At 51.8% G+C, this 113,135-nt stretch overlaps 3 protein-coding genes and 1 long non-coding RNA gene across 9 annotated transcripts; 2 read left to right on the forward strand and 2 right to left on the reverse strand.

Annotated features, from left to right (window-relative positions):
* Positions 1–14,152: 14,152 nt before the first annotated feature.
* On the forward strand, positions 14,153–28,886 carry NGFR (nerve growth factor receptor). The gene is made up of 6 exons (XM_087770184.1): positions 14,153–14,259; positions 18,011–18,152; positions 22,536–22,895; positions 24,668–24,911; positions 25,607–25,767; positions 25,843–28,886. Exons 1-6 carry the CDS (start codon positions 14,218–14,220, stop codon positions 26,142–26,144), a joined length of 1,251 nt encoding a protein of 416 aa, XP_087626310.1. The 5' UTR covers positions 14,153–14,217; the 3' UTR covers positions 26,145–28,886.
* A 29,782-nt stretch (positions 28,887–58,668) lies between these two features.
* On the reverse strand, positions 58,669–60,684 carry LOC148054282 (uncharacterized). Its single transcript, XR_015707560.1, has 3 exons — positions 60,249–60,684; positions 59,987–60,152; positions 58,669–59,384 (listed from the first exon to the last, which is right to left on the reverse strand). It is a non-coding gene; the product is annotated as an uncharacterized LOC148054282 (long non-coding RNA).
* A 4,629-nt stretch (positions 60,685–65,313) lies between these two features.
* NXPH3 (neurexophilin 3) lies at positions 65,314–67,525 on the forward strand. The gene is made up of 2 exons (XM_087770186.1): positions 65,314–65,589; positions 66,794–67,525. The coding sequence occupies exons 1-2, from the start codon at positions 65,533–65,535 to the stop codon at positions 67,523–67,525; spliced, it is 789 nt and encodes a 262-aa protein (XP_087626312.1). The 5' UTR covers positions 65,314–65,532.
* A 16,153-nt stretch (positions 67,526–83,678) lies between these two features.
* SPOP (speckle type BTB/POZ protein) lies at positions 83,679–112,717 on the reverse strand. Of its 6 annotated transcripts, none has more exons than XM_087770319.1 (11): positions 112,602–112,709; positions 109,207–109,278; positions 97,006–97,148; positions 96,519–96,640; positions 94,733–94,884; positions 94,500–94,627; positions 90,647–90,824; positions 90,011–90,066; positions 89,443–89,565; positions 85,700–85,842; positions 83,679–84,953 (listed from the first exon to the last, which is right to left on the reverse strand). In XM_087770319.1, exons 3-11 carry the CDS (start codon positions 97,081–97,083, stop codon positions 84,809–84,811), a joined length of 1,125 nt encoding a protein of 374 aa, XP_087626445.1. In that variant the 5' UTR covers positions 97,084–97,148; positions 109,207–109,278; positions 112,602–112,709; the 3' UTR covers positions 83,679–84,808. The 6 variants fall into 6 exon arrangements, with proteins under 6 accessions (XP_087626445.1, XP_087626446.1, XP_087626444.1 ...); XM_087770320.1 differs by lacking the exon at positions 112,602–112,709 and adding an exon at positions 112,278–112,582; XM_087770318.1 differs by lacking the exon at positions 112,602–112,709 and adding an exon at positions 111,796–112,081.
* Between the last annotated feature and the right edge of the window lie 418 nt (positions 112,718–113,135).

The following is a 113,135-nucleotide window of genomic DNA, read 5'->3' on the forward strand; positions in this document are numbered from 1 at the left end:
CGCACCCTCCTTTTTATAGCTTTTCGTGGCGAAAGCATCCCTGCCACCCGCAGCTGTCTGCGGGGGGAGATGCTCTTTCCAGAAGAGCCAGGAGCAAAGCTGCTGCTTTTCCCAAAATCCTCCCCAGGCTTTAAAATCTTTGGGAACTCGCAGCAGGTTGCCCAAACCCCCTCGCTCTGCACAGCTCCCTGGGGGGCACCGGTTAGCTGCCCACGACGGAGTGCCCCCTCCCCGGTGCACGCACGGCCGAGCCCTCTCTGGTTCCGCCGCTTTCAGCCTGGGGACACGCTCATGGGAGTTTTTCCCAAGGTTTCCTGTTTTACTGCGACTCCCTGGCCGCCTCCGCCAGGCCCCGATGGCTGCAGAGAAAGCGGGACCTTGCAAACCTGGGAGGGGGTGAAGGTGGGTCCCCACGTGGCATCGCAGGAGGGAAGGGGCGATCGTGTCCTCAGAGGAGCCCCGGCAAGGACAGCAGCTGGAGGAGGTGCCTGGGGAAGGTTTCCATCGAGGGGAACGTGCCTGAGCTGCTTTCTGCCCAGCAGACGTGGTTAGAGCAGGAGCAATTCGCTGCTCAAAGCACTTTGGGCTCAAGGGTTTCCGTGCAGAGAGAGCAAAGCTTTCACCAAAGCTCCATACAGCTGGAAGGATTGCACTGATGCCTTTTTTTTTTTTTTTAATTAAATACAATTGTGGGGGTGAAAAGCATGCAGGATAGTTTGCTTTAATTTTAATATCCTTTGGAGGTGCTGGAAATGGAATTTCCAGGAGGGCATAGCAAGGCTGGGTGCTGAGCCAGGCAGCATGGCTCTCACCCCCAGCACCTCGCCCCGCTCTCTGCAGCCTCCCCGTCCAAACTGGGAGCAGCTCCCTGCTCCCGAGGGGTCACAGCTCCTTTGCAGCAGCCACCAGGGCGAGCAAAGCCAGATGAAGGGACAGCAGGGGCACCATGCAGAGCCCCAGAGATGAAGCAGCATGGGAACAGACAGCCTAACAGCCGTGCCGCCAGCTCCCCCACCTGCACCCTTCGGCCTCGGCACCGGTTCCCTACCCTGGGCGTCCCAAGGAAACCTCCCACGAGCAGAAGATGCAGGAGAGCGACCCACAGCCCAGCAGCTGCCTTTGACCCAGGGTAACCTGCAGAAAGCATCGTTAGAAGCTTTCTGAGAGCTGGGTGGCTGATCAACAGCGGCAGACAGAAAACCAACCAAGGGGGGAGAGCAGAAAACCAGACCAGGGAACTGCCGCCGCGTTTTGGGTGAGTCGTTTATGTGGAATAATCATGTCAAGCACTCGAGCTGCAGAGACAGGACCTGACACAGTGGATCATGTTCCCATCCTCAGCAAAGACCTCTAGCCAAAACCGACTGAAAGCTCCGAATTTGTGGGTTTGGGTAGAGGGCAATGGTTTTTTATACGTTTAAATACATCTCTCAAAGAGAAAGGATGTCATGGGAAAAGCTGTTTTCCAGCAGAGTCCCCCATTATCCCACCTGTGCAGCCTCAGGGACCTGGCTTGGATGACCTTGGCTCCTCCACGAGCCCGGAGGAGCCCGTCCCCACGCAAGGATGGGGCTGGGGTCTGCTGCTGCCCACCGGGCACCGGCCAGCCCGACAGCACGAGGCCGCAGCCTGCACTGCGTCGCTCAGGCTACAGCGGGGCCGGTGCCGCAGGGCCCGCTGCCGAGGTCCCCTGCTCCCCGAGAGCCTTTGGAGCTGCAACACAAGGCTGCACTGGAGTGGGCAGGAGGAAGGGAGCAGGATGCTCAGTAATTAGATCCCTGGGATGCTGATGTTTCAAACACACCATCCATCTATTTTTTTATTCTGCCCATTGCAAACGAAGCAGGCAGGCACCCTGCTTGCCCTGTTCCCGAGAGGGCTCGTCTGAAGAAGCCCATTAGTGCTTTGCGGTTTCTTTTCAAGCTCAATGACAGCAACCAGGGACCTCCAGAGCAAAACCTCCTCTGGGGCCCAAGCCGGAGAGCTAATACCCCCAGGACCACCACAGCCTGTAGCCTCCAAGGGCCAGGAATGCCCTGGACCATCACCAGGGATGTCCTGGCAGGACACACAAGCACCTTCCTGGTGAAAACAAGCATGGAAGGAGCAGCTCTTGCCCAGGAGCCTCCCAGGCAGCCCTTTGCTCCAGGGAGACCACTTATGGAGAAGTCTGGGTCCAGGGCTCAAGTGTCCCGAGCTGGCCAGTGGCTTTTCCAAGTGCTTTCCTGTTGGCTCTACAGCCAAGGGCAGGCTTTTGGCATCCTACGTGCCCTGGAAAATCCTGTCTCAGGGATGTAAGTGAAGTTGGGTGCATGCAAAAAGACAAACCCTCCTTCCAAGCTGCCCTAAGATCCCTCAGCAAGGGACAGACATGCCTCTTCTTCCCATGCAATGATTCAGCCCAACTAAGATATAACTTGTCCCCGGAAGATTCCTGTCCCTCTCCATTGACTGGAAGGAGACCAGAGCAGCTACATTATTTATAGAAGCATCTCAGTCTGATGCCTGAGGTAGAGATGCAGCTTCCAGAGCGCACACTGAGCTCCCAGTAACCTCGCTGCACAGAATATCTCAAGTTGGAAGAGACCCATGAGGATCAGAGTCCAACTCCCTGCTCCTCGTAGGACCACCTAAAACTAAACCATGCGACTGACAGCATTGTCGAAACACTCCTTGCAGGTTCAAGGCTTGAAAGATTGGTCAGAGAGACCACATCCAGGTTCATCTCCCCCCTCCTGGAGCTCTGTCTCCATCAGTGGAGGCACCTCTTCTGCTAGTGGGGATCCAACCACCCAACAAGCACCCCTGAGATTGCAAGCAGGGGAAGCAGGATGCGGCCCAAGGAGCTCATCACCTATATATGGATTTAACAGGGCAAAGCCTCCAGCATCCAGGCTATGGGTGGCTGCAAGGGAAGCCCCAGCCCAGATTTCCTGGGAGGCTACAGCGTTCTTCCAAGCATCCCTTTGCAGGAAACCTGCGACGGATGAATGAGCAAATGGGTGAATGAGGCTCCCTACGAGGAAAGCTGCTCCGCTTCTCCAGATCTGGGTCATCTGGTCACAGCAAAGTCTGAGAGCTGGCTGAATAACTCCGGTGCATCTTCCACCGCGGGGAAAGATAACAGCGATCCCACCCTGCTTCTCTGCTTGCTCTGGAGCAGGTTGCATATGGGGAGAGAAGGGAGACAGCCAGTGCTGCTCGAGGCCATAAATTAACCTCAGGGTTTCCTAATGGGACCCTGATTTATCTCCTGTCTCTGTCTGAACTAATTGAGTTCATTCCACTCGGTGATTCATGCCATGGAAATGGGTTCCAGAGAAAATGGGACCTCAAGCGGCTTCAGCAAATCCCTTGCTTTATTAGCCAGGGAGCCGTAATGCTTTTAAAACAAGGAGATTTTCAAAAGCAGCAGCCAGCCCCCAGCCGATCAGTCACTGCCAGCGGCCGCAGCTCAGGTTTCAGCCAGGGCTGCGCATCCATCCCTTCCCCAGCCGGGGCTGCCAGCAGGACCCGGAGGGCAAAATAAGGGGGTTTGTGGCCCCCAGCCCTGCTGGGGGTGGGCAGGAGGTGGCTTGGGGGCTCAGCCAGCCACCAGCACCCCCAGAGCAGCGGCAAATGGGTCCTCTGCCCTTTCCCATGCCAGGGGACGGGGAAGGATGGGGTGACAGAAAAGCCACCCTTCGCAGCTCTTTCCAGCCTCTGATCAGCACAAGAGGTGAAATAGGGGCTTGGTTTAATTCCTTGCATCTACACGCTGGGATGCTTGTCCCCAGCTCTGACCTACATCTCAGCCAAAACCCCAGCCCCCAAGCTCACCCCCAGCCCCGTGTGTTGAGCATCACACCCTCCTCCTCCTCCTCTTCTCCATCCTGCTGGCTGCAGGAGCGTTTCCCCAAACCTCCCGGCTTTCCCGAGCTCGGCTCAGCCGATTCCAGCAGAAATTCAGCCAAAACCCCAAACCAAGGCAGTCACGGGGACGGCGGCTCGCTCAGCCCTCGGCTCTCTCCCCGCACACACATGCTTGTTTGTTGTGCCGCTCGTGTGCAGCTGAGCGGACACAGGGGAAGGCTTTTGGCGACAGGAACGTCAGATAATGGTTTGTTTGCTTTCAGCATGTCTCGCGTGTCCCCGGGGAGTCTGAAGGCTCGGCCTTGCAGCCCGGGCATCCCGCCCCTGCTCCTCCAAAGCGGCGAGGATGGGGCTGTGCAGCTCTTGGAGACCTTGGAGCAAACCACCTGCAGTTTATGAAGATGTTAAAGCCTCCTGCACCCGTGTTTCCCCATCCCATGGTGCTGGCAGAGCCCCTGCCAGCCCAGCACGGGACCTCTCCAGGTCACCAAACTTGGGTGCAGGCCTTGAGGGGTTGGAGGGATTCACCTCCACGTGCATCCCAAGATGCAGCCCCACTTAAAGCACCCTGGGGCCGGTTGCCTTGGCCTCGCCACATCCACCAAGCACACCCAGGAGATGCTTGCCCCAAAATAGGCACTGCTTCTCCCAGGTGGATTTTCTGCTTGCCCAGCCTGCTGTTGCAGACACCAGCTGCGTTTCCGTGTCACTGTCATGTTATGGACCTCATTAAAACCCTTCTAGAAGCCAGAATAAAATTGCTTTTTCCAATTTCCTCCTTGTCCTCAGCATTGTTTACTTACTTGGAGAATTCCAGCAGGTCTGAAGGCCTGCTTCCCCAAGGAGACAGCACTGCTCGTCCCAATCAGATTACCCTTATCCAATTCATCTTCATTTATCTGACCTTTATAAAGCTCTCACCTGATTTCCAGAGCACAAGATGTTTGCAACATACGATTTCCTTCCTTTCCCTTCTTGGCTCTGCTCTATACATGCACCCGACTCCCCAGCAAGCAGCCACTAAACCTGCCATAACGCACTGGGAAACAGCGAGTTTCAAGAAAACCAAGTTATAGTTAAGCTGTTTGAGCTGAAGGGGCAGGAGCTGGGCTGGGTACGGGCAGGGCAAGGTGTCGGGTGGGACAGAGCTGTAGGCACCACGCACCCCAGGCACATATGGATGCTATGCGTGCAGCGGTGCTGGGTTTGCAGAAGTCAGCGGATGAAGTCCAGCGGTTCCCACCCGAAATGAGGGAGCTGGGCAGCTCCCAGCCCCGCTTTCAGCCCCCTCCTGCAGATGCTCTGGGCTTTGTTGCAAGGGCCGGCGGCTGGCTGATTTGCATAGGGAATGAAGGCAGCAATTAGTTTACCTCATCATCTCAGCAGACTAAGAAATTAGCTCCCTTCTGATTCAATCACAGTTGCTGGGAAGAGGCTCCAGGGACACAGAGGGAGCAGCCGCCGCGCCGAGCACCCGCTCCAGAGCCACGCCAGGCTCAGCCTAATGCGGCCAAGAGCCGCCGTCCCAGTCAGCCCAGTCTCACACCAGCACGCTGCGCTTACCCACTGCAGCTCAGCCTTTGGCATGTGCCCTCTCATCTCTGGGCTGATTTCTGCCAGATCCCATATGGGTGAAATACAGGAAGCCTCAAGCACCCTCTTTGCTTGTGGAAGAAGCCAGACCTGGCCTCAGTTCAGCATTTTCCCAGGGACGATGGCTCCTGCTTCACCCTCCTGCCCCAGCAGGGATTCCCCAGGGGAGAGCAGATGCCCTTGCCCACATCTTTCACCCCCAGCCCACTCCCTCCCTCAGCATGGAGCAGTCATTCTCCCTGAAGATTTATTCCCCACAGGAATATTAATGAGCCTGGAAGGCACAGAGAAGCCCCTCTCCCCATTACGCTCCCAGGAGCTTCACCTTGATGAGCACTTCTCTGCCAGGCACTGATCGCAGCCGCTCTCCTGCAGGGAGATGGATGGAAATGCATTTCTCCCAACCACATCACTGCTGGTTAATGCATCCAGCCAAGACACGGGAAGGACCCACCGCAGCTCCGAGGCTCCAACCTTCAACACTTTCAAAAGGGTAGAACAAGGAGCTTGTGGATTTTCTGGAACAACATCCCCAAAACACTGAGGAAAGTTTTGCTTTTATATCAGGTGCAACACCTTTGCCCTCCCAGCATCACCTCCTGTCTCCCATCTGCCTTAAAAGTCCTTAATTCAGCCCAGCTGGGCTCAAACCCTGCAGGGCTTCCCATTTCTGGGCTTGCCTGACCATTGCTGGGGCTATCAGCTCAGGTTGTGAAGGTCCCCAGCATCCTCCGAAATGGGAGATTTTTGGAGAAATGTGAGATTTGGGGAAAAAGTAAGGGGAGGGGTCTCTATCGGATGAGGCAAAGGCTTAAACCCCAGGTTGTCCCCAAACCAGCCTCCTGGGGATGGCAGAGGAGAGGTGGAAGGCAGGGTTTGGGGTCTGGCCATCCAGCATCTCCCGGAGCAGCACGTGGGGCTGCAGCGGGCTGTCACAGCTCTGCTGGCCCCCCAAACTGGCTCCCCCACGGCTCTCCGGGCAGAAACCCCCCGCTTTCCCACCTCTGCTCACAGCCCAGTGATGGCACCCGATCTTCAGCCCCGCGCCAGCGCCCTCCGCCCTCCCCAGGAGGTTTCCTGCCCCGCTTTTCTGCACAGATGCGCAGAGCAGGAGATGAAAAGGAGAGGATGCTGCAGCCGGGGCGCTGGAAGCAGTTGCCATAGGGACAGGATCTCTGAGCGGCAGCATGGGCTTCATTTGCAATCCTGGCCTCCTCTCCTTCCCGTTTCTCCCTTTCGCTATCTCTGCGAGGAGCCCAATTCGGCAGCTCTGCCAGGGCCAAATCCCCCTGCACCGGGGGAGCATTGGGTGGCTGCGGGAGGACAGCGCTGGATGCTGGAGAGCATCCATGGATGGATGGATGGATGGATGGACAGGGTCTGCCGAGGCGAGTGTGGATTAGAGCATGGAGGAGGCAGCGAAGGGCGATGTGGCCAGACAGCTTCCCAAAAGCCACATCCCTTGATGCAAGCGAAGGTTCGGGCTGCAGAGACCCAGCAGTCAGAGCTTCACCGACCCCTCCTCGCCCCATGGGGTGGAAGAGCGTCCTCCGACCCAGCCCAGGGAAAGCCCAAAGTCACCCCAAATCCCGGGGGAGGCACAGGCAGCACCTTTTGCCCTTGCTAAAGGCGATGGGAAGGAGCCATCCATCAGGGAGACGGTGCTGGAGGAACCACATGGCGATCTGAGAAACGGGGCCGTTGGGGGTCACTTGAGACCCCCTTGTTAGCTGACATCATCGACGACATCATTATCCCAGGAAAACGAAGGCGGCTCTCTGGATCTCTTTGTTTCCTCCTAAGTGCTCCAAAATGTTTTGCATTTTAATCAAAAGCAGAGGATACAGGAGCCCTCTGGCACCAGGGTACCCTGCTCTCTCCTTGCATTCTCGTGAGCTGTGTGATTTGGGTGTATAAAAGGAGAAAATGGGATTATATTTGAGCTCCCTCTGCTCAGGTTTGCCCTGCATCCATGAGAGCGGGGCACCATCTGACGCCGAAGGGCTTCAGCTGCTGGGATGGACAGTCACTGCGAGGAAAGGTCCGAGTTCGTTAGGAAGCTGTAATCTGGTCGAGTTCATTACCCCGTTTATTACCTGGCTTTGAGGAAATCTTGGAGAAAAGGCTTCATTCAGCCCCGGCAGGAGGGATTCATCGTTTCCCTTTTCCGAGCAGGGAAGGGGTGCTGGGTTGGGCTGGGCTGGATGGTGGTGGGGGGCACCGAGGTCTTCGTGGGGATGGGATGGAGCTTTTCATCCCCTCCAGCCCCGCTCAGCGGCTGATGAAGATTTCACCAGCAACTTCAGCGAGAGCAAAACCAAAAAGGGGGCTCAGGGGACCCCTGGGGAGAAGGAAAATAAATGGGGCTGGAGCATTGCAGCTGTTCTGCACATCCCCAGCAGATTGCAACCATCAGGCTAGCTCAGCCCCTGACCCCGGCACTGCTGGAGCTGCTCTTCCCTGGGCCAGCCTCGGAGAAACCTCGTCACGCTCCAGGAAGGGGCTCGGACCCCCTCCCCAGCCCCTGCCCCTTTCTTCCTGCCCCGAACCAGCTGCCCCCCCTTTGCTTGCTGCCAGAAATGCCTGGAGGGGGGGGAAATGAAGGTGATTTAAAGACCCGCAACCTTCAGGGCCGATGCCCCGGGGAGGCAGGATGAGTGATGGGCAGCGGGGCGGCCGCAGCGATGGATCTTGCTGTCGGAAGAGGGCTGGGATGGGGCAGAGCCACGGGAAGTGGCCGGTGCAAATGTGCAGGTGGCCACGGCGGGACGATGGCTGATGCATTCATGACCGGTAGCAAAGGTTTTGAGGAGCCTAAAAACAGCCCTGGGACTGGCAGAGCAGAAAACACCCTGCTCTGCAAACCGACATTTCCAGTTTCACCAATTCATAAATGGAGCCCCAGTATCTCTGAGCACTTGGCAGATAAACAGCTTATCTTTCCACATATCAGCGAGCAAGGCAGGGATCGGCTTCCCTGCTTTATACATGGGGAAACTGAGGCACAGCAGAGTTAGCAGGCGATATTTCTAGCACAACCACTAATACCATCCCTGCTTGGTGCGGGCCAGATGCTGGGAGAAGGAAAGAGGGAGGCAAAAAAACCTGCTGGATCTCATCTGGGCTACGCGCGCTCTGAAAACCAGTTGGAAAAGCATCCCACAGTTGGACTAGATGATCGTTGTAGGTGCCTTCCAAATGAAATTATTCTATTCTATTCTATTCTATTCTATTCTATTCTATTCTATTCTATTCTATTCCACAGCTGGTTAAGCATTGAAGAAATTAAAATAAATGTCCACTCCCAAAATAAAAATAAAACCAGCAAAAAGCCCAGCTATGAGTCAAGGAAAAAATACCCTCCCCAGTCCTGCTTCAGCCCACACCGCCTGCCTTGCTCCGTCCTTATCGAGGCCACGACGGATTTGACATTCATTTCCTCCTAACAGCAGAATTCTTGATCCATCAGCAACAAAACTGAATCAATCAGTTCCCAAAAGCCGGGCTGGTGAGAAGAAAGCCAGCCCTGCCCCTGGCATGTGGAATCAATCAATACCTTAAGCAGAAAAATATTGATAATGTTGCTGCCGCGGACATATTTATGTCCTTTATTATATGTGCCACGAGGAGCGATATTCTCCCCCCTGCCTGGCCCTGCCAGTGTTATTTTAAATTGTACAAAATCCTGCTTCTTTCTCCGGGAGGGAAAGCACGGTCTATTTTTACTGTCTCACGATTTTGCCGTGGCTCCATCCCGAGGAGGGATCGAGTTTCCCGGACATCGTCGTCTCCGCTCGCCGGAGATTCCTTCGGTCAGTCCTTATAAGGAGCCAGAGATTCATCTCAGCCACTGCCACGAATCCCCCCTGCTGCAGTCAGGGTGATGGATCATGCTGGAAAGACAGTTAAAGAAAGAAAAAAAGGAGGGGAGGGAGGCTGGGAGCCGTCAGGCTGGGGATTAGCAAGTGAAAAAGGCGGAGGGGATGGAGAGAGGCATTAGGAGAAATTACAGGCATGGAAATCAAGGAGTGTAATCGAAACCAGACTGGGACACTTTGATAGTAATGGAAATCAGGTTTTTTTGTGAGTTTGGGGAATGCTGGATCCCTCTTACCGCAGAGCTGTGCTTTTGGGGTGCTTTGAGTCTTCCCTCAGGTAGGTGCCCAGCAGCGATTTCGGACCACATTCACACCTCGAGGGTACCTGGGGGCCAAAAGCCACGTGAAATCTCTGCTCAGGAGCCCCCAGACAGCACCGGGGTGGCCCCGCAGCCCCAACCCACGTAGCGCCCAGCCACGGGCCCCGCGTGTCCCCGAGCCCTTCAGTCCACCCCACTGCCGTGCACGTCCCCAGCGCCAAGGGATGAATCCTCAATTCATCCTTCCCTGATCCACCTGCACCGGCATCGCTGACACCAGCGGGCCGCATCCATCCCGGTACGTACAAAGGGCCGGGGCTGCGGTTTGATCCTGGCCCAGCCTGCGCTGGAACGGTGTCATCTCCCACCCCTGAGCCAGGAGGGCAACATCTGAACCGCCTGGTTTGGATGCTGCGGTCCAGCCAAGCCTGATCCCCATGGGAATAACTGAGCCCCATCCCCATGGGAATAACTCCCTGCAGAGCGCAGACGCTGATTTTACAGAGCACTCCCCATTTTTGCAGGCTGCATCCGAAGCACAGCGCAGATAGGATGAGCAGGCACAAGGCTCGAGTAAGGCAAAGGGGAAGGTATTAAGGGCAGTCCCTCCCCGGCTGGCTAAATCAAGAAGGCAGTTTTTCCCTGAATGGTAAAACTCTGCTGTGGGCGTACGAGCCCGGAGCCGCCCGGCGTTTACTACACTTCAGCCAGGGAAGATGCTCGGCAGTTTTTGAGTTGTGTTTTGAGATGGAGCTGATCTTCCCATCCCTCCGTCTCGGCGGACAAATGGGTGGTTTTGGAGCTGGCAGAGGCGCCGAGCAGAGGCTGGGAGCGAAGAGCACGCCCGCGCGCCTGCTGCACGAGAGCCGACCTTGGACTCCATCCTTAAAAGCTTTTAAGTGCCTAAATCCCATCGATCGCAAGGAGAACCAGAGGCCCGAGGACCGCGGCAGCCCTCGGCTTCCTGCGCTCTGGACGTGGGCTTGGCTCTTGCCAAGTGGCTCAAGGTGCAAATTTCTCAGCGAAGCTGGCCTAGAGAGTTCAAACAAAACGATTTCTTCTCTTTCCCCTTTTTCCATTGAAAAAAAATAATGAATTTTCCAAAAGGTACCTTATTGCCACAAATTCCTCTCCACCCCGCAGAGACTGTCGAGGAAAGCTCTGACGGATCCCAGCGAAGTGAAGCCCTTCGCTGAAGACAGCAGCAATAACCCCAGAGCCTGATTTCCACCCCAAATCTCCCCCCTCTCCCCCTCAAAATGGACTTTTCCCAGTGCAACATGGGCAGTGCAGGGTCCCCCTCGCCTTCCACCGGAGCAGCCGGGCTCTGCCACGCACCAGGACCCGTCCCCTGCTCCGAAAATGGTCCCAGCCCACGGTCGCAGGGGCTCTTCTGCTCCCCCCGGGCTTTTCCTTGCAGCCCTTCATTTATGCTCTCAGCCCTGGCTGTGAACAGCTGGGATGATATTTTCCCAATGTGTATTATTTATTCATCGTTATTTATAACTTACCATTACTGTGTTACTGTCTTTGTCGGGAAAGTAATTACCTATGCTTTTTAGTAAAATCAATAAAAAGTTTGAAGGCAGGAGCTCGCCCCGAGTGTTTAACTTGTGCCATTTCTGGGGCTCCGATGAGTCCCGGAGCGTGGTAGGAGAGGGGGAAAGCATCACCTGCATTTGCTCAGACACCTCTGGCTTTGGAAGCAGTTGGGGGAAGACCTGGGCAAACATGAAAAAAGATAACGAGGGAGAGAGACGGTTGCTCCAAGGATTCTGCGTGCTCTGTCCTTGAGAGAGACTTAATGCAATATTTCACCAAGCTGTAATTGGGCTTTTGCTAATTAAAGCTTCCCTTTTCAGGGGCGGGAGGGAGGCAAGCTGCTGCACAGCTCTCTCCCTCCCAGGCAGCGATGCCGCCTGGGAGCCCCACGCTGCCCCTCCGGTGGGGGCACCCCCATGTGTGACACCCCCCCCAGCCTGAAGGGAGGTCAGGAGCCAATAAAAAAAAACCCAAAGCTTTTTTTCTTATTACAAACTGGCAGCTTGCAGCCAAACCACTCCCCAACCTGCTCTCAGCAAGGCAAACCCAGCTCTGCCAGTGGCCAGCGCCGTGCCAGCCCCTGCGGCATCGTCCCGCTGTGGCAGAGCGGGTCCAGCAGCATCGCTGAGACCCAATTTTGGGCCCCTTCGATGGCCACGAGCCACTGCGGGAGCAGGACTGGCCACACTCTGGCACACGGAGCCCATTGCGGGTGGATGTAGCTGTCGGTTGACCTTAGGGGTTGCAATACGGCAGAGAGTGCCCTCTTCCACTGGCAGCCTAAAGGATGCTCCCCCAGCAAATAAACCCCTGGAGCCTTTGGTTTTAATTCCGAGAGGCGACAGCAGACTTTTAAGAGGCTCTTTGTCATCTCATGGAGCCAGGAAAGGGCCACAACCTTTTTGGGACAGAAAAAACCAAAAGCGTGCGGGGGATTTAATGAAAAATGCTAGCGAGTCCCTTTACCAAAGGAGCCGCGGAGGGTTAGGATGGGAGCAGAAGTTTTCACTTACCTTTGCTGGCCACCAGCCCAGCCTCATGCAGATGCAGCCCAGCTGAGCGGCTGTCTCCGTCTGCCGGGCTTGGCTTTACATCACTGGTACTGGTTTTTTCCCAGGGTGACTCCCGTGGTGGCATCAGACCATCGTGCAGCACCCGTGCTCGGGGTGGTGGCAGGGAGGGAGGCTTGGGGACTGCTTGCCCCAAGCCCTGTGTCCCCGACAAGTGCATCCCACGGTGGGAGGCCACAGCCCAAAACCCTGCGGGGTGGGAGGATCTGTCAGAGGGGCCGAGGAAAGCAGCGGGGTTTGCCACTTGCTGTGGTGGAGCAGCAAAAGCAAATTAATTGCGGGAGACCCAGGCTGCTCCCCCCGCTGTGCCCAGCCCCACCATATGTCCGCAGGCAGCTTTGCCCCGTTTCCATCCATCGGTGCGTTAAAAAGAGAGCGGGATGCTTGGCTTATCGCTTCCCTCGCTGCCCACCCGACCTGCGGGTGGGCATCCCGCGCCCCACGGCCCCGGCCGCATCCTGCTTCATCCCTACCTGGCCCCGGCACAGCCTTCTGGCCAGCAAACCCATCGCCATGTGGCTCGCACATGTGTTCCCGCGTCTCCGTGCTGGAGAACAAACTGCAGCTTTGGCTTCGGTTTAATCTTATTGAAAGGCACGGCTGTGAATGAGGGACTTTCCTTAAAGCCCTTCCCGGCTGCCGGTCAGAGCAGCGCAAGCCGGCCGGGAACAGCCGACCTCATGTGCCTCGGGAGGTCGATAATTTGCTTTTCAAGAGAAAATCCAGCTGAGCTGCCCTCAGCCCCGGGCGCTTTGCTGCCCGGAGGGGATGATGTGACCCCCGGGAGGAGCCCATGGGGCCGTCAGGAGCTGGGGGGGCTCGAATGGCTGCGGTGGTGGGAAAGGCTGGACCGAGCATCGCTACGAGGAACCCCAAAAGCACCTGCAGAGCCCGGAGGGGCAAGGAAACACCTGGCATTGGCAGGACACGAGGTTGAATCCACTGTGCAACGGACAAAGTGGGAGAGGGAAGGCATCTCTCCTCCGCCACGGGAGCTGCCCCGGGGGCCAGTGACAGCGTTTCTGGGCCATTTCCAGCCACCTTCCCTTACCAAAGCCACCAGAAAACCCACTTCATTTTTCCAGTGAACCCCACAAAGAGCATTCCTGGCACTGGCGCACCAAGGCAGGGGCCTCGCCGGGACGAGGGACAGGCCGTGGCATTTCCAGCTTCCATCACCCTGGGGTCTGGGCTGGGCAGGATGCCAGGCAGAGTCATCCTGCGAGGAGCTGGAAGCACTGGGGCAGAGGAGAGCAGCATGCAGGGAGCAGGGAGATTTTCAGGGGCCAAAGGACGTCAATATGGGGGATTTTTACTGCCAAGGGTGGATTTACTAAGAGGAACGGGCAGCCACTGCTATGGACATTGCAGCATCGCCTGCCTGCTCCCCACTGGGGGCTTCTCCGTGTCACCTGGATGGCTGTGACAGCCCTTGGGGTCTGGGTCCTGGGGGTGCCAGCAATCCAGGCACCCGTGGGACGCTGGCCCTTGTCCCACGCAGCCAGAGGAGGTCTGGTCACCCCATCCCAGCCACAGCCGCTGACCTGCCCAGAGCCTCTTGACGGGGCTGCAATATCCTTAACGAACCCATCATGCAGACGGTGACTGGTGGAGGGACGGAGCGAGGCGTGCAGGGACAGACAGACAGACAGATGGACATGGGCATTTGAGGGGATGGAGAGAGATGGATGGAGAGCAGAGGAGGGTGCATGGAGATGGATGGGCGTGAATAATTGAGGGGCTGGAGAGAGCTGGGCAGCGACCGAGGGCACCCCAAGAGCACTTCGTGGGAGGGCAGCGGGGGCTGGGGGGGTCCGGGCTTTGTGTGCCGGCGGAGGAGGGTGCTGGCTCGGCCAGCATCGCCGTGATGCTCCGGGGGCGGAGAGGAGGAGGAGGAGGAGGAGGAGGAGGGACTTGCAGCCTTTTTCTGGCTGCCGCCGAGCCGGTGGGCGGCAGAGGGAGGGCAGCCCGGCCGCGCACCGGCTCTCGGGGGGGTGACCGGCCCCGCCGCCCCTGCGCACCATGGCCGGGCTCCTGCCGCTGCTCCTGCTCCTGCTGCCGGCGGTGAGTGCGGGGGGCAGCAGCCGGGGGGCGGGCGGGGAGCGCAGAGGGTCCCCGGGCTACCGGGTCCGGGAGGCACCAGGCAGGGGTAGGACGGTGGCTCCCGGGGGTCCCGGGATGGAGGCTCCCGAGGCACCACACAGGGGTATTTGGAGGCTCCCGGGGGTCCCGGGCTGGCAGACACGGGGGGTCCCAGGCGTACCGGGATGGAGAGCGCTGAGGGTACAGGGCGGGAGGTCCCGGGGGTACGCGGCAGGCAGCCGTGGGGCTGGAGCACCCCGGGAGCAGCAGGGCTGGAGGGGGGGAGCCGGGCGGGGGGCCCGGGGGTGCCAGGCAGAGCGCTTCTGGGGGCAGAGGGAGGGGGCCCGGGGGGTGATGGGGGACCCACAGGGATGGCTTGTGCAGCCCCTCTGATCCCCCTGCACCGAGCTCTGTCATCCCTTTGACTTAGGAAAAAGGATGACAGCTCCCACTCAATAGGGGAGGAGAGTGGGGGAGAAGCCACCAACACCCCCAGTGCCCTCATCCCCTGCCATCCCACATCCCCCAAATCTCCCTTAGACCTTCCCAGCTCCACACTCGCTGCCCAGAGTGAAGGGTGAGACCCTCTGCCCCCCGGGGTGAGCCCCCGGGACGGGCACAGCCTCGACATGTGCCGGAGACAGAACTTCAGGGCATGGGGGGCCAGGGAAGAGGGAAACGCCCGGAGCAGGGATGGACCCACCTACCTGGGGCAGAAACAGGGCTTTTGTTGGAGGATTTGACGGGTGTCCCAGAGCTTTCCTTAGGCAGCAGGACACCTTTCAGGCAGGATATTAAAGCTGGTGCTTTAGCAGTTTCATGCAGAGACCGAGGCTCCGTGCCGGAGGGTCTCCTTCCCCTGTACACCCGCGGTGCCGAGCACGGGATCAGGCTGGCCAAGCTCCCTGGGAACGCTCACGGCAGCGGGCGGGTGGCAGGAAAGGCAAAAGCTGTCCCAGCCATATGGATTCAAATGATTTCAGCCCAGGGAATTACCCGTCTTGGGCAGCCCCCCGCCTGCTGCAGCGGGGCCAGGCGTCAGTGTCCCCTGAATCTCCGCAGCAGCCTCCCCAGGTCAGGGCTGAGCCCAGCCCTCGCCAGCCGTGGCACCCACTGTCCTGGGGCTGGATCTGCCCCCCGGGATTACACCTGCCGAGCCGGGGGGGACTGGGGGTGTGCACGGGGGGAGCCCAGCTGCTCCGCTGAGCCCTCACCCCAGCAGGTCCAGATGTGCACCCACAGCTGTGGCCGCAGCCCGGGGGCCACCCCAAACCCTGGGCACCCAGAGTTCGTTGCCCTTTACCTGTGCTGCTTGGCCGGTAGCTCCGTGTGGGAAGAGGCAGAGCCCTCCCAGTCCTGCCGTGCCAAGGGCTGGCCGGATCCGCAGACCTCAGACGTGGCTTTCTCTGCTGCCCAAAGTTTGGGGATTGCTCGGAGCCAGGGGTTTGGCCTTTCCTAGACAGGGTGCTTCACCAAGAAAGGCAGAGCCTGTCTGTCAGGCTCGCGGGCGGTTCGGATCCAGGCTTGCCGCTGGGCCCATCTCCAGCCATAGCATCCCCTCCCTTCCCCGCTCCGGTGAGAAGCGATTTTTCTGTGCCAGGGCTCCGGAGGTAATGGTGCCGCGCCAAACTCCCACTCCCCATAGCTCCCTCCGAGGCCATCTCCTCAACCGGCGGCATCTGCTAGGACACAAAAACCCACTGACACAACTCCGAAAACAATTAAAAGCTTACAGAGGTGTTGCTCGCACCCTATGTCCGTGCCCCCCTCCTTGGTCCAGCTGTCAAAATGCTTTATGGTGTTAATACCTGTGGCTTTGTCAACAGGAGTTGTGTTAATAACATGCACATTTCAGCAGGCTAATGCAGACCATGTGCCCCTCTTATAAGTGTGTTAATCTTTATGGGGCTTTCGGTGCTCGAGATGGAGAACTGAAAGGGAAATGCAGGCAGGGCAGGGGGGTGCAGCACCTGGGACTGGAAGTTGCATTTTCTACAGTATTTCGGAGTGCGGGGAGGGAACCTGGCGGGGGGGGGGGAGGCATTGGCTACTCCTGGCAGCCCTACAGAGCGGGGACATGTGGCCAGAGGGGGTCCCTGGGGACAGCCGATGGGGGTCCGGATTTCGCATGGAGGAAGCGGCGTTGCGGGGTCCCATCCCCACGGGTGCACGGAGCCGCTCGCAGCTGCCTGCGGTGTGGGAGAGCTGGCCGCTGCCGGCCCCAGCTGCGCTGCCCCAGCCTTCCCAGCACTATTTATAGCCAGGCTTGTTCGGCTGCTCCCCCAGCCCCGCTCACGGCTGCTGCTGCTGCAGCCACGGGGAGGTGGGAGGGGGCAAACCCCCGCCCAAGCAGGGGGGACGCACTGCAAGTCGGGGCTGCAGGGGATGGAGCAGCGGGGTGAGCTCCAACCAGGTTTGCTTGCAAAGCCCCACCAGCTGGATCTGTCCCCCCAGGAGAGGGGACAAGCCCCTTCCTCACCCCCAAACCCATTTCTCAGCTGTCATTCGGGGGTGCTGGGAAGCCCCCCCACCCCACACCAAGCCCTCCTGCCTGCACAGCTGGGGCCTAGCGCCGGAGCGGAGCGGGCTGCCAGCCTGGGCTGGCGAAGCAGCGCCAGGGAGGAGAGCACATGCTTTCAAGCGCAGGGTAATTGGAGCACTTTGTCATTCAGATGCCTATAATTGGCGCTCCATTGTCTCAGCCGGGCCGGAAGCTGCCGGATGATGCACAGCGAGTCCATAACGCCGCATTGTGCAAGGAGGTGGCCAACTGGCTGACGAGGCATCCAGATGCACGGGGAGGGGAGCTCCTCCAAGCGTTAGCTGAATTTCTTCCCCAAAAATCAGGCTTAGTTGGATGGCAAAAGGATGGTCCAGCCCCGGAACACGTCCGCCTGTGAGCAGAGGGAGCAAAAGGAGCCCTGGCAGAGCTCAGATCACTGTGAGCATCTCAGCAGCCCTGCACCCAGGCAGAGATGGTTCCTGCGCTGCACCGCCCTGGCCAAGAGGTGTTTTGGGGAGCAGCCATCCTGCAAATGCACCCCGCTCCCCTGGCTGCAAAGTGCATGTGCAGGGTGGCTCTGACCCCACCGCTTGTGGCATGTTTATTGCTTCCATATGTGACGACAGGTTTTATAAGCAGACACACTTACTTCCATTAGACAGTAACCTTGCTGAAGCTCTCGGTGCTCCCTTCAAAGGCTTTGTTTCCATCAGGGGATCTGATTTCTGATCCCCATGTGCAGCAGAAGCGCTGTGCAGAGCTGCCACCCAAGCTCTCCAAACCCTCCATCGGGGCCGGCAGGTCTCCCCACCACCAACCCATAGGCAATGCCCTGCCTTCCCCCAGGGTGGGAAGGGCTGAACCCTTCAGGATGGTAAAGCATCCTTAGAGGACACAACTCAGGTGACAGACAAGGGCAAATAATGCTGTACACCCACAGAAAAGCCCACATGCCCCCCCAGATACCCACCAGCCCTGACTGTGGAGACGTGGCCTTTCCTGACCTCCCTCCAGCAGCAGCAGCACTTGGCAGGGGCTTTCTTGATGAGGGAGTTTTGCATAGGAAAGTGATTTCTCCCAAGACCCATATTTCATATGTGAGCCCCCTTTAGCCCCGACATTGGATGCCCACCCCAGAGTGGGACCCCACCTGGATGGGACACAGTTCGCCTGCCCTTGCAGGTGGGTCCCATAACAAGGGTCACCCCCCAGCTCTGTTTTCTCCCCCAGGGACCCACCTGGGGCTCCAAGGACAAGTGCCCCACCAAGATGTACACGACAAGCGGGGAGTGCTGCAAAGCCTGCAACCTGGGAGAAGGGGTGGTGCAGCCCTGCGGGGTCAACCAGACCGTCTGCGAGCCCTGCCTGGACAGTGAGTACCCGCTCCCCTCCGCGAAGCACCGCAAAGGGGCTGGCACGGGGTATGGGGGGGCTTCGGGAACCAGGAGTGTCAGCAGGCACTTGGGTCTCCCCATGTGCATCCTCTTTCCCTCCTGGAAGTGTTGACTGGGCACAATTTGTGCTGTTTGCTTCGATCTTTCCATGCACAGCCCCTGCACAGATCAGCTCTGCCCTGCACGCAGCCTTGCCAGGCACCCGTCTCTGCACTGACACCAGGGTTACTGCCAGCATTTCCCCAGAGCATCTGCCCTGCAAATCCCAGCCACCGATGCAACATCTCCCCCTGTTTTGGGACCCGTTGGTGCCAGGCACCTTTGCAGATCCCCCTTCCAGCACTGTTCCCCCCCCCCCGATGGCTCCCTGGCTACTGGCTCGTGGCCAGCGTTTGCCTCTGGGACGTTCCCCTCCCCACACTGACTGTGCATTGGTCTCGGATCCAGCCACGGGGATGTCTCCCAATGAGCCACCTGTATTATTTTTTCTTAAACCTTGTAAAGACTGCAAAATAAAAGCAAGTTTGAGAGGGGAGAAGCAAATCACATCGGTCCCCAAGAGAGAGGGGAACAGTTTTCTCCTGGCCAGCTCCAGGCGCATTGCCTTTGTCAAATGCTTCATAAATGTCGGTCGGAGATGTGTGCTGGAGACCTGCTTAAATGCTTACAGATGAAGTGGTCCAACTATTACTGTTTAAACAATGCCATGATAGGCATAAGCAATCTGCCCTTCAAATTTACTGCTGCAAACCCTTTGAAGGCCTAAGGACAAGTATTTGTAGGAAAAGCTGTGCCAGCCAAGCTCAGATTGCTCCAGGGATGTGCTTTGAGAGGGGGAAGGGACAGGGTATAGCTGCGGAGGAGCAGAAAGGAGGCAAAGTCCGGGGCCGGGGAGGGAGAGGAGGGAGAAGCAGTCTAAGCAGAGCAGCGCCAGCATGGAGCAGGGGATGGAACAGTGTCAGGGCAGTGCTAAAAATACCTCTGCTTTCCTGCAAAATCGATGAACAGTGCTTACCCTCCCAGCGCCTGGCTGCAGGGGCTGAATCCCACTGGCTGCAGCCTGGGGGCTGCTGTGCAGGGTAACCCTGCCAGGCTCAGACCCATCTTGCTGCGAGCTGCCAGGGCATCCGCTGTGCCATCCATCCCCATGAGCCCTTCCTGCAGGGAACGTGGCCGGGGTGTCAGGCTCCAGCTCCTGGGTGTGCAGGGCTGTAAATCCGGAGCATTGCTTTACATTCCTCGGGATGCTCGGATGAGCCAGCTTCCCGTAACATCCTGCACTTCCAGGCTAGCAGATGGCTTGTCTCCCTGATTTTTCTGGGAACTGAGGAGATAAAGAGAATTTCCACCCTCCCTAGAGGACATGGAGGTTATGGAGAGACCCAGACCGTGACCTTGGGTGCAGTGCTGGAAGCCCATGCATCAGCTGGGGTGCGGGTGCAAGTGCCATTGCTCTGGTTTGCATCCCAGCTCCTCCTGGCCAGCCCCACGCATTTGCATTTTTGCAGGGAGGTTAACATCAGGCAGCAGCTCTGTCGGGTCAGGGAGCTGAGCTGGAAAGTACCAGGACAAAAGGGTCTGGCCCCTTCGTCCCTGTGGGGATGCGAGCAGCCAGGAGCAAACACTGCAGCCCCAAGGCCTCCCAGCATCACACACAGGCTGAGAGCAAAGCCCCAGGGCAGCACTTTGTGCCTTGCTTGGCTTTGCTGCTGAGGGGCCAGCACAGCTGAGTGCTCCTGGCCTCCAGGCAGCTGCTCTGGGACTGCCAGTTCCCCTCTCCATGCCTCAGTTTCCCCTACAGCCCTCCACTTGCCTCCCAGTCCAGCATCTCCCAGCCCTGCTGCCCCTGGCTCAGGGGTATCTATCTCCTATGTTGGATCCCACTCGCTTACCCAGCTGCACAGTGCACGCCCCAGGGCAGGATCAGGCAATTATCATAAGAAGCAGCACCGAGGGGGCAACCCACCCCCTCGCTGCCTCAAAGAGGGGACCAACAGACAAGCTAAAGAACCCCAACCAAGGCAAAACCCCTCCAAACCCTCCTGCTTTATACCCCCAGCCTTGCCCCAGCTGTAGCCTTTCGTTCATTCATTAATGGCAGCATGGGCTCATCCCCAGAAGCTCGTCAGCTGGGAGCTGCTGGGTGGGGGTGACCATGGGGTAACTCATGGGTGCAGGTGCTGCAAGGGGGCAAATGCTCCCCCCAGCTCTTCTCTGACCCCTGAGCGGGATTTTGAAGTGGGAGAGGAGGAGACCTGCAAACCCCATCGTCAACCCTTGCTGGGATGGGGAGAGCGTCCCTTTGGACCTGGGCTCATGGCGGATCCTGCTGCCGCAGGCGCTGGGCAGGTGCAGGCAGCCCCGGTCCCGGCAAAGTGCCCTGCCTGCCAAGCGTGAGCCGGCGGGGAGGAATGCGGGCACGGCCCTGGGCTGCCGAGATCCCCGCCTCCACCCCGGGCTGCCTCCGAGCTCTCGCCTTGGATTTCTTCCTGATTCACCAGCCGAATTGTTTTGCAAAAATTTGCTACAACCAAAGCACCACTCCTGCCAAAACCCATGGGGCCGGAGGGGCCAGAGGAGATGGTCCCTGTGTTAGCCCAAATGGCCACTTGCTTTTTTTTATTATAATTTTCCTTCTCCCCCCTCTTGCCAGCCACCCCTGATTGCTGCCTCATGATTTATTTATCCTCCTCGCCAGCCTCCATCGCTGCGGGCGGGAGGGAGGGGGCCCTGTTTGAATCTCAGCTGTAATTGCTCAGCTCAGATACCTTGCTGCCACTGAAAATGTGCCCACTCAGCCGTATGCCTTTCCTGGCCACTTCCCCACTCTAATGGTGCCTATCAATAATTCAGAATAATGCAAAGGATGAGCCCAGGTTAATGGGAGCTGCGCACGCTGGCGGATGACCCGGTGCTGCTCTGGCTCTGCTCACTCGGCCGGGCAGCGGGGCAGGGGCTGCTTGCCCACCCCGGGGCAGAGCCAAGGCAGCAGCTCAGGGCTGGCAGTGGTGGAGCGGGTTCATCCCCAGGGTCCTGCAGTTCCAGGGAGGGCACAGGGCCAGCCCTGAGAGAGGAGCAGGACACTCAGACACAGGCACAGGGCGGGGGGAGATGTTGGGGGGTGGAAATGTCATGGCTGCCACTGCTCAGGGTTCACCGTGGTTCACCTCTAACCCTGCCCATCACCAGGGTTTCGGGGCTCTTCATTCCCCTCTACCTTGAAAGCAGACAAAAATTAAGCACCTGAACAGCTCTGCCCTGAGCCTGTCCATGGCTCGGTCTCCCCTTGGCCGCCCAGGGAAGCTAGAGGCCACTGAGGGTGGGAATTACCGTCTCCCACAATCATTCTCGGGAGACAGGCAGGTAATTAAAGATTAGCACCTGGCTGAATTGACTTCCCGAGGAGCAGGGCTAGCAGAGATCTCCCTGACACCTTCTCCATCAAGAAGGCTTGGCTTTCCCTGGGTGTTTTGGATGAGGGAAGACAGGGCGTTGTGGCACCATGGGCTCCGGGGGGATCGACGGGAGGCAGCCAACGCAGGGACAGCAGCTGTGCCCTCCAGGACGGGAGCTGACCCATCTTCCAGGGCTAAAAATATCTTCAAACACCTTTGGGAGCGGGCAGGGGGAGGGAGAGGGCACGGGGGCGGCTTGCCGGGCTACGGGAGGAGGATTGATTTCCCCGGCAGAGTCAGTCCTGCAGGATGAAACCGGAGAGCAAGAAGGCTCGGGGTCAGAGGAGAGTCAGCAATTAGTGTTGTAATCTCCTGTTCACATCACGCCCCGCGTCGGGGACACGCGGCCGAGGAGGGGGGCACAGGGTGGCGATACCCTGAGGGACCCCCTGGGCAGGATGCGAAGAAGAAAGCGTTTGGGGTGCTGGGGAGCAGCGATGGCTGGAGGATGCCCATGGGGACCATCTGGAGCTTGAAAATGGGGATTGTGCTCTGGCCAGGGGCAGGGATGCTCGCCCGGGGACACGGGCACCGAGCACTGGGATGGGCATGGTCAGGGCAGCATCCAGACCTGCCCAGGCTGCAGGAGCTCAAGGGCTGGATCCCCGCTGAGCTGGGGAATTGCTGCAGAAAGGGTGTAACTGTTAATGGGAAGTGGAGCCTGCAGGCTGGGGGACGCTCGGTGGTGTTGGGGGGCTGCAGGGGGGGACACCTCCCTCTGGCCTGGAGAAAAGGAAAAACAGTGAAAGGGGAGATTGTCCCTGTCAGCAGCTGCTGCACAAGCCCATCTCCCCAGCTCAGCACCATTTGGTGATGGGATGAAGCCAGCGCTGGGGAGCAAAGTGGCCACAGGGATGGGGACGCCATGCTGGGACCCTGCTCACCTCACCCTCTGTCCCCTGCCAGGTGTCACGTACTCGGACACGGTGAGCGCCGTGGAGCCATGCAAGCCCTGCACGCAGTGCGTGGGGTTGCAAAGCATGTCTGCGCCCTGCGTGGAGTCGGACGATGCCGTGTGCCGCTGCGCCTACGGCTACTACCAGGACGAGCCGAGCGGGAGCTGCAAGGAGTGCCAGGTGTGCGAGGTGGGCTTCGGCCTCATGTTCCCCTGCCAGGACTCGCAGGACACGGTCTGCGAGGAGTGTCCTGAGGGCACCTTCTCCAGTGAAGCCAACTTTGTGGACCCCTGCCTGCCCTGCACCACCTGCGAGGAGAACGAGGTGCTGGTGAAGGAGTGCACGGCCATCTCAGATGCCGAATGCAGAGGTAATGCCGCCTTTTCTGGGGAGAGCCGTTGTGGAGGAGAGAGCTGGGTTTGCCAGCTCTCCTGTAGCGCTCCTTGCCTCAGTTTCCCTTTGCACCACAGCAATGGGAAGGCAGGGGAATGTCCCTGGCTTGGAGGAGAGGACCCCGGTGTCCAGCTGAGACCCCCAGCCCTTGGGCGTTGCAGCATGCAGCTTCCTACCATGGCAGCGCTTGCCGTGAGCCCTCATCTCCCTTGCAAATCCCCAACCCCAGGGTGTGCCCAGCCCTTTCCAGCCACTTCCTTGGCCAGGCTCCTGGCAGGATGCTGCCGTGGGTGCAGGCACTCTGCCGGGTGGCTTTTGGTGTCCAGGAACAGCGAGCGGAGCCCAGAGGTTCACCAGTCTCAGATGCTGTGCTTGCCGCTGCCTGAGCCTTCATCAGGAGGGAACTTGGCAGCCGATGGGTTTCTGATGGGAATTAACTGCCCTGAAGAGCTGGGGAACAGCCGGCCTCACAGCCCAGGAGGGGTCAGTGCCCAGGGGAAGGGGGAGAGCATCATACACTGGCAGCAGCCCCCCGCCATGCCAGCCTGCACCCCACTACTGTGCACAGCCTCGCAAGGAGCGGCAGGGCTGCTTCGGCTGGGGACACCCCGGTTGCTCCTTGGCAGTAGCAGCGTGATTCCCTGCCCCGAGCCCGGCCGAGGAGAAAAGAGCTTTGTCCCGGCCGCCGCTGATTCACAGCGCGGGGGCAGCCGGCGCAGCTCCCTTGAAAGGGTCGAGTAAATGGAGCCATAAGTCAAGGAGCACAGGGCCAGCTTTGTTAGCTGGCAGCGGGGCCCCGCCGGAAACAGCCCTGACGGCCACCGAAGCGCCGCTCCAAAAGGGCAGCGGGGTCTGGCTGGGGGCCGCGTCCGGGAGGGCCAGCAGGGCGAGATGCCAGCTCCCCACCATCGCACCCGCTCCATCCTCACCGGGCCGGTGGCTGTGGCACAGCCCCATGGGGCTTGCTGCCAGTGGGCGCAGAACAGCCCCTGGAGAGGGATGGGGGGCGGTTTGGGAGGGAGCCGGCACCCAGGGGAGGGAATGGGGCAGCCGCAGGTGAGAGCATTTTCCTGGGGCAAGACAAGACGTATCCGCTCGCTCCGTGGGACACGCCTGGGTGTGGCGGGAACAGGGTCACTCCCAAACGGGGCCGGGCTGGCGGGGTAGGTGGCTGCAGACAGGGGCCAGGAAAGGGGCATATCCAGGCTCTGGTGCTGCTGGCAGCAGACAAGCCTGGCTCTGGGCGAGCTGCAGAGGCAGCTGGGTTGCCTTACACGGGTCCCGATGCAGATGTGTGGGGATGGGACTGGGATGGGGCTGGGGCTGCTTCCCTGGGCTTTGGTACCAGCGATGGGAGCCTGGGGCTCAGTCTGCAGCTTGCACATGGTGGAAAGAGCTGCCGGACTCAAGCAAACCCAGTGCTGGGAAAGAAGAGCTTACAAAGCCATGTCCATGTCCAGCCATGACCAGGCACCATCGGCCATTTGGGGCAGGGGACAGCTTCAGCTTGTCCTGGGGACCAGGGAGGCCGGTACTGTCTGGGGCCAGGGGACAAGGTGGTTTGCAAGGACAAGCCTGGGGGCAAGGGGATGGAGCAGAGCTGACACCTCCGCAAGCCCCACAGCCTTTGGAAGAAGATCCCTGCAGAGATCATTGTCCTTTCACCAATTCATCTGCCACAGCCCTTTACAAGGCATGGCTGGCTGCATGACTAATTACTCTCATTTCTTTTCCCCTCCTGCCTGGCAGACCTCCACCCTCGCTGGACAACATACACACCATCTCTAGTGGGCTCCGACAGCCCCGAGCCCATCACCAGGGACCCCTTCAACACCGAAGTGATGCCCAGCACCCTGGCAGACACTGTCACCACCGTCATGGGCAGCTCGCAGCCCGTTGTGAGCCGCGGCACCGCTGACAACCTCATCCCCGTCTACTGCTCCATCCTGGCAGCCGTGGTGGTGGGACTGGTGGCCTACATCGCTTTCAAAAGGTGGGGGACCAAGGCAGCACTGTGGGGTTGTGGCAAAGGATTTGGGCAGTGGGAAACAGGCTGTGCCCCCCTTCGGAGGTCCCTCAGCCAGAGCTGTCACCAACAAGGGAGGGGAGGGGACCAGGCTGGGTGGGTGGGAGCCGGATTTCCAAAAATGTGTGAGAAATCAGGTGGTTAAGGGAGATGGCAGCAGGGTGGGGGAGCCCTCATCGCAACCCCTCCCCCCCCCCCAGCCCTTGCTCATTCTGGCACGCTGTGGGCAGCCGTCACGGCCGATCACGCTCAGCGGCTCATCCCTGGCTCGCTGGGTTTGCACCTGGCCTTGGGCAGGCCGGGGCCAGCTCAGCGGCTCCCTGGGCAACCCGGGCTGGAGGCACCCCCAGGGTGGGGGGGACCCGCAGGCGGCCCTGGGACCCCCGCGAGCCCCGGCAGTGCAACTGCATTTTTGCAGTAGATCCATGCAGAAGGGAGCCCTGCCCTGCTCCCTCGCAAAGCTCAGGGGCTCGGCACCCACTTGGCAGCTGCAAATGCTGATTTAAACTGACCTGGCCGCCGTCCTGGAGAGGTTGAGGCTGCAGGAGAAATGCTTCTCCCTGGGAGAAGTGGTCTCAAGAAATGGGAACAAAGCAACAAACCGGCTCCCAGCCTGGGGGACGTTGCCACCGACTGTCACCTCCCTGCTCCTCTCCCTGCAGGTGGAACAACTGCAAACAGAACAAGCAAGGGGCCAACAACCGCCCGGTGAACCAGACGCCTTCTCCAGAGGGGGAGAAGTTGCACAGCGACAGCGGCATCTCGGTGGACAGCCAGAGCCTGCACGACCAGCAGCCGCCAAGCCAGAGCACCCAGGGGCCAGGTAGGGCGAACCGGGTGCTGCAGGGTGGGCAAGGGCAGCCTGGGGATGGGCCTAACACCGCTTCATCCTTCCCAGCGCCAAAGGGAGATGGGAACCTCTACGCCAACCTGCCGCCCAGCAAGCAGGAGGAGGTGGAGAAGCTGCTGAGCAGCTCCGCGGAGGAGACGTGGAGGCAGCTGGCCGGGGAGCTGGGCTACAAAGAGGACCTCATAGACTCCTTCACCCGGGAGGAATCGCCTGCCCGGGCTCTCCTGGCCGACTGGTCCTCCAAGGAGACGGCCACCCTTGCCGCCCTGCTCGCTGCCCTGCGCAAGATCCAGCGCGGGGACATCGCCGAGAGCTTGTACAGCGAGTCCACCGCCACCTCTCCCGTCTGAAGGGTGGCCTGGGGTGGCTGTGTGGGGTCCCCTTCCCCCTTCGCCCCCTCACCTCTTCTCTCCCCGGCACTTAGAGCCCCGGAGAGGAGGGTGGGAAGGAAGTGGGGGCTCCCCACGCCCCCCCAGTTTATGGTCCTGTATGCACTGAGCTCCTGTTTTCGGTATCGCCCCCTCCCATCGCCGCCTTCCCCCGGCAGCCCATAAGCAGTCAGGTGCAGGGCTCAGTCCTGCTCAATGCCCAAAGCCCGTCTGCTGCCGGAGCATCCTCTGCAACCCTGTGAGGCTGGACGGACGGATGTAGGAATGAGCACCGCGCTCTCAGCCCTCTCCTCTCTCCCCTTCCAGGCACTTCTCCTTCCTCCCTGGGGCTCCAGTTCTCTTTCTCCTGCCCTTCCTCCTTGGCCCACCCTGCCACTGTCTCCGGCTCCCCTCCAACCCCCTGAAATCCAGCTGCTTTCCCCAAACTGCCAGCAAAGGGCAGGGCTGGGATGGGCGCAGAGAGAACTGGAACTGCTGTACCGGGGTGCGGGGAGGGGTCTGGTCCTACGGCCGGGCTGCGCCATGGGAGGTGGGCTGGGGGAAAGGACTTGGCTTCCAGCAGCCCAACCTACACTGTGAAATTTGGGGGGTGCAGCTCCCACGCACGCTCCGCAGGGCTTCCAGTGTTTGGTCTCGGTGAGGAGCGGCCGGGACCACCCCAACGTCAGGGACCAGGCGTCTGGGTGCCACCGCCTCTCTGGTGTTGGAGCTCTGCGAGGGGACACACCGAAGGTCTAAAGGGCTGAAAAAAGTGCCTGCCTGTGGTGGGGACATGACGAAAGGGCTCTGCTCATCCTTCCCCTGGCACCAGCCCCGGCGTCCCCATGCTGCACTGACCCAGGAGCAAAGCCACGCTGCCGTAATTGCACTGTCCCCACTCGCCCACAGACCCAGCTGGGGCTGGCAGTCCTGACCCCTTGCTTGTAAGGGCTCCTTCTCCTCCAGCTCTGTGAAGGGGGGCTCAGAAACGCCCCTGCCCGCTCCCCTGCAGGCCCTTTGCCTCCGTCCGGGTGCGCAGCGGGTGCTGCCCACCCTTGGTGCACCAACTGCCTCCCCGGAGCATCCTCGGGTGGCCCCAGCACCTCCCTTTGATGGGACCCCACCACAACCCCGGGGAGGAGACATCACTCACCGCCTCCGTGTCTCCAGAGCTCTAAGTGCATTTTCTTGGCATATCAGCTCCCCGCCCAGCACCCAGCTCACTCATGGGTGATGCTGGAGAGCAGCCACCGGGTGGGCAAGCACCCCGTTCCCTTGGTGAGCAGCCACCGGGTGGGCAAGCACCCCGTTCCCTCGGTGAGCTGCCACCGAGCATCCAGCGCGGTCCTGGGGGATGTCCCCAACACAGCTACAGCTTCGACATCTCACTTGCCTGGAGCATCACAAGTTTTTTGCAGAGAAAGGACTGCAAGGTGAGCTGGTGCACAGCACCGGTGCTGGGTACGTCTGCACCTACAGACTTCCCCTTCGCCTCCAGATTCAGCCAGAAACTCTTTCCTGAAGGCAGAAGGTGATTTTCCTCCCCTCTTTCAGGAGATAAGCAAGACTTGTAAATAATACCGTGTTGTTTTACTAACTGCTCGATGTTTCTATGTGTGACATGGGGTGATGGTGCCCACCCTGGCCCCTCTGCTCTTCCTCACAGCCTTTCTGCCTGCAAGGCGAGCTTTCGTTTTGCAGTCGAAGCCTTCGGTCCCACCTCGTTTCTGGCCTTAAGGACTCAATGGGGAGGCAGGAAAACACGCACACCCCAAAAATCACCACAGCAGGTCCATGAGAAACTTGGGAACATGGAGGGATTTGGCTGTTCCCAGCGGAGCTGCTGGGCATCGGGAGGGAGAGCTCAGCGCTTTCTGAGGGACTGGAGCCTGCGTCAATAGGATTTGAGCACCCAGGTCCTTCAAAAGCTTTTGGGAATTTTGCCCCCTGTGCTTTGGATGATAAAGCAGCACAGGCTGAATCTGGCTCTCCAGGATTGGATATTTGATGCCTCCTGCCCTTGTGCAATGAAAGAGCAAAGATCCCTTTGGAGGAACAACTTTGGCCACTGGTTGCCCATGCCAAATCCATTGGTTAGAAACACTTGGCCTCGACAGGGCTGTGAGTCCCACGTCTGAGTCCCAACCCCCTCCCATCACTAAAATCCAAGGAAACTGCCCCAAATTTGCAACCGCACTTGCAGCGGGTGACTCTGGCTTGCAAGCCCCCAGCTGGGGTGTCCGCTCCTTGCTGACCAAACCATCCACAGGGATGCTTTTGGATGAATTTAAGTGTTGGTTATCATCAGGTTGTTTTCATCGATCCCTTTTTTTGGTGAAGCAACTCAAATACGAACTAAGGGCGACTGGAATAAAGTGCCCGGATCAAAAGGAAAACAAACTGCCCGATTCAGTCTGACAAGCCAACTTGGCCATACCTTGCCAGCTGGAAATTGCTTTTCTTCAGGACAATATTGCCATGGTCTCAGGTTTCAATTGCCATAGTAAAAGGGATTTCCTCAGGGCTGAGGAAACGGAGACAAACTCAGCATCCAAAGAGAAGCCAGGGGACGCCTCAAATCCCTGGTTGCAGGAAATAAAAATAAAATTAAAAAAAAAAAACAAGGAGGGAAAACCAAGCCAAAGTTAGTGCTCGTCGGTATGTTTTGTGTCCTTTTCTAATGTTTCTGTTGTACAAAGAATGTGTGTTTCTCCACTCACCCCTGTGTAATACCAGTGCCGATTTATTAGCAAGTTTTACGGTGAAGAAGTAGCCGTCGTAGAAGGAGTTGGGGGGTTGTGGGTGGGGTGTGAGCAGCATGAGGTGGGGGGGCGATGCACGGGGGTGGCGGGCTGCTGTGCCGGCCGGGTGGGGAGCTGTCCTTGTGTATCCATCGGGTGCCAATAAAGAGCATCACTACATTGGCGTGCCGCTTGGTTTTACCCACCCCCGCGAGAAATGAGGTTTGTGAATCCATGATAGGAAAGACGGCCTCAAAGCCTTTAAGGGTGGGGTTTGTTTTTTTTTTTTCTTCTTTCTTCCCCATCTTCCTATTTTAACCTTATGAATGGCAGGAATGTAAAGACTGATCTTATCTGGTAGAGGAGGATTTCTTGGGAGCGCGTGGTGCAGACTCGGACCTCAGCCAGGAATGCGGTGTCGGGAGCTTCGCACGACTTACCCAGCTTCGTACAAGAGTTACCCAAGTGGCTGCGGTGCTGGGCAGCGTCCCAAGCATCCCCCCAGCACTGCCCACCATGCTCCCACCCCGCTCCCTGGGACGGCGCAGCCGGTGCACTCCAGGAGAGACCTTCGATGTTGGGGAAAAACAAACGAAAAAAAAGTGGGTAGCTTCCTCCTCCTGCCCCTCCGAGTTACTTCGCTGCTGCAAAAGAGCATTAAAAGACTCAAGTCCACTTATTTTGAAGCATTTGCTGCTTTGGGCACGAAGCACCTATTTCTGCACCCCAGTGCTGTTAGCAATGCTGCCCTCGGCACCCCAAGGGGCAGGATCAGCCTCGGGATCCTACACAAAACCCCCAGACCCAGGGGAGATTGATTTAGGTGGAGGAAAGTTTTTGCAACGAGTCCAGGAAGGGCTTGGAGGGCTCAGCTGCCAGGAAAACAAAGGGATACAGGGCACATTTCTGATACTAAATACTCACACAGCCCTTGGGCAGCCAAATTAGGGGGGGAAAACCCCCAGGCACGGTGACAGGTAAAACTTCCCCAAACAAGAGGTTGGCTCTTGCCTCAAAGAGCTTCCGATGGCTCCTAGGAGGGTACGTGTCCCCAGCGAACATGGGACACGTGGGCAAGGGCAGCTGGGACCTTGCGGGGCTGGTGTTGGAATTGTTTCGCCCAGGATCGCGTGTGGGTTTGCACACAGAAGTATTTACACATTGCAGTTTATAAGAGCTTGAAATAGGATGCTCAAATGTAGCTGGTTTTATTCTTGGCTGGCCTGGGTCGCTCTCTAGAAGGAAACGTAATGAGGACCAGGACTGCACACACATAAAGAGCATTCCCTTTCCTTTTTTCAGGCTCCCACACGGTACTGCAAATAAACGAGGGAAAATAATTGCAATCAATCCATTAGGTTTAATCTGCTTTCTCTTAATCCCCATCCTCCCCTGGGAAAGAGGCTGGAATGGAGAAGAGGAGTGGAGCCCGGCTGTGAGCGTGAGCTGAAGGGTTTCTGCCGGGAAGGGAGCCTGGAGCCGGCAGGCGGGACCCGGGGGTGGGCAGCGAGCATCCTCCCCACCCCGACTCTCCCTGCATCCCAGGCTGAAGCTGTGCTGGGGGGAGAGGGAGGGACGGAGTTTTGCGAGGTGGTCTTCCTGTGTGGGATCAGCTGCATTAGATGGTCCCTGGGGAGAGCAACCTGATTTATGGTTAGTGCAGCGGGGGGGGGGGGAGAAAAAAGAACAATAAGATCTGGAAAGGAGCCTGATGTTTGCATCGGCTGGTGAGCAGGGCTGGGGAAAGGGCCCTGAAAAACTTCCTTCCCCTTCTTTATGGGTGCCTGGGGAGGGAGAGAGCGGCCCCCTGCTTAATCTCGCATCTGCTGGAAGGAGCTCTGGAGGGGGTCCCCCGGCTGGGGCTGGACCCACGCGCCCGCTCTGGCCACCGTCACCCCCAGCAAAGAACCACCGCTTTGCTAAACCACTTGCCGTCCCCAGCACGAGGTCTCAGATAACCTCACCCGTCACTAAGGAAAAAAAAAAAAAACCCAAAACATTAAAACCCCAGGATGCATGGAGATGCTTTTCATTTTCCTCCTGGCTTGGCTCCTACAGGGAGCTGGAACCTTCCCTTCACGGAGGGACAAAGATGGGAAAAGAAAGCTGAGCTTCCAGAATAGCAGCAGGGCTTTGCAAGTGAAACAACAGCTCATGGCACCCAGCTGCAGCTGACAAACGTTAATCTCACCTATATTTCTTCCCCGTCCATCTGTCTGCCTCCAGAAGCAAGTCGAGCAAGCGTTCTTGCAGGTTCTCCCAGCAATTCAGCCTGGATTTGGGGGTGCAGCCAGCCACAGGGAGGGGGGATTTGGAGATGCTTCATTTCCAGACCCCAGAGACAGCCCTGACCTGCCAACAGCCCCGTGGTACCTGCCCCGAGCAGGGCATGAGGGCCAGTGCCGGCATCAGCAGCCCCATCTCCCTGCTTCACACCCCCAGGCAAAATCTGCCTCCCATATGCCGGCGAGAGCCACATTCCCAAATAATGGGAAGCAGGTCAGCGGCAAAGCCAGGAGTGCCAGCACGATGGCCACGTGCCAGTGCCGGGCACAGCCTGTCCCTGAGGCTGCCTCGTGCCATGTCAGCACAGGGGCTGCTCGGAGGCCGGTGGGATTGAGGCGGGAGGTAACAGCCCCCGGGAGAGCTGCGTGGCACCCTTCCTCTTTTAACCTGCTCGTAGCTCCTCGCCCCAGGCTCTTCCAGCCCTGATGGGGAGAGACGGGGCTGAGCAAGGTACGGGTTTAACCCATCATCACACCTCTATCGACCAGGCTCAGGGAAACACATGCATGGTCCAAACCTCGAGTAACTACGGATGCTGTTGCAGCATCCAGAAGCTCCAGCAGAAACCGGGGCTGTGCCTGGAGCAGGATAAACCTGGCCCAGGATAAACTTGGCCCAAAAGGCAAGGGGACAAGCCAGCGGGTGAGAAAGGGGCAAAAGCAACATGCCCAGGTGCCTGGCAAGGCCGGGCAGAGGTGGGAAAAGTCCTTGTGTCTCAGGGTGTCCCCACAACCTCATACGGGGCAGGGGACACCAGGGAGTGGGACAGGGGTGTCCTGGCACAGGTTATCACAGGACAAGGACATCTGGGCAGTGGCAGAGCCAACACCAACCCCTGCAGCCACCTCATTTGAAACCACCCCTAATTCAATGCATCTAAGAGATATTGCATCTCAGTTGCTCACCTGGGAAGGAGGGACAGCACTGCCACACCAGCGGGGACGGGATGGGAAGGGAAGGCCCTGCCCTGCTTCTTCCCCAAATTTCCCCCAGGTGATTCTGCTTTGCTGCAGCTGCGTGCAAACCCAGAGAGGTGGTGATGGGGCTTTACTTTAATGGATGTGGCCTTCCTGGAGGGAGCAGGGAGAGGTTAAACAGCCCCAGATGGATGCGTTTGGGGGGCGTTAGCAAGGGAGACGAGGTGAGAGGGGATACAGCGGCCAGGGCAAGGCAGTGGTTCCCCCCAGGCACATGCCATTCCTGTTGCTGCTGTTGAGTCATCTCAGCAAGACCCAGCACAGAGGGTCTGGCACAGGGCGTGTGAGATGTTGCCCAAAATATGCTGAGAAAACCCATGTCCGTCCCAGCAACACAAGAGCGAGGGTGCAATGGAGCCACCCAGGGCACCCCAAAATAACATCCCCAGCCAGGCAAACCGCAGGATAAATGGGGGAAAACACTCTGGTTCCCCTCAAAGCATCACTCTCAGATGCAAATTGCCGCTGGCTGGTAACTCCCCTGACATTGCAGGCTCCTCTGCAAAGACTGGCTTCATCTGAAGCTGAAAAGAAGCCACCTGGGTATTGAGCAGTGCTTTTGTTCTGGCAAAGAGACAGCAAACTGCCATCTCGGAGCACCGGGAAGGGAGCAGAGAGACACAGAAGCGGCCAAATCCCTCTGATGGAGATGTCGCAGCAGCTCCCTGAAAGTCTACCCTGCTCCCACGAAGGGCTTCAAGCGCTGCACAGCACCATAGCGCTGAGCAATTTTGTTGGAAACTTGCCAACAGCTCATTTTCCTGGTCTTTTAATTATTTCCTTTATTTGAGTATGAAAAGGAAAGGGGTGGGGGAATGATTTACAGAGACTGGGAGAAAGTGGTCAGGTTGGTTTCCTTCCAAACGTGGCTGAAGACAAAATCACCGAGAGCAGGAAAAAGCCTTCGAGGGGTCTGGAAGAATTGACTTTCTCCTGTTTCCAAGGGAGGATGGGGCAGATGAAGATTTTAATTCCCAGGCAAAGCGAGACGAGCTTCAGCCAGGACACTGCTGCTTCAGAGGAGTCTTCCAGGGTCCCTTGCTCCCAGGGTGAGCATGCAAGCCTTCTCCTGGGAAAATTGCACCACTTGGGTGCAAAACCAGGCTGAGACCCAGACTGGAAGGATGGTAAAGAGGTTTTAATTCCCTCGAAAGGGGAAAAACCCCATGCAATTCATTCCAGTTCATCAGCTCCCCTTGGCCATTAGTTGGTGACTCATTTTCCCCATCTGAAAAACAGAGTGAATATAAATCATCCTCAGATACAAGCTCCCAGGTTAGTTTATTACTCATTTTAAAATAAATATTTTATTCTTTTTTTTTTTATCTCTGGCTGCTGAGTGTTGGAAATGTCTCTTTGTTTTAGAAACAAAACAAAATAAATCAGAATAAAATTTTCATTAGATGCAAAACGAGACTGTTCCAAACAAAGTGAGCAGAGCGAAGCCTCCGGTCCCGGCTGACGGTCGCCAAAGTTTGCAACACAAAACTCCGGCAACCATCAGCCGGGACCAGAGGCTGCGCTCTGCTTTGCAAAACTGCCAGATTAAGTACTTAGAAATACAGATTTCTGGTTTTCCAACTAGGGAGGCCGGGCTGGGTGCCAGATGAGCCATGGGAAGGCAGCAAACAGCAGCCAACTCCAGTGCACCGGCACTGACCCTCGTGCATGCTCTCCCTTCCCATCCCCGGGCACGTTCTTGTCCCCCCTCGGTGGACAGATGCTGGGAAAGGACCTATTTTTGCAGCCTGTCCTCCAAAGCCAAGCCAAATCTTAGTGCAGCCGCATCTTTCCAGCTCCCTGCATCACTTCATGTCCCTGTGCTGCCAGGGATGGGTCACCACCACAGCAGCCTCATGACAAAACTCACTAATATTCATCAAGCTCGAAGAGTGAAAAGAAAGAACTGATGTGAGGACAGTGGGGATTTTGCTCAGCTCCTGAGCGGGGAGGAAAGTCTCCCTCCCTGCAGGTCCAGCCTGTCTTTAAGCTCAAATCCATCCCACACAAATTCTCCCCCCCGTTTCCCTTGTGCGGCTCTGTAGCTGGAAGGGTTTTGTTCCATCTCTAATTGCTTCAGACCTGCTTTTCAGCCTGGAATAATCAGGGCTTTCTGGAGAGATGCTTCGGCTCAGCCCTGGAAAATACCCAAGGCAATGCACACACAACTGCAAGGCCAAAAAACCAGAGGCGTAAAACAGTTGCAGATACGTGCGTGGATAACCTCTGCCACCAGCCCCAGCTGAAGCCCAAACTGGGGTTTTCCAAAATAGCCTGAGGGAAGCAGCATCCCGCCCACGTGCCTGGACCACGCAGGGCACACGCATCCTTGCTGCCCCTTGCCCATTCCAGTGACCCGAGGCCAGAGGTACCAAAATGGCATTTTTGGGGCTAAAACCTGGTGCAACCTGAAGTACCTGCGCACTTGGGCAAGGTGCTGGATGTGGGGGGACGTGGGTCCCCGGTGCGGTAAGGGGCAGCCTGGGCTGGGGGGTTTGAGCAGGGTTGGTGGAACAAGAATGTGGGAGAATCAGTGAGGAGGGAAACAAAGTCACCGGGGCCCTGGCAATGCCCATCTGAGCCGGGCACGCAACCCCGGCACCTGCAGGCCCCTCCGAGAGAGGGGCTGCCCTCTTGCCACCCCCCTGGCCAGGCTCTGGGCTCAGGGGTCCTTCCAGACATTGCCTTACCTTCCTCCCCTGAGTTTGCTGCTCCTGCAAGGTGCTCCCAGGCACCCAGCGCTGCTGGAAGGGGAATGAAAAGCGAGGTGAGGTCGATGGGTGCCGCACCATGCCCAGGAGCGTGGCTGGGGATGGGGGGGTGATGTGCTGCCACCCCCAGCCCCATTCCCCAAAGGGAGCCCAGATTGAGGGCACTCAGGGGGACACGGGCTGGGCAAGCAGCACAATCCTGCTCTCCAGGGCTGGGTGAGAAAAATATTTGGCCCCTGCAGATGCTGCCCAGGGGGTGTCGATCGCAGCCACACGCCTCCGGGACCCCCCCGGGCAGGGCTGCCTGCACAGCCCCAGGAAAGAGCCGCCAACCAACCCATTTCCTTCTAAAGAGCCTCAATTTTACACTTGAAGTGAAAGGATTGAAACATTTATGATTGAGCCCAGGCTAAAAGTTCCTGGGAATTGCCCTTGCAAACATATGGATTTGTTCCCCGGCTTAAAAAACACAAACACAAAACCCCAAAGACCCCAGCCCCAGCTTCCCACCCCCTTCCTTCCTCCCCTCGGCTCAGAAAAAGCCGCTTGCTCTCCAGCCACAGCCGCTGGTTTCAATTATCTCCATGATTAACTTTCTTCATTTTACAGGCGATTCCTGCCAGGCGCCCCATTTCCACCCCGCTGCGGTGTGGGGAGCAGCGTGGCCGGGGAGGGCAGAGCCGCAGAGCACCCCGGGGTGCTGGTGTGGGCGTACGGCGATGCTCCGGCCCCGCTCAGCGATGGGGAGGACAAACCTCTGGACAGGCTGGCGGGATGCTGAGCTGAGAGGCTGCAGGCAGGAAGAAGGGAAGAGGGAGGAGGAAGAGGATGGAGGCTGAGAGAAGGGATGAATGGGGTCAGGAAAGGTTTGGAAATGTGGGATTTGGGGAGGGAGTGAGTGGGGAAGAGGGAGGATCTGGTGCTGGGCTTGCAAACACAGCAAGGAAGAAGGAAAGAAGGAAGGTGTGAATGTCAGAGAGGAGACAAGAAGGGAGCAGCAGGTGATGTCTTTTATCTCGTTGCTCCTGCCCATGCTCAGCCCCTGGGATTCAGCTCTGAGCCCCCACCAGCCACCCCCGTGGCACCCATGGGTGCTGCGCCAGGGCATCGGGGCATCCCTGACTCCCCTACAACAGCCGTACCCAGCACCCGTTGGAACCTGGCTCCTGCAGGGCCTGGTGGGCTGCGGATGGCCGTATCCAGCACAGCTCAGCGCTGACGCCCTTCTCCATCCCTCCCTCGCCACCTCCTGCCCCTTCCACCAGCTCCAGGCACTGCTGAGGATATTTTGGTCCAGAGATCGAAGGGAGCCTATTGGTCCCCATAGCGGGGGGATCACCTCCAGCCCAGGCCCTTCCTTGGGCCCTCCACAGCAGTGGGAGAAGAGCAAGGAGGGACCATGACCCCCTTCATACCCGCCAGGACCCTCGGGGGAAGCCGCAAGATGCCCCAACCCACCTCGCCCCAGCCATAAATCCTGCCCCGATTTCCAGCAGGCGCTAGAAGCTGATTTGATTCTAATTTCCTTCTCTTGACTCAAGATTGAGCCTTTAATCCCCTCCAGCAAGCAGTCCCCGACCGTACCACCTCCTCCCTCTCCCCTTTTCCTTCCCATCCCCCCACCGGCCTCCTGCCCAGGCTGGGCAGTGAGCGGGGCCAGCTGGGCTCCATCGCCAGCCCCGAGGGGCTCCCCCACCAGCCCGGTGGTTATACGACCCTTCCCCGGCTGCTCAGCCATAGGGGAGGCGATTGCAGCTCACATTGCTGCAAAACCTGAGATGGGTCCTGGGTCCCCCCTTGTGCCGGAGAAGGGCAGGATGGAGAAACCAAGGGGCAAATCTCCACCTTTAAGGGAGGACAGAAGGTTTCAGGGCTGCTTAATCCAGGAAAGAGCGGTATACAGAGCCGGGGAGTATGCTGCGGTGTGGAAATTTGCTGCAGGCTCATCACCTCCGTGCCTTTTGGGCCAAAACAAGCAGCAAGAGGTTAAATCACAGCTGGAGGAATTCCAGCTGGATGACCGGACACACTGGGAGAAAGCGGCTGCTGCACGGCCATCGTTGTGGCTTTGCTAAGACCGGCCTGGCTGCTGGGGAGGGCGATGGGGCAGATGGCTGTGGTCTCCCCACGCAGGGTTTGCTTTGCTCAGCAGCCCCCATCTCCCTTGCAAACATGATGTGAGGATGCGGTGGATCCCCCCAGCCATTCCCACACCCCTCTGTGTCTGGGCAAGTGAAGCACAAGCTGGAAGCCGGCACCCAGCTGGGGCTGCATGCAGACAATTAGCAGATTGGAGCATCGTTAAGGGTCCGTGGGCTTCTGCCAAGATTTCCTACCCATCCCCATCTCCCCCCCAAGCCCCCCATTCCCTGACGGCCCATCACGCCTGGGCTGCTGTGCTCAGTCCCTGCTGCAGAGTGGATGCAAAGCCCTAGCGCTGGCTTGAGAGGGAAGATGCTGATGTGGGAGAAAAATGGATGTTAGGAAAATATGGGGTGTTTGGCTCTGAAATCCGGGGACAGAGACCAAAATCTGGAGGTGGGGGAGCAGTGATGACTTTATCCAGGGAGTTTTGGCTTACAGGAACGGGCTGGTCGAAGCTGCAGAGCATCAGCACAAAACCAGGGGAATCTGTGTTTCATTTACCTCCTGCCATACGCAGGGGTTACAAACCTTGCTGGACTCTGCGGGGGAGCAGAGACGTTTTGGACCCAGGGAGGGGGATGCAAGGGGAAGGGGAGGCAAGGTGGGTCACCGACCTTTCTGCACCTCCCCGCTGTAATCCCAGCCTGGGCGACCGTAATCACCCCCTTTGTCCGGATGAAAAGCGGGGAGGTTGGGTTACCAAATTACACCCATCTCGCCCTCTCCTTCCCACTTTGTCCCTCGCCGGCTGCCCCCACTGCCGGCTATGGTTACCCCATGGACAAAGGTGCTGGCGGCAGGGGGCTGGAGGTCCCCAAATGGGGACACAGCCTGGCCCACAGCGCTTTCATCTCCTCCCCACCAGCCTGGGGAGCAGAGATAACCCCTGCCCTGAGCAGACTGCCTGGCCAGATAAGATCAGAGCCAGCAGGTAGACAAGGCTCGGCCCTTCGGCACCTGAAACTAGAGAGTTTCTCCAGTGCCTTCTGCCTCTGCAACTCAGCCCGCTCCCTCCCCTCGCTGTGTGGGGTAGCACAGTCCCGAGCAGCTCCGGCTCCAGCAAAACTGCAGCCGTTCCCCTTCACCTGGTCCTTGCACAGCTTTTCCTGTGCTTCCCCAAGCCGTGCTGCCCCTTTGGATGCAGGGGACGAAATGGGAACTCCTCTGGCACATTACATCCCGCAATGGGCTCAGCGGCTTTGCCAAGCAGCTCAAACCCGGGCAATCCCGGCAATGGGAGCACCCTGGGAAACCAGGCTGCATCCCAGAGCGCTTGCTGCGGTGGTTAAATACAGGTTAATTCCTCCACCGCCATCTCCCCCCGACCTGGCACCCTCGAGCCCCGAGCCCTCCCTGCCCCTCATGGTCCCTACAGCGCCTGGGAAGCATCTCCTGGTTGCAAGAAACAAGCCCCAAAGTGCCGCTCGACCCTCACACAAGCACCCAGGGCCAGTGCTCTGCCAGGGCGGGATGAAAAGCGACCCCCAGCCACGACAGCATTTCTTGGCTTTCGGGAAAGGTTGTTTCTTAACACAGTTGGAGGCTCAGAACAGGGGCTGGGGAGGAAAAAAAAGCATCGATCCAACCAAGCGCTGCTCACTCTGACATCCCGAGCCTTGGCCAAACTCGGCTCCGGTAACACTGCCTTTTCCTCAGAAGGAGAAGCAATATTTGTCTGGGGCGAGGGAGCTGGAAAGCCGGGTGTTCCTGTGCTTTCCCCACCGGCCCCTTCGACGGCAGAGGACTGGGACACATGGCAGATCCCTGCGTGGCTGTGGGCACCTCCATCGCTCCGTGCAAGGTGGGTATCGGTGCTCACGGTCTCAGCCCAGTTGGGGACGGGCTCCTGCAGCGTGGGATTAGTTCACAGAAAGCATCTTCCTCCGGGGACGCGCGCTTTGAACAAAACCAGGGGTGCAGGGACAGAGCAGAGGTCCAGCACCCAGCAGCGAGCGTTAGAAGGTGCTTTTCATCAGAGACCTGACAACCCACTGAAACGATGACTTTGTTCCCGAGAGAAACCTTCCCCTTCTTTGAAGTTACTGGAAGTCCTCTAGAATAAGAAGGCTTTTACAGAAAGGATAATTGCTCTTCATTGCACCAAGAAGCAGCAGGGAGAAGGAATCAAAGGCAAACAGCCTCCAGAGCATCTCTCCTGCGGGTAGGAGAAATATTGTGTCTGGCTGCCCCCGCCGCTCCTGCCCGCCCTGCTGATGCTTCGGTCACCTCTTGGGTTTCATTCATGAGGTTCCCAAAATAACTTTTCTTTTCTCATCAGGACAGGAAGCCGTAAGAAACAAATCAAAGTCCAAGCCCGCTCCAAACGCTGATTCCTCCAGTGTACCGGGCCAGCTGAGGCTGTGAGAGTCTGGGTAAGCAAGAACAGGAGAAAGCGCTTTTTAATTTCCTTGAAGCACAGCGAGTCACGCGAATTTTGGCATCGATGCTTGCTCTGCGCTGCGTTCACACGCTGCCTCCGGCTCCCAGCAGTGTCGATGTCGGTGAATTTGCCCCCTCCTTTGAAGTTTTGCGTCGCAGGGACAGCTTCAGCAGCCATCACCCAAGCTGCTGCCGTGACCCCTGGACCTTCCTCACTCCCAGCCGTGTCCCCAAAACTTTAACACGTGTATTTGCATCACCCCAACATGTGGGAGCGGCTCCCATATGTTCTGGCGGAGCAAGAACTCAAGGTAGGGCTTCCAAATTCCTCCCCAGCCCCTGGCCACTGGCTCCTCCATCCTGGCAAAGCTGCTGACCCGGGAACCGCCGACAAACCACCAGGTTTTGGCTCCAAAGTGCTGGCCGGGAGGATGATGCAGCCGAGGACCCAACGTTCCCGAGGAACCCTGCCAACTACCCTGGGGGCTCAGCCACCCCCCCTCACACCCGCGACCCTGCCAGGGCTCTCCCCATGTTGCAGTGACTGCCGGGACGGGAGCTGGGGCTGAGCGAGGCCGGCTCTCGCTGGCCGGCATGGCTGCTGCTGGCAGGGATGGCTGGAGAGATGCTCAGCCTGCTCCCGCACTCCGTCCCGGCTGCCAAGGAGGATTTTGGCCAGGTTATAACTACACGATGCTGCAGTTGTTGCAGTCTGGGGGCTGATGGCCGCTGTAGGTGCATCCTTACGCCAAGGTGTGGGGCGAACCCTCGTCCTCAGCCCCTGCCTGGCTCCAGGGCACTGGCACAATGGAAACAACAAAAAAAAGGTCAAAATGCCCCATTTCTGCTGCCAGGAGCCGGCACCGGGCTTGGACCACTCCTACCTGAGGAAGGGAAAGGATCACAGCAGAGCGGTCCCTTTTCATCAGAGACCTGACAACGCACTGAAAGGATGACTTTGCTCCCCAGAGATGTTCCTGAGATGCTCCAGCAAAGCCCCGGAGCCGGGGAGGGGGAAGGCAAGAGCTTCGTGCAGCACATCTGGATCTGGACGAGAACATCTGCCTACAGCCCACTGGCTGCAAAACATCGAGCGTGCAGCGAGGGAACCGCAGACTCCCCCGTTTGTGGGACAGCGTCTGATCCAGTACAGAATTAAAAACAAATATTTTCACAAGATTCCCAGGAAGCACAAGGGAAGGGGGGAGCGAGGAGGGGATCCCCACGGCCACCAGCGTGTCGGAAACGTTCACTTTTCCCTTCCCTTTTACATCTCTTTTATATGCTTGTTAGTCAGTGGTTTTAATACACTTCTGACCCACCCTGTCATATTATAAGACTTAATACTTGGCACTGCAGGAGTTGTTTAGTGCATTTAGTCGGGCCAGGGTGCGGGGAGAGCCTGAACCCCATCTGCATGCGTGGAAAAGCACCATTGCTGTAAAAACACATGGGAGCATTTTGTTCCTTCATTGGATGACAAAAATGCATTAACGGATTATTATTATTAAGCTAGGGAATGACAAATAATCCACCTCTGAAGAATGCCCTAGTGAGAAACAGCTGTGTAACGTTTAGTTATAGCAAATATTTCCATGAGGACCAGCAGCTGGCTGGGATGGACCGGTCTTGGGAGCCTTGGGGAGCAAAACAAGGGGAAAGAAGTGTCTTATCAAGAAAATATTTCATCCATCAGGTGACTCAGTTTGCTCTTTGGCTAAATGAAAGGCACCAAAAATAGAAGGCATTCAAAGAGTTTGCAGTGAATAAATAGAAAAGGGGGGAAATCGGGTTTAATTCTGGCTTCCAGGCTGCGGGGAGGGCGGCGAGCGCAGCAGCAGCCCCTGTAGAAATCTGGTCCGAGTTTTGTGCTCATAACAAAGCTGCAACCTCAACGAGTTTCACATGGTTTTGTGTTTCTCCTGCAGCATTTTCCACAGCCACAAAAGCAGGGACTTGAAAAATGACCTCAAAATTTTTATCTGAATTGAGAAATCTCTCCCTGGCTGCTCTGACTCATCCCGTCTATGAACGGCCAGAGTATAAAGCAGGAGCGAGGTTAACACACGCACTGAAAGTGTGTGGCACAACCTGCCTGTGGATGTAAATCCTTTCCAGCCAGGGCCAGAGCTTCGCTCTGATTTCCCAGTGCCCACGGCCACGCTTCTCTTTCCTTAAGCAATGGCTCAAGCGACACAAACCCCTGTCCCCAGCCCCTCTTTGACCGCCCACGGGGCCATGGCAGCGCGATGCTGCTGGGAAGAGAGGTGGGATGCGATGGGGACCACGGGAACAGCGATCCTGACCTGCTCATGCACTTCTAGGGGTGGCGGGGAAGCGACGGCTTGCTCCCAGCGCTGCCTCTTCCGTTCAGTGCCGAGAGGCAATTCTGTGATTTTTGTTGCATGCCAGTTAATTAAAATATCCCTGGCTGCTTGATGTACGCGGGGACGTGACAGCACCGTGTGCCCGTGGGGTCTCTCCGTCGCGTGCAAAAAAGGGGCAATGCATCAGTGCTGCGAGATGAAGTGTCTTGAAAGAGCTTAACGCTGGCTGCCTCCAGGACCCGTGGGCATCTGCGCTTCAGGCTGTCGCTTCAGCTCTTGGTCCCCGAATGGCCAGTGCCTCGAAGGAGCTGGCGGGGCACGTGCTGCTGGCAGCATCGTCCTGTTTGCAGCAGGATCAGGCCCCCGTTTGCAAGGAGGGGAAGGAGATGGGAATGATTTAGCCCCAGACGTGGGGCTGCTCCAGGGCACGGGGATGGAGCAGCCGAGAAGCGGACTACGATGCTCCAGGGCTGCAGCAAAACATCGGCTGGCAGTTTGTCTGTCCCGGATGGGCTTTCGGTGCTGATCAAACACCGCATCACCCCACGTGCCTTCCCCGCCGGGCTGGCTTTGCAGCTGAGCAAAAGCCGCCTTTTGCCAAGTCCTGTTTTTTCTCTGGAGCGGGAAGAGCCTGGGAACATCCACCTCCCCAACACCTTCGTGGCACCCCCAAAACACACTGTCCCCCCGGCTGCCTTCGCTTTCCAACCTTCCCCAAACCAGCATTTCCAAGAGCCTTAGCAGGTTAAATGGCAAAATGCATCCCCATCCCCAGCAGTGGGGCCTTATCCCAGGAAAATCCAAAGGTGGGACCTCATCCCAAAGACATGGCTGCACTTGCAGAGCTCGTGGAAGATTTTGCACAGGGTTTTTTTGAGTTTCCTCCCCTCTTTGCTAACAGAAGCACCATGGGACCCCAATAAGCGGCACCCTGTTGCTTTGCACTGTACCTGCCTGCATCTCCAGGGCTTTCCCCCGGTCCTGCTCTTGCTGCTCCTGCTGCCACTGACCGCGAGCTCTCTTTGGATATTTGGGATGGGAGAAGGCTCACCTGAACAAGCAGCAGGTTAAACCCGTTACCGCCTCAATGCCACACTTCCCTAGGAGCGAGGGGAAAGGAAAACAGCTTTATTATCCCTAATTGAAGTGAACTCGCAGACCTCTCCCTCCCCCCCGGATGCAGCGAGAGCTTCCCGAAGAAACGGAGAAGGTCGTTTTTCCCAGAAAAAAATTCCCTTCACCTTCCAGCTTCCCCCACACCTCCCACATTAATTTAAAACAAATTAAACTCTGGCTACACCTGGCTCCCTGCCGGCAGCCCCGGCTGGATGGAGGCCTGCGGGGAGTCCCGGGGGGATGCAGGTGAGCGGGGTCGGGGCGGGAGGGCGGATGCGGCTCCGTTCACCATCACCTGGGCCTTGCAAGAAGGGTGCCAGACCATGCGATCCCCGGCGCGGGATCTCAGGGGATCTGCGGATGGGCGGTGGGTTTTGGCTACGTGACCCTGGCTGGGTCTGTGCGGGGTGTCGGATGGTGGGAATGGGGGTTCAGGATGGTATTTTGCGGGGAAGACAAGGCTGTAAGTAGCTGGGAGGGCTTTTCTGCTTGGCTGGGATTTTTACCAGAAGGAAGATAATGTCTATGAGATTTTCTGGGGGAAAAAAACCCAACCAATGATGAAGACAAGACCGTTCAGTTTTACTGCTCCATAAATCAGCCCTTGGGCCCCCGGCCTGGGGATCAGCCTGGCGATCACCCGGGTAATCATCACCTCTTCTCAAACAAAGTCCAGCACCAGCGGGAACGGGAGGAAACATTATCCCGTTTTCCATCCCTGCTCCCCCTCATTCCCTTGGGAGAAGGTTTTAGGTTTTCAGTGAAAGTCACTGTATATACTTATAATTCTAGTTTTTAGCAGCTGACACTTCCCCTGCTTTCCGTCAGCTGCAAACTCTCCGGTTCCCAAAGAAAGGAAGAAACAAATAAATAAAAGCTGCTATAAAAACAGCCACATTCTGTGAAGATTTGGGGTGAAATGAAAACCCAGCTTCCTGTTTACCAAAAAAATAAATGAGAGGGGGAACGTGTTTGATATAACCTTTAAGCCAGTCCGTCCTCCAACCCTGCCTTTGCACTGACGACCTCGAGGTTTGGCTTTCTACCTTCTCTGCCCTCCACAAAGAGAGAAAATCTAGAGCAAGCAGGTAAAAACTCAGCTGGGGACAAATTGTGCTGCCCGTTCGGGGCTGGGTGCAGGCAATCCCGCAGGAGCTTTAGGCTCACTTCACGGATGCTTTCCTGCATGGATGCTCTTTGGAGGAGGTCGTGCTCCCACCAGCCCCCTGCCTCCGCACCCTGGGGGGCTGCAGGGATGGGGCAGGGCTGCCGAGGCTCCCACCCCACCTCGGCCCCCTGGGAAACGGCCTCACCGACACCCACGGGTGGCTGCCTGTCCCGTCTCTGCTGGAGCATCACTTCACTTTCCTGACACCGCCCAGCGCTGCTGGCTTTCTGCATCTTATTTATTTCGGATGGATTTTCATACAGTTTTTGGATACACAGCCTGCTCCCCCTCCGCATTCCCTGCCGGTTCCCTGCAGCAAGGAGGCTCGATCGGCGCTGAGGCCGTGGGAGCCTTGGAAAGGGGCTGAAGCAGCTCAGAAAAGGAGCCAGGAGGTTTCCCCGGCCCCAACAAGTTGTGGGAAGGGCCGTGGGGGCTGCAGCCCAGCTGTGCAGGCTGGGCGGACACGGGGGAGGGCTGAAGGGGACCCGCAGGCAAAAATCTGCTGGAAAGAGCCTGTCCTGGTCCCCTCCACCTGCCCCACGGACAGCAAGGAGCCCAGATATGAAATCACTCCCGCGACCCTACAGAAATGCCTTTTCCCCGTGACATGAGCAAGGCATGGCAGGCAACAGCTGGGACGTCTCAGCTTCTACCTCTTACCTCCCGTTGCTCCCAATTTCGGGTCCGAGATTAGCATGGCCCGTTTCCCCAGGCTGTGGTTTATGGTTGCACTGGTGCCTCGCTGGATGTGTTGCCTTCACCATACCTCAGCATTTCTGCCCAAAAATCACCTCTAAAATCTGCCCAAGGAATAAAGAAAACTACTCCGGGAGCTCCTCCAGGCACAGTGACACATTGGTGCTGATTCCAGGAGGTTTTCCTTGGAGAAACCAGCTCCATGGGTGCATTTTCCCAAGCATTTATTCCTGGAAAAAGAGAGAATGGTGCAACAGCCCATGAGCAAACAGGTCCGTGCGATGCAGTTGGATGAACACAGCATCCCAAAGGACTTGCTTGCAGCAGGCACCAGCTCCGGGCTGCCGCAGGATCAAGTGTTATTCTGTGGATAAATGCCCCTGCCATGCCCCACCGGACACCGCAGAGCCACGGTAGAAGCCAAGCACCCAGCTCCTCTCCCAGATTTCTGCCACCAGCACTACCCCCAAGAGCAATGCTGCCGTTATCTGTATTTTCAGACTTGTGGACCCATTTCCTAGCATGGATGGGGTGTAGGAACCGGTTGTCTTCTCCACGCAGAGCCCTGCCACGGGCTCATCCCCAGCTGCCACCGTCCCCTTTCCCCAGCCCAGGGTGGCTGCAGCTCCCCGTCCCCTTCGCAGCCTTTCCCGGGGATCTATATTGGATCAATACACGTCTAGTCAGGAGGTGAAAGGTGAATACATTAAAATACACTTAGTAAACACCATCTGCAGAGCTGGTGAGAAGGTGAAGGCAAGAAATCATTGTAAAATAGCCCCTGGAAGACACATAACAGGAGAGAGCTGCGTCCAAGAGCCGATAAATCTCCAGCCGTGGGTCTGAGCTCTGGAGGGAGCAGCTTTGGATTGAGCGGGGCAGGGTCTGAAGGCAGCAAATTTGATGGGATTCATTTGCTTTGCAGGAGGGATATTTCCCCAGATCCTCTCCTTGCCCCAGTTAATTTGGAAAAGCCTTGTGTTTCACAGCAGCCAGGCACAGGAAGGGAGCAGCAGGGATGCGCTTGGGAGCCCTGCGGGATTTTTTGCACCCAAAGCATCTCTGGTTTCTAAGTGATTTAAACCGGGACCTTGGAGGTGGCAAGAAACATCCTTGGGAAACCCCAGCGCCAGTTTGCAGCCCTTCAGACCCCGGTACCGCGGTCGGGGGGAGCAAACTCCCCAAACCTGCCCATGGGACTGTGCAAAAAAGCAGCAAGCAAAGCCAAAAGGAGAGGGGATCTTGGGAGGAGGTTTGGGAGGTGTTTTGGGGTGTGCGGTAGAACATGTGGAAAGGCCTCAAAGGTACCAAAAAAATGCTTCATTGCATTCAGAGCTGGATCTGGGTGCAACAGATGCTTTGCATAAAGATTTTGCTGGGTTTTACCTTCAGATGGAGAGGCAGGAGGCAGGACGGACAAGCTCCTGGTGTGCAGACAGCATGTCACCCCTTGTGTCTGCCCCAAAACAGCCCCTTTGTGCCACCAGCCGCCATGTGATGGGGACAGGGAGGCTACGGCAGCGCCTGCACCCACTGGGTACCCAAATCTTGATTTAGTCCTACTCATCAGATCACAGCGATCCATGCCCAGAGCATCAGCACCCAGGGAAAAACAGGGATTCTCGCTCAAATCAGGATTAATTGGGACAAGTGGGAGGCATTGCAGATTCAATAAAATGCTCCTCCGAGCCCTGCTTCGGGCAGCAGGATTTCCAGCCACTGCTACTGGCATCCATTGATCTGGGAAATTTATTCCCTAGAGACTGACAGGAAATGGCTCGAATCAATTTAGACCCAATTATCACACCAGTCACCTCAGAGCAGGGTAAAGAGAAAGCTTTCCTCCCTCACCGCAGCAGAAGGAGAAACCCAGTAAAAATGAGTGTATTACCCCAGGCGGGACTCGTGGGGATCTTTAAAGATGCCCCGATATTTCCAGCAAAGAGTTTAAGTCTTCAAAACCAATAAAACAACATCACTGGGGAGCAGCCCAGGGTTTCCATTTGGAAACTTTGGCTCTGTTAGCAGGCAGACCAGCTTCCCAAACCCATGGAAACGCCTTCATGCCTGCACAAGAAGTAACATCAAATATAACCGGTCTAACCGAGGGCTCCCGGAGGAGATGCTGACATGGCATTTGGTCCTAGCAGCTACATCAGCTTCTGGAGAGCAAACCCGAGCTGATCTGCTCCATCCATCCATGCTCTCGTAGCAGTGACCGTGGCTTGCTAACACGAATATCTCCTTCCTTCTTGGCACAGGTCCCAGCCTGGGGGCGGCAGGTAAATACAGGGACAGGACGGATGGGACAACAACGTGGGAAAGTCTGATACGTAAAGTACAACATATGTGTGCTGTACAGCCTCGGAGGAGGAGCACATCTGTCCGGTGACACGGACATCCCGCCCAGCATTGCAATATGGCAAAACACTCAGCGCCGTCACCCGCTCGCCTCCGAGCTCAGTCCAGAAGCATTTGCCCGGGCTGAAGCTCTGCAGACCCGGTGTGGGGCCAGCCACGCTGTTCCTGATGGCCGCGGGAAGAGTTAACACAGATGTTAGGAGGCAAAAACGGAATAGAGGATCAGCAATAAATCCTGCCTGCCCCCGGCAGGGAGCAGAGCAATAAGAGAGATGAAAGGAAGCAACCCAGACCTCTGCTTCCATCGATAAACAAGAAAACAACAGCAAAACAACTCCGGGATGAACCCGGCAAACGGAAAGCTGCCCGCACGGCTGCTGGGGGCACGAGGCCACCGAGCCACGCTCGCACACGTGTTTGGGACGTGCCCTTTCGCTTCAGCCTTCTGGCTGAAGCTTCCAACAACCAGAAGCAACCGTGGATCCCACGCAGCGACAGCAACCCCCGGAAAAATGAGAGTCCCTTCGGGATCGTTTGCTACCACCGACCAACCGAAGATCCTTAGAAGATGCAAGAAAGAAATCTATATTCTCCCAGCACAGCCTCCTCCCCATCCCTTCCCTCTTTGCCCTCTGGGCTTTGGTTTCCCCCATTATTTTGTTTGTTTGTTTGTTTTGTGGTGTCGGATAAGGGCCCCTGCGCAGGGAAGGCGGTGGCTGGGCTGTGAGAACCCAACCCCTCCGCAAACCCAGCGTCTGCTCCTGCTCCAGCACCTGCAACGCACCAGGTTTATTCTAACGGGGGATAAAAGGGGATAAAAAGAGATAAAAGTAGACTGAAAATAGTTGAATGAGTGATAAGTTAATAACAAAAAAAAGACAACCATGGCCTTTGTCAGGGTGGGATCTTTTGCGTCATATCCTGGAAAAATGTTATGATGTTAAAGGTTTTTTGGCGCCCGGATCCCAAAAGCTTGCACTTTAGAAAGTGTTAAACAAGCCAGTGATTGCACACCAGCAGGGTTGTGTTTATACTCAGATTACAAGCACTTAACACCTTTTGGTTGTCTTTGCAAAGCAAATCAAACAGCAGATCCCTGCTCCAGACCCCATGAAACGAAGGGTAACCTGCAGGGACAAAGTCCCTCACAGGAGCTGTTTTCCCCTTGTTTTAAGTCCCATGGGGAAAGTAGCCCTGGGCCAGCGCTTGCCATAGAGGGGATGAGGAGACGCTGCTCTCTCAGAGCTGCCAGCCTCGCACCGAGAAAGCGTTGAGCCGAATCGATTCTGTCCCCATATCCCATCTGCGGCTCCCCCCGTCACTGGGACAGCTGGAGGGGCTCTGGCGCCTGAGCGAGGCCCGGTGGCTCCTCTGCCCGTGAGCTGCTCCCACCTGCCCCTGTGGCATCGCAATTAGCCGCGGCGGTAACGGCTGTGATGTCAGAGTGGGAGGATTATGACTTCAAAAGGAAGAATAAGCCAGAGCAATAAATGACATCTTTCTCCCAACACGAGGGATGCCCAAATGTGCGGGTAATGCTGCTAATTAAGGAACAGAGAAGGCGCTGGCAGCGCTCCTGGCCACCGATGCTGCAGGCTGCTGGGGGCTGAGGTCACCCCACCGATAGCCCCAGCTTTGGGCAAGGACCACCCAACGCCGGGACCTCCAGGCGTCCCTCGGGATGCCCGGCCGGTCTCCAGGCACAGCTTCACGCTGGATCCAACTACCAGCAGCTCTCGCAGGGTCTCTGGAAGCAGAGAGCACCTGAAGACACCCAATTAACAGGGCAAAGTCTTCAGCCGAGCAGCACCACAGCCTGCCTGGTCCCGAGTCTGCTCTCTGACAGCAACCAGCCCCACGGGTATCAAAGGGAAACATTGCAGCCCCGCAGCCAAGGGCAGAGCCAGGCCTCCCAGACAACAGCCTACTCTTAATTAACTCGAGCTCAGTCTCAGCCTCTCCTCCAGGACCCTTTCTGCGAGCGTGAAGCACAGCCAAGCCTCTAAGCACTCATGTAAACACTCGGTTCCTCCAGAAAAAGCCAGTAACTCATGTGACCCACACTATTTATTTTTGTAAGACCATTTCTCCTACCCTGGCACTGCAGATTCTGCTTTTGACACCGACTTTTCTCTTGGAGACCAAAAGGCACGAACCCTTGGTGTTTAACCTCGCCATGCCCTGGGTCCCCGGCTTGGGACAGTCTTCCTGTGCGGGTGAGATGCTGAACACGGAGGGATGGGAATCCTATAAACACTCTTCATTATTCCCTACCCCCTTGCTGCATCTTTCCAGCAGCCCTGCTGCCTGCATGCTTTCCCCAGCCCTCTTATTTGCTTCTGCCTCCCAGTCCCGACCTCCCGAAGGCACTTGGGCCCCCATCCTCCCCCAGCCCGTCACAAGTCAGGAGACTCGGGTGGGCTTCAGCGGACACCGGGGCGTTTCGCCGCCAACGTGTGTTATCCTTGGCCCCATCGGTGAAGGCGGGAGGGGAATCTGCCGCTCGCAGAGAGCGAGGCTTGGGGGCCAGGCTGATGGCAGGAGCAGATGCTGGGAACCAAACAGACTGAAATTACAGAACATCTGGCCGGGAGCAGCCACAGCCACCCAGGCACGGTGGCCAAACACCAGCCCAGCTTGCTGGAGTGCTCCTGCAACGTGCACCACTTCAGCAGGGCCAGAGCAGGACCCCCGCTCCTTCCTCTGCTCTGAAACCCAAATCCCTCCTCCCTCTCCCATCCCACGGGGTTTCCTCCCCATGTCCCCACGACCCCACGGAGCAGCTCAGCACCGGCTCCAGGGTGCAGGCACAGTGCTCGCCTTTGGTCTCTCCCATCGCTCTCCGAATGGGCTGTGAGACCGAAGCGGTCGCTGCCAGGCTGCCGGGAACAAGCCAGGCTCTGTTAGCAGAGCCTGGGGACAAGCGTGCTCTCCATCCACCCTTTTCCTGGCAAACACTCAGCTGCCATCAGGAATCATTCAGCGAAAAGGCAGGGCCGTCCCTGGACGCTTTTCTTGTAAAATGATATCAAGAGGAACCTCACGCCCGTTTTCCCAGGGTAGTGGCATGTTTGACCCTGTGAACACCAGCGATCCCACTTTGCAAACCCTCCTTCTCCCAACCCCCCCATCCCCTGGGGGGTCCATAAAGCTGCAATGGCAGAAGCGTGGGGAGGGATCCATCCCCACGTGGTTGGCATCACCCGGCTGCACCCGAGCGGGCGATGCAGGGGCACTTGCGTTGGGAGGTATTTCCAGACCCACGTGTTCCCAAACACTCTGGGGAAGGGAAGAGTGGAAGGCACCTCTCTCCCCCGCATTCCCAGAGAGGCATTTTTGGCTGGGAAGGAAATGGTTGCATGTGCTCAGCCACAGCGGGAGCCAAGCCCTGATATTTGGCTCGGCAAGAAGGTCACAAGAGGCAACCCGCTCGCCTTCCTCCAGCCAAGGGAGGCTGAAAGCCCAGACTCCAGCCAGACACACGCAAGACCCCCACAGCTGAGCTGAGGTGCCCACCAACCCCACGCCACACATGGCGGGGCACACAGGGGCCCAGGTGAGCTGCCGATGGTGGCCACAATCCTGAGCAATGAGGGGTGGCAGCCCTCGGCCAGCCAAAACACCAAGCATCTGGCTGTGCTTCCCACTGAGGAGATCCAGACTGAGCAAACACAGAAAATAAAGGATAAAGCCATCGATTGAGGAGGACAGCTTGCCCTGGCCCTCGCCCCTCGGCACAGGGGCACGGCCAGCCCTTGACTCACATCTCCAAACCCTTCAAAGGGCTCTTTGTCTCCCACCAGCACCAGCCCGCTTGCCCAGGAGGGGGGCAGAGGCATTAGCCCGCCTGTGGGGACGCTGCGAGCCCCGGGGATGGCGAGGAAGGAGCCGCACGCACCCAGGGATGCTCTGCTGTTCCTTCTGCAACGGGATGGTGAAGCCTCGAGGCAGCTCTGCTCGCCCACACCAGGCTTAAACCCCTTCAGAGGGGGCTTGAGCCGGGGGCCCCTTGCCCATGCACGGAAAACGCGTGCGCTCCCCAGCATTAAGCTGATATCGCAGTCGTTTCGCCCCCCACATTTGGGGCGCCGGCTGTGCAGCCCAGGCCCCCCAAGCCAGCTCACTCCAGCTGCGGACTTGGGAGCTGATCCCTCCAAAGGAACCTGCCGCTCTCGCAGTCCCAGCCTGTGATTTATTTAATTGATCTTTGGATAAAATCCTACATATATTTCCAGTTTCCCTGGGAGGTTTGGATTCTTTTTTCCTTTTTCCCCCGCTTTGGCATCAGCTGTGCTCTCCCTGCAGGGTCAGAGAGGAGGGGGAGTGGGGAACGCAGCCGGAATCAGATTGCAACCTTCACACGTTTCCAGGCTTTTGGATCCGTGTTTCCCACCAAGAAAGCTGGAAACCTCAATCTGTCAGGCCACCTAAACAGAAACACATGGTTGCAGCTCAGCTTGCCAGCCAGCAACGTAAAGCGAGGAATCAAAGCGAGGGAGAAATGAAAGGGCTGACCCACGGGAGAGGGGTAGGCAGAGCCAGCGCAGGGCAGCCAGCCGGGGACGCGGGCAATTCGGTGGCTCTCGCAAAGGAGAGGAGATGAAAGATGTCCAGAGCTGGAAAAGAGCAGAGGAGTTTGAAACCTCAGGGCAGAGAGGAGAGGGATGTTGGCAAGCCTGGGAAGCCCTGCCTGAGGGGATGGGGAAGAGCACGGCTGAGTTACACCCGCTGCAACTGGGGGAGATTAATCGAAATTTCCATCAAAACAGGAGCTAGTTGCATGTGGGTTGTGCAGCTAAACACACCATTCCAGGGAAAAAAAAAATCCCACAGAAGCACTTAAAATATTTGCATTAAATACCCAACAAGCCTATCAGGATTAATAGCATTACAGTAAATTCCAGACAAATTAATAACCATTAGGCCGTCACGTAAAAGCACTCCTGGAGCTGGCTGGCCTAAGCCTCACTGTAAATCACTTTGCTATCAGTAGCCAATCCTCCCTTCACAAACCAAGTGCTCCTTTTGCCAGCAGTGCCTCATGATACAAATAAAAACATCCAGACGGCATCGCGTGTCGGCACCCTGGGTCCCCGCAGCCTGACAACGAGGTGCATCTTCACGTTATCACAAATAAAAACCACCAAGACTCCCCCCAAAAATTGCACATCACTTTTTTTGACTTATAGTATTTTTTGCGATCCAAAAGCACCAGGATAAAAGCTGTTCAGGAACTCAGCTCTTACCTACTTGCTGTTACGTATAGGGCAAAGCTTTCAGAAAGGTGCCCAGGGAGGAAGAGGGATGCTTTGGGGTCAATGAAGCACTGGGGAGGATGCCTCTGATTTCCAGCTGCCACCAGTTCGCTGCATGATCTTACCCAATTAATCCACCACCCTGGCTCAGTTCCCTCCCCTTTCCCACCCAGCAAAGCAATTTTGCATCCAGGGATTTGCAGCCCAGTTGTCCCATCGGCTGCGCACAGCTGGCCCTGGACCCCGACTCATGCGCCCACCCCAGCCCCATCGGACATGGAAAGGGAGAGGGAGGCTTTGTCTGTACTGCTGCCATCGCCGGTACAAACCCCTCCAGCCTCAGCTCCCAGAAAGTAGAAAAGATGAGAAAAAAGCTTCCCAAAACCATAAAAGATGAGCAGAAGTGGGGGCAGGGGGCGGATGGGGAGAATTAACATCTCCAAAGCAATTACATCACCGCGTCTCCCAAACAGCTTTGAAAACGTTGACCTCTACCACATTCAGTCCCTGAGATTAATTACCCGGGTTAATCGCAGCTGTAATAACCGCCTTAGTCAGCATTACGACACCCTCTCGTCCTGCGGGTCTGCTTCTTACCTGGAAAAATGATCCCTTTTCCCTGCCTGTTCAACAGGACTGGGGTGGAGGAAGCTCCTGCCTTCCTGCAAGGCTTTTTTTTCAGCCAGGATTTACCTACTTTCTTTATGCAATCATGGTTTTCACCCTGCCCTCCTGCTGCCGTTGGGTGCAAGGAGGCACCCGTGGGTAGCTCATCACCCATGAAACCTGCTGCTATTCTCCCAAAAGGAGCTAGCGGAGGCACCGCTATTTCTGTCGGCATAGCTGGCGTTTTGCCCTGGCCATGCAGAGCAAAGAAATCACCAAGCCCTGATTTCCCACCTTAAGGGCTGGCTGACACTCAGACAGATGTTTTCTATAAATAACAAAATAAGGAGCACACAAGCTGCAGAAATAGGGAAAGCAAATCCAATTAGGTTAGAAAAATTCTTTGCCGGGCCTTGCAAAAGGTCTGTGGTTAATCATCTCGCAGGGTGCATCTCTATCAAAACAAGAGAGAGATTCTGGGGTCCTAGTGTGGCCTCTCCTTTGGGGTAAAACCTGGCTGTGGGGGCAGGGAAATGCATCCCCATCCCTATCTCTTTGTCCACTTTAGAAATAAGAATGGGAAAATCTGAGCCAAAAAAGGGATTTGCCAAGAGAAGAAGGGAAAGAGAGCTTTGGAGTTTGCTTGATTTCCTATAATAAGGATTGATTTTTCTCCCACTGCTCTCTCGGACTTTGGCTCGGGATCTGGGGCTCCCCTGGGAACCGGACTGCAGTGTAGGTTTCACTTAAATGGACAATTTGTTGCTTTAACTTGCTAAAACCTCAAAAGCCACAACAGGGCTCAGTTGTACAAGCTGTTTCTTTCCTGTCTCAGGTCAAGCGACAGCCGGCAGCGCGGCCCCTGCCAGGTTAGCCGGGAAGCCACGATGCCGGCGGTGGCTCGCGTTTTCAAAGAGCCCCCCTGCGATTTTTGGTGTTTGAGGTGGGCCAGCTCAAGACTTCTTGAAAGCAGCCCCAATTCCCCGGCGCAAAAGCTTTTAATCTAGCAGCAAAAGCCTAGCTAAGATGCAGCAGTGGGATGCTTAAGTAAAGCAAATTCAGCCTCCAGATACGATTTTTGTTCCTAAATCAGAGCAAAAATTAACCAGCAACTGGTTGGAATGAAAAAAAAAAAAAAAAAAAAAGACAGAGAGATCTTCTCATGAAGTCATTCAGCTGAGGCTGGAAATTGTCCTAAAGGGTCGGTTCTGCCGATGAGGACGGCAAAGCCGAGCCGTGGGTTTCTGTCCCCGCTCCAAGGGCTCCTTATGCATTTTGCATTAGGCAGTAATTGGATAAAATGCATAAACAGGCGCTGGCAGAGGAAGGAAACCCAGGGCTCCCTCTCCCTGGGGTGCACGGCTCCGCACGGCCTCTGGCCGCAGCTCTCAGTGAGGGGTGGTCGCCGGTGGGGAGCTGTGCCCTGACCCCTGGCCACTCGCCTATGGATGAGGGACACGTGTGAATCCTCCACCAGCAGGAAAGAGGACTGGGATGTGGTCTCCCCCAGCCGGGGGAGGACCATAAGCCACCCCACAGAGGCACCAGTAGTCCCCACAACTTCTATATGCTCCAGTTTTGGGTGCTTCTCCCATGCTAGTCTGGGTTAAGCAAGCATCCCCCAGCACCCACTGAGGCTCATCTTTGGCTTCGGCTAGTTGGGAGGAAAAAACAATCTTGCATTCACTGGGAGACTTTCTGATCTAATAAATCCTCCTTCCTCCCTAGCTCCCATGAATCGCTCCCTTTGCTGCCGCTAGAGCTCGAGGCGATCGGACAGAGGCCGCTCGCTGCTTCGTCCCGTGAATTAGAGCATCAGTGGACCCAGAGCCTCAGCTGCTTCAAACTGGCCCTGATCCACGAGCTGCTCTACGCTGTCTGGGATCCGGCCATTGGAGTAATTAGGAAAGCTGCATCGTTATCCGAAGCACGGTTTTTCAAGAGCAAATCCATCTGGGTTATTCCCTGGGGAGTCTGAGCTTGTCAACACAGGCTTGCACAACGCGCCGTGCTCTGCCTCCTCCCACGACGGCAAGCACAGTTTGGCTGTGGGAAAGGGGTTTGGAGAGAGCAAACAGGCTGGTTTGGGGGTGAAATGGGCAATATCACACCAAAAAAGCGATGCCGAGAACAGTGTTGCAGCCTTTTTGCTTGTTAAAAGCCACTTTTCCCCCCACTGACCTTCCAGCTTTCTCAAGCAGAGCAGGAAGGCTTAAAACGCAGTGAACTGAAAAGCGGAGCCTAAAGAAAGGCAGAAATTCCCCTGAAGTCCTTGAACAAGCAAAGCTCGATGCCGCGGCCCCGGAGGGCAGGGAAGTCACTCATCAATCACGGCCCCGGTGCCGGGACCTGCTGCCCGCGTGGCCCCGTCCCCTCCTCGGGGACAAGGCTGGGCTGGAAGCGCAGGTGTCGAGGGGGATATTTGCAGCTTTCTGGCTGGATTTGTTGCTTTTTGGCGAGGATAAGGCAGCTGGAGGGTCAGGGGGTGAGCGGAGCCGGGTGCGGTGGGGCACATGCAATCGCTGCAGTGTTTTCACTTGGGGTTCCAGACGGTGCCTTATTTCGGGGAAGAAGCCAAGCACAACCGTGGGCTGCGTCTCAGCACGTGGGTCTGGGTTGAACGTGTGCATCCCAACGCCGCCGGCTGCTCTCAGCCTGCATCTCCCACGAGGACGAGTCTGCAGGAGTGAGCCCCCCGGGAGACCCCCATGCCAGGTCACAGCTGAAGGCTCAGCAATGGCAAAGGGGACTGGGCTTGAAAGGCTCAGGTCCGCCTTTCCATCACTGCTGAGGTGGATGGAGGATGAAGACCGGTGCCGTGATGGAAAGAAGGGGCTGAGAAGGCAAAGCCCCTCAGGAAAGCGCAGGGTCTCAGCCGCACATCACCCCACGGGGAGCCCCCGAATGCAGAGGCGAGGGCAGGACCGGGGCTGATGCTGCTCCGGACCCACAGCACACAGAGAGCAATGGAGATGTCGCTTAAAAACACACATTCGATGCAATGCGTGGTCACCTCCTTTTTTTAAAGCCCCGAGCACCTGCTCCATTTGCCTCCCTCCTCCTTCACGTCCCCCCAGCCCACGTGCTGCTCAGCCCAACGGCCAAATCCCCCCGATCAAGCCCAAAACACCTGGCCCAGGCATCTTTCTATGGGCAACCTGATCCCCGGGACGGAAAGCAGCTCTGCTCCCGAGCCCACCGGGATGGGAGGGCTGCGCTCAGCCAGCGCCGGCCGCCCCCAACTTGGACCCGACCCAGGGTGCTGATGGAGTGCGAGCGCTGGAAATGCACCACTGAATATCTGCCCTCCGCCTTGCCTGCTGGCCCTTCGCCACCCTCCCCTCCGTACGGGCTGCTAAAGAAATACATTTTTAATTATTACAAGGAAATTTTGGGGCGGGGGGGGTCATCAGCCAAGCCTGCGAGAGTGCCCAGCCGCCCCCCAGGACTGCCGGCTGCTACTGTGCCTCGCAAAAATGTGTTTCTGTGTAATTAGGTTAGCGAAGTCATTTGAAGTCTCGCTGAGCACCCAGGCAGAGCACGATCAATGCTGAACAGCAGTGGGGAGCCGCGGGAGGGAGTGGGATGGGTGGCCCCGCGATGTGCAGCACCATGCACCCCACTGATGCTGGCAGAACGTATAGTCCCGGGTGGTATATCCCCCCATGGCAGCGATGGGCAAGGTAGGATTTAGAGGCAGGTATTTCTTAGATCAGCCAATCCACCTGAAAAAAATAATCAGGTCAGGTTTAGGGCATGAGAGCCCTTTAGAGGAGCTGCCTTTGCCAGTCTCCTAGAAGAAATTACCTCTCCCAAGAAACCCCAGCATGCTTGGAGCGCTCAGGCAGATGTAAAACATTAGCAAAAGGGCCCCTCGCCTTGATTTTTTCCTGCTCTGACATGAGGTGAAGTTGCAGCCCCGGAGGCAGCGGGGAGGGCTGGGAGCCCTGTGGTGGCCAGGGCTCCCGGTCCTGCCCCTCGTCCCCCACCGAGCGCACGGGGAGTCTCAGCAAGGGGGGGAAGAAGCGTTTTGAGATGAGGCTGGAGAAGTCCTGGGGCGGGGGGGGGCAGTTATGGCCCAGGCTGCGGGTGAGAAGCTCTGGGAAAAACGATAATGGGATGCCATGGAAAACAGGGCCAGCTCTGGAGCCCTGTTTGCCTGCTGGACTGCTCAGAGAGAGCAGCTTAAATATTTCCGGGGGGGGGGGCGGGGGGGAAGAAAAAAAAAAAAGAGCAGTTTTCCCCCTTTTCCCAATTTTTCAGACAAAAAAAATTACCCTTTTTCCCCCCTTTTCACCAGTTCTCATCCCAAGGCACCCTCCCCGCTTCCTTATCCCTTTTTTAACGACAATAAGGCAAAATTTTCCATGGGGAAAAAAAGCCCACCGCTTGTCCAGCCCACTCTAGCGCTAAGAAATATTAATCATTAGTATTATTACACGGCTCCTAGACAGGGCTTATCTCCGCTCCGCAGCCAGCCTGGGGAAACAGAGAGGCACCAACGCCCGACATGGGCACGAGCATGGGAAGAGGCAGAGGGGGACAGGGCCGAGGGGGGAAGGTTTGTCTAAAGCAGCTCTTATCTAGAGACGAGCTGCGGGGGAAACTGAGTTTTCGGAGGCGAGAGAAATGAGAATCCCTGCCTGCACGCGCTCAGGAAGAGGCATCTGAGAAGTTCAACCATCTTCCTCCAAAATGTGCCTGAGAAATTAAGATTTTTCTAGCAAAGCTGTGTTAATTCAAGGGGCCTGGCGGGGGCATCTCCTTCCTCTGCCGTTAGATACGCACCGGTCGTCTTCCCAAACCTCTCTCTGCAAACGTCAGGTGTTTACAGCACATTTAACGCAAGGTGAGATCCCGGCATAAATCCCTTGACTCCAGCAGCTACGACTTGAATATCAGCCGACGTGAGGCGGGGGAAAAGCAGCCCATCCTAACGCAGCAGAGCTGCAGACAGCCGCTCTTTTGGGGCCAAAGCAGAGCTTTCAGCCTCCGAGATTTGCTGCTAAGAGGTTTTTCCTCTCCTTGCAGCTCGAGCAGCAAACTGTAAAGATTTTGACCTCTTCTCTGTCCAGACTAAAATCGCATGGAGGGCATTTTGCATGCAGAGACCTTCTTCCCCCCTATCTTTTCAAAGGCATGCAAACAACTCAGTCCCAGCCAGAGGCTTCACAGCATTTTTACTGATCATTTTAATTTCATTCAGCGCTGCCCCGCTCTGAGAGCTGGGGCAAGAAACCCTGACGGCTGCAAGCCACGCAGTTTTTGTGCCAATAGATTGTATCGCGTTTATATTGCCTTTTCACCATGATAGGACCGTGATGTAAATATGGGACATGACCCAGTAAAATGTTACTGGGACGTGAACCCTTTTCATCTCCAATTTATCATTTCGCATCTGCCCTGGAAACCCGGTGGCATTGCTGTTTGCTGAGCCCAGCAGAAATGAGCTGTTAATCTCCGTCCTGCTCCAAAGGAAGGAGATGCTGCGTGAGATGCGAACCATCACCTCCCACCAGCGATTCAGCCAGCAGAACGCCCTGCATCGCCTGAACGGGCAGGATAAATGGCTTTTTTTTCCCCTTGAGGTTTGTGGTTTCAAGGCACGGGGGTTGTATCGGCCGCCTGCACATGCTCTGCTGTCCTATGGGAGGATTTGCAGGTAAAATTAAATCCTTGCTTTGAGAAAAATCCTGCGCTGTACACCCAAAACACAGGGAAGGGCTGCTCGTGGCTCCAAACCCCATCTCTGCACAAACACTCCTTTGGCACAGCTTTGTTTTTCCCGGGATTATTTCTGTTCCCAGAGAGGCTCCAGTTGCCTCTTTGGTTATTTTTATGAAACGATATTCAGCCTCGGAGGGTGGGAAGGGAAATCGGAGCCACCCATCCCCGGCGCGGGGGACCCCGCTGGGCCCCTCAGGCTGGAGCCGAGCACCCTCGGGGCGGCCAGCCGCTGCGCCGCTCTCCCAGCACCCCTGACCGACGGGGACCCTCTTTCCAAACCCCCCGGAGCAGAAGCAGGAAATTTCTTTACTCCCCCATTTGGCCTGAAAAAACCCAAATGAGCCAACACAGAGAAAGCCAAAGGAGATGGGGATGAAAAATCATCAGAACCCTCCGGAGCACAGCAAAAGAGGACACACTCGTCCTCGGTGGGTCCCCAGCTTTCCCAGGATACCCATGATTTTTGCTTGCAGAATGGTGTTTTAAAAGTTTCCTAGCTTATTCAGTTTTCACCCGCGACCTGGGCCATCAATAACGCGGTGATGTGGAAGGTGGGTTTGGGCAGCATCCGCCGCTCCCAGGCCGGCAGGTTTTGGGGTTCGCTGCCCTTGCAGCCCCGGCAGCAGTGGGTGCACCCAGAAACCAGGCGATGCCCAGCGCGGCTCCCTGCTACCCTCTGCAGTCGCATGGCAGAAGGGCTCGCTCGGCTCGCAGCCTCCTCTTCCTCCTGCAAAGGCAGGATTCACCCCCAGTCCTTCCCCAGTCCATGCTCCCCACTCCCCACCGCGGGGTACCCCACACCACATCACCCCCAGATGCAGCGGTGCGTCCCCAGTCGCATCCGCATCACGAGATACTGGGCTCCAGCTCCACCTAAACCCCCAGCTTTGCTCTGTTTTTAGGCAATGCCTTGCAAACCATCTCCTCTCGCTCTTCAGGAAAACCCTGTTGCCTGCAGGTGTCCGCAAGAGAAAAAGGAACCGGGGAGGAACCTTTTAATTTGTTTTCCCACTTAAAAATTCAAACAGGCTCCTGAAGCCTTAGCAAGAGGTCTCAGCACTTGGCAAACGTGCGGCGATTAGGTGTCACCTTTTGGAAATGATTATTTTTCATTACTGAAAAAGGGAGGGGAAAGACCCACGTGCACGGCTGGGAGCAGGGCAGAGAGCTGGGGCAGTGCAAGAAGCAGGATTTAGAGATAATCTTCCCAGGAGCAATATTATTTTATATTTTAGTCTCCAACAAAGTAGCCTGACGCATTCCAAAGGCAAAAACCAAACTGCTCTTTGGAGGTACCCAGTTTACCAGCCCCAGCAAGATGAATCATACCTGACTGGGAGGGCTCAGCTGGATCTGGAGAAGGGCTGAGAACAGCCAGCGATGGGGCCGTCGGCTCCAAACCTCCCGTCTGGCAGCTGAATTCGGACGAGGGCTTTAGGAGAACTTTTCCCAGGACAGTGCTGGAGCCCAGAGCACAAACACCCATTTCATATACCTGTATAAAAAAAAAATGGAGCTGCATTATGTACACGGACACCAGTAGATGCATGCACACAGAGTGATGCTTTGGGGGGGGGGGGAATCTGCTTGCCTTGCGCATGCAGCAGAGGATGCAGCTGACCGGCCCCCAGGAGCCTGCCTTCTCCCCCAGCTTTGCTCCTGGGCCCCTAAACTCAAATCAATCTGGAATAACTACATTTATCAGCCTAGAGAAATCTTTTGCTACCTGCTAATGAAAGGCTCTGTGAGAGCAAGGTATGAATTAACCACGTTTCATATACTTCTGGGTGCCCACAGCGTCCGCCCGCTCCCTGGGGGCTGGGAGCACGCTCCTCCGCGCCAGCCCAGCCGAGGAAGGCACGGCGCATCCAGCAGCTCCTGGAGAGGAGGCAGGAGGCAGAGCGCTGGACCGTGGCTCGGCAGAGCTGAGCTGAAATCTCACCGCTGTGGCCAAACGACCTTGGGGTGTTGGGCTGCCAAATAAAAACAAGGATGGCAGCCTCTTTCCCAGAGTAACTGGAAGGGGAAAGGGCTGCACCAGGGGATACGCAGCATCTCAGGCTGGATATCCCTCTTAATCAACACCTGAATTAATTATCTTCCTCCCCTTACAGCTGTCAGGCGTTTGAAGGCTTGGGTTCCCACTCTCGCTATGCTCCCTTGCTTCTTTTAAGTCTCTGCATAAGCCGGTCTCCCTGACCTCCTGATCTCTGCTGTCTCTCCCAGAGCATCTTCACTCTCAGGGATGGGTTTTTTTTTGGTCTTTGGCACTCGCATTCTTGACAGCGCTGCTTTACATGCAGCTGCTCCAGCTTTGCAAGAGCAACATCACGGGTTTACGGGGGCATCAGACCCGCCGGGCAGCTCCATCGTGCCACAGCTCTCCTCCTCCACGGCACGAGAGAACCAAGCCCTTTCCCTTTGGTGATGAACCTGCCTGGCATCCCGCAAAAGCCCCCAGGACCCCACGGCACGTGTCTGCCGCGTAGCTAAGCTGCCGCTGTGTACGGGGATGTTTGTGGCATGTTCCCAGAGGAACCGCAAACCCCTTCGCCTTGCTATCGCTGCCAGTGATGCTGCCGGCAGCCAGCCTCTCCCCCATCGCACACCTGCACCTCAGGTCACCGCAACCTTCTTGCTTAAAATATATTCCCCCTTCCCGGCCTTTTTTGTCTTTCTAGTCTCCTTCTAGCCTTAATTCTACTGAGGTTGATAACGCCTTGTAAAAAAAAAAAAAAAAAAGCTTCCAAAAAGAAGAGCCGTTAATAGAAATTCGCCTTGGTAAACGGGAGGCGCTTGCCGGAGCCTCTCCCCTCCCCACCTCAGTCCCTCCCGGTGCTCGGGAATCCTGTGATTCCTGGGCAGAGCGGAGCCCCCCGCACCCCCGGCTGAGCCCACCTTCCCAGCGCCGGGGCCCACTAGAGGGCAATAGAAACCCAGGAAAGGCAAGGCGGAGCTGGGCTGAGCACGGGGGAGAAGGGGCCTGGCAGCACCGCCAAGGCTTCCTTCAAGGCAGCTTGCAGATAAATCAGACCTAAAAAAAAAAAAAAAAAAAATTTAAAAAAATCTCAGCTGCTCCCCTTTAGCCCGGGTTGCTTCGCCCAGGCGGGATGCGCAGCGGCATCGGGCGAGGCGCGTCCTCCGCCTCCCCCCAAATCAGCCCCTGCTCGCTGCGATGGCAAGAACATCCCTCCCAGGGAGCCGGATCCCCTGGACCTGGGAAACAAGGTTTCCCAAGGCGCTAGAAACACGTGGGTAACGTTTCATTTTGGAAATCTGCACAAGCTGAGAGCACATTGTTAGAGCAGCCCCTGGAGCCCCGGGGCTGGCCGGCGCCTTGTGCTAGGTGCTGCACCAAGAAATGCAGCTGGGAGAGCCCCGGCAATCGCACCCCTGGAGTGCGTCTCACCCGCTGGGAGAAACCCGTGCAGGACAACGAGGAAGAAGCAATTTTGGTCCCTGGCTCTTCCATTATTGCAAAATCCAGCAGAATAAACTTGCAAAGCCCACTTTGGCAGCCGCCTGCTGGAGCTGCGGCTTCAGAGCAGCCAAGCCGAGCAAAGCCAGAGCCAAACCCTCAGCACCAACTCGCCCCGTCCTCATCAGCCGCCCGGCGAGAGGCCGGGACGCCCCTTCCAACCCTGCTACCATCCCGGCCTGGGACCCTCCTGGGGAAAAAGCAGCAGGAACAAGAGTTGTCTTTAGCTGTTCTGAAAGCATCACCCGGCCTTTCCATTACCTCCTCCCACCCCAATCCCATCCAGTTTTACAGCACTGGGAACATATTTGCCAGTATTTAAAAGGAAACCTGTCCCTAAATGCTGGCCCAGGACTCGCCTGGGTGGTTTTATTTCTACCATCGAGGCCTGATTTCTGCACGGGAGGTGCAGGAGCCCACTTTTACTGAATGGGCCACCCAGATGGGCCACACGGGCTGGGACACATCCTTGGACTGGACTGGGGGACACATCCCCACCGCCGCCCCGGCAAGGTGGAAGCACCAGACCCATGCTTACCACGCACGGGCTATTTAAGTAGCTCCAGAGGGAGCCATCGCAGCACAAGACGAGCTAGAGCAGCTCCTAAATCAGTCCTTCTTTATGCCACTCCAGTCCCCAGCTCCCTCCAAACACCAGGAAACCCAGAAAGTCACATTAAATCATTTTTATCCCTTGTTCTTCCTCCTTATCCTGAGCCACACTGACCTCAGCTCAGCCTCGCCGAGTCGCGAGGAGCCAAATCAGAGGCGCAGAGCTGCTCCCCAAACACATTTCACCAGCCAGAACCAGCGTGGGAATAGGTGGGATGCACCCAGCACGGCGGGGGGGTGGCGTGGACCCGAGCCCATGCGGCACAGACGGCTCTGGGAAGGCTGTGCAGGAGGTGCAGTGCTTGGAGTGATTGAAAAGCAGGTGATGGCACAGGCATTTGGAAGTTTTATGAAGATCTTTTATCGAAATCACAGTAGTTAGAGACGTGCAGCCCATTAAAGGGATCCAGCACGCCGCTGGGGCCAGGACAGCATTAGTGTCACCGTATATCCTGCAACGCCGTGTTCCTTCTGGTTTTAGGAGGCCCCAGGGTCCTTCCAGCACCACTCTTGGATGAATATTCTGGAGCTTAATAGCCCTGGCTACCAGGAAGCTTTCTTTGAGGGATTCGTCACTCCTTTGCTCCCTTTGGCGCAGGTTGGCCGGGGGAACCGGGCTCGCAGGGCTCCTCACGCTCCGGTGGCGTTAAGGAGGTGTCTTGTCTTCCCGTGCCCCAAAATGCCACCGCTCCATGGGAGCAAGCGCCATCAACACTGAGCAGGTTGCTCAATAGCAAGTAAAAAGGGATTCAACCCCCAAGTAACTCGCATGGCCCCTGGCTGAGATGGCATGTCCAACCTGGTTCACATCTCCAGCAAACCCAGGAGGCAACAGGCAGCACCGCAGGCAGGGACCTTAGATGCAGGCAGTGGGCAGCAGCCACCCTGCAGATTTGTCGCCCACCTTCCTCCCCGCCCCAAAACTGCAAGAGAAACCTCCCTGTCCAGATCCCAGCACTGCAATCGCAGTCAAAAGCTGGACCAATTTGCTGTGCAGATGGGAGTGCTAGCAGGGCATTCGGCGAGAGCATCCTGCATCTCACGACGTGCTCTTTCCCCCGTAGCTTGTTCATCTTTAGCATCGCCGCAAGATCTGGCTTTCCAAAGCAGCTCAGGAAAAGGGGGAATACAAAAAGGATACAGAGAGGAAGGTGAAGTGATGTAAAGAAGAGGAATCGTTACCTAGGGGTTGAGAAAATACTGGGTTTAATACTAGTCCTGTCCCTGGCAAGTTATCCCTCGGTACTGCAACTTCTCCTGCTGAAAGATGGGAGAAGGACAACTGCTGCCTTCAGTGGGACAAAGCCCCCAACGAGCAAATCTGTCTTTCTGTAACAGCAAACCAGTGGCTTCTGTTTCCCTTTTAAGCGCAATGCTATCTGCCATCCTTTTACTTCTGGGATAATAAAAAACCCAAACCACCTGGCTTGGGGGAACAGGAGCTGCGTTTCCTTCTTCCTTTCATGATTTCCCAAGTCGAAGAGGAGCAGAGCCCCGGCATGGCTACGATTCGCCACCTCCCCACTCTGCCGTGCAGAGGGAAGGGGGGAACGTTACTGCCCAGACTTACACATGCATGTCCATAAACACAAATTCACAAATAAATTCAAAATAAACTTCCTACCCGGCCTGCGCCTCGTGCAAAGGAGATGCCGGACCCTCCAGGGAGGAGGGAAAAGCTCCACATCCATTTCATGCAGGTAGAAGGGGCCATGCACACAGACTGCAAAATCAAAAGACCCTGGATATATTACAATTCTATTTTTAATGATTTTAAGAGTGGGGAGGGAAAGAAGACTGCACGGCCACATGGCCACGCGACGGGGGAGGAAGCATCGCTGCAGCAGCCAGTATTAGAGAAACAAAAATTAAACCTCCCCAATAAATCCAGGCCCAAAGAGTTTCCCCTCGCCTCGTCCATCACCTCCCAAAGGGCGCAGCCATTCTGCCCCGTACCCTCAAGTGGGTGCTTCCCCTTGCCCTACCCGCAGCCTCCTGGAGGGACTGGGCTGGTAGGAGCAGCCCTTTGCCTTTTCCCGATGGCCGGACTGGAGGGACCAGGATGGGGAAGAGCGGAGCCCCGGGGCAGAGGGTAATGCCACAGTCCTGCCCGTTCCCCTGGGGCGAGATGAAGCAGTTTATCAGGACAGAGCCAGGGACCCCGGTGGGTCCCCTCACCCCGGTTCGCTCCCTTCGTGCCAGCTCTCCACCACCAACCAGCCTAGGATGCTCCTCTCCAGGGACCCATGGGGGACTCCTTCACACGACGGCTCCCCAGCCCTCTCCTTCAGTGCACCCAGCCCTGCCAGAGCCCGCTGAGCCCCCCGGGCCCCCCAACACCCCCTGGGGACCCCCTTTTTCCCGGGCTGCTCTGCCTGGGTTGCAGGCAGCAAAGGGTTACGCTCGGGGGTGCCGCTCTGCTCCCAGCACCTGGCAGGGGAGGGAGCGAGGAGGGGATGGAGCGGAGTTTCATTGAGTCTCCAAGAAGGCAGCGAGGAGCAGGCAGAAGAGCAGGCAGAGGAGCAGGCAGAGGAGCAGGAGCGGCGGCGGCAGCAGGTGAAGCCGCCTCCCGGTCCGGCACAGCGGGGTGGGAGCTGCCGGAGCCACCATGGGCCGGGGGGGGCCCTAGGAACCGGCTTATAAAGGGGGAACAACCCCTTCCCCTCACTGACGTCCCTCGCTTAAAAAGAAGGGAGGGAAAGGGGAAAAAAAAAACAAAACCCAAACCCACCCAACCCCTCGCTGAATTTGAGATACGGCGAAGGCGGGCGGCATCGGCTGGAAAATGCATCTCCCTCGGAGCTGCATCGTCCTCCTCATCCAGGGGAGCATCTCTCTGCTGGTGAGCGCTGGGGACAGGGAAGGGCGGCTGCAGGGGCCGGGGGGTCGGGCTGCTAAAGGGACGGGGCGGGGGGGGGGGGGGTGACAGCCAGGAACATTTCCCAAATCAATTTGTCCACCACCCCCCACCCCATCCGCTGAAAAAACAAGCGTCCCAAAACTTCGGTTATTTTGCAGCAGGTAGCAGGGGGCAGCAGGCAGGGTGGGCTGGCAGGCAGGGCTGGTGGCACAGGGAACGTGTGAATCAGTCCCTGCTGATCACCCTAAAAATCTGCAGCCCCCCCGGCGCAGCAGTCCTGGTACAGCTGCTGGGGGCAGCTCGCCCGGAGCCCCGGCCCCCTCCGGCACAGCCCAGCAGGCCGACCTTGACCTCGGCTTCCCCGCGGCCAGGTGAGCCCTTCGCACCCCAGGGATCACGGCGGGCGTTTGCTCAGCAGCCCAGCACCGAGGGCGATGGGGCTGCAGAATCCGCCTCCTGCCCGGGCACCCTCCCAGCCCGCTGGGTGCCCACAGCCTGGCAGCAAGGCGGCCCCCCAGCCCTCTCTGTGCTTCTTTTTGGGGTCCAGGGCTGGTTGCAGGCAGAGCCCCCACGCCGGCAGGAGGAGAGTTTGCAGAGGAGCCTGTGCATGGCTGTTAGATGCGAAAAGCATCTCGCTGGGGTGAGAACTCACCTCTGCGCTTTGCTGTCCCTCGTGCTGCCCCGCTGCTCCCAGCTCCGTCTCTCTACCGGACCATGGCACAGTTTGGAGGTCAGAAGAGGGGTCCATGGGACGTGCTGTCAGCAGCAAGACCGGTGCAAAGGAGGCAAGCACCCTCGTCGCAGGTGTGCATCCCCCCCATAGCACCCTCTCCCCGGCATCTGCAGAGATCCCCTGGGTGCAAGCGCTCTGCCCTGAGAGAGGTGCCGCTGCCAGGCTGCACCAGCAACGAGCGAAACGCACCCGTCCCGGCTGCTTTCACACATTCCCCGAGCAACCGTGAGAGGAGAACGAGAGCAGGGAAAAATCGCTACTAGCAGGGAAGTATGGACTACAGAGAAGAGTAGAGAGGAAAGGCAAGGGAAAAGGGAAATAAGGAAAGCAAGGATGGGAAAGAGGATGGCTGGGTCATGTCTGGGGAAGTGGGGTGACTCTGGCGAGCGAGCCTGGGCAAGGGGGGCAGGCACCCATCACCCATCTCTCACTCTCCACCATCGCTATATTCAGGTGATCTGTGGCCAAGAAGAACCAGGGCAAGGTGCAGAGCAACGTGAACCCAAGACCCAGGAGAGAGCTCAAGTACAGAAGATGAGAGGGCTACTCTCTCCAAAGTCCCTGTTAACTCCAACCTTACTGCAGAACACGACCCTCCTGGAGCTGGTGAGCAGCTCCCGGGAGTTATGGGATATCCTGGACAACCTGTCAGAGCGGGACCAGGCTCCACACCCCAGAGGACAAAGGGACTTGGGGCCAGCCTCAGGCAAGCTTAAAAAAATTTTTGGCTGGGGAGATTTCTATTCCAATATCAAGACAGTGAAGTTGAACCTCTTGATCACTGGAAAGGTCGTTGATCACGGCAACGGCACAGTCAACGTCTTCTTCCGACACAACTCTACCGGGCAAGGGAACATCTCCGTCAGCCTCGTCCCCCCCACCAAGGCAGTGGAGTTTGACCTGGAGCAACAGATCTTCATCGAGGCCAAAGAATCCAAAATCTTCAACTGCCGCGTGGAGTACGAGAAAGTGGATCGTGCCAAGAAGACCACGCTCTGCACTTACGACCCATCTAAGACCTGCTACCACGAGCACACCCAAAGTCACGTCTCCTGGGTCTGCTCAAAGCCCTTCAAAGTCATCTGCATCTACATCACCTTCTACAGCATAGACTACAGGCTGGTGCAGAAAGTGTGTCCCGACTACAACTATCACAGCGACGTACCCTACTACCCCTCGGGATGATGTGCTCTGCCCATATCGGGATGCCCCGGTGATGAGCGGGTGCTGGGGGGGTGGGGGGAGGGATGGGGACGGTTTTGTTAGTGGGGACAGGAGCACGGTGGTCCCTAGACACCAGAAGCAAGGAAGGAAGAGGAGGATTTTCCATTTTCCCCAAAAGCTCCAATGTCAAGAGGAGGAATTTTAGGCTATGGGGTACCGGCATCGCTAAACTTGGCGTGGATCCGTGGTCTTTCGAGACTGGTACGCGAAGGCAGGGTCTGAATCTAGGATACAGAAAATAGGACATAAAGCCACAATCAGGACTTGGGTTTCTCAGTGCAATAATGGATTTGCCTGGATCTAGGCCACATGGTCTGGAAAGGTTGGTGACCAGGCAAAGAGAGCTCCAGAAGCAGGCTTACACAGCCTGGAGCCAGGGGAAGACCTCGGGGGGGAAAAAAGGCACCTGATGCCCTCCATGGCTGTAAAACATCCATGGGCAGCCACATCATCTCCTCCATGTCCGAGTTCTGCAGCAGTGGGAGCTGAGTTTTCCCATGTCGGGATGGAAAGGGCTGCCGGGACGGAAACGGGGAGCCAGGAGGGGTGGGAGGGCAGGGAGGGACCTTCCCGGGGTGCCACCCCACCGTGGCTCACATCAGGCACCACAGCACAGGGGGGTTTCGGGGACTTGAAACTGGATCCAAAGGTAGAGAAATCCTGGTGGAATCTGTCAACTCCGCTGACACAGTATGTGATTCATGTGTTTCCCCTGACACGCTGTGATTCATGCGTTTCCCCTTCATCTCATCCGTGCTTCTTATCACTGCCGGCTCCCCAGCGCCCGCTCCCACCCTTCCCCAGCCACATTCAGCTCCAAGCGCTGCCGTTCCTCGGTGCAAAGGTGTGCGCCCGCGTGCGTACGTGTGTGTGAAGTGGAGCTCTGACTGTAGCATTTAATTTACTTTGAAGTTAAAAAAAAAAAACCAACACGACAACACTGTCCTTGAGAGCGAGAATAAAGGTTTCACGGTGGCACCGAGGCAGGTCAAGTGTTTTTACTGAGAGCCGTCTCAGCCCCCTTGGGGCAGAAGGAAAATAAACTGGTGGGGTTGTGAACGAGGCAGAGGGCATCACCTCGCCCCGTGCCCAAATTCGGCTCTGCTCAGCTGCAGCTGAACTTGCCCTTTCTAGTAACGGCGCATTGGGTCCAGCTCCGGGGTCTGCCGGAACTCGGACTTTCACCCAGACGCTTGGTTGCTATTGCACGTGCATGGGCTGATTCTGCACCACCGATGGGTATTCCCAGCCTCCTCCCCTTCCCCGTACATCCAAACTTCAGGCTCCCACTTACGTGGACACATTCCCTCCTACAGAGAAGACCAAAAAGCAGCTTCCCCCCACCAGCCCTTCATTTTGCCCCCAAATTCCCCATACCCAGAGCACCAGGGCAGCTCAAGAAAATCCCCTTACGCCAACAAACCCCCAGCAGAGTTACGAGGCAGGTATTACCACGAGAGCAGGTTTTATGCTTCAGCCTCCACAAGTCAAATTCCTTCTTTACAGCTGGGAGAGAGGTTTGCTGGCTGCTGGCGAAGTTTCATTATATGCACTTTTACATCTAGACAGAGGCCGCTTCCAAAACACATCGAGCAAAGAAAGCCTTTTAGTGCAATAATCAATGGGAAGACTTTTACTCCGAGAACAGAAAGTTTAAAATGCTTTGAGAGCACGGTTTCGGAAAATAACAGGAGCAATAGTTGATATTGGGGGGGAAAAAACCCCTACCACGAGCTCTCTCACAAAAGTCTGTTCCCCAAGGGTTCATGCTCGCTTTAAGGAAGAAACACAAAAAGACACGTTAAACTCCTTTCTGCCAGCACAGACAAAACAAACAAAACCACCACACACAAAAGTTGCTCATTTGGAGAAATTTCAGACAATTGCCATTTGAAGAAACAGAGCAGACAGCGGGAGCAGAGAACCAGGCTACAATGGATGCACCATTGTCAAAAGTGATGTGGCAGCCGCAGTTACTAGGAGACCAGGACGGGCCATTATTCGGGCTTGGGAGAAGAGGATTCCTGCTAGCAGAGTCACAACCTGTGCTCAGAAAAGAAGGATTTTGCTGAGCTGGAGAGCAAACAATATGAGAGAAAAAAATCCCCATCCCCTAAACCCGCCTGCCTTGAACCCCCCTGCTCACCCCCTGCTACAACGAGATGCAAGGGAGAGCCTCTGCACCAACTCATTTGGTAAAATTTCTCTCGTTAGAGACTAAGTCAAGGTGTATTTGAACGCATTCGCTTCCAGCTTATGATTATTTGCTTTGTGGGGTGTTGCTCAAGCTGTGTCGCACGGTGAAGGTTGGCCACGGAGTTGTTTCTGCTTCTCGAGCGGAGGAGTTAAATCCCTGCGACTGCCTCTGCTGCAATATTACACAAGGAACCAAGGTTTTAATTTCTTTCCCCATTAGTAGATGGACATAAAATAGATTTGGGGGTGGGGGGAGCTAAAATTTATCCAAATGAAGTTCCACGAGTTGCAAACTTCATTACAAATGAAGCGGCGTGTAATGACTGTGGAAAGCAGACTTCAAAAATCCTCCGTGACACCAGGGTTCAGCAAAGTGCCACAGAAGTAGTCACAGGCATTTCTGCAATTAGAGCCTATCTCCATTTATAAAATGCAGCCCCTTATCGTCTTTGATAACTCAGCGGACGGCCAATCTCTTTGTCTCCAAAGCAGGAAAAGCCCTGATGGGAACTACTTACTGCTGCCATCTACAACTACACAGTGAATGTTCTCCATCTCCAGTAATTAGCTCTCTTTAGTTTGTTAATACTTTTTCCTCTTCCCCACAAAATCCTCCTAATTTAAATTTCATGAGTCTCCCAGCCGAGCTAACCTGTGCACATTTAGAAACCGGCTTCCCAGAACAGCCTGCTCCACCCTCCCACCCAAGTCCATCAGCAGCCCCCAGCAGTAATTGCGCTTGTTGGGGCTGGTGGGGACCAGTTGATCCAGGCTCCCCCCTGCCCAGGGTCAGAAAAAAAAGTCAGGAGCCGATGGATTTGCTGCAGGAATACAACCACCCCAACATCTCCCCAGTCCTGACACCGCTCGCCATCCCGGGGTGGTGGATCCCGTCACTTCTGCCTCCTCTGGTTTTAAGGACTGAAGCGATGAGACTTCCACCATCTTCCTTAAAATGCTGTTTAATATTTGAGTAATTCTCCCATTAAGATAATTTTCCCAACTCTGCGCAGTCCAAGTGCTCCTTTGTTAATTTTGCTAATATAGTAAAAAATTTGCTAATATAGTAAAAAATAATTTGGTGGAATCAACCTCAAATAAATCTAAATCCATCTCTCTGTAGGTTACTGGCACCTCCTCTCCCTTTGTAACCTTCCAGTCAATCAGACTTTATCTTTCTACCGTTTCTTATTTACTGTATGCAAAAATCCCAGCAGTGGCCTCAGATTCAAATGAGGCCTCAGATTCAAACTCTCATGGCCAACCATCACCTCCAAAATGTGCTAGTGCATTACTCCAGGACTTCAGAGAGGACAAATCTCACAGGAAGGTACGATTCAGTGCAAGCATGGCACAATCGGACCCTTCTCACCGCTACCACAGCTTCAAGCCATCAATTTTCCTCAACTCCGGGTCAGTCAGGTTTTTTCCAAACATAAATATTTTTAGCAGGCTCCAGCCAGCTGCCAAGATCTGGAACAAGAAGGGAGTTTGTTCATGAAAAGCCTCTGGACAAACTAATGAGCAACAAAAGGTTATTGTCACGAGAACCTCTTTAAAGGCATCAGCATTGCGGAGGTGCCAACCTTTGAGGTTTTCACCAGAAGTTGGCAATATTTGGAGCAGTTCCCAGAGCGGCGGCTATCAGAGCCACTGGGTTACTCAAGAGCTTCAGCTTCCAGAAAACCAAACAATTGGCTTAATCACAAAAAACCCCAAGAAAATGGGATTTCTAGAGGCTCAGATGTCACAACACTAACATAAACCTCAATTTGTGTTAGATTTCATGATTTCTACATCAAGCTCGCTTTATGGTCCGTCTCAGGTTTTCTGTTACCAAGTTTTCAGGCTGGGGATACTGAAGTTCCTGCAGCTGGGTGAGTCTGTAACGTCATTCTCGGAGGACGTTGGAAGCTCAAAGCATTTACAGTTTTGTTGCTCCTGTTTTTTGCATCCCCCCAAGTCTCCAGTGCAGCTCCCCGGGTCGCCAGCGACGTCTCAGCTCCCGTAACATTGCTTGCCGGGACAAGCCTGGCCCTTTTGCTCCTAAACCAAACTGCCGAGGTTGAGCCTCATGGAGGGAGCCCCGACCTGAGCACTTTCACAACACAAATAAACACATTCTACATTTTCCTGCCCAAACTATCAAAAGGCTAATAGAGCCTTTGCTGAGCTTTAGCTCAGATGGGCTAGGGCTGCTGGGTATGTGCAATGCTGCAGCTTTATAGAGATTATTAGACTTTAATGAGGGCTGGTGAGCCAGCCAAGCCTTTATGCTTGTAATCCCCCATTTCAATAGCCATAGGTAGCTCCTGGATGCATTAATGTTGCTGGTTCTCCTGCTCTTCTGGGTGCATAAAAGCAACTTGGGATCCAATTTTGTTGTTATGGCTAGTGCCAGGCCAGCGCCACGCTGAACACAGAGCGACGGCGCTTGCCCGAGATCTGAGGACGGGTCGAGCGGCAGAGCCGGGGCAGCACGGGTGCCTGGGGTGCTGCTCCAGCCCGTGGCCCCCCGCCTCCTCCGGGGAGCCAACGCGCCTTTCAGGTCCTCTTGAAGTCTCTTCGCTGCCGCTCTGGGTCCTCTCTTCTTTTCTAAGGGAAGTTTCTCCTCTTTGCAGACCCTGTTTCAGGGTGCCAACGCAAGCTGTGCTAAGGACAGACATCTCATTCTCCGAGCGGTTCGAGAATCTTAATTCCTGGGCATAAATCCTGATCATGCTATTGGCTTTTCTGATAAACTTAACCAAGTTATTCCAGGCCTTTGTCTAGTCTGCCTTATCTCTCTTTATAAAGATAATATTCATTTGCCTTCTGGGGATGGAGTGAGACTGCACGATCGTCAAGCACTCTGGAAATCCTCCGCTGAAAGGGGAGGCAAGCAGAAATGATTATTCATGAAATCCCCAGTGTTATGACTTGTTATTACACGCAGTAGACTAAAAATGCAAGTGGGCTGAATGCATCATGTATTTGATCTAAGAATTATTACAGTTTTGCCAATTAGACCCAGAACCCAAATACAACCGCTTCCCTCCTCCTCCTCCCGCTCCCCTGCCAGAGCTTAGCACCAGCTGCCGTTTCATAAACACCAACATTTCCCCATCTTCCTGTGCTTTCAACAAACTCCAAAAGCAGCAGGTCCCTGATTGTTTTCCCTCCAATTAATGGCAGAGAGCACTGCTCTCCCAGAAAGAAGCTGCAACGTGTAATGCCACATCATGACAACAGCCGCTCGCCCATCAGTGGCTTTTTCCTGCCCGAGAGGGAGCCGTGCCAAGCGGGGGGATGAGAAAAGCAGCCCTTGGCATCCCCCCCAAGCCCTCACCTACCTGACAGCATCAAACACCGCTTGGGCTGGAGGGACGGGGCTCGAGGGTTAAGCAACCGGGCTGCTTTGCTGTTCAGTGCACCGGTGGCAGGACGGCATCCAGCCAAGCGCTGGAGGAATAGGGCAATCTGCTCCCTTAGGGGAGCTCAGCTCGTACACGCTGTTCTGCAGAGTAAGGCCTGAACCTCCTGGTGGGAAAGAAGGATTTACTTTTGCCTGAGAGGTTTCCAGACCTACCAGAGCACCCATCTGCTACCCAAATGTCTAGTTTCCTAAAGGCTTGTGTCCAAAGAGTAGGAGGGAGACGTGATGCAGTAACCCCTTCTCCTCCAGTCCCCTAAGGTCACCACTTGCGGGGTCGTTTGCCGTTTGCTGTTCTGGAGCGTATCTGTTACCATCCAGATCGTGGGGAGGGTTTCCTCTCGTGTCTTGTTAGATTGCAAACAAAGAGACAAGAAGAGCTGAGTACAAGAATAGTGGTTTTTTAAAAATAGAAATATTCCCATTTAAGTGCTGTACGGATAATTCAGACTTACTTGGATTGCACAGAATTATCCAAGAGTGTCAGGGTGCGAGGGCGGCTGCAATCACAGCTCTCGGCTCCGTGCCCGCACAGGAGCAGGGCTGAATTAGCATTTGTTGCCCGAAGAGCCCTTCCCTGTGCCCGTTGGTGTCACAGCCCCGAGCTTGGGCACGCAGGAGCCCTCCCGGTGCGCGGAGTCGGGGATTAACCAGCACCAAAGGCTGCAGGAAAAATCTGGGCGAGATGGAGTTGAGCAGATCGTGGAGGAGAACAGTGTCTGTCTGATGCTCGCACACAGACAGTCCCAAATGCCTGAACATAACGGATGGGGGGAGGAAGAGATTTTAGGGGAACATTGGTCCAAAACCGCTCTGATGTGGTTCACAGCGGAGCTGCCCGAGCCACCTCTGTGTGTCCGTCCCTGTCCTCTCCCTTCAGGACGAAACGCACGCTGCTTCAGTGCTCACACAGCTTTGCAAACCACCCCTCGCCTTCTAAAAACAATAAAATAAAATAAAAAACCCTTAACAAACGCACCAAAACCCACACAGGCACGAAGCAACCTCCTCCAGCCCCTAACGAAACCACCTGAAAGCCAGCCCTCGCCTCCTGCCAAGCCTTCGGTGAGCCTCGGCGGCTCCGTTTCCAGCTGAACTAGCATCTGGTTGCTCGCGACGGTCTGAACCGTGCTGTCGGTGTCTGCAGGAGATTGCCAAGTCCCCCGGGACCAGGGGCCACGTCGCCTCGCGCGCCGGTACGCGGCGTCAAGCACGCTGTCAGTGCTCAATAGATCGTTGCAGCAGCATCCACAGGCGCTTCAGCAGGTGAAGCAGCGAAATAAAGGGAGAAGGGGAAGTTACAGGGGATGGAAAGCACAAGAAAGAGAACAAGAATTCAGACCTAAAAAAAAGGAAAGGCTGTCAAGAGGCAGCAAGAGGACAGCAATGGAAAACTTGTCCGGTTCTTTCGAATCCCACCAGACCCTAACTCCTCTGCAGAGAATTCCCAACTCAAACCGCTTCAAACCCCACACCTGCTTGCACTAAAAAATATGCTAAATAATTCATTTTTTACTCATGTGCTCTTGAGCTGCAGAATCCTCCCGGCTCCTGTAGCTTTGTGTGGTGTTTTAAGGGGAAGGTACGAACCGGCTGGGATTGAGGGAGGGGAGGTCGGGGTGTCACCCCCCCACCCTCTGGGATGGCAGAACTCTGGTTTCTGGTGCTGCTGCTCTTTGCTGAGCGGCGCGGAGCCCGTGTCAGCGTGGTGGCTGCGACACCCAGGGAATAGAGCTGTGCCACGTACAGGATAAAGGCAGGGAGAAGGGAGGGCTGGTGTGTTTTCCACCTGCCAGGCTTTTCTGATCTGTGGCAGATGTCTCTCCGCTTTCAAACTGCATCAAGAAGCGTCCGCTTTCATCTAGCCTCCTCATTGGGAAATTTTCCCATAAGGGGAAAAAAAAAAAAAAAATAAATCATCTGCTGCGGTCTACTCACTGCATCGCGCCGTCAAGGATGGATGTCTGCATTTTCGGCACACGTCTGTAGGACTTCATCCTGGACCGGCGACTCTCCTGCTCCCCCCACTTCGGCTAACCCTTCTGGAAGGCTGACGGCCTCATGCCTGCCCTGGTCCCCACAATGCACTGGGAAGACCATGGGGTGATCCCCAACGGCGTATGCTCCTCTGAAAGCTCCCCACGCACTCAATGGGGACATGTACTACCTCCTACGCTACCTCCCAATCCCTCCATGAAGAAAAATTGCTTTACGAAGAGCAAAAAAGCCAGTTTTCTTGCCCCAAAATACATTGGGGGAAAAGGACAAACAGGCAGGAGCAAGTCGCTGCAGGTGGGATGCAGCTGGCTCGGTCACCGCCGTCACCCTTCAGTCACCTACCTCCTCTCCCCACCTCCGTGTCACCTCTCAATCCAAACTACAGGCGTTGGCTCCCTGCTTTCGTGCACTGCTGAGACAGACTCGTCCCCCAGCTGCAAAGAGGCACCTACCTTCATGTGCACGTTTTTCCTCCAGAATTTTCAAGCACCCTAACACAGTTTCACGAGACTGAAGCTACTGAAGGAGATGTAGAAAGACAATTATAAACTAAATGAGAATTTCAGCAGGTTCCTTGGCTGAAACCATCTCCTGGGAAGGGTCCTGTTCAGAGACCAGTGCTATGGGCACAGCAGCCCAAACCAGAAGGAAATCCTTAGTTTCAGGCACAGGGGCTCTTAAAATGTATGTCTTGTTCAGAAAACTACAATCCCAACCACAAAACCAGTGAAGATACGGCATCTGAAAGGAGATTCCTCAATGGACTCTATGCATGCATGTGGGACTGATGGTTAAATAAAGAAGTGAAGACAGCCCGCGGTGGAGCAGCCCAGGAGCCTACTGTGTCTGCAAATCGGTTTGAGGATACACTGGTGCTTTATAAACCTTTTGAAATTGCAGCCTGAAGACAGTGATTTTAACTACTATGTTCTCTCTTCTTGCCTCCAATATTACAACATCGTCCCACTGAGACGGTGATCAGATGCCGAGATACCCAATCCCGAGTCTTTTCGTTACTATTGCTGCCGTCTACCACCGACTGCTTAAAAATATTCGCACCCAGCTCAAATTGGCATTTTTCTCAGCTATCAGAGGAAGCACAACTATTCTTGCATTTATCGTTATCCCACGAGCAAGTGCTGCTTACCTTGCAGATTTTATTTTGATCTCCTCAGCCCACTGGATGCCCTGGCACTTCGTCATGGGAAGACAGATATTTGCTTATACCATTGGTGGCCAGCTCTGTGTTTGCAGCCTCTGTTATAGCAAACATGGTATCTTAATTAAGGGACTTGTTGGCTTGCTGAACTCAGACAGATGGGATCTTAATTCAATTAGTATACTTTAATCACCTATTATAGTAGGACTTCAAAAAAAATGGACACAAGTGAAAGGTTTTCTGAGCAGCTATCAATCGTATCATATACTTATCAATGATAAGCAGTAAATGCCGTTCAGTCGTTTCTTTCTACCACTCCTCTTCCTCACCCCTAAAAATGGCTGAATTTTATCTACAGTTTTGGGAATTTTGCCTCATCTCTCCCCTTGTGTATTGAAAGTAAACAGCAGCAAGATCTGAAGTGCCAACACACACAAGTAAATCAGTTGGAAAACGAGACGCCTGTATGTTAACCCACATCCTCCCAAAGTCTCAAGCTACAGCAAGGCACCTGAAGAAGATCCACGTACTTTTGCTTTACGGATTATAACTTGCCAGTTAATGCCAGTAAAGAGGTCCGAACCCAATTCCGAACCCAATTTAAAAATAATCTTGACTTGGGACACAAGGATGTGCCCGATTACTTCTTCTGCTCTCTTTTAAAATTATTCTCTAAGAAAAGCCCTACAGAAATAAATCATAGTTGGGGTCCATTGTAAGGAGTCTCTCTACAGCTGATCTGAGACAGCAGCGACAAACTTGTGGTTAATAGGTGCTGATGGAAGAAATCTCCCCACAGCTACTATTTTGTGAAACTCCTCATTTTGAGGTCTCTTTCTGTTACACAGGGTTGTTTGTGTCTAGAGACGGAATTGAATTTTGGAAAAACATCCCTCTTCATCTGGTTGGAAGAGGGCTATTTCATCCCCACAGCACCAAAAGAGCATAAGCAGGTCTCAGAAGACACAACTTCCCATTTACATTTTTACGAGTAAAAGGGTGGGCTTGGCATTCTCGTGATTTTTTTATTTCTATTTTGGGAATGAAGCTTGGAAAACAGGTGGAAGCAGCGCTTAAAATTGCTTAAAACTCTTTGACCACAGGATGTGACATTACAGCATGCTTGCAACATCCAATAAACCTTTGAAAACAAGGTACTGGCCCAATTTTTTCTTGGCAGCTCTCTAGCCATGCACCCATTGCCAAGAACAGCATGAGCAGAGGGAGTGGCAATGCAAGCATCCCCTAATCTCCCATGCTAACAAACGGGGAATAAACACGATGACCCAGCCTAGGCACAGCTTTCTGCTGAGACCGCCAGTGGTGGGACCTGTGAGTGTCAAAACTGACTGTGGTCCAAGAGCCCTGTCTTTGATAGACCTCTCTCTATCAAAGAAAAGCATTTCTGGCAAGATACTGAGAGCCAAAAGATAGCAAAGGTTTGAAGTTTTGGGCTGGTTTGTTGTTTTTTTTTTTGTTTTTTTTTAAACAACTGAAGAGCTCTGAAAAATATAGTATTATGGTACGCATTATCTATACTTAAGCACAGCCTACCTATTTTCCGATGCATCAAGCTCTCCTCCCACTGTTTCTAAAGCCTATTCTCTCCTCCTTACATTGCCATTTTACAGAAACATCCACCCACACGCTTTTTGTATAGCGCCAATCCATAGCCAGAGGTTTCAAATATTAGAGGGAAGGTAATAACACGTATTTTAAGTATCTAGTGACCGTTCACCACCAGGAAAAGTCTGCTTACATCAAAACCCCAAGAAGTTCCTCTCCACATGCTGCAGGCAGAGAGCACAGTGCTGAGCAGCACGAGGCGCCCGTGCCGGGGGCAGGAGGGGAAACACAAACGGAGCCACCAGTCAAAACAGCTGCGGCTTTTAAATCCACAGCATTTCATCTCCATGACGCTGCCCGTCAGCCGCTGCTGGACTGACGCTGCAAGTATCTACCCGTACCCATCAACCACTCGGTATCATCGCAGCCGGCAGAGGAGTGCCAAAGGAGAGCAGCGCTGGTTCACGGGCATCAGGTAAAAGGCATTTGTTCAATTTAATTTTGGAGAACCACGCTGTCAAAGAATATATAGACAAGATTTAAAAAGCAAACCACTCATCAATGTAACAAAAACACCACTTACGTCCTACAGCCCAGCTCCATGCCACGCTAAAGCACCCACAATAATTATAACCTCACAGAATTATGTGTTTTAGGAGTCCCTGCAGCCCTGGAATGGAATGGAGTTATTGCTGCGGCACTGAAAGGAAGGAAAAGGCTTATTTAAACATTTACCGTATGTGAAATGCCTCTTTTTCCCTTGCCTTTTGAGGCTTCAGCACCTAGAAATAAATCTAGCTCATTAAAGAATATTTCGTAGTTCAGTTTTGTTTACAGGCCCCAGCTAAGTAATGTCTGCTACCTAATTCAGGTTTTACCATCTGGCACAATCACATTAGAAATCAAATCTGCAAGGTGGTTTATTTTTTTATTATTTCTTTTCTTTTTTTTTTTAATTCAGGAGAATCTGAGTTAGGAGCGACATCACACTGGGCAGAGGAGAATAAAGAAAAGGCACTTTAATTTCACATCCTCTAGAGAGAGAAATTATTACAACCCATCAGAGCATCTCCTGCTTATTTATGTCTAAATGTTTTACAGTCACGAGGGGTGACCGCGAGCGATGGAGTTGCTGCCTGCCCCTCAGCAGCGCCATCGCAAAGGGCACGTACAGCACGTGAACCGGTTTCCCGGCAGCCCACGTAGGCAGAAGCAAGCACGCAACGAATTACTCGTGTCCCGGCTTCACAGGGGTACACAGGCAGTTGGACTAGATGATCGTTGTAGGTCCCTTCCAACTGAAAATATTCCACTCTATTCCATTCCCTTCTATTCTATCTTAAGACAAAGTTTGAGGCTGCTGTTGGGTGAACACACCATTACAGAACACCATTATTTCAATTAAGCACACCGGGACAGCGAGGTAATTATCTCGCCCGAGTTTGCCGTCTCCTTGCTGTACAGCACGCAGGATTGAAGCCAATCTCCCCAAATCCGCAAACACAGGCTACAGAAAAGAGAAAACTCCCAGTCTGCCAGCTCTCTCATCGCTGGCCACAAAAAGCACCGGCCAGTTGTCCTTGCGATGGGGGTGAAACCCCTGACGAGCCTCCAACAACCGCCGGAGCTGGCTGTGAGCTGTAACCTGGCCACAGACTAAAAACTCAACATCCTGTTTAGCTATTTTTGTCGAGTGTTTTGTTGTTTGGCAAAAATTCAAGAATAAGCAATAATTTTGCCAACGCCACCTGCCTAGAGGAGTGAAAAAAGTTAGTGGGAAAGAAAGGGAACGCGGACAAACTGCAATGCAGCAACAACCGGAATCAACAGTGGGAAACTCTCCTAACGCAAAATAAAAAAGCAACCAAAACCCTGTAGTCCTACCGTAAGACTGAAATAAGTAGGCGTGAACGGGAAAAAAGGACCTGCCCCAGCTAAGAGATATAACAATCGTAAGAGTTAATGCTTACACGGCTTCATCTTACCACGCCAAGATAAAAAAAGCAGATAAAAAGCACTCCGGCTACCGCGTTAGGTGCGGCAGCGAGGAAGAGGTTTGCGGACATCCATGCAAAGACGTCACTGTGCAGGACGCCACGCTATTAAATATCGAGGAGCAGCACACCCACCTCCCCGTGATGGAACCAGATCCCTGTTTGACGAAGTGCTTTCTCTAGTAGGTTTTATATGACTCAAAACCTCTGCGGCTGCCAGGAGCCTTCCAGAAGAAGTGGCACGACAGTTTGAAAACGGTTTTCATTTGTTCGTTTTCATCCCATTACTCCTAGGTGCGCAACCTCTGGCTATTTCAAGGCTCGGAAAACTTCATTAGCAGCTCGGTACGAACATCTGAAGAGTTCTCGTCCTCAACACTGCTCCCCAGTGGCAAGAGTCAACGATTTTCTCTTCAAACCCTGCTCGGTTTCCCGATGGCAGAGCTCAAAGTAATGTTCCTGCATTTGGATTAGAGAAAAATACTCCAGCGTAACACAGGACATCATTTCTCTTCTGGAGGGCTGGGGGAAGCGTTCCAGTTCCCATCCAGTTTATCATCCACCATCTCGATTAACTACTTTTTTCTTTTTTTTTGGCCATTGATGCTTTTCAATTATTCAAAGAAGAGCCCTACATTTTATACCTCTCCTGCCTGTGATTTTTCATAATTTGGTGGAATAATTGCAATCCTCTCTCCATCCCTTCCCAATTTACCCCATCAATTAACACATTTCCTCAAGTGATTTTAATAATTCAGTCTTAGAGACAAAGCCTAATGTATCAAGTAGGAGCAAGACGCAAAATCCAAACCTAAACTTAACCCAAATTTCAACTGATTTTTCTTGCCCTGCACTCTGCCCAACAAACCTCAACCGGGTTAAAAGGCCACCTCCTACACTGAACTGCTCCTGCTTTATTTATCATATACATTTTCCAAAAGCCTTCCAGCTCACTGCAATTTATTTCCCCAACTATTTCATGGGCTGTCATCTTTTTTTCCCCTCCTGCCTCCCAGTTTCTTTTGCCCGTTGCCTTCCTGGGCAGATCAAGCTGGCGCTCGCCCGCTGCACCCCCTCTTGCTGTGCACCCACCAGCACCACCACCGGCAGCTTTAAAGTTAACTTTAAATATAACATAGACAAGAAACTGGAATTGCCAAGGCAAAATTTGCTGCAGCATGTGTCTGGAATTGCAGCCAAAGATCCAAGTGGGCAGCAGGTCAGGAAAAAAAAAAAAAAAAAATACACCCTCTAGAATTAAATGTCTTTGTATTAGATTAACCAAAAAAAGTCATTAGAAATAAATGAGTTAAGTAATTCTGCAACACAAGTTAAATGGCAGTCATGAGAGAAAGAAAAACTGCATGGCCCAAGCTGACTGAACAAGATAATTATTGTAGCAAAGGCTTTTGCAAAATAAATTGCACGGAAGTTGAGAAACCTTCTGAAATGAAGTTGTTTTTTTTTAAAAAAAATACTCTTTGGCTCCTTCAAGGAAGCAGAGGGGGAAAAAAAAGGAGGAAAAAAAAAAAAAAAAGAAAGAGGAGAGAGATGGTATTGTGTCCTTAACAGCAGTTTGAGAACCAGAACAAAGCCAGAGAGAGTTTCAAAGCACAGCAGCTCTCCCCACTCTGCTGTTTGTTCTGCTCATGAGCAGACAAGCTGTTTCCTTTCATCTGGAAAAACTCACACAATAAGAAAAATACCTCAATAGAATCTGAGTCTGTAATAACAAAACCCAAGGGGCAGCCAGAAAGAAATCTTTTGGCCAGTAAAAAATATTTGGCATTCAGATCCTTGGAGAGAGCCGCCTGCTTCTGGGCGCAGGGCATACGCACATCCTACCGCTGCGGAGGAGGTCAGGGATCCATTGAGGTATTTCTCCTTCCCCGTCTCTCCTCCCCACGCCCAGATGAAGGCTGCAACCCTCACAGGTCAGCACAAAAGCGAGCGGAGGAAGCAGGAGCAAGGAGATAATAGGGAGAAGGAAGCACATGAAAGACTGCGCACAGGGATGAAACGTCTCTCTGTTAACACCCTCGAGGAGGGGGAAGAGAAGGAATTAAAAGCTCGAGCGCAGGGTCCAACCTAAATTCTGAATCCGGACCTGTGGTAGCTATGCTGTGGTTCAGAAGGCCCGGTAAAAATGTCTCTCTGAAACATTGTTTTGATAAATATGCCATCTCCTTGTGGAATTCAAATCTCCAACTGTTCAACTGGCATGGACAGCTCTGCAGTAACAACACATGCCACAGATTGTGAGTTAACTTGAATTACATTTCAGATCTGGGGAGGGGAGGATGTCAGTGGGAGGTTTATGAACAGTATGCTCTAGCTCTGATGTTGTTATAACCAGATGGCTTCAGCTGTATCATTTACAATAAAAAAACAAACAAAAAAAAAAAGTGAAGTTGACAAATAAATCATTACTTCACCTGCAACTGGAACAATCTGAACAAGTCACCTCCTTCGTGGATCTCATTTCAGACCTTCCATGACAGCGTACGGCTGGCTCCGCAGGACGGGCTGGGACAGACAAGGCCCAGAACAGATTATTTTCCTGCAGGTATCTCCCCATCCTCTGGGGAAGGAGGCTGCCAGATCTGTATCGCTTTCCTGTAAATACCTCCCCAAAAAAGGCGGGGGACGGGCAATGTGAACACCCATTTGCTTTCTCCTAGGCATGTCTGCTTCCCAGGGCAAGGCCGAGCCAGGGGCGCTCCTCAGACAGCTGGTCACTCTAACGCGACAAGGATAAAAGGTCTCCTTCAGGTTTGAATATTGCAGTAAACGCTGCAGTTACCGCAGCATAATTAGACATTGCTGTGCCACACAGACAACTTCTGCAATTACCTGGCAATGAACTTTTCATGTCTGTATGCAATTATAAGCTAGAAATGCCGGGTTTGAGTTCTGACAGGGTAGTGGGGAGAATCTCGTTATGACTAAATGCTTTGCTTACCTAAAAGGAAACGCACGCTAAATCCAATATAAAAGGAATTAGTGGCGTTCGAGCAATAGATGTAATATGGGAATTTGTGAATCACGTAAAAGGAAGGCTTTACTATACAGACGGTTGTGTGTTTATGATGAGAGCCTCGGTGGGGGAACACAAAAAGGGGCAGGGACCCTCTCATGAGTCACCATTCGATAAAAATAGACAGCAGCTAGATTAAACACATGAGCGTACGAACGGAATTCTCCTTCACACAAGGGACAAGAGGCTGTGAAAGAACGTATGATAACAGAATGAAAAATCAGAGACAACAGATACCTAATCTGTTTTCTAGACAAAACAGAGTTATTCTCCGCAATCCATTACGCGCCCTACCTGACCATCTTAAGGGCAGATCAATTTGCCGCTGCCCTGACACTGCGTATTTCAATCTAACCTCCCTGGGGATTTGGGGCTAATGATGACATAAACGGATGGTGTCTATCCTACCCAGACATCCCGTGTTGCACCTTAATGTTATAAAACAGATGGCTTGGTGTACTATTCTCCCTTCCCACACCTAAACAGGTACAAGGAAGGACCATGGGTCAGCTTCACCCAGCTATTATTAAAACCAATGCTCTCTAGTATTTTGGTAATACCTGCTATGAGAAATAACACAGGCTTGCATTGCAATTTTGTGTGCAACATTCCAATCCCATCCGAGTTCCAGGAACAGCGTGTCGCTATCGGTATATGGCAGCAGACTGAAACTGAACCCTTTGGGAGCCGGTTTTAAATTGGGAAGTCTTAAAAATGAAACACATGAAAAAAAGACAACAGATACCACACAGTACAAAATAGTAATTATTTATATTTTCAAAAAGGAAAAAAAAAGTTACCAGCTATTTTGAAACTTCTTCCCTGTAAGAAGAGCGACTAATAGAAAGGAACAGGACTGGCTCCTATACAGTCTGCAAGTCAGGTACAAACAGTTGTTAAGAATCATTTAGCAACTCAGGACAGGAACTTTTGACACAGCGTTCATAAACAATAAAATTTCTCCTTTTTTTTTTTTTTTTTTTTTAAAAAAAGGGGGAGGAGGGAAATAAAGCAGGGAAAAATGCCAAAAACATTTCCCACAATATCTAAAAACAGTAACCGTTGTTCTTGTCAGACAGCACGCTCCAGATCAACGGTTTTCTAGTCCTTTCAAAACCAATACAGACTTGCCAAAGGCTGCCTTCAGTCTATTCACACCCTCCAGAACACACAGCCTTTCACTGTCCCCTTTCACTTCAACCTGTCATTTTATAAAAGGTGGGGGGGTTTCTTTTTTTTTTTTTTTCTTTTTTTTTTTTTTTTTTTTTTGCAATTAACATACAAGTGCTACTAACAGAGAAACTGATCTTCTTGTTGCTGGATGGCAATAAGGAGTTACACAAACGTCCAGTTTTTAGCTCAGCTGGAAGGACTTAAATTCTCTTTTTTTGATATAAATACTACTGGAGCTCCCATCAGGTACTTCCTTTCCAGAACCTCACTGGAAATTCTTTTTAACCCTCCAACACTCTCCAAAGCTAAAATGTCCTCTTGCTCCAGGCATCTGACGATTTGTTCTGTGCTGCCAGACGCAGAGACGTTGTTTTCCCCAGTACCACTGCTGGGTTATTCCGACTTGGGTCAGTGCCTAAACCGAACCCTGTACTTAATTGACTCAGCTGAGTCGAAGGGAACACACAGACGATGCAGCGACAGGGATTCATTAGGTTGAACAGCCCCAGAGCCCCAGGCCCACCCTCCCCCCTCTCCCCAAGTTACTTGGTGCTGTTTTAAAAAGTCTGGGTGTCACGAAGCAGTCTCTTCCCCGCAACAACAGAGTAAAAGCTCCACAGATTTCGCTGTCTACCTGGTGGTCAAGGTTACAGCAGCAACAGCTGATGCTGCTTCCAGAAAAACATGGGGTGGTGTGACAGACAGGGCTTTAGGATTGCTTCAGTCGCTTACGTGGGGGTCCCAGAAAGGGACACTGTGCAGAGGCCAAAGAGCGATATGCCTCAGCCACCAAATGGGGATGCGACACTACCATAGACTTCCAGCCTGATGTCTCCATGACGTCGGAAGCGTGACTAGAAATAAGAGAGAATAAATCTGAAGTTATCAACTGGGGATAAAAAGGATTAACTAAATAGATTCTTTCCACATGCCTGAGAAACCCGACATTTTTAGTGTACCGTTTTAGGATCGCTCTAGATGTATGTTAGGTATCTTTTGTGAGGATTGTGAGCTTTGCCTCTGCTGGCACGATTGTACGCTGGACAGTCCTTCAACTTAAAGATGAAAAGCTCAAACATACATGATCCCAGGTGGAACAGCAGGAACACGATGTTCATCTACCCTGACTACTCGGCACAGAAGTATCTTAAATCAGTATAGAAAGTACTGAGAAAACCTGTATTAACTGACAAATAGGACTAAAAATGTTTCCAGACATCAAAGTAGTTGGTAGTCATTTTACATCTACTGAAAGGTCTGTTGTAATTGTTACGAGTTGCAAATAGTCCCTCAATATCAGGGTCTACCTGATATTCTACTGCCTAAAAGTTCTTGCCATCTTAGGAAGAGATCCACAATTGCTAACAGAGACAATCCTGCTGTACACTCTGAACAGGCCCAGCAGGACAGGACTGATCTGCCCTTAGGGCAATGCCACCTCTGGGATGCCGGATAAATGAAGGACCACAATGGGAGAACTAAAGAAGAAAAATAATAGTGGAGAATCAACCCTGCATGTGACAGTTCACAAGTTGTGAACCCTGTTGCTAATAACACTTTCCTCTAGATTTGTTGCACCCTGGAACAAAAGTAAACTCACTAGTTAATGAAGTCCACTGCTTGAGTTTTCAGTTGATCAGCACTATGGAGGTCAGCTAGAATGAGGATCTCGGCTGCGTTTTCCACAGACAGGTTACTGCACAGTGCATCCTCGCACATCACCTTCAGACGCTCTAGAGCATACTGCAAAATACAAGCCAAAGTACAGTTACAAAGAAGAAAACACCTATCAGGCCTGATGTGAAGCCTTACTTGCGCTCCTTCACTCTTCAGTAACAAACCACTCTTACGCTGAACAGACCTCTGCTTTGCTCTACGCATCTGAACTACCCTCAAAGAAGTAGCGACCAGAAAAAAAGGAGAATCATGATGTGCCCACCCTGAGGAAAGCAATGGAGAAGAAACATACCCACCATAACTCTCATCCCGGCCTCCTTGTGTTACAGGCTTACTGGTGCTGTGTTCATGCTTTGAAATGAGAATTTCAGGTCACCTGTAATACCTCCAATCTCGGTTACTTCAAGGCACAGAATGCTAAAGCCAAATCTTTCTTCTCACTCTATTACTGCGTGACAGTTTACCCGGGTTCAGTGGGAAGACCTGTCTAACAGTGAATGCTCCATAGGTGTTCCAGTGACGTTTAGGCAGTTTTCACTCATTTTCTTTGCCACTAATGACCTGCACATTAAGATCAGCCTTGCTCAAGTACATGCTTCTATTTTAATACCACAATGTTAAACAAATACCCCTGATTTCTTGCAGCTATCCAGCTGGAAACGAAACATCACAGCATGTCTGTAATGCCCCGGCAAAAGCTCTAGCCTAACTTCACATTGTCAGTCTAAGAGTTTCTATCGTTCAATTGTGCATTTGCCTCAACATTTTTCAGATCCACAGGGTTGGGCCATGTCAACGGTTCGAGAAATTCAAAGGATATGCTTAGAAGAAGAGCGCTGTCTAATAAATTTCACATTCTACTTTCTGCAGCACTTCAGTTAGTATTGAAACATGCAGACACAGCCAAGATATTCAAAAGCAACACAGTGGTCTCGGACAGACTTCAGAAAGGTCAATACTCAGAAAACTTTAAGCCACTCGTTATCAAGAAATGAAACCCAAACCCCAAACCTCAGCCTTTTAGAGTATCAGAGCTGTGAACTGTGAGACTGAGATACTTCTGAAAATCTTGGCTGTGTGATCTGATCATGGGGTTTGCGGTTCTTTGGATGAAACAAAGCGAATACTTCTGAATAGTTCTGAATATTCTAGATCCCATGATTACATTTCACAGGCATTAGGAGAGTAGTCAATTCTAATGCAGTTCTTACATGAGTAATAACATTAGCACTACGTAAATTGTCCTAAAGATTAAACACAGTTAAGCCTTCTTCACATTATGACTTCACATTGGGTGACATTTCTAAAATAAAAATCTTTAAGACTGTTCATTTTTTTTTTTTATCTGACAGATAACTGCATTTGAGAGTATCCTTCGTATCGTTTATAAGGCTTTTTTGGACAACTTAGAGATGACAAGGTGTACAAGTTCTTCACTATGTGAGGCTGCATTTGGAAAAGACACCGGATTCGTAAGGACGGCTCTGTCAACCTGAACAGAGAGCTGGTAACAAGCTCATCTGCGTGACGACGGGAGCTCTTGCCATATGATAAGCACTATTACAATAAATTGATTTTATATTCTGATTGAGATTTTCATCCCATTATGATTAAATTTAAATGAATAATTTTAGGTTATAAAAACATTTTTTCACTTAAGACTCGGTGATAATAATTACTTCAATTGAGGCATGGCACTCATAACCAGGACAGTTTTCTCCCACCAGAACATCTGAGAAGGAAAATCAAATTTGCTTACTTAATCTGTATCAATAACTAAAACAGTTTCAAATGAGGGGCAAGCCATTAGTTTATATTATTGTCTGTCAGTAGCTTAAAATGCAGCAAACGAAGCTTAAAATTATTCCTTTTGTAAATTGAATATTCTCCTCCGTGCATGTACAATTTTTATTTCGATTTTCGTTACAAATAGCTCAGCTTCTAATTACATAGTTGGGCAAAAGTAGCCATTCTGGTCTCTCAGGTACCGAGATTTCCCCTTCCCCCCTTTCTTAATTACACTTTAAAAAAACACCCTACCTAACAGCATACTTACCCAAGAGGCTGAAATAGTATCTCCTGGGCTGAGAAGACGTGCTTTGTTTTGGTTTGGGTCTAATTACATATTTTCCCCAAGAGACAGGAGGAACTCAGAAGAAGCTGTTTCAGTCTCTTGAGTAAATATTAGATGTTTTATGTGCTTTCATGAAAGATTTTTTATTTCTGCTTTTAAAAGACACACAATGAGTTTAAAAGGAAAAAAACCTACATTAAAAGCCAGGAAACTCAAAGTCTACTCTGTCCTTAATGCACTGCTTCTTACTTACGCTTGTCTCAGTTAAAGATGGTATGTAAGCTCTCAGTCAATACTCTTTAAATATTGAATAAAATATGTGGCAATGATTATAATCAGGCCAAGAATCTCCTTGCATTATTTCCCATTTCAATTCTAGTTGCAGCGGCCTAATAATGGCATATGGAGCATTTCACCTCTAAAAACAGCATTTTTGATGAAGCCCAGGTCTGCAGTGACAGGGAATTTGATGGCCATGTGGTGGTTGCGTGGAACAAGGTTACATGCATCCACATCTTAAAATCCACCACCCTAACTGGCACCCACAAGAGAATCCAAGGACTGAAGAAGCATGGAGACTGAACTACGCTCTCACCCCTAGAGGTGGTCCCTCCAGGTCAGAGTTGAGGCACATTGGCAGGGCAGTGTGGAGAATCTTGCACTGCTGCTACCCGTGCTGAACCTGTTTGATGGATAAATTCAGGACTTTAGTCTCCAGTGCTGTCAAACTGGCATCTTTCACCAGCACTAAGTTCACTTTTAAGAGAAAAAAGAAAAAGGAAATAAAATCTTGGTTATATATTATGAATTTTCACTGGTTAATACGGCTCACTGGCCAGCAGAGCACTTCTTCTGTCCTTGGTGCTGCAAAGGGAAGGAGGCAGCAGCTGGCTGGCTGGCAAGGCCACAGCGCTGCGCCTGCTACACGGGGACTACCAGCAGCCTTCCAGTCAGACCATCCCCGACACTTCCCTGGCAAGGACCCTGCAAAACCACAGACGGGTTAGGCAATGGGGCTTCCTCCAGTGCACCCCTTCTCTCCATAAACAGCAGGGACTGCCACTGCAAAAAGAAAATCAACAACAGGACCCTCCCGCTCTTGGCTATCCATCACTTTAGAGCATCTCTTGAAGCTGCTGATACCAGCCAGACCAGAAGGAGAAGCAGGCCCTGTTTGCCAAGACAGAACACTACTTTTGAGGTTTGGTAATAATCACGCTAAAAAAATATCGCCAGGTCCACCTTGAAATTTTCTTCTCACACCCAGCTCTTATGCTAGATTATGCTGAATAGAGATGTCCTCTGAAATTTTAAGAAAATGCTTAGAAATGAGCAGTAGAGACAGAAATTCCTGATTGTTGCATGTTAAGATATGTAACTATACAGCTATAGGTATCTTATATGTATATCCTATCTTACAGGTATCTTATACTACATCCAGGTTTACCTATAAGCCACAACCAATTCAAAGAAAACTGCCCGACCACAATGATCACATGAAAAGCTTACTGCAGCAATCTCCGAGGAGCATTGTGTAAAGCAAGGCGCATGTCATTCCTGGTTCTCTGAACACCCATAAATCCCAACTGTACCTTGTCAGCAGCTGCCAGCAAGTCATCAGCCATTTTGTCAAGATTGGGTGCCTTCCCCGTGTAAATAAAGCACATCATTTCCTTAAAAACTTCAGGCTCCACATCATTGATTTCAACCCGATTCTGTATCAGAAAAATGAAGCTTATTAAGATCCTGACAAGAGGCTAAAGGCTTCCTTATACCCAAGCTCTTTCAGTATTCAGAAATTTGCTACAAACTATTTAGAATGTGTACTACTTGCAAAAAAGAAGGAAAAAAGAAAAAGAAATGAAAAAGATGTGGATGGAGTAAGAAGAATTCTAAGTTGTATTTCACATTCTCTACTTCTCCCTATCCCACACCAGACTCTTTCCCCAAGAGTAACAAAGGTAACAATTGCCTCCTTGATCCCTTTCTTCCTCCCTTCAGGACAGCTGAAGCAGAGACCTGCATCTAATGTGAGAAAAAGAGTTAAAAGGTGACAACAGTCCCAAGCACTACCTAAGAAAGTTCTGACCAGTGATGCTACAAGTTGACTAGAGAGCTATTCACCTAGCCGGAGAGGTTCTCCTTCCTTCAGGAACTTACCTTTTTACTCTCTTCCATCTCATGCTCAAACATGGCGCTGAAAACCGGGGAACGTGCTACAGCAGTGGGGAAAATAAAACACAGTTAGAGATGCTCTTTTACTCTTCAGGAGGAGCTAAGCGTAGCCTGCCAACACCTCAACAACTGTCCTGCTACTGAATGCAGGAGAAATTCTTCTATAGCAGATAGGGAAAATCGGGTACAGCTGGTAAAGTTGTGACATAATGTAATGTGGCTGATGTAGCTTCAAACTGGGTATGGGAGAAGGCATTATGTCCTTTCAACCAAGGCTGAAGAGTACGTGGGCGGTAAGGTATGTTTCTTGACTTTACAAGAAAGTATTCCTCTGTAAATGTGCTAACTTCTCCTTACAAATGCTTTAGGAATACATTATGGTACACTACAGCCACAAAAGAATCCTCCTACCATCACCGCCATCAGAGGAGATAAGAAATACCTACTCCATTTTTAATTGCCTCTCTACCCATAACAGTTCACAAAACAGTCTTTTACTACAGCTCTGCAGTTAAAAGAGCTGCAGAAGTCTCCTTTAAAGAAGTAACAACTCAAAAAAACCCACTTGCCATCAGGTGGTTGTCTCCTATCCCGCTAAGGCCCATCCAACTCAATACCGACCTGCTAGTATGGCTTTGTGAGCCTGGAACTCCTGGCCTGCAACGCACAGACAGCAGTCCGTGAAGCGCGAATTCTCCCAGAGTCCTCCCAACTCGTCTGCCAAGCGACACTCGGGTACCTTCACCATGTTCATAGTGTTCTGGCCAGAGATATTGACAGAGTCCTGTACCACGCTCACCTGGAGGGGAAAAGAAAGCAAACAAACTCAAAATCCCACACTGGAAAACTATCTCCCTCCAGAAAGTTTTTATTTCCAGGGCAAGTGAAGGGAAATGCAAAACCTCTCAAGCAGAATCACTGTATGATTAAAAATGTCTACATTTTTAAAGCATCCTTTCTACCCTGCCTTAAGCCTGCTCCTGTTCTCTGCTCCTCCAGAGTGTCTATCCAAAGTCCTAAATCACACCAGCAGATTTTTCTTTTCAGCCCCCAATTAACAGCACTTCTATGCAATTTAATCATAACTTTATTAGATGGTTTCCTAAGGAAGTGGAACCTTATTTTTCTGCTGTTACAGACATAATACCTGACCTAGTTTTTCCCTTCTATCAACACTCTGAAACCCTCCCCAATCAATAATGCAGTACAGACAGCAGTACAAATGAAAATGAAGTATACAGAGAGCTTCTATAACCGAGCACTGTGTCTGCACATGTATGCAAGGGCAACGTCCGACCCCCAAAATATCTTGCTGCTTCTGGTTCTGTATTTCTTGGAGTTCAACACTTCCATCACATTACGAAATAAAATTTAAAAAAACCTCTAAACACTGAAGTTTAAAAAAGCAGCTTTACGTCAAGTAATTAGGAAGACTTGGGAAGGCAGATGGATTCCTTATCACCTGCTCTAAAGCATACACAGTTAGGCAGGGACCATACGTAGCCATACTGGCTGATGAATAACCTACAGAAAGGGAACCGTTAAGAGTCTATTCAGCACCAAACCACTATTGTTAAACACTCAGTAAATCATATGCCTTCTACAGCAGACTCCAATTAGAAAAGATCAGAGTGACTAATACTACCCCGCTGTAACAAAGAATAAAGGAAGAAGCTGATTGACAGGGAAGCATACGTGAGACTATTTCCTGGATTTGCTGTCAAGTCCAAGTTAAATTTCAGTTCTATTAATAACCAATGGCCAAAGAAGAACAACAGAGTGCAAGGGCTTCACAGTTATGTAAAAGGAGAAGTAAATTATGAAGTAAGAGAGATGACAGAAGCATCTTCTAAGGAAAAATTAGCGGCTGACAGCACATACCCCGACTCTTGAGAAACCTCCAGTGGGCTTCTGATGGCAGACACATCTTGTACAAACTATACAACACTCAAAACCAACCAGTATCAGATGCTGCTTGCCAAAGGACACAAACGATTAACCAGAACAAATGTGAGGAAGCTAATATTCTTTGTCATTAATTTGACAGGTACATCACCTTTTTGCGCTGTGACATCTAGACCAGCAACATGGACTTGAGGATGGATGAAAACTCATCAGATTCCTTAAAAAGGAATTCTAAGATGTAGATTCCTCGCTGGAGTCCAATACTGATTACAGACCAGCCAAAACCAACTTGCAAACTGCGTCATCAAATCAACTACTAAATCCTCTTCATATGTGAAAAAAAATCAGTTACTGGCATGAAAAATCTATTACATGGCTTTTTACATCAGGAGTTTAGACTGGTAGATTCCAAGTGATGACCAGCCTTAGAGACCAAAAGAGATAAGGTTTTGCTTAAGCTATTCTCAACATCTTAGCAAGGAAACCAATGCGACCTAGCTCAGAAGAGAGCTATTACCATAACTTTGGGAACACTGTTCTTTTTGGAGATTTACTGGAATGATATTTACCTATGATGCTGGAATATAATTTAAACAGCAAAAAGTAATGCAGTTGGGATATGAAAAATCAACCCCACCTGCAAAACAGAGGTTGAAAAATCCCCAAACTGACAACTAAATGAGGTCAGATTTGAAATGCTTGACAAGGAACATCATTCTCTGCCTTAACAGTATTTTCAGCAAGACATTATCTGTGTTCAGCACTGGACATGAGCAAAGAGCAAAAGGCTTTTTCCTTTTAACTTTAATAAAGCAATGAGAAGGTGCAGCAGAGACACTCAGCAACCTTCTGGTCTACAGAAAACTCCAGCATATCCCCACACAACAGGCATCTCAACATCCAGTATTGCTAACTCCTTAGAGAGTTTCTACATACAGAACATGCTTGCTGAAAGTACAGATGTGAGCAGCGTCACTTGGCACCTGTGGCCAGCAGGGAAGCATTAGGAGAGCATATGGCACACCGGTTTACATGCCAAAAGACTTACTTATAAGCTCAGGGAAGGAGGGTGGAGAAAAAAAAAAAAAAAAAAAAAAAAAAAGGAGGGGGGGGAACCCCAAAACCAAGCTGTTGAAAGTTCTCGCCAAACTGTTTCCAGACAGCAAAACCTTCCCCTCTAATATCGCTAAACTTAGAATTTCTTACATGCTAGACTGTAGAACAAACTGAAAGAGAGAACAGAAGATATCAAGGCCAGGTGAAGGCAGCAGCAAGTTTTCATCCAGAACAAACAAAACCACTGAGCTGAAGCTTTTGAAGGCAGTAACTCAGTAAAGAGTGGAGCGACTTGAATTAGTACTAGTTGCCAAGACTACTGGCGGATCTCGGGTTTATCTACATCACACCTCGCAAATTCCCTTCTCGGACATTAATTTTTGAGTTTCGCTCCACAATTTTAAGTTTTCTGGCTCTTTTATCATGAAGGAAAGAGTAATTGCCAGACCTACAGAGGTGTCATCCAAGACACTGTCCTCTTCTCCTCCCATACTGCTACAAGCATTAAAGGAAGGGCTCCCTCCATGACAGTAATAATTTATGCTACTGATTGAATACACATCCTTTAGGAGATGTTTGTTAATTTAAATATCTGCATGCTTATGATGGCCGAACAGAACTGAAAAGAAAACCAACCCAAACCCCCGAAACCCCCAGGTGTTGAACAACTCTGACTGAAGCATTTCTTGCACTCCTGAAAGAAAACACAGCAAAAGAAAAGACTCCCATAAAAAACACTGCAGGAGATCCAAAGAGAGAACAACTTGTTCTACCTGTCTTCTGGCAAAAGTCACAGCTACAGGAGGTATTTTGCAGTTAAAAAGACAATGGAATTAAGACAGCAGAAGCTCTGAAGACACGAAATTAGAGAGCTGAAATTTGCTCATTAAGGTTTCTAAACTTAAATATCTAGTTTTAGAAATAACTGTCTGCATCTTTGTCTGCAATTAGTATTAGTGAAATAATAATTTTGTAAGCAGTTGTAGAAAAATACAAACACAATGAACAGAAAATTGTGGTTACTATAAAATCCCTTTTTCTTAATTTTTTTTTTTGTTGGCTGTATAGACACACTTAGGAAAATAAAGAAAACTCTTCTTTATTCAGTAGGCAAGTAATAGGTGGGCCAGTTTCCACTACAGAGCTAGTGCTGGTTATTATCCCAAGTGAGTTTCAGATTAAGGAGTACAAACAGATGGATGATAACACTAAACCAGAAGTGAAATGATAATCAAACATGCTTAATTCCTATCATCATCACAGGTAAAAGACAAATATAAAGTAACAAAAAATAAATGGAAGCGAAAAGCGATGAATCACACAGAGAAAAAGCCACCAGCCACGCAGGCGGGCACGCGCACACACACACATCCACAAATAAAATCTAAGTGCCATATAAACATCCAGTATTTCTCCTCATACCTGACTCCTTAAAAGCAATGATGAAAAATAAGGTCACATCTGCCTTAAGCTAATGGAACTGCTATTCTTTCAGCTGCACAGGAAGACTTACCTCACAGAAGAGGGTGAGTTTGTCATCTGGAAGAAGTCCATTGGCCTCATCCAAAAGAAAGTCTCTTCTAATAAATTTTTTGAATCCCCAGTCCTTGCCTTGTACAAATCGATATGCTCGCTGGCTCTCTGAAAGAAAGATACGGTGCTTTAAACACCAGCTGAGTGACTCGCTTGATCAAACGGCAAAAGACAAACAACTGACCCCATCAGACAGAAACAGTTTTTACACACCCATTGCTTTTGTTTCTTCTCCTTTAGCATTCAGGATGGAGAATTTGAACTTGGCTCGAACTTCACTTTTTGGACAGCTCACCAGCAACAGATAGAGAGATAGATAATCTTTACTTTCTTCATCCAAGCCTTTAGGGTTCACACGTAAACACCTGTGGAAGCAGGCATCTGAATGAGACGTCAGGAACAGTTTTTGGCAGGTCATTCATAGCTTTCAAAGAAAGGGCACTGTAGAATTTTCACAATAAAATGTACAGCAAACAAGTTCTGTTTAACAGCCACTGAACCACAAGGAAATAACAGCTAGGTAAATAAGAGTGGAACTGCGTGTTACAGTCAGCCTCATGCTACATCTCCAAGACAGATGATGATATACAGGCAGTAACTATGGGCAAACCAATTAAAAAAAACCCACAGGGGAAAAGGGGGGGGGGGGTATGGTTTAAATTACTGATAAGCACCCTGGATGTCACCTTGCACAAAAGGAAAGTGAAAGAAATAGTAGAATGGAGGCAACAGATTCAAGAAAGTGCAACAAATCCAGAGAAACGGTAGGTAAAATTCCACAGGAAGGAACTGAACGGAAAAATGGATTTCTGGAAGGCTGGCAGTTTCTCAAAAACATAATACTAGGGCAAAAACAGAATACTCCTGTGTGAAGAAAAGGTAGTAAGTGCAGGAAGAGGCTAACTCATAAGCACTTCCATGACCTGAAACTCGACACAGAATCTAACAAGAAGCAAAAACTAGGCCAAATGACTAACAGCTCAAACACAGAAGGAGAAAAAAAAATCAGAAAGATCTAGACATTAGAATGAGATCTGACTAGCAAAGGTTATAAAGGTAAGTAATTTAATAACAAAAAGCAGCCCAAGGAAAGCACAGGTCTGCCACCCAAAGGAAGGGAACACAAATCGTACCACATACACACACACACTAAATTATTTAGTGGTAATTTGCTGCGATCTATACTAAGGAGGCTTGAAGAAAAATGCTGAAACACTTAACATCACCAACGAGGGATAAAATAAGGAACCAGGTGTCCATGGATCTACTAGGTCAGACGCGACTCATGGTAGATACACATTCTGACCAAAGTCCACTCTGAGTTACTGGAAATTACTTGAGAACTCAGGGAAGATAAGAAAGGTTTTAAAGGAAAGGAAAAGGGTAGAAATAATGTCATCTTTAAGAAGCAGAAACTCGTGGGCAGAAGGAGTTATAGACCACAGAGATGATCGAAGTAACAATGGTAAGTCTCCGACTTCACAAAAAGCTGCCACGAAGAGAAAGGCAATACAGTAGCAATAGTCTTAAATTGCAGGATTTAGAGTGCAGCCAAAATTATCTTTTTAACAATGTGGAGTATTAGGGACTGAAACTGGGGAGCTGAAATAGAGCTTGAATACACTGGCTGTGGACCCTCACTGGCTTATAAAAACTCGTTAAGATAAGCATCAGTCAAAAAACCCCAACTTAAGACATTAATAATCCTCCACGGCACGTCTCTGCTTCAAGGCAGGATGCAGTCTCCCTTCCAACTATGCCTTCTATTACTTCTGATGTTTTATTAGAGAAACAATGCAAATAGCCAGATCCTCACATTTGTGTCCAAACAGTATGCTGAAGCAACAGTACTTTCTCCCTGTGCATATGTTGTACATCCAAGGCAGCAAGAACCCATGTGCAGTACAAGTATTTTTGTATATATTTCCGCTGATACAGAAGCCCAAATTCTTTCACACAGTTGTACAAATGGGGTGAACCGCTCTGCTCTATTTCTTACCATTTGAGTTTATCATTGGCTCCAGATGAAAAGGTTGAGCTTTTGATGACCTCACCCATTTCTTCTCGGCAGAAGCTAAAGTTGTTTATGGTCCACATATAGGAAAACTTCACCACCTTGATCTTAAAACAGAGGATAAGACGCGGTTTAGGGTCATGCCCATTCACCTGGGCCATCCTGAAGGCAAAACTGAAAACCTGGAAGTTTTACTGAGTCATCTGCATGACAAATAACCCCCAAGCACAAGACAACAGAGTTTGGAAATGGCTGGCAGTGGCAGCTGGACCACTCCAACTTCTCCAACTGCCGCCTCCAAAGTTCCGCCAAGGGCAGAGCACAACATTCTGCTGTTGCCTTGGTGAATGCTCACTGGTAGCAAGCACGAATTTGTCTGAAAATCCAGACTCTAAACTTGTTTTGAATAAATTTCTTACCACAGGTTCTAATTGCGTTACGTCAAGAATATCTCAGCACAGTGTGGACTTACCTGAGTGTAGCACCAGCTTTCTGCTACAGGTCCACTCGACATTTCTGCCGGAGGAGGAGGACTCGGCACCCTTGACATCGCCAGTTTGAAGATTAAACAGAATTTCACAACTCAGCAGAAGATATTTATAATTGATCTTCACCCTGTTGATCCCCAGAAAGAGAAAAAAAACAAAATTAAGAACAAAGAAAAAAAACTTCAGGAGCGCTGTTAAATCTCACTGGACACAAGTTAAAGCCATCATGCTTTCTCCCTCCCCCCCAGCACCTTCAAAATATGTTACAGTTAAACATTTTAAAGTGTTACCATATGTTTTCTGAAGAGGGGCTATACCTCCTCCACTCATTCTTTCAATATGCAGCTCCTTATAGGAATAAGGCTAGCATATCATTTCATTTAAGGGGTCCAAGACTCAAATAGGAGACTCCCCACTTGACTTGGGATTTACTACTTTACCCTGAGGCCACCATTTCAACTCACGACTTACTCCCTGTTTTCATTTTGAGAGTCTCAGACTCTCAGAGATCAGATTTGACAAATGAAGTTCTTAATCTGAAAAAACTACAGGTAGCAACATGCAACCCAAACTCAACAGCAAAACAAAACCCTAGGTTCAGAGTGACTCCAGTAACACCAACAGAATAATTTCCTATAGCTTAAACCTCCTCCTGAAGCCTTCCTATTAGGGAAGGCGTTGGTAACAATTTCTCTACTTCAAACCGAATCCCTTTGGCCAGAGGGAAATTCTCATTGCCTTTATATGCTAGTGAAGTTCCCAACTCCTAAGTGCAAAGTCAAACTGACATCTGCAGAGAACATATGGGGTTAAAACCACTGCAACACACCTGAATGAATACACAGGCACAACTGATAAAACAAGAATCTAGTTACCAGAAGGGAAGTTTTAAAACAAAATAGAATAATCAACCCATCTCTGACTTCTGAGTCCCGATCCCTAAGGCAGATACACAAAATGTCTTCAAAGATGGGCTCGGAAACTAGGATTCATAACTTTGGCAGATATAAAAGCATCACATGCCTTACAGTTTAGCCTTCTGCTACACACTTTCTGTTTCACAGGTGGTATTTATCCGCCTTCCTCGTACTGCACAGGACAGCCAGTGTACCACAAGAACACCATTGCTGTTAGTTTTGTCCTCAAAAGGATCAAAAAAAGGGCAAGTAAAAGACATAAAATTGTTATCTTGCGATACGAATTGCTTTAAATACAAGGGCTGATACTGAAGTTCATTGGAGGAGAAAGGTAAAGCACAGGCTCCCGCTCGTGAGGAAGGCCGAGTCATCCGTTGGTGAAAGGAAATGGTGGAAAGCATAGAGAATATATACCTAAAAATCCCACACCTCAAAACAACAGGAGAATATTCACAGTAAGGACATAAACATCTATGCACACAATTCCCCCCAAGCTGCTATCAACATGATTTGGAGTCTTTAAGTGCAGTTGCAGGGCAGGTCTGGATTCGAGTGCAGGCTCCAGCTGCAGCCCAGGCCCCTGCCAAGCAAGGCTCCCCTCAGCCTCCGCTCCAGGCTACGCCTGCGTCCTCAGGTTTTGAGTTCTGTGCACCTTCAGAAAGTACCTGGAAATACGGTTTTGAGTTCTATGCACTTTCAGAAAGCACCTGGAAATACTGCTACACAGGCATTATCGAATAGTAAAACAAGAGTGGTTTGGTTTTTTTTCCCCCGGGTTTAATTTCCTTTAAAAAAGCACAAGTGAGCCCATGTGAACACTGAAAAAGAGATACTGGCTATCAGGAGCTAAGAAATAAGTATTTAACCGTGCAGAGATGCACACTTAACTCCATGGAAATTTATTTTTCCAACAAACAACTAACTCCATAAGATCTAAACTGCAGGCAACTAGCACTAATGTAAAACTGAGTGCTCTCCAATCAAACTGCTTTACAAAATTCTTGCGTTTGCAGTTTGTGCTGTGCATGTGGAATGAGGAGAAAAATATTTTAAAATGTTGATTTTTCAATCAACATTTTAAAAAGAAAGGGACATCAATATGCGCTTTAGGTACTTGCTGCAGGTTTTATTACATTAAACGTAAAATTACCACAATTCCTCCAAAGAAATTCAATTAAACCACTCGGTGTCACTCAAATTAAGCCACAATTAGCAGACACTGGTTTTGAATACTTAGCTAACTGCCCCTCCATGGGCAAACATTCAGTCGTGCCTCCAAAGACATCATCGCTTCACTGTCTCCAGTCACAAGTCTTTGGGGGACAGATAAAACCTGAAATTCCAGCACAAGCAGCGAGAAACACCTCCTCCTCACCACAGCTGGGGAAGGGATGCCTTCTGCTGGTTTCAGCCCATGGGCAGGAGAGACCCAAGCTTCTTCCTTCCCCTCGGGGTTCGGAGAAGCACTGCTCAACTCCACCCAGGCTCTTACATTGTTCTGTTCACAGCTATTTTTAATCTACATTGTTCTAGTGATCTGTTTTATAGCCCAGGCACAAACGACAGGGACACAAACTCCTGAGAGGATAATAAGCAGCCAGGGAAAGGACGAAGTTTCTTAAGCTCACCTCCTCGCTGACGGCAACCTGTCTGCACACTGAGCAACAAGACGCTAAGCCTCATGAAAAGGTTTGACCAGAAGAAAACACAACGAATAAATGAAACACACAAGCAGCTGGACATGAAATTGATTTTTTTTTTTGTTAAAATTGTAGTTAGTTTCAGTGATTTTAGTTTTTAACTAACATCTTTTTACTCAAACTACTTGGAACACAGAAGTATTCAGGTCTCTCTTAAAATACCGCCTTATGCAGAGTGAGAAATAATGCAACTTTTATTTAAGAAGCATTAGAAGGATGAAGAAAAGTAAAAATAACTTCGCTTAAAATAACTTGTGAATTCTCTGAAACACCCCCACTATGGCCCTCCATACATCTCCCCACACACCTGGCCAAAATAGAGGTGTGAATTAAACCTCAAGCCACAACAACCTACTCAGTCTTCCTCCCAAGAGGGATTTTGGGCACAGCCCATCACTGCGAGACACCCTAAAGCTCCGGGTGAGGAACGGCCGGAGAGGCGGCAGCAGCGTCCGTCAGCACCTTCCTGGTGACTCCCTGAGGTCACAATGCTGTTCTCCTTGCCTGGCTCCGGAAGAATTACAAGGAACAGATCCAGAACGGTTCGGATAAGGAACCCATTTCCACATACGGTATTTATCAACAATAAGTAGTTTTCTACAAGAAGACTTCTACTCTCCAGGTAAACTGAAGCAATTAAGTATCTCTACACACACATCAGAGAAGTGGTTTAACGCGAAAGGTAATTACACAGTTAAAAGACTCCAGTGGGTCCTTCTTGAAGACAAATTGTTAAATTTAGTGGTAACACCTCCCTTTATGGCATGAAAATGAGGGATTAATGAGGAGGGGAAGAGGAGACAACAACTGTTTACGTTACAATGGCACATTCATCAAGCCTGTAGGAACACGCTGAGAAGTTGGAGGGTTTCCTGGATGGAGGGCAGAAGTTAATCCTAATTCCTGTACCTTTCGCTGGTCTCCAAGGAGCAAACTCCAGAAGATTGTAGCCATCAGTCATATAATCGGGGAAGGAAATAGACAATCGTGTGATGCAAAAACTGAAACTCCAACAGCTAGTTTCTCTATTTCAACAGGATTTTAAGATGCACCTGAATATTACCTCCCTCTTACACACGTTTTAGAAAGCTTCTGTGGTCTAAAGGCAAGACAAATGTATGAGCCTGAGATGCACAGGACTATTTAATTTCCTCTGAGTAACTGTCACTTTTATATCCTTTCCTCCCAGATGGCCTGGATAGGCAGGTGGTAATAAAAGTTATGACAAGGTGCTAATAGAATTGCTGCGTGCCAGCGCGCCATTCGTTATGCTTTCAAAATGGCCCAAAGGGGACAAAGGTTCTAGATTTTAAAGATTTTCTAGTATTTGGAAAATACTTTCAGTCTAGTATATCAAAGCTTTCTACAGATGCTTTGTGAGGCAGTTGAATACAGTTAAAAAAAGATGTTCAACTCCAACATATCCCTAGCTCAATACAACCATCAAATACTTGTCATCAAATGACATCACTGGTCCTTTTACTGCTGTAGCAAGTCATAATGGGAATAAAAAACAGGTAATATCCATCACTGCCTTTTGCAAAAATTACCAGTAAGGAAAAACTTGCCACTTGCCCTGCTTAGCAAGCACACAAACAGGGGAAGCACGTAAAAGGTCACTGAAATATATCCTTAGAAATGTGCCGCAGAAACTGCCATGTGTTCTTCCACTTTCAAATGCTGAATCGCTCTGCTGGCATGGACCAATATTAAATGCATTTTAAAAGGAACCACAGCTGACTTAAGGTAAAGTTAAGTTTCAGAAATCAGCAGGGCACCCCCGGTGTTTATTCGCTCATGAACACTTAACACTTCATACTTCTTCACTAACAGTGCTGGCACCTCTGAACTAGGAGTGAAGTAAAAAGCAATGCAGGCAGAGGTTTTAGGAAAACATTTTGTAAATAGCCTGGATGTCAAAATTCTTTCTGGCCAGGAGAGGCAGGGACAAACTTGAAGGTACAGGCATAAATATCAAGTCACAGGAAACAAAATACAAGATATTATCTTATGGACCACTGCGAGTCTCTTACTTCCTTGGAAATAAATAACAAACAGCACTTGTCTCTGGACATAATTAATATTACAGTTAAGAAAAAGAATAATTCTCACCTCATTCACAACCACTTCCAGATGAAGACATTTTATCTAAGAACCCCAGCCAGATCAGACCTTTTTGAGGCACAGGAAATGTTCCCTTGCCACCTTGTCGCCGTAACTCGTAACTACCTCCTGACTTAGCAGCCGTACTGAGACATCTCAGCGCAAAACTTCATCTACTGTAGAAATCAACAGTCAAAACTATTCTGTGAGCGTCAGAGACTCGACCTGAGAGAGGTGGGGAATCTCAACTCAAGGAATAATTCTAGAAGAGGCCTCAAAATTACTAGACTTTTGCTAAACAGCCTGTCAATTTCTACTTTTTCTCAAGATAAACCAACTACCTTTTAAGAAACCAGTAGTTTACACCAGAAATTTCCAAGTATATTTGTCTTCAGTAAGTTTTGTTCAGCAAACGATAACTTACAGAAGTCTGTAAAAGTAGTATATTTTTAATTAAGTGTCTCAAAAACTGGGGTGGTTGGTTCTTGGACCAGCAAAGTATCAAAGACTATCCAAGAACAGCACAAAGTGCAGAGAAAAGGAGCAGGACAAAGATAATTGGAGCAATAAAACAAGGGGATGCGATACCGAAGCACAGGAAAAGACCATTATCTTCCTGCACTCTTCAAAGCCTTGGAAAGGACAATGGAAGGTCTGAATTCGCTGCTGAAGAAAGAAAAAGAAGAAAAGGAGAAAAAAAAAAAAGGGCAAGTTACCTGAAAGAGCAATGGGATGCAATGCTATCTAACCAGTGGATGAATAAAATGAGTAAGTTTTCAGATTTTAAGGTACACGCTAAACAGGGCATCATACCACTCTTCCTACTTGGCATACCACAAAAGAAAGCAGTGATGGGCAAAGCATCACATAGCCCGTGCTAATGACGGCCAAGCGATACTGATTGCAACGTCTCCTGTGTGGCAGGAAATCTTGTCCAGCTACAAACGCAGGCTGAAAGTCAGGCACAATGAATTCCAGAGGTTACACAAAGTTGCCTAATTATTAACGTGGTGGTGTAGAAGAGACTGCGCCACGGTAGCAAACAACCTGTACCAATAAAAATAGACTTAAGATTAGAAATCAACACTTATGAAAGATGAAAGTGACCCATACCAAAAAGCTCGTCTTGAAAGGAAGCCCGGTTTAGAGGCTTATCTTTCTGGAACAAAGGAACGTGAACAATTCTACAACAAGAAGCCAATCGCTGCCTGGAAAAAACAAACTACAAAGGAGTAACATGAATGGGATATATACAGACTTAACTGCACCAGAATTAGAGGGAAGAATCATCTATGCCAAAAAAAGTGGTTGGTGAATTAAGCTTGAACACTTTCTAAAAATCGGGAGCACGTGCATTACACCTTCCTCTACCTTCTGTGCTCTTAAATCCAAAACCAAATCTTACTTAACCTGTACCCTGTTGAGTGCCACAAAAACTGCTGAGCTCAAAATGACACACGGAGTTTCATTTACAATCTTCAGTTGTAAGAGAACAGACTGGAAAATCAACACAATCATCGCAGAGAGATAAAAGGAATGAACTGGCATCCAGTGGAAGATGCATACCAGGCTAAAATACCTACAGCTTCTCATTTGGGCGACAGAAACAACAGAGAGAACCTGGTTTCCTTAAAATACAGTGCAAATGATCTCTCTCAACAGTCGAGAGTGCCCCTGCTTTTCCCTTGATTCCATCGCACTATAGATCAGTCCTATGCAGCGTGTAAGCTGTCCCCGTTACCATCAGCAGCGTTCAGGAACTTGGATGGATACCTGCTTTTTGTTATACCCCAAAGTTGCCAAATACATTAGAGAAGGCCAAATTCCTGAGGTCACAACAGGGCCCTCTGGACACTGCTTAAAAGGAAGATTTTAATTAAGGCAGACATATACACCTTAATTCAGTTTATTTCAGAAAACTCATTATCGAGTGGGAACATCCAGAATTACTTTTTTTTTTTTTTTTTGGAGATGACAGATCATGGAAAAGTAAAGAGGAGTTACCTAGAAAAATAATTTTCAGCACAGTTAATAAGAGAGAAATAGAGTTATCTCAAAACGCACTGAATATTGGCAGCCCACTAGAATTCAGTAACTAAAATTCCACTTCGAGAAATATTCCGAAACTAAGGGTTTCTTTTCCATTCTTGGAATGTTTTTAATTTTTTCCTTTAGACCAATTCTCCAGTTATAAAACGGGGGGAGGGGGGGAAAGGCTTGGTCACCTACAAAAATCCTAATTTGTATGAAACTACTAAGGGATGGGACAAATGTCAGTGGAACATCAGCACTGTAAGGAGAACTGCAAGTTTCACATATATTTCGTAAGAAAAGAAACACCATCATTCTTTAGCTGTAGACCATCTACCATCCCTTCCTCCTCCTCCCCAAATATCACCAGATAAAATAGCAAACAGCTAAAACTAAACCAAGGAAAGAGACAGGAAGCTGGTGGTAAGAAGCAGACGAGAGTTCTCTAAATCACCTTCTGCTTTTATAAACAAACCCTCCACTGAAAGTTTCTGCTCTTGAGTCATTAAGTCGTATTTTTGACATGTTTCTAAGACTGCTTCATGCCGGTGTTTGAACAGATGCAGAAAACTGTATCCCCTTTAATCACATCCAACCCTAACTATAAATTACCCAAAGTATATTAGAATTACATCCACACCAGTAAATATAAAAAGTAATCAAATTCTTAAGAGCAAACAAAACTTTTTTTTTTTTATTTTAGAGTTACTGTTGCATTTAAGTCACCGCTCCTATTTTCACCAATGTTTGCCTCCTCTTTAACTCCTTCTACTTCCACCTTTCATCCTCTTGAGGTACGCCCTGAGATGCTCAAAGCTTAAATGTTCAAAACTGTTTCTCCTCAGAAATTAATCCTCCTCGTAATTTTTTAATCCAGATCATAAGCATGTTAAAAAGAAATAAATCTCTTACTTCTTTTCTCCAAATGCTCCTTTTCACCTTTTTTCTCTTCCCTCCTTCCAATCTATTCCTGCTCATTTCTCTCCTCGCACACGGAAAAATGTTATTCGAACACACCAGCTTAGGTCTTACAGAAACAATCAGCCTGAGCAGACTTCTGTCTTCAATAAGAAACCTGATCTTATTTTTGAAAAGAAGGGTTTTGTTATTGACTGTGAACTCTTTTATTTTAGATTCTCCCTCATAGGCAAATTGTAAAATGTATTTTACAGCTTCATTCTCTACTGGTAGGGTAAATTGTTACCTGTCACTTGTCAAGTAACTCCGCTGCCATTTCAGCAATTTTTTTTTTTTTTTTTTTAAGTAAAACATTTGCACTTTCATAGCATGTAAGTCATCTTCCAAATGAAAAGATAAAGCCATGAAAACTACTCTTTCCCCGAAAACTTCCTAACATGCCAGGGAAGCCTCTCACTCTGAAAGCAGGCTGGCAGCAGCAGGGGTTTTTCTCCCCTCTGTAGATTGTTCTTCTCTTGTAAGAGCGACATGCTGCTAGAAATACCTCACACCTCTAAAATCCCAACAGATTCCCAGGGAGTTGAAAATAACTGGAAGAAAATGCCTAAGTGGTATAATGTCTAATCAGAGAACAAGCAAAAACTTAAAATTAAGCAGGACTGCATTTTTCAATCTGCTGTGCTGAGACCTGGTACCAAACACCACTAAGGCACTCAAATGAGATTGCAGATCTGACCTCTAGCAAGCCACCAAGACTATAATCCCCTCTGGAGCCTTTTATTTATATCAACTTTCCAGTAATACAAACATCTGGTAGTCCTCACATAACATTTTCCAGTTGCCATCTTGCATTAATATTTCTAAGAGCTTATCAAAACCAACTTGAGCTGAAATACAGTTTCTGCCATTATTATTCTGGAAATTAAGCTTTTAAATAATCAATTTAGAGATTAGAATGCATGGCCAAAACTAGACCTCAAACTACTGGATTCTTTCACCTACTTGCAAAGGCAGCGTGACTTCAAAATGGTTATGAGAATTATTTTAACCTGCTAAATGTAAAGATCATATGATTGCCAAATAGAAGCACTCTTGGAATCAGCATGCAAACCCGGGTTTTTGGAAAAGCATGAAAAGAAATCAACCGCTTGCTTCATTCCAACAGAAAACTCACTCCAGGATTTTCTAACAGATAATAAATAGCAATTACAAGCACTCAAAGAGAGTCCTGTTTGCAGCCTATCCTACCAGGTAACGCTTCTCCAACACTTGCGGTTTTATAGGCAGGAAGAGTCCTTAATTTTCAAAGTCACTTTGTTTAGTCTTTTCTCTGACTTTTATCAGACATCAGCGTGAGAAGGAATTAGGAGAGGAAGGAGACGGGAATCAAATTCCAACCAACTTCCACTTCCAAACCATCTATATTTTCCTCAAAAATCAGCAGCCGTGTTTTCTATAAAACATATCACATCGACTTCAATAAGCCGACATGGTTTTGCTAGCATAATTTTAATAATCTTCCTCACATTAACGTCAAAAAAATCACATCTTACCATAAATCCCACTCCGAAAATAACACAATTATGGCATTCGCCTACGCCCATATTTGAATATCCTAACCATTCAAGACCAAGATTATCGAATTAATAAGACAAAGAGGAAAGAAAAGTTTTGGTAGCTTAGATATTCTATATTTCATATGTTTTTAGTCAATAGGAAAAAAGACTAGGCCAGAGGCATTATGATATGCCTGTTTATATTAGGGACGCTTTGGAAGCAGGGCAGCAAGGTGCATTCTTTTCACTGCTTTTGGCATTAATGTTGTAATTTGTGTTAAAAGTGAATAAAAATCCCAAAGGAAGTATCTTGGACACAGGGAGCTGATTGGCTGACTATTTTAATTATACATTCTAAGCTGTCGTTGGCATAAGCCATTTATTGCATCTTTAAAAAAGAGAGGGAAATGTAAAAGCACATGAAAATAAATTCCCAGGAGATACCCACATTTATTTCCCTTTCTACACCAACAAGCTACCTCCATAAACCGTGGCCAGCCTTCAAGAAGAAACCAGTTCTTGTTGCTTTTGTTTTCTTCCTGTTACCTCTTCTGTTCTTACAAAAACACTTTCAAAAGTCTTCCTACTATTTTCCCCGTCAATAGTAAAACTCAATAAGCTACCGGGCAATATTATCTAAAGGGAAACATCGATTATCTGCTAGCCAAGAACCAACTTTAAATCACACAAGTTATGAACCTTTACTACCGAGCAACACTAGGACTTTCATCACCCTTGCAGGTTCGGTAAGGTTGGCACCAAACAAACACCTACACCAAAACACTGTTGTTCTCTCCGGGAACAAGTATCAACAAAATCACAAGCTAACAGGAAAGCTTAAGAAAATAGTCTGTCTCTCTCTCTCTCTGCTCTCTGAATTTCATTTCATTTACTCCCCACAAGCACTTCTAAGGAATTAATCAAACTGATACACGTGTTTTTCAAGCACAACTTCTTGAGGTTGCACACTTCTACAAAAAAAGCAGCTGAGGAAACGGAGGCACCAATATAGTGGTGTCATTTAATGTGATTTTGCAATTACAAAGGCAGATCTGTAAGGTCAGGATACCCAGCCTACAACAGCCCGCCTTCAATGCATCCGAGGAAGGTACTGTATGATGTCTTCACCATAAGATAATGGATTCTTGGGGGGGATATATGACAACGTTCTTTAACAGTCAACATAGTTCATCTGTAGGCATGATTCTAGCCCTGTTAACTGAAAACTTTTCCGTCGATGCAGTCAGCGTCTGCTCTAGCCTCTTTATGCAGCAACACTTGGGAGGCAGCCAGGCAGCTTCTCTGCATTGCTATACAGCAGCTCCAGACGACTTAGCGTACTTGTCTCCACCTGCTCTCCAGTCTCACTGCTATAAGCATGTCTCTAAAACCAGGGCTGCCATCTGAGCTTTTCTTTCAGACACAAAGGCAAATCCACTATTTTAAATAAAAAATAAAAATTAAAAAGGATTTCTTTTTAAGAAAAGGTAAGCGAGGCCTCACTAGCTTTAAAATCTAAGCTGAAGAAATAAAACTTAATAATCTTGGGAAGTCTCCCACTAGTAAACTGCTGCTATTAGAGAAACGTTGCTATATACAATTATGATCTGATTTATGATTTCTTGAACAAATTCTGCAGCGATGAGCAAAGAATGTGGGCAGAACAGTAACTAAAGCCACACTTAGAAAAAATATGCATATTCTTAAATTAAATTACTTCTTCATCTGATCAAGTCCTGTAAGCAAACTTCTGCTTCTTGTTTGGCTCCAAGATCAGTGAGTTTTTCCAGACTATCATCTCTGCCCATGCAATTTTGCCTAAGTATCAGTTCTTGTCACAGCCCTAACAGAGATATTCACTTTATACCGATAAAATAATTATCTCCAAAATTAGTAAATATCAAGACTTAGACATCATGGCAAGGAGGAAAAAAACCTGAACAAATACACATCACTGTTTAAGCCCCACAAATCCTTTTGTGAACCTCTGTAAGTACCATTCCTGCATATTCATAGTTAAAAAAGTGTAATTCTTGAAGTTCTGTTTGACATCAGAAGATACAGTTTCCATTTTTAGAACATCACATCAGTCTTTTCAGATTGATGCTGCAGAGATGTCACTGGCACGCCTGATGTCACACACATGAAAGTGTTCCAACTGTACCTCTAGTAACTCAAAGGGTGACATGTTAACTCCAGAGAAAAAGTAGTGATTCAGCGTAACTTAACCTATCAGTCAGCAATTCAAGTATCCAACTATACCCTACATAAGTTTACATATCATGCGACATGAAATGTTTCTGAATATGTAATAAACTTAAGTGTTTAGAGTTCTAAACCTTCCAGTATATTTTCAGAAACAATATAACTGAACTTATGAGATTCCTAAATATTTAAAATGCTTAAAAATTAGCATATTTTCAAATAAATATTCTGACTTCTTTGTACGCGAGTCTCTTAAAGGTGTGCACAAGGACATCCTTTTTTGCTGGAAAATTATTTGTTATCAGAAGTTGGATCAATTTTTTAAAAGCATTAAACATTACCGTATATGATTCACAGCCCAAGTATTACATCAGACCCAATTTAAAATGCACAACACAGACGCTGTATTTCTGGCGAAAACCATTTTTGAAGTCCACAGTCATACAATAGAACCTACCGAATAAGACCTACAACACAGGCTAAGAAAATTGAACCGAGATCTCAGTATGAAAATTTTAGTAGTATTTTCTCTAGTGGGTGCATCTAAAGTCACCAGCATCCTATTGGCTTCTACTATATCAATGGCCAAACCAGTATCTTCCAGTTACGAATTCAGTGTTGGAGCGTTTAATCCCTTGCATGGCCTGACCTTATAAACCCTACGGATGTCTAAAAATCCATGGAGTTGTAAGGCCAGCTACACCTCACAGAATGCAACAGTGCAACTCCTGCCTGTAGCCAAAGAATTTACTCACAGTATAAAAATGAACTCCCAAGTCTTTTCCGGGCATTTGCTATACAGTCAGTGGTTCTGCATCTTTTCGGTCCTAAAAATGTGGAGAAAAAAAACCAACAAAAAACCACAAATTACATTTCATGTATGCTACATATTGTCTTGAATTCTCAGCTACGCGCATCAGCAAAGAGGAAGAGACTTCCAGAATCACTCAACTCCTTCCTTCCAAAACGCTGCTACAGAGTTCAGTAAAGGGACACTTAACAACGTGAAACCAAGAAAAGAAGTTCTAACGTATTCACAGATATAGTTTCTGAAAAACAACAGCTTCTTTGCTTCCTCAAGGGTACCAGGACTTTATCTCATGCTAGTTTCCTGTACCATCATGTGTTTCTAGAACTTGGGGCACATGCTTTATTTACGAGGTCTTTCAAGTACAAAGTGCAAGACAGAATGCAGTAGCAGCTTATCGACTGAAAATCAAGAAGCAACACTCTCAATAAAGGTTTTTTGGTTGGGAGGTTTGTTTGTTTGTTTTTTAAAAACACATTTTTTGTTGTATTTCCTCTCTGCGCTGAGTAGGAAACACCAGCAGTCAGAGGTTGGAGGAATATAGCAAGATCTTACATAATACTCCAATCGTGCAGAAAATCGAGCCAAAGCTGGGAGGAGAGAAGGAATTTTACAAAATTACAGTGGATATTTCCAAGTGTGGAACTACGAATGCAATCAATAACACAGCAATAGCGCCTGATTGTACAAGAAATAGATATCTTTCTCAGCTTTGTGCCCAATTTTGCAGAAATAATGCCCAGGAAGAAATGAAGCAGATGATTTCACGTTTACAGGTCCACAGTGAGCCAAGGCAGCAGAATGGCAAGCCCCGTGAGTAAAACGCTGAACAGAAGGGTGTGCCAAGAATAAAGCTGGTAAGTCCCTCTTATTGTAAACTGGATTGGTAGCTAGAAAAATCACAGACGGCAACAAACTCAGTTCACTGTACCTACCTAACGCTAGGTCGGTCTAGAGGCCGAGCTGCAGTTCAGAGATTAACCCTAAACCTCCCCCCACACGGGTCAAGCTGGCTCAGTGAAAACTGAGAGAAGACTCTGGTGAATGGAATTGTTTTTAACATTTATCAGGTCTAATCAACCTAATACTATTGCCAGTACTGGTACCTTCTCCATGTTAAAACATCAGCAAATTGTAAGATCAATTACACAAGAAATAGTATTTTTTAAGCACTCCACTGTGATCTGTGCAATCAGTGATGGTACTGCTCACTGAGACCATGTGTCAAACCAAAGCCCCTTCCATTTTAACTCCCTCCCTGATCTGTATCTATGAGCAAATCCTGGAGTTTTTGGGGAGGAAACACAATTAGTGGTGTAATAGTGGTAACTATACTCAAGTAAATCAGGAGATCCGATTTGACAGTAGTTTCTACGATCTTATGGCAGATACAGTTTTGTATTACTGTCCTCTACTGATACAGTGACAGGATGACAGCTTGCGATGTACTTCTGCTATCATGTTGTCTTGATCTCAATACACATCCATGACAAAATATCATTAAGAAAAAAAAAACAAATCTGTTGTTTCTTCGGGTCACAATGAAACAAGTGACATCATGAAACCAGATCATTCTGGGCATCTGGTTAGAAAATGTCACTGAAAAAGAAGCAAACCACTTATATGTTTTACTTAACTAATTTAGTTGGTTTTTTTTTTTTTTAATTAACCAAAGAGTTCTATTTTACAAAGCCTAAATAATAGTGAAATTCTTCAGACTTTTACAGGGCTTCACAACAAGCCACCCCAGACATAACCATTTGGAACTCTAACGCAAAGATAAAAAAAAGGAAATCACAAAAAAGGACTCCTTTACATTATGTCACGATGCTCTACAATCACAAATGCGAACGCATCTAATAATGCTGAGTTACAGAAAAATGACAACAAATAACATTACATTCCATATTTTTATCCTCCCCCCCAAAAAAACTCCTGTCAGAAAAAGACAATTCCATTTCACAGGCAGCTTGGCAAATACTCCAAGAAGTGTATTTTACCTTTATAACACCATCTATCAGTAATCAAGACGAGCATTAGCACTCTGCTATCAAGTCGTATTAGTGACACATTTAACTGTGAAAAGGAATTCTTCTGCCTTTCCGTACTGCATGATGATGCACCATTTCCTTTAAACACCACTACAGGCCCGAGACACAGCTAAGAAATACCAGTACTGATCCCAGACACCCCGGGGTCTAATTCAGAGGAAGACCAAGTTCCCTCCTGATTTAGAAACGTGCCTCACAGTCCTCAGTGGCAAAGCCACGACCTGTCATCCCCTGCTGGGTTATGCTGTTAGTCATCTCAGTCTTTCCACTCTAGCCCTTATTTCCTTTCTCCCACTCGTGTTTCCTTACTCAGTTCCTGCCACTGAACCTCTATCCCTGCCTGGGGAATCTCGAGGAATCCCCTCACCAGGCCTCCTCCCAACTTTTCCCCGCCGCACCTCTCCCCCCAAGGCCCTGCTCCCTCCCTCGCCCCAGCCCGGCTACCGATCCCTCTCAACTCCTGCCCCCTTCCCCACACCTCTTACCTCCGGGCCCTACGAGTGACTCCTACCGCCGGAGGAAGCCCTGCTCCGAGGCGGGCTGGGAAGCCCGAGCAGCCCTGTCCCAAGCCGGTGCGGCGGGTGGGGATCGCGCCCCCGGACTCTGCCCCCCACTCCGCAGCCAGCCCCCCTAGGCGAACACCAGCAGCTGGAGCTCACTATTTGGCAGCATGTCTTCCTCCCCGGCTCCCCCCAGGCAGACGCCGCGGCTCATTATTCCGCAAGTCCCCGCAGCAGCCGTCTGCGCAGGCGCGGGGCTGACGAACGCGCAGGATATGGCCGTTGCCGGCGCTCCCCTCCCGGCCGCGCATGCGCACGCGCCACCTCCCGCCGCGCATGCGTATATCGCTCCGCACGGCACGATCCCCCCCCGCCCATGCGCCGGCAGCTCCGACCACGCCCCCACCCCTCCGCTGCGCATGCGCGCTCCGCGCCGGCCCTCCCGCTTCGCCCCGCCGGCGGCTCACATTTTGGCAGCGCGGTGGCGCATGCGCTGTGCGCCCGGCGGGCCCCGGTGTGTCACAGCTCACTATTTGGCAAGCGGCTACTCCTGTCGCAGCGCCATTTGAACAGCCGGGGTGGGGGGGAAGCAGGCCCCTGCGGGTCTCTCTCACTTCCCAGTCGTGCGGCAGGGCCGCCGCAGGCACAGAGGAGAGCTGCCCCGCAGACACCTCGCAGAGGCAAGCGGTGGGGGGGACGACGACACTACCTTCCCCCCATCCCTGTGGAGGTTTCCAGTCCTCGCCCGATTTCTTTTGCTTCTTTCCCCCGCACGGCCCCTCCCACCTCACCTGAGAAGGATACCGCTGCCTGCTGTCCCCTTGCGGTCTCCTCATACCGCCCTACACTGACACATCCGGGCTCCCCGCAACGCCCGCCCCGCAGCGGGGCGGGGGCGGCGGCGCACCGCGCATGCGCGGGAAAGGGCGGGGCGCAAGGGAGGCGGGCAGGAAAAGGCGGGAAAGGCGTCGAGCGGGGCGGCGCGCGCCGCCCGCCCTTCCCTCACGGCTCTGTGAGGAACCGGGCGCCTGAGGGGCCGGCGCAGCTCTTCCCCCCTCCGATGTCGGTAAAGATTAACCTTGCTCATTTTACCCTGACCATACTACGGCATCGTGAAACAGAATATATGTCTCAGAACAACGAACCCTGAAGTGAATGATAGTTTGCTTCGTTAACAATCCGTAAAGGACTGCTTAGCATTGCCAAAGTTAAGTTCACTTAGAATCATAGAATCCTTTGCGATGGAAGGGACCATTAAAGGTCATCTAGTCCATCCCCCCTGCAATGGGCAGGGGCGTCTACAACCAGATCAGGCTGCTCACAGC

Source organism: Nipponia nippon, unplaced genomic scaffold (genome assembly GCF_047370975.1).
Source record: "Nipponia nippon isolate SJK-2023a ecotype South Korea unplaced genomic scaffold, ASM4737097v1 scaffold_32, whole genome shotgun sequence".
Lineage (NCBI taxonomy): Eukaryota > Metazoa > Chordata > Aves > Pelecaniformes > Threskiornithidae > Nipponia > Nipponia nippon.

Bases quoted from the DNA above. Each gene is read 5' to 3' on its own strand.
- NGFR (XM_087770184.1), top strand. From the start codon at position 14,218: ATGGCCGGGCTCCTGCCGCTGCTCCTGCTCCTGCTGCCGGCG. The intron at 22,896-24,667 runs GTAATGCCGCCT...CCTGCCTGGCAG, and splicing joins CTCAGATGCCGAATGCAGAG to ACCTCCACCCTCGCTGGACA. The intron at 25,768-25,842 runs GTAGGGCGAACC...CATCCTTCCCAG, and splicing joins CCAGAGCACCCAGGGGCCAG to CGCCAAAGGGAGATGGGAAC.
- NXPH3 (XM_087770186.1), top strand. From the start codon at position 65,533: ATGCATCTCCCTCGGAGCTGCATCGTCCTCCTCATCCAGGGGAGCATC. The intron at 65,590-66,793 runs GTGAGCGCTGGG...CGCTATATTCAG, and splicing joins AGGGGAGCATCTCTCTGCTG to GTGATCTGTGGCCAAGAAGA.
- SPOP (XM_009464606.2), bottom strand. From the start codon at position 97,083: ATGTCAAGGGTGCCGAGTCCTCCTCCTCCGGCAGAAATGTCGAGTGGA. The intron at 94,628-94,732 runs GTGTGTAAAAAC...TCTTTCTTTCAG, and splicing joins AGAAGAAACAAAAGCAATGG to AGAGCCAGCGAGCATATCGA. The intron at 85,843-89,442 runs GTACAGTTGGGA...TGTATTTTGCAG, and splicing joins TGCTGGCAGCTGCTGACAAG to TATGCTCTAGAGCGTCTGAA.